At 39.7% G+C, this 144,179-nt stretch overlaps 4 protein-coding genes across 8 annotated transcripts; 1 reads left to right on the top strand and 3 right to left on the bottom strand.

Moving 5' to 3' along the window:
• Positions 1-6,050: 6,050 nt before the first annotated feature.
• Positions 6,051-27,811, bottom strand: LOC129778060 (uncharacterized). Its single transcript, XM_055784710.1, has 4 exons — positions 27,380-27,811; positions 25,207-27,325; positions 15,948-17,357; positions 6,051-7,702 (listed from the first exon to the last, which is right to left on the bottom strand). Exons 1-4 carry the CDS (start codon positions 27,497-27,499, stop codon positions 7,029-7,031), a joined length of 4,323 nt encoding a protein of 1,440 aa, XP_055640685.1. The 5' UTR covers positions 27,500-27,811; the 3' UTR covers positions 6,051-7,028.
• A 9,627-nt stretch (positions 27,812-37,438) lies between these two features.
• LOC129777553 (histone-arginine methyltransferase METTL23) lies at positions 37,439-38,396 on the top strand. Its single transcript, XM_055783880.1, has 2 exons — positions 37,439-37,593; positions 37,657-38,396. Exons 1-2 carry the CDS (start codon positions 37,474-37,476, stop codon positions 38,245-38,247), a joined length of 711 nt encoding a protein of 236 aa, XP_055639855.1. The 5' UTR covers positions 37,439-37,473; the 3' UTR covers positions 38,248-38,396.
• A 2,955-nt stretch (positions 38,397-41,351) lies between these two features.
• LOC129776787 (probable ATP-dependent RNA helicase DDX55 homolog) lies at positions 41,352-43,926 on the bottom strand. The gene is made up of 2 exons (XM_055782637.1): positions 43,262-43,926; positions 41,352-43,206 (listed from the first exon to the last, which is right to left on the bottom strand). Exons 1-2 carry the CDS (start codon positions 43,364-43,366, stop codon positions 41,476-41,478), a joined length of 1,836 nt encoding a protein of 611 aa, XP_055638612.1. The 5' UTR covers positions 43,367-43,926; the 3' UTR covers positions 41,352-41,475.
• Positions 43,927-46,432: 2,506 nt separating this feature from the next.
• On the bottom strand, positions 46,433-108,172 carry LOC129780520 (uncharacterized). Of its 5 annotated transcripts, XM_055788856.1 has the most exons (5): positions 108,073-108,172; positions 106,547-107,643; positions 92,549-95,513; positions 92,165-92,256; positions 90,614-91,630 (listed from the first exon to the last, which is right to left on the bottom strand). In XM_055788856.1, the coding sequence occupies exons 2-3, from the start codon at positions 107,533-107,535 to the stop codon at positions 92,606-92,608; spliced, it is 3,897 nt and encodes a 1,298-aa protein (XP_055644831.1). In that variant the 5' UTR covers positions 107,536-107,643; positions 108,073-108,172; the 3' UTR covers positions 90,614-91,630; positions 92,165-92,256; positions 92,549-92,605. The 5 variants fall into 5 exon arrangements, with proteins under 5 accessions (XP_055644833.1, XP_055644832.1, XP_055644831.1 ...); XM_055788858.1 differs by lacking the exons at positions 90,614-91,630; positions 92,165-92,256 and adding an exon at positions 46,433-46,515; XM_055788857.1 differs by lacking the exons at positions 90,614-91,630; positions 92,165-92,256 and adding an exon at positions 52,302-52,900.
• Between the last annotated feature and the right edge of the window lie 36,007 nt (positions 108,173-144,179).

Genomic DNA, 144,179 nt, shown 5'->3' with positions numbered 1-144,179 from the left:
ATGCACTCGTCGAGACCTTAGGGATAATCGTGTGTAACCAACGACCGAACTCATCTCCACTCCACATGCGCTGCCAACTTACGAGCGTGTACTGACGAGAAATGTGGAAAAATTCATTATAAGCAATTTGCCTTTCAAAAATAGTACCTTCTAAAGCGCCCACCTTAGCTAGCGAGTCCGCTTTCTCATTCCCCGGAATCGAACAATGAGAGGGAACCCATGCTAAGGTAATCTAGAATAATTTTTCGACCAAAACACTCTATAGTTGTCTTATTCTTGTTAGTAAATAAGATGAACGTTTATCAACCTTCATTGAGCGGATTGCCTCTATTGAGCTGAGACTGTCTGAAAAAATAAAATAGTGGTCGATGGGCAATGTTTCAATGATCCCCAGTGCGTAGTATATCGCACCCAGTTCAGCAACATACACGGAACAAGGATCTTTGAGTTTGAAAGAGGCACTGGAATTTTCATTGAAGATGCCGAAGCCAGTGGACCCGTTTATGAATGAACCGTCAGTAAAGAACATTTTATCAGATCTAACTATGCCCCCATATTCTGCCGAAAATATCGGCGGAATAGAATATGAGCGTAGATGATCTGGGATTCCATGGATTTTTTGTCGCATGGACAGATCAAAAATGACAGAGGAATTGCAAAAGTATGGGAAGCAAACTTGGTTGGAGATGCCTGGTGAAGAGTGCACGTTCTGGGTAAGGTACTCATGGTATAAAGACATAAAACTTGACTGAGGAATCAGTTGGAGTAGATTTTCGAAGTTATCAATCACCAATGGATTCATGATCTTGCAACGGATGAGAAATCTGTAGGATAATTCTGTGAACCGAAGAGTAAGCGGGGGTACTCCTGGCAAAACTTCGAGACTCATCGTATGTGTCGAATGCAAACACCCCATTGCTATACGCAGGCAACGATATTGTATTCTCTCCAGCTTGAGAATATGAATCCTGGCAGCTGATCGGAAGCAAAAACTGCCATATTCTAACACTGATAATATCGTTGTTTTGTATAACTGAATGAGGTCTCCTGGATGGGCACCCCACCATGTTCCGGTTATTGTTTGGAGAAAATTGATTCTTTGCTGGCATTTTTGTTTCAAATACGCAATGCGTATTCCCCAGGTACATTTAGAGTCAAAATATACTCCAAGGTATTTGAAAAACATCGAGTGCTTGATCGTTTTGCCGGATAGGTGAAGCTGGAATTGGGCGGGTTCGTGCTTCCTAGAAAAAACGATCATTTTAGTTTTCTCCGTAAAGAATTCGATACCCAGCTTGAGGGCCCACGTGAACAGATTGTTCAGGGTATCCTGCAACGACTTTTGCAGAACGACGGGATTAGTACCCGTGATGGAAATAACATCGTCTGCAAGTTGTCTCAGCGTGCAGTCTCTAGTTAGACAATCATCTATATCATTGACGTAAAAACTGTACAAGAGGGGGCTTAGGCAGGAGCCTTGTGGTAGGACCATAAAACTGTATCGAGAAGATTTCAAGCTGCCATGATTGAAAAACATGTGCTTTTCTGACAGTAAATTGTACAGGAAATTATTCAGAATTGGTGAAAGTCCACGATTATGAAGTTTCTCTAAAGAATTTCCATGGAAACTGAATCAAATGCCCCTTTGATATCGAGGAAAACGGAAGCCATTTGTTCTTTGCGAGCAAATGCGATTTGGATTTCAGAAGATAGCAGCGCGAGACAATCGTTCGTCCCTTTACCTCGGCGGAAGCCAAACTGCGTATTTGACAGCAAATTGTTCGCTTTAACCCACTTGTCCAAACGAAGTAGAATCATTTTCTCTAACAATTTACGAATACAGGATAACATTGCAATCGGCCTATACGAGTTGTGATTGCAAGCCGGCTTGTTGGGTTTCCGTATGGCTATCACTCTCACTTGTCTCCAGTCATGCGGGACAATATTCAGCTCCAGAAACTTGTTGAACAAGTTCAGCAAACGCTGTTTTGCCAAGTCGGGAAGATTCTTCAACAAGTTGAATTTAATCTTGTCCGACCCCGGAGCTGAATTGTTACATGAGAGGAGGGCAATTGAGAATTCCACCATCGAAAAATTCTCAATGTCGCATTGGAGCGGAATGTCGCGTACGACGCTTTGTGCAGGAACGGAATCGGGACAAACCTTTCTTGCAAATTTGAAAATCCAACGGTCAGAGTATTCCTCACTTTCATTTGTATGGTTCCAGCCACGCATTCTCCTAGCCGTATTCCAAAGAGTGCTCATAGCGGTCTCCCTTGACAAACCATTTACGAACTTTCGCCAATATCCACGCTTTTTTGTTTTAATCAGACCTTTTAGTTTGGTTTCTAGAGCTTGGTACTTTCGAAACCATTTCACTGATCCAGTTTTCCTGAGTTTTTTGAAAGCGGATGATTTTTCAAGGTAGACCTTTGAACACTCCTTGTCCCACCAAAGTGATGGAGGACGACGTCGGAAAGTGGTAGCAGGAACACGTTTCTTTTGAGCTTGAAGTGCGCTTTCGTAAATCAAACTCGATATAAAGTTATACTCTTCGAGTGGAGGAAGTTCATGCATTGAAACAAGTGCTTCAGATATTATTTCTGCAAATTTTCTCCAGTCAATATTTTTCGTGAGGTCATAATCAATATCATATATACTCACGAGAACCTGATTCATTGGCGATCGATAAAATTATTGGCAGGTGGTCACTACCGTGGGGATCTTGGATTACCTTCCACGTGCAATCCAGGGATAACGAAGAAGAGCAAAGTGATATGTCTAGCATACTTGCCCGTGCAGGAGGGTTGGCTATTCTAGTTGCTTCCCCAGTATTCAAAACTGTCAATTTGAAGTTGTCGCACAGATCATAAATCCACATGGCACGGCTGTCATCGTAGTGTGACCCCCATGCTGTTCCATGGGAGTTGAGGTCACCTAAGATTAGCCGCGGCTCCGGCAGTGCCTCGATGATATCAAAAAACTGATGGCGGCCAACCATAGTTCTTGGAGGAATATATATCGAGGCAATGCAGAGGTCTTTGCCATTGATTTGTGTCTGGCAAGCGACAACTTCAATGCCTGTCATCGATGGGAGAGTGACTCTATAGAAGGAGTGACATTTTTTGATCCCCAATAGTACGCCACCAAACGAGTCATTTCGATCGAGGTGAATAATGTTGAAATCGTGGAAATTCAGCTCGTCGGCTGAAGAAAGCCATGTTTCACAGAGGGAAAATACATCACAGTTAGAACTATGAATTAAAAATTTAAATTGATCTAGTTTAGGAATGATGCTTCTGCAATTCCACTGTATTACAGTGGTCAAATCCTTGACCTCTTGCACTGAATCAGGCATCGAGGGAAATGAACACTGCTAAAAAACCACATTTTTCTTTCAAAAACGTTCTCACAATCGGGAGCAAACATAATACTATGCTTTTAAGAGGGTCATTTATATTTAAAGCATTTAAAATATTGTCCAACAGGTCAGAAAGCGCAAGTAAGCCAGATTGTGGCTGTTGCCTCGACCGCGAAAAAGGAACAGACGTGTTGGGCTCTGCTCCGGGAAGTGCTGAGGACCCCTGGTGCGTAGAAGAACCGCTTAAACCAGGAGGTACTTGCTTCGGTCTATTCTCAGCACGTTCGATACGAGGTTTCATTCCAACTTGGGAAGTTTCGGTCTTCTTTCTGGGGAGTGATGGAAAAGAAGTAATTTTTCTTTTCCTAATGGCACCCTGCGATGTACCGGAACTTCCTGCATTGGGAGCGTCAGCAACAGGTTCGTCGTTCTGCAGAATGGAGTAGGGATTGTCCTGAGTCGTTGAAGCGGAACTCTTAAGCATTTCTGAATAAGTCCGCTTGGAACGTTCCTTTAAGGAACACTTGAGTTTTTCCCCTCGTTGTATGTACACCGGGCATTGAGAAAGATCATGTGGAGCCTCGTCGCAATGAAGACACTTGCGCTCTTTTGCGCAAGAAGTCCCATCATGAATCTCTCCACAATCTGCGCAACGTTGTTTATTGCAACAATAGGCGGCCGTGTGACCGAGTTGCATACATTTGTTGCATTTCATTACCCGGGGTACAAACAACCGAACAGGTAAACGAAGTGCACCTATTGCAACGTAGTTTGGAAGAGCGGAACCCTCAAATGTCACACGAAAAGAGTTTGTCCGATTGAGAACTCGTTTGTCATTTTCAAGTGACACAGACTTCAGTCGATCGCATTCAAGAATCTTCACACTTTTAAGTGAGGAGTTCTTGAAGCGACCGACACCATCGAGTATCCCTTTTCGAGTCAAACCCTTTTCGTTTATTAGACCGTCTATTTCAACGTTGCAACAGGGTACGTATACGCGATACTCAATCGCAAAGAGATCACAGCGCGTTATTGCATTCGCTTGGGTCCTGCAAGAGACGACAACTCGTAATTTGTCTGGCCCCATCCGAGTAATTTCAGTAACTTTGGAAAAATTTCTGCGTTAGTTCTTTTGAGATGCGAATGACATTAAGAGGTTTTGATTTTCGTCTAAAGTATACAATGAATGGACCTTTGGATCCCTCCGGGTATTCCTTTAGACGAAAATCATGTTTTTCATCAATTTCCTCATCTTCAGAACTTTCTACTTCATACACAGAATTTTCCTCCTCAACGTCTGCTTCATTCTCCTGCTCTTCAGGAGGTGGGTCAGCATCAGAAACATTCAATGACGTGGATGGGGGATCCTCCCCGCCCTCAGCCATAATAATAAATTAGTCACCTGTTCGATGTGAACAGTATAGAATAATAATAAAAAAATAGAAAAAAATAAATGAGTAAATAAATTATATTTGTATTCAAGGTATATATAAATTATATTTATTTCAATTTTTTATTGTATAAAATTCAAAAATGAAAAAAAGTTTCAACAAAAGTTCAACGGTAATGTTAGAAAAATGTACACCCCTAATGCCAACGCTTGCCGATTTGGTAGATACAATGTTGGACAATGGTGTAAATCGTACACAGGAGGTTGAAGGAATGATAAATGGAACAATAGAAAAATAAACTTCTACTTGCCGCTACTGTGTAGCGTGTGATGAATGTGTGTTGATCTGAACTGGATCCTCGGCGTCTCGATCGTGCACCACTTTTTATTAAGCTCGCTTCACTCGCAAGCGCTGATGAAAAAAAGCACAATATAAATCTGCGTGAAAAAAAAACATCGTTATCGGATCGATTCTCAAACTTGTCCGATCAGCTCGCGAGTTCTCGAACGAGTGGTTGCCAAATGTTATAAAATTTTGGAAGATTTTTTTCCCATGAGAGAAACATATGTTCTTCGCATCATGTATTTTCTGAGCTGTACCATTTTTTTTTGTATTAATGATTCAATCGAATGTCACATATTTTAAACAATTAGTATTTTCCAGTTATTTTGGTATGCAAAAAAAAATGTGGAGAGATAAAGAAAACAAGAAATAGTAATTTTGATAGTAGGAGTAAGATATGTTCAAATAAATGTATTAAATTTATAGCTCATTTGATTCATCAAGAGATTATGAGCCTTACCGTATGCACTTCACGATGAAAACGAAATGAACGATACATCATCAAGTAAAAATCTTCTTTCAGATCTTAGCAATTAAGCCTTGCCTTGTTAAAAAGTAATTTCGACGATAAATGTAAGAAAATCCCATTTTGTATATTTATCTTTGTCAATCATTTTCTTCATCAACCAATCAGGAGCCGAGTTGCAAGTGGTCCGAGTTTGACTGAAAAAGTGGTCCGGAATCGGCCCCCTATTATCATGTCTCGTCTCAGGGAAAAACATCATGTCCATGAATGCCTCACATTTCTATTATAAATTTATTCTCTCGTTTTCGTTTTTCGAAATTTATTGTGAGGACAATGTAATGAGGACGAAGTCCCCATTTATCGAGGCGTCCCAAGCCGCCAAGATGACGCGATCCGAGTCACTGATTGTCCGGTTAGTTTGAAACATAAGATACGATCTTTTTATCTGGCCGGGGCATTACGTTTGCCCGGTTAATTTTTATTCTGAAATACAATACCGCGCCACAATATTTCTAGCCTACTTTTTCTGAGTGGTCGTTTCTGTTCCAGTCGTTTTCGGCAGCGTTTTATTCCGGGAACCGTTTGAAGTGCTACTCCAACTGTTTAATGCCGCCACTTCTAGCTTACACAACCTTGAATGATTCTTAAAGTAATTTATCGCGGATTCTTTCGGATATTTTTCTATTTAGACAACTGTATTTTTCACATGCTTTACTCATTAAAACGTCGCTGGCCGAAGTACACGTAAGCAAAATGCGAACCGTTACTTTGCTACATATCTAATTACTAACTTTACTGTACACACACTCTAAATACTCTTTGTTCCAAACAATTCTCACCAGCAAATACCTCGAGTTTGAATTTCGTTCCTGGAGGTTTTTGAACACATCTTAGAATAAACTTTTTTTCTTCGTTTATCACGTTACGTATTACGTTGTTTAATATCGGTAAGCGAAAGTCGTCGAAACGTAGAAACAACCGGACAAGCTGATAATATATGAAATAGTACGTTCTAGTGGTTTGGATCAAAATTATACATCTTTCTAATAGTTACATATGCATAAAGTTGTAGATCTAGTAAAGATCTAATGAGATCTGATTTATTTCTGTAAAATTTTAGAAGGGCCACAGTTGTTTACACTTTCGGAACACCATTTTAATTGTTCCGCATTTAATGAAGAAAGTAATACTCTCAAGTTTGAGTGAGGCTATCAGGTGGGAGGAGAGCAAATGCGACGCAATTATATACTAAAATATCTTGTCCTCAGCCTAACAGCAAATATTTAAATCAATGTACTGAAAAAAATGACTGCACTGGTGGGATTGTGGGATCGTTTTGAACGACTTGTCCTCACTATTATACCATAAAACCATTCAATGAAGAAATGATCAAACTTAGCAAACAAAATGCCTAGGATACGAAATTGAAATGCAGAATGAAATTAGAAACCAATAATTCCGGTTACTTTCAACAAAATCGCTTCTTCTTTTTCCTTAGCTTACCGTATCCCTTCCCATACCAACCCGGTTTCACACGGGACTTTTTGACGGGTCTATTGCTTGTGTTATCCTTATTTGGCGAGCATAAATCATTTACGACGTTCTGTGGCTTCTGTTGATCTAAGTTTCCATCCATCTGTCTATTTTCTATCTTTTCTGTTGTTTTATCTTCGTCGTTATCCAAATTTATTTCGGTTTTGATCTCCTCTTTGGAAGTCGACGGCAGAGGGCCACTTTCCTCTTTGAACTCACACTCGTCCACTTTCGGTTTAACATCCTCCTTCCTGTCGTCTGTTTCATCTTCTTCCTCGGAGAAGTCGCAACATTCACACACCACCAGCCGACCCCGACGACTCGATTTGACCGAAAATTCTGCCGACTGGGGTACGTAGAACTGGCAGCTATACAGGCGATAGTTCTCGAAGCAAAACTTACACTCGACTTTTATTTCGTGCTTTACCGGTGATCCGCCAGCTCCCCACAGATTCGCGTTCGGCGGCGGTGGATGGATTATGCTGTGCAGTCCCGAGTACGCGTAGTTCACATCGTTCCAACGAGGCAGGCCACCAGTGGCCGCCAGTGGCGCCTGAAACATGTTGCAGTAGCTGAGGATGCGCTTCATCTTCTCCTCTGCGGCGTTAGCTATAAATCAGGAAAATATGGTCAATATCTATCTATCCATCTATATAAAAAGGGGTTTCTGTCTGTCTGTCCTTATGGATTCGGAAATAACTGAACCGATCGGTGTGAATATTTGTATTTAGGGTTTTTTGGGGCCAGGATAGTTCATATGGTGGTTCGAGACCCCTCCCATTCCTCCCATACGAATGAAACCCAAATTTCTGCATAACTCGAGAACTAATCAAACAAATGGGACCAAATTTAGCATGTGGAGGTTTTAGGGGCCAAGAAATGATTCTATGCGATTCGACATGTTACATACAAATGAAACACACATTTCAACCAAACATGACAATTTTCCAGGCAACTTAGAAAAGATCGACACCCTCTTATTTTTCCAGTTAAAAGCTATTTTTGACAATTTTTCCGATGCCCTCTATACACACTTGTTATTTCTTGCGTCCCAAGCCCACTTATAGCTGCCGAAGTCACGTTGCTGTCAAAACAAACGAAAAAACAGAACCGGTCAGCAAATAGGAAATAGTCCGTGTAAAATTTCGGTAGTGGAATTTAAGCGTTTTTTGTCGAGATATTTTGTGAAACTCACTACTTTTTGTGAGCCTAACTCATATCCGATTATTATTCAGTGTATTCTGCGAAAAGGTAATGTAGAAGAGATATGAAAATAAATAACATTGTCTCGGTCGGTGGAACAAATGAGAAAGTGACTGCAAGAAGGGACGAGCATCTTCGTGTTGGTTTCAGAATAGTAGCAAACGTGAGCAACAACGGACGTGTTTTACTAGAAACACAAATTCTACGATCGTCAGCTTCAAGGATGGACTCTAAAGAGGTGGTTTTGTTGCTTATCGATTCAGAGTAAAACCGACACTGATTTTATGCTTCTGCGCGAAATGTGTCTGAAGTTTAATTACTTTTCATCTTTATGTTTTGTAGAGGCCCCGTGTGTATGTTCGTAAAACGAAACGGCCGAGCTGAATCGAAGAACAACTGAAAAACGCCAAGTGCTATTGACGGTGGAATGTCTAAGAAGAAGGCTGCAAGGGTTTATGGTATCCCTCGCTCAACGTTCATTGGATACATCTCTGGTGTTGGCCGAAAAAACACTACATTCAACATCGGTTCAATAAGACGAAGAAGATGCTGGTTGGGACTGGATAAAAGGATTTCTAGACCGAAATACGAAACATACGTTCGGTAATCCCGAGGCTACCTCAGCAAAAAGAGCCAGGGAGTTCAACAAGCCTACGTTCAAGTTTTTTTTTGACTTGTTGGAGACTATTTCAAGCCTCTCGTATATTTGCTCGTATATCTCCGAAATGTTGATCAACGTATCAACGGTAAGTGCATTTTATAAAATTGTTTTTATATAGATTTTTGGACATTCATACCGCTTTTAAGTACCCAACAAAAAAATTGCTGCAGCGAAAGGCAAAAAGCAAATGTGCAGTATCAGCTTTGCAGGAAGGGGATGAGTAGCGTTATGTGTATGTCTGCTGCTGGTCCCCTTATCCTATTCTTCAAATCTATGAAAAACAGAGCTTTTTCTGGGACCGGATTTGCGTGTAAGCCATCAGGGTATATGACAGATCTATTCGATCATTTTTTGCAGAATGTCCATCCAACGGCAGAAGATCCAGTGCTGTTGGGCGGGTATTTGTTGCACACAAAAATTTGGCTGTGACAGAAAAAGCCAAGGCCACTCAGCCACTCGATGTAGCGTTCATGGCCCCTTTGCAGGCCTATTACACTAACGCCGCTGATGTACTTTGCAATACAATCCAGGACGCGCTGTTGGGCTTCATGAAGAACACCGTCATCGTGAACATCGCCACTGGAGGACAAGCTTGCTCCTGTGAATCCATCTCAGCATAATCTCAAAACCTGGTCAGTCTGGGCATACAATGTCGAAATCTATTGATGTTTCAGCTCACAACAATTCAAATCCTGATTCGCCCTTCGAAATGCCACCAAATTATTCCTTTGTTTTGTTAAGCGGAAAGCGGGTTTTCAAAAAGAAACCGAAAATTATGGAAGAGTCTGTAATCTCGGAAGACTTTCTATGCGATTTGTGTGAACTTTGTTCCTCGGACACCGGCAATAGCCGAGGGTGGTGGATTTGCCAGAACTGTGCGATGTGGTATCACGTTCTTTGCTACGATATGAGTGATTCAGGTTGTCGTTTTTGCTCGTAAGTTGTTTCATTTCTGAACTTGTAATGTTCTAATAACTCTATTCAATGGAAATACGCGAATTCATTTGTTTTGTTTTTTTTACGTAGGACTATGTCTTCCATTAAGGGTGCCAAATCAGAGAACAGGTCACGTTTTTATGAAATAAAGTCAACGGTTATAGCTATTTTTACTACGAAAGAATTCTGATAATTTACATACCAAACGAATCGGAAATTCACATCACAATCCCCTGGTGTGTGAATGGTTTAAATTGATGAAAACTATAAGCATTTCCATTTTCCCATACATTTGTTCTGCTCATTTGTGGGCTCCTCGACTCGTGCCGTCAATAACGAGCAACGAATGGGAATATATGCTAGAGTATAAATATTAAATCTCTGCTGAGGTAAACTTTCAGTCCCGTTCTATACTTGATGTCGTGAACATCGCTTGTTGTTCTATTTTTTGTGTCATCACTGTCTGTTTCGGTTTGAGCTGTGAACGCGACAAATTGTTCACTCGCTGATGTTTCTGGCATTGCAATCATTACATCAAACTGACGCCATTACATTTTGGTTCTGAGCTACACAATTGTTTTGGGAACCATCAAGCTAGGATATTGTCGGCTCACCAAGAAAATAATTATTATGGAATTTAGTGTATGATTTGTTTTCGCATTCCAGTAGCAAAACTCTCTCCGCCAAGGATGACAGCTACGCTAATCGAAACCGGCAATATTAACAGGAAGGGCTTCTGTTGAGAAGAGCGCAAAACGAAGAGATGTATATGTTGTCGTTTCAATCCATTGATGCATGGTTTTGTGTGCATACGTGCGTGCTTCTTAACCAGAGCCCTGGCAACCCTATCTCAACCAATACGAATTGACCGTAGGCAACATAAAACTAGGGCTCACGCATTGTTTATTGTTTGGAGTCAATATTGATGCAAATTTCCGAATTTGCGATGGCCTCTAGCCAATGATTCCGTTGGATAGTTCTTAGATATTTGGATAACCATCCGGAAGCATTATTTTGCGATTTGCAATTAAAATACTGCAGCAGGATCGCACGAAGCATTCTATTTTTGATTTTAAGTTACGTTTTCTATGTTCATAACTTTTTATGCTGGCTACAAAAAGATGACCTCTTAGCAACCTCTTGTTCAAAACCCGTAAGCACAAATAGCACATCTTCGCTCTGTTAAAACCCCATCTGCTTCTGAGTGCATTGGCCTTGTTGCGATGCAACAATTTTTAGATGCTATGATTAACGATGGTTTGGCGGCGCAAATTATGCAACTGCGATAATATAAACAAGAAGAGGAGATAGCGGAGGGGGTATATTTGCGCTAGGGTATGAATAATGATATGTTATGAGTTATTTGGGTTCCCGTGCCAATCGCTAAACTGCCTTCAACAAGGATGAGATCTGCTAATCTTGATCATAATGAAGCAAACTCTGTTCGAGGTTGTTAATATTAACAGAAAGAGTTTATTTCGTCTATTTAGTCACCAAGAAAATAAATGTTCTGGAATTTCGTATGTGATTGGTTTCTCTTGACAGTAGTAAAACTTTCTCCACTGAGGATGACAGCTGCGCTTATCTCGAGCATGAGAAAGTAAAGCAATTTTTTCTCGAGGCCGGTAATATTAACAGAAAGCGTTTTTTTTTTTGAGAATAGCGCAAAATGTTGAGAAGTGTTTATTGATTTAGTCGATTCAAGTCACCGATATATGGCTCTGTATTCATGATACGTTGAACGATTGTTTGGTGCTGGTTGGTTCACTAATTGCGAAATTTTCGCAGCATTCTAAAATAATATTCGAAGTTGTAAACAAGCGACTTGAATTAATTGAAAAGAAGTTCTACGTACACAAGTATATAAAAGAAGCAGTCAACAAAATAAGTTCTGTACTTTATTTCTGCTATGCGCAAAGGGCACCATAAACAAACCGCAGCGTGCCAAGCGCCATAGAAATCATGTGGACAAAACAACATTAGTGAATCGGACAACTCATGATCAGAATGGAGGTAATCGAAATGCGTTAATTACATGGTTTAGCTATGTAAATCTGATACAAATGCAGTGCCAGCATTATGTTTACAATATTTGTAAGTGTTATAATCCAGAAAATGTCTGAATACGTGCCAAATAATCATCTGGTGATTGATAAAAGTTCGCTCAAATGAGGGGCGCATTGACACCAATATAAAGTTGATTTTATAATTCTTGAAAACATGCGAATCCGTAAAAATATACTATAAAACTCTTGTAAATTATTGTAAAGACAGTTTTATTTATATGTATTGAAACATTCGAATGCCTGATTTGACACGGGTGCGCTGAATTAGAGCATTCAAAGAAGTGGACAAACCATGATCATATTTTCGGCTGGACAAACCAAAAACATTTACCTTATTATTTCTGAACTATTTCATGTAAAAGATCAGTTCATTTTTATTGCGCGTAAATGTACGGGGTAGGAAGAGCATACCTGCTTGTGGCAGTACGACCAGGTATTTTTTCAACATAACCTGTAAATACAGCTGTCAACATTTGTAAGCATAGTTGGAAATAACTAGATGTGGAATCATGGTGCGGAATAATACCAGAACATCCGATCGTAATTGGTCACAGACCAGCTTAAACGCGGCCATCGAAGTAATGAAGAATGGTACGTCAGTGCGACATGCAGTCTAAGTGTATTGTGTCCCGCGAGAAACACTTAAACGTGATTTACGTTGTGCAGAACTCTTACAGCCCCAACTGCTCAGATCATTTGGTTGTGTTTTCACTACGGAGCCAGAGAACGACCTTGTAGATAATATTCTCTGTATGGAATAACGGTTCTACGGGGTTACAACGAGAGAAACCCGGAAGCCGAAAGAAATTTTCTAGTATTTCTCACCCTTTTCGAAAGCGCCACCCACAACTCTTACTTCGGACACCAGAAGCAACATCCGCCGCCAGGGCACAAGGATTCAATCGTGTTACAGTTGGAAAATTCTACGATTCACAGGCAGAAATACAACATTCCACCAGTAAGACATCTTTTTTAAAGCATATTCATACATTAGGCTGCCAATGAAAATGGTCATCTCTAATTTCAAAAAGTTACCCAAAAAAAATGTTCACCACCTCGAAAAACGCCCTGTGCCAAATATCAACTCAATCGGACTTAAGGGAGAGTGACGCAAAGCGGTTAAAGTTTTTTGAAAATCTCGAAAAAAATTTTTGTCAACAATCGACACTTTTAGAATTAGGTTTTTGACATAGGACTACGTCTTACATTAAGGGTGCCAAATTAGAAAACAGGTCACGTTTTTATGAAATAAGGTTAACGTTAATAACCATTTTTTTGCTGCGAACGGATTTTAACGATTTGCATACCAATCGAATCGGAAACATTCTAAGATTTGTTTGATATGCTATAAATTACAATCCCATAGTATGTATATGGTTTAAATTGATGAAAATTGGAAGCATTCCCATTTCCCCATACATTTGTTCTGTCCATTTGTGTGCTTCCCCTGAACAGAGCTGTCAATAACGAGAAACTTATACAGGCGCTAGAATAGAAACAGTCGGAGACGATTGAATCGTTGGATTTAAAGTCTCTGTAAATAAAGGATAAGAAGAAGAAGAAGAATAGAAACAACGAAGGGGGATAGCGAAAAGAAAATGTTTGCGAAGTAAATTCCACCGTTGCATAGTAAGTAAGCTGTCGCTAGCGTATAAGTATTGCAAAATTCTTAGAATCTTTCCGTGCCCGAAACAACAAAGGCGACTTATTCTGCTTGTTTTGTGTTTTATGTTTCCCCTCGAGCTGTGAACACTAGCGAATATTTCACTTGAAGTTTATCGCTGCAACTGTGTACATCTGTTAGACGCGTGTTTGATGCTTATTGAATGGTGATGCACGGAAGATGCCTCTCTCATTAAATACCCAGTGCAATGGGTGTCTTGATACAAAGAAACAAATTGCGACATGACCAATTAGTGTATTGTACTCGCAAAGGCAAGAAAGAATCGTTACTTCTCGAAGTAATTCTACAAAACCACGCAAGCCATTAAACCTTTTAAAGGTCCCCGGAACTATTTACTAAAGAATTATTTATGATTTATGCGACGTATTCGCAAATAATATCCGAAATGATGAACCAACAAATTCCAAAAAAAAGAGTGTGTAGACCGACGTCCTAAGCGGTCGTGATACAACCCCTCGAATTTTTTTTCGAAATACGAGACGAAACGTATGGTTTTGGGTACCAATAAAAATAGTTATTTCGATTTTTCATTCGGAACTTGCTGCGGATTGTTTTTTTTTTCACTATTATAGTGATTTTCAACACATTTCGGATGGTTCGTCACTTTAACTTCCATTTTTAGAAGAATGTCGGGAGTAAGAATTGAACTCGTGATCTCTGCGTGAGAGGTATGGATGTTACCACTACGCCAGATCGCCTCCTCACTGCGAAATGTTGATTTGCACGATTCAAACATTATTTATTATTGTCGCAGACGTTAAAATTTTAGTTTTTCTTGAAAAAAAACGAAATATCATCGAAAATCGGAGTTTAAAAAAAATGATGATGCCGAATGTCTTAAAATTGCATTACTCGTCGAGATTTAATGTTATATCGAAAAAAAAAATTGTCAAAAAATATATTTTTTTTTGACACTTGATCGTTTTTCGTCTGAAAAGCGGATTTTTGACATTTTTTTCAAAGATAACTGTAAATCTCGATGTGTCATGCAATTCTAAGACATTTTGCATCATTTTTTTTTTTTCAAAAAACTTAACGTCTGCAACACTAATAAATGAAATTCGAATGAGTAATATTTTGCATTGGGTATATTATCGTGCAAATCAACCTTTCGCAACAAGTTCCGAATGAAAAATTGAGATAACTATTTTTATTGGCACTTAAAACCATACGTTTCGTCTCGTATTCCGAAAAAAAGCAAGTCTCAGAGTGTATATTTTTGACATTTTTTTTTCGAGATGACACTAGATTTCGACGTTTCGTGCAATATTAAGACATTTGGCATCAAATTTTTTTTTCGAAAACCCCGATTTCCTTGGGTGATTTTTCGATTTTCAAAAAACTCAAACATTGACCGCTTTGCACCACTCTTCCTTAAGTCCGATTGAGCTGATATTTTGCATAGGATGTTTTTTCGAGGTGGTGAACATTTTCTACAGGGTAACTTTTTGAAATTTTAGGGTCGATTTTTTTCCATATATTCGTTGGCACCCTAATGTACATCGATCGAAAGTGTTTCTAATCATGAGATATTAACATGTCGCATAATTTACCACCGTGTTGCCATATTGCTCTTGTCTACCCTACTAGTGACGGGAAGACTTCTACGATTGAACCCAATGAGGTACATATAGAGGTGGAGCAGTAGGCGCAGTATATCTGTATTGGCAAGCAAAATAGTGTGACCTTATTATTTGCATTCAATATGGAATTTATATGGCTGAAACAAAACAAAATTAAAAGTACTCACGGTTGCATGATAATTTGAGCCAAAATTCTAATGAAATCATTCAACTGTTTGGCGGTTATTCTCTCACATCATAAACACCGACACTGAGAGCCTTCGAATCATCAACATAGCGTTAAAATAATAAAGCTTCGTTTGTTTCATGAAAGTGGGGGAGTGAAAATGGCACATGGAAATATCACATTTATCCGTCTTTTTCGACTTGATTTCACAAGTATTCACTGCAGGCTATCACATTAGCCTCATATTCAGCGGGTACTCTAAAAAAATATTTTTTTAATTGATAAATTACTTCCTGAAAATAGCATTTTCACATGGATGCGGTGGGCAATCAAGGATAAACACAACGAGTGACGTCACTGTTTGAGAAATAGTTATGGCAGCGCATGCTATGTCGCTCAAAACTCTACCATCTTCATTACCTTTTTTCCAGTACATTGGATTGAACCCATGAATGTTAGAAAGTATTCATATCAAAAAATCAATTTTGGGTGGGACAAAGTTCGCCGGGTCAGCTAACAATCAATAGAAAGTTTGTTGAAAAAAAAATCATTTACCATCAACGCTTTGTCCTGGGGTGACGTATTGTTGGATGTAACTTCCCGGTGGACTGAAGGTTAGTATGCTTTTAAACGGCACATTAGACACTGGCGACACTGTCGGTGACGTCCTCAGCCCATGAACATTATTCGGCGATATAAGAAATGTTTGTATGATGGGGTTGTTTAGAACATGTCTCATCTCGTTCCCTTCTTCCTTCTCTTCATGTTTACTGGGTGTCTCTGCTCTGCTGTCCCGCATTGTGTCGCTTTTTTCTGGCGTCGTTTCGATAGTTTCCTTCGGTTCTTTACGTGTTCGCTTTTTCTCGGGGTGCTTAATGTTTAAAAAATCGGTCTTTTTGCGGATGCGAAAACTACGCTGACGACCTCCTTCAGTTGGATGGATCGGCGATGTCTTGTCTGCACTTGTGTCGGTATTGTTTATCTGTGCCGACTCGTTATTTGGATTTTTATCCGATTCCTCGGGCTCCGTTATTAAGGGAACATTTTCATTCCCCAGTTTGTTGGGGGGAATTGCTCTGTGCACTGGTGGTGATATTTCGTCATTTGTTTTTGCTTCAGATTTTTTCGTTGGTTCCGAATTCGGAGTTGATAGGGTCCAATGAGGAATAGGGTGATTTGCGGTTAGCTTACCCGTTGGAAGAGAAACCACACTGTTAGCAAGAACTTTTGCTTGAGTTACAGGTCTTGGTGGCGACGTCAGCAGAACAATGTTTCCAGTCTGATTTGGAATTCCACTGTTCAGGACATACGCTATTGGGAACCTTTGAGCTGGATTCACTTGTACGGCTTTCGGTACATTAGGACCACATAAATTAGAGGTTACTATCGTTGGAATACCACCTATCATCAGCTGAGGTGGAATGGGTCCATTCATAATCAATGGTGGTCGTGTAAGCACCCCGTTGGAAATTGGCGGAGAGATGATTGGTTTAACCGTCTGGGACACTATTGGAGCAACATCATTTGGATTAATATTGTCAGCTTTAACTTGCCGTTCGACATGATTCAATGTCTGATTGGTTGGATGTTCTGGGTTTGTGTTTTGCAGATGGAAATTTGACGCTCTCTGTGGTAATAGCATTCGAGGCCGAATCGGAGGCTGTCCACTAAGGATGATTCGATTTGATCCAATAAGTTTCCCATCCAGATGATTGACATTCTTGCTATTGCTATCACTGAGTATTCTAGCCGGAATGCCACCAATAACGGGTTGTATGCCGATTGCGTTGTTTGCTGACAGCTGAAGTTTGGTCGGACTGATTAGCGCCAGTGCAGGAGGGCAACCGCCCATGAACTTCGGGGTACTTTCATACAGATTGAATACTGTACTGTGACTTAGTACTACTTTCACCGTGTTCGGTGGTTGGCAAAATTCTGGCTGCGGAAGTGGTGTCGGTGTAGGTACTGGAAATATACAATGTTATGTGAGTGTTAATAAATTTGTCATACAAGTGAAACACAAATTTCTGCATTACTCGAGAATTAATCAAGCAAATGAAACCAAATTTGGCATGTGGAGGTTTTAGGGTGCAATAAATGTTTTTTTCGGTAGTTAGACACTCCACACCCCTCTTTAAGAGGGAGCTGCCATACAAATGAAACACAAATTTCTGCATAACTCGAAAACTAATCAAGCAAATGGAGACGAATTCGGCATGTGAAGAATCTAGGGGACACGAAACGTTCCTATGGTAGATAGACAATATCTCTCTCTGAAGGAGAGGGGGCTGATAGTGTGAGAAAACGCACTCCTATATCTTCTTCTATCTACTTCTTCTTTCTTTGTTTTTAAGAGCCTTTAAACTTTGAAGTTCATTCGCCTATATCTTCTATCTATATAAATAAAAACGGATCACCGAATGTGTTGAAGAGAGCAAAACTCGAGAAAGGAATTGTCCGGTTTAGGGCTGTCTTTATTCTATCATATTTTCTGTATCAATGATTTATTCCATGTAACGGATAAACATGTTATTTGCAAGTGGTTGAAAAATCTTGAACGAGAATTGTGTCTGAAATAATCTGATATTATAATGACGAGTTTTGGTAGAAGTACTAGGAGTTTTATAGTAAAAGGTAATTTTAAAGGGTAGATTAGAAAATCAATCAATGAACAGTTCTGCGATTGGACCCATGAACGTGCAGCGTCTTCTTCGCGTAATGAGCGGAGAGCAGGTCCGGCCAAAACACCATACCCTCGTCCGGATGATATTTTTGGATGCAGGAGGCATCTTCCGGCTAGAATTGGGCGATCATTATTAAAAGATTGATCTTGTCGAACTGATTTTCCAAACGGCGTAGGGATCGACCAACTGATTAAATCGGTACCAAAGAATCAATCTTTGCCGAATCGATCTTTGAAAAATCAATTTTTTTTCCTATTCATCTGCTTATTCTGTAGGAGTATCGTCTTTTCTTAAAACAGGGAATACACAAATTCATATTCCTATTCAAACATTAAAAGCATTCTTGATTTTGGCGCCAGTCTAAGAACAGCCTTTCGCATGGAATTCATGTCAACTAGTTCAGTGATCCTATTAGCCATTGGCTATAGTAGTTCCCCTCAGTAGCTGCCGCTAGTTCTGTCTCTATGAGCATTGGTACGGAAGTAAATCATAGAAGGAGTGATCCAAGTGTTGACATTGACATGGTATTTGGTGAGATTAAAATCGACGTATAATGAAAAACAAATCTACAAGATATTTTTCTAGGATCGAAAAAATCTAAAACAAAAAATTCGATCAAAAAAATCGGAAATCGGAATGGAAAAAAAAGATCGATTCCAGATCGCCCAATCCTACTTCCGGCACTTTGTGGTGTAAATCTCATCGTTCACCGCAAGTCCCGAAAGGAAGAAGAGCGTCTCTGGCTTCTTATTTTCGTTGATGGTTAGCCACAGAAGCACCTTCTTTGAGAACTTGGTGTGGGAGATATACTTCACGTCGTAATTTACTGATAGCTGATTCCCTGCCTGTCGTTGTCATCCAGCGTTATATACGTGTCGTCGCCCAACCGCGACGTTCTGCCACCTCCGTCTTCTGCTTTAGCATTTACGATCGCATAGCACCGTCGAACGACCGGAACCAGTATTCTGTTCAATGCTTTCATTCTTCTACAGAAATGTGAGGATATTAAAGATACCGGAACGGGCATATTAGACAGACATAAAGTACTAGACGATTTCCACTTTCTTCGCAACGAGATGGAGCTCTCAGTACGCATAAAACAATAGAGCGCAGTTGCTTCACTGTTTTCGCCATGACTTCCGAAGTTCAACTGATAGCGCTGTCAAGTTTTGTTTGAAAACTCATAGGTTACTATGATTGCCGATGCACAAGTGGTCTCATCACCAGGTGTTAAGGTGAACGCATGGAAAATTGGTAAAATTTGTCCATTTTCTTAAATGCAAGCGTTATGTAGCTATCGTTGTCTTCATTCTTAAGAAAATCAAAAAACCTGGTGCATATGATAACATAAATATTTTTTTAAGTTTTTATTTTTGAGACTTTCAGCCTCCTGAGCTGGTTCATCTCTATAGAAATGGTCGTTAATAATGCCACGAGATGAAACTACAACAAGATTTAACAAAAAAACGTTACACTTGATTTTACATTGAATTTAACACTGACTATAAATATTTTGTTTTCTTCATTTTTAGAACCAAAAAATAAATTTCGTGTTCCAACCATCGACGGAACGTTACTCAGGACGTCCCGTACACTCTTACAGGTCCCCTGTTGGAGCTTTGTGAGACCGAGCAGTGTCCAGTCCTTAGTCTAGACCAGCTATACTCAACATGGGTGGCTCATCTGGTGTTACTTTATTTTAATTTATTTTGTATGTGTGACAATACCTAAGACCAAAGAAATCATTACCTAAACTTTTAAAGTCTTTCGGTAATGGTGTCATATTAGAAAACAGGATAAATTTTTATGAAATAGAAACTAAAACTAAACCAACTAAGCTCCGCCTGGTTTCAAATTATCAAGTATAAACAAGCTATTAGCGATTTCACAGTTTTAACGATTTATCAGTCATCCAGCTAGCGACCAGACAGAAACGAGGTGTTCTAAATGACCTTTCTCAAAGCCCGTAGTTTAGTTTAGTTTTCCATATTGGCCTTGTTCACGAAAGAAAATGAAAATGAACTGAGAAATTTTAAAGCCTCTATCAATCAAAACCATGATCATCATTGTTCAAATCACCAACTCGCTCCAGCTAGTAGACAGCAGTTTTTCTCAATGCTGATGTCGGACACAGCTGTTTTGCTCGAAACAAAGGAAGAATGGAAGGTAGATATCACACACAGTTATGCAATTTCATTCGGTAGAGGATTTTCATGCCGTCGGATGAAAAGTGCTTCTGTATTTTTGCATCACACCATTTCACCATCTGTACTGAAGTGCACTTTTTGAAATTCGAAAATAAGATCGTTATATTTGGGGTGCAAGAATTTGAGCCAAAATACCTCTTTCCCGGGCGAACGAAGTGGTATGACAATCACTTTGGAAGTAAGAAACCATAGTACCGTGACTATCCTCAGTTAAACGTTAGTTTAAAATATAACTTATAGCAGTATTTATATAAATAGAATCAGAGTACATAGTTTGATTGCGTTCAAATCCGGGAAGCGAGAGTACATTATTATGATATTCAAGTAAACCTTGACCTGTTGAGAAATAATAGCTGTAAGAAAATGATTCGTTATTCTTCTATCGATCACCGAAGAAACTAGAAGGAATAAAATATTTCTTCAGTTCCCCTTTTCGGAGACGTTTCTAAGGGCGGGTTTAGACTAGTGATATATTCGTGTGAAGAAATATGATGAGATTTATAGAAATCGCATCAACCGTTTACACTAGCGTGAACTTCTATAATGAATATATTCATATTTTCGGTGAATTTATTCACCTGAAGTAGAACTGCATCCAACTTTAGTGATTTCTCACCAGTGAGAAATTCACAAGCGTTTACATATGCTGAATTTATTCAAGTTATATATACCTCGAATAAGTGTATCATATTTATTCTCACCCGTTTACACCTATTTTCACGTGAATAAATCCATCTATAGCTATAGATCTCCCTAATGTAAACCCGCCATAAGGAAGACTTCAAGCAACAGCGAACTCGAAGATGACCGACCAGGATTTTCGTAACGCGATTGTACTGCTCACAGAACTGATTGCTACCCAGCAGATAAGGAGGTATTATAGTATTTCAAAACAGAATTCTGTAGTCCAGATATTCAAGAACATAGAAAGAACTAGAAATCCCATTATTTACCGGGTTATAGCCATTTTATTGATGCGGTACTAACTAAGCAACTAACTTCAAATTCGTTTTTCTCGAAACTAGTTCTTTTCAAACTGGCGTACACGATATCTCAAGTTCCACTAAACCGATTTATGTCCAATACATATGAATACTTGTGCTTCCGTGGCCGAGTGTTTAGCGTCACACATTTTCAAGCCAGGGGTTCGGGTTTGATTCCCGTTCTGGTCGGGGGGATTTTTCGCCAAAGAAATTTTCTCCGACTTGCAATGTGGTCACGCGTATTCTAGAGCTTGCCAATCAGAATGCATTCAAGGCGTGTTATTTGGCATAGAAATCTCAACTAAGTACTAATAAAAAATTACGCAAGCAATACTAGTTGACGTGGAGGCGATCTGGCGTAGTGGTAACATCCATGCCTCTCACGCTAAAGGTCACGAGTTCAATTCTCACTCCCGACATTCTTCCAAAAATGGAAGTAAAAGTGACGAACCAGCCAAATGAGTTGAAAGTCACTATAATACAGATAAAAAAAAAAAAATACTAGTTGAGACGGCGAAGTTCCTCTAGGAACGTTAGTGCCATTTAAGAAAAACATATGAATACAATCTGTATGCAACTCTCTATCGCATGAACCAACAAAAATTAAAATTTCTTAACCTTACTATTTACTAATCTGGAAACTTGATAAAAATAGTTTTAAGCAGCATTTTTTTCATCGAACGGCCACAATTCTGCCAAAAAAACATGTTTTCGACCTGTCCGAGATTCATGCGATAGCGATATCTTTACTTAATCAGAATCTCTTCGATTTTTTTTTTGTTTCACATAACCAGAAGGGCACCCGTGGCCGACTGGTTAGCGTTTCACATTATCATGTCGGGTGTTCGGGTTCGATTCCCGTTCTGGCCGGGGGAATTTTTCGTCAAAGAAATTTCCACCGACTTTGCACTGTGGTCACGCGTATTCTAGAGCTTACCCCTCAGAATACATTTAAGGCGTGTTATTCGGCTTAACAAATCTCAACTAAGTATTAATAAATGACGCTAATTAATGCATATGTTGAGACGGCAAAAGTTTCACAGGGAACGTTAACGCCATTCAAGAAGAAGATAACCAGAAGGGCTGGAATTTGTACGCCATGGCAAAACTTTTTTGAACCCTCTTTTTTCGTCAGCTTGTTACTATTCTATTTATGAATTTTATTTTGTCCGTTTAGTTTTTCTTTTATTGTTCGAAGAAAGGTAATCATATTATGATATAATGGACAGTAAAAATATTCTTTGTTTCATTTTTTGGAGCTTGAAAAAACGTCCGAAATTCGTGCCGTAGAATACCCCCTTAAAGATTAAGGACTCGCAACTGAAGTCGACGAGTTCCGGTACGACCCTGACGGCGGCATATTTTTTAAATCGTGGTATGCTCGCTTCGAAGACGTTTTCAAGGAAGACGACAACGCGAAAGTGAGGCTGTTTCTACGCAAGATTTGAAAGCAGTTCTACGAACGCTACGTGGACAGCATCCTGCCAAAGCACCCTCAAAATTCAAGTTCGAAGAAACCATCACGAAATTGAAGAAAGTTTTCGGACGCCAAACTTCACTTGTCAATGCTCGCTATCAGTGTCTCCAGTACACGAAGAACGAAGCTGATGATTATTCTTCCTATGCTGCTTCCGTTAACAAGCACTGCGAAGCGTTCCAGCTATCAATGCTCTCCAACGATTAATTTGAAGCGCTCCGGTTCGTTTGTGGTCTCCAGTGGAGACTGGAGTCGCGGACGCGGACATCCGGACACACTTGATTGGCAAGCTGGAAGCAGAAGAATCCGAACCCGCCGCCGGTGATGGAACAGGGGAACTGAAAATCTGGTGGAAGAATGCAATAGGATCATAAACGTCAAACAAGACACCAAAATGATCGAGAAAGGTGTAAACGACAAGTACATCAATGCTATCGCTAATCATCCGAAGCCTGCTAGCAAGAAGAAGATCCCGAAAGTTGTGTGGAGGCCCACACGTCAAGGAGTGCCCTATCAAAACCGTTATTGCAGTGTAATAAGAAGGGTCACAAGGAAGGTTCCTTCGCTGAGCAGAAGTCATCCAAACCGGTCGACAAACCAAGGAAAAAGGACACCGTCAAGTCCAAAGGCATCTCAGGCATCTCTCAATGAAATGGAAGTTCGTCAAGTTGAATCTCAACGGCTTTCCGGTCCAGTTGCAACTAGACTGTGCGTCAGATATCACAATAATCCCCGAGCAAGTCTGGGAAACGATTGGCAAACCATCAACTCCAGAGACGGAATTTGTAGCTGTCAGTGCATCCGGAGAAGAGATTGGTATAATCGGTGAACTCCAAGCAAACATCACTGTCCGTGGCACCACCAAGCTAGGCCGAGTTTATATTTCAAGCAACCTAGATCTCAACGTTTTCGGCATTGAGATGATCGATCAATTCGATCTCAGGTCAGTTCCGTTCAATACACTGATCCAGTCCATACAGCAGAAGTCCGAGCCCTTAGTGGAGAAGCTCCATTCCAGATTTCCTGATGTTTTTCAAAGTTCCCTTTGTCGTTGCCCCGAAGCACAAGTAAAGCTGTACCTCAAACCCGAATCACGCCCTGCTCAAAAAGACCGATAGCCTCGCATCGGTTCCTGAACGGCGCAATTTAGGCCATCGCACACGCTCCAAGGTCGCTGACGCTAGCTGAACAGAACTACGAACAAATCGAGAAGGAAGCTGGGTTCCAGTTTACACCGCATATCGCCTCCAACGCTGGACACTCACGCTGCTGCTCTACAACTTTGACATCCAGTTCGTGCCGACTGCAAGTTTTTGTCACTTGTCATGCCTGATGAATTTCAACAGTAGACCGAATGAAGACTACATCATCGCTGACGTGCAAATCGAATCGGATGTGAAAGCGATCCTCGACGACTCCATCTCTACTTTGCCGGTCACATCTTAAATGATAGTCAAGGAGACAAGCAGTGATCCACATTGCAGACATTTCCCTGTGCAAAAGCCGCCAGATTCCCGAGGAAAACCGATCTGGAGTCTTGGCCGATTCCGTCGAAACCCTGGGAGCCTGGATATGGGACAAGAAACCCTGGGAGACTGGATATCTTGTCAAGCCACAGATTCCAAGCCCAACTGAAGTGAACACGAAGCAGTTCAACAGACGCCACAACACCATCAAACGAGAGTTCGAAGCAGATGATCTGGTCTACACAAAGGTTCACCGACGCAACGCAATCGAGTGGGTTTCTGGATCGATTGTGGGGCGAAAAAGCCAAGTGAGCTACAACGTTCTTTTGGATACTGGACGTTCCATATCACTGAAACACAAATCAGCTGAAACAACGCCATGATGCCATTGCGACATGCATTGACAATAAGGACACAAATCTCGTGTATTGTTCTCGTGAGAATTCAATTGCAGAACCAAGTTAACCCATCGGTTCGTTTTAGGGCCACTAAAGCTTTCGAATAAAAAGTTATTTTAAAAATATTGATGCATTCTAAAATAATATCCGAAGTAAGCAAAAAGTGAATGATTTTTAAATCTTTTTTGCTCGATGAGAGCTTTTGTGTATTTAGGAACATGTTCGAATTTATTGGTGTAATGATGATGATGTTTAGAATTATAGACGCTTTCTCAGACTATCAGACATTCTCAGTTCATTCCTCTTCAAAAAAAAAGTCTTCAAAAATTCCAATTTGGATAACTGAACTGAACACTCGACCCGGAGAAAGGTCATTCGGAAAGCCTCGCTGCCACTGTCATCTAGTCGCTAGCAGGATGACTGATAGATCGTGAATGACTTATTGGTGATTTTTTTTTCCGATCAATCAATTAATTTTTGTGAATTCGAGCATTGTTTTCGGGTTAAAAGTGTCATAAAAAAGCAGCGCAGTTTCCGGTTGATTATCAAGAATATCAAATATGTTTTAACGAAATCACAAATTAAATAAAAATACATACCAAGGGAATCAAATGATTCCGTCAACGGCCGAAGGTGCTGAGAGTTCGTCTTATTCGAGGAATTGTTTGACAATTTGTTCTCAACGTTTCCACTCTCGTTGCCGATGAGTTTTGATGGCAAACTGTTATCATTTCCAATGATGTGTTTATCACTGTGCCGCATTTCGTTCGGTTCCCTATTTTTTATGGTCAAGGGCGCTTCATCTCTCTCGCATCCAAGAGGACTATCAATAGGCATTTGGTTGGTTGATCTAGTGTCATTTCCCACCCTATCAATGTTTTCAGTGCTATCAATTTTGTGTTGTCTTTCGATCACCCTGCTGAGACACACCGGTTGATCTTTCCCATTGTAATCCTCCTGCAAAATGCATTCTGGCAAACTTTCGCTCACTTTCACTGGATCGACAAATATGGATGACGCAGTTGGATTGATATATTCTTCCGTCGTTGGTTTATGTTTCATTTCGTTTTTCGTATCTCGCGGCGATGTGACCTCTCCACAAATTAGTGCAGGCTTCGTTTCTCTGCTGCAATCTTTATTACTACTTGTTTCCATTGGCTTCAGGGGAATCAATTTCGGTACCTCTGCAACCGATGGAAAGGCAGGTTTCATGAGTATCTGTATCTTGTTTGTGGGAGGACTACTGCTCGCGTCTATTTGTGGACTAGTGGATTGAAGCTCATCCATTGAGTTTAACATTTGACGTAAATTTCCGAATACAGTAGAAGCGGTATCAATTTTGATAACGTTCATGGGAGCAGGTGAACGCAGATTTGGCTGGCTGAACAGCATTGCTCTGCATGGAGGGCTAATGGGTCTGAATCCGTTTGAAGAGCAAGGTACCAGAGGAGGAACGGGCAGTTTCGTTGGCAGGCTCGGAGTGAAAGGCGCCCTATCTAGTTCGTTCTTAAGCTGCGTGGCGTTCAATGCTAAATTAATATTATTGATCTGTTGATTCATGAGCAGATTATTTATGTACAACTGATGTGGACTTAAGAGCAAAGGAACTTTTTGAACGATCGGCGATTGCGAGTTCTCTTTTTTAATATTGATTCCTTCAAGTTTACATTCTTGATGTTGTAACCCGTTGGAAGTTCCTTCGTCGAGTGCTTCGTCTTTCAATGCCTTCTTCAACATTGGTTGAGAAGCTGTGTGTTGCTCCTCTGGCAGCAGTAAAGTAGCGTGAGCAAAAATTGGATCCTTCAATCGATCATACTCGGGAACGTCAATATTCAAATGCTTCATTACCAGTCTCATTACTTCGTCACACTTGCCGTTGATTTTAATCGACGACACCTTATCCTTTGGTGTCCACTGTAGATTTATTATGAAAACTTTCGGACGCTTCTTTATTGGTCTGTCTGTGGCCCATAGCCAATTATACTTGCGCAGAACTTTCAAGCTAGAACCTAAACATAAAATAGCATCAGTCTTTTCAGTATGTGGAGTAACTCCAGCCCAATTCAGTGGCCACTTGAGTTGTCCCCGTTCGCCAAAATGAACAATCGTATCCACCAATGACTTTCCACAATTACGACACCGTCTATTCGTTTTGTGCTGATACCTAGACGTCAACTGAGTCGTGTCAAACAATCGCCAGTACTCCACATTAGGCTTGCAGTTCTTGCACACTTCAACATACATATTGCCATGAACCTCAGATAGGGAAAATCTTGGCAGACCCGATCTTAAATGCAAGCCATCGCAGTTTTGAGACACAATATGTTTCAGAATACCTCTCCGGCGTAGCTCAAAAAGGGCCATATGGGTGAATGTTGGATCCGCTAACGACAAATCATATTCTCCTATATCCTTCCCCTGTGACAACATTGTCCAGATACCTTGGCTTCCACGGTAATCCGGGATTTTTGCGGACGTACTTATACCAGCTCCAGTATAAACTATCAAATGGTTCGATTTTGCTATTGCTTGCGCTAGTTTTAATGCCTTTGTTTCTATTTCTTCTGGACTATCTTCTGTCTCCAGCATTCGTTTCTTGTACTCCACTCGGCGCTTCCTTCGCTCGAGTATTTGTTTAACCAAGGCTTTGTGGCCCAACAACAACCGGTCATCTTCACTGTTCCTTTTCGATTCTGCCTTGTTCAGAACTGATATAATCTGAAAAGCGAATTGAAGTAAACCTAACGTTTTCTTTAGCAATTGACGTTTTACCTTTTTCCACAGATCAACTTTTTTCTTCTTGGGACATTCCTGCTTTGTGTCTGACCGGCGTTGTCGTTTCGTGCCCTGTTCGAGAATAGCCGACGTTTTGATTCCTTTTAAACGCATCATTACTTCCTTCTTTTTTTCTTTCCACCGGATCTTTTTTTTTTCTTCAGCAAATTTAATCAGCCAATTCCCTTTAGCCCATTATGCAGTTATAGCAGTATTCATTGTTAGCCCAAATATTGTTTTCGGGGGCATTCGTTCATCTAATATTTGCATCATCGCTGAAACCATTTATCGTAAAAACATTGCCGCACGTTAACATACAGCCCTTTTCAACTTTTCACGATAAAAATGAACAAAATGTAAAGAATACTATCCAATTAACTTCTATTATTGTTTATTTATTTCTTCTTCTCCTAGCTGAATGCACACACGCTCGACAGGTTTCAAAGTCAGGGTCGAATTCAGTTTGATAGTGATGGATATTCGACGAAAAACAAATCATTTTTATAGGAGAAACATGAACTGGTCGTTTTAAGGTGGAAATCAGGCAACATGAGAAACGGAATCGCTTGAAATGCCTTGCGAGCTCATTGAAAATAAAGAATTCGACTTTTCATAATGCATATAAAATGCTCTTGTGTTGGTTCGATTCTTCCTTCATATATAATGTGAGAAATCTTTCTTTCCAATATTTTTTAGGTTGGAGAAGAAGAAATCCATTATTTGTGGATGAAATTAAAATCTTTATTTAAGATGCTTTGGATTTTCCGATTTGGGTCAAATATGTACCGTTTTGTTCTTAATGCCTCTCTCATGAAATTTTCAAATTTGCTTCTCTCATTTTTTTTTCAAAGGGCCTAGCCGGGTAAAGGAGTAAAAAATGCCCCCAAACCAAATCACCAGCTGTATGGCAAATATTGTATAGGATATTAAATAAGAAATTTTTACGGTTTATTTGAACCACTATGTGGTTTAACATAGGATCTATAGTGAAAAACGTACTTTTTCGTTTATTTCACGCCATCCTCAAAAGCTTCGAGAAAACAATTTGAAGAAAATACTGAATGTGCATCTTACTACGGTGTATCAAGAAAAATTATCAAAAAAAAATCATCAAAAATTTTAGTTCTAAAAAAATATTGAAATTTTGATTTTTTTTTGGGATTTAGAGATTCAGTACTACTCTAAGGGTGGGTTTAGACTAGTGATATATTCATGTGAAGAAATATGATGAGATTTATAGAAATCGCATCAACCGTTTACACTAGCGTGAACTTCTATAATGAATATATTCATATCTTCGGTGAATTTATTCACCTGAAGTAGAACTGCACCCAACTTTAGTGATTTCTCACCAGTGAGAAATTCACAAGCATTTACATATGCTGAATTTATTCAAGTTATATATACCTCGAATAAGTGTATCATATTTATTCTCACCAGTTTACACCTATTTTCACGTGAATAAATTCATCTATAGCTATAGATCTCCCCAATGTAAACCCACCATAATTCATATTTAAATGTGTTTCTACGGCTTTTCTAGATATGTGTGATTTTTTCAGATTTTTTTGAGTGTTGCGCGGTACAAAACAATATTTTTTTATATTTCCAAAGAGTCTGGCTGGGTAAGGGAGTAAAAAGTCCCCTAAACCAAATCACCAGCTGTATGGCAAATATTGTATAGAACATTAAATAAGAAATTTTGGCGGTTTATTTGAACCCATATGTGGTTTAACATAGGATCTATAGTGAAAAACGTACTTTTTCGTTTATTTCACGCCATCTTCAAAAGCTTCGAGATAAAAATTTGTAAAAATACTGAATGTGCATCTTACTACGGTGTATAAAAAAAAATTATAAAAAAATCCATCAAAATTGGAGTACTAAAAAATATATAGAGATTTAGATTTTTTTTGTGATTTAGAGATTCAGTACTACTCTAATTCATATTTAAATTTGTTCCTACGGGTTTTATAGATTGATAAATATCTTCACACTATTTTGATGTAGATGTCTCTCATTAAGGGTGCCAAATCAGAAAACAGGTCACGTTTTTATGAAATAAAGTTAACGTTAATAACTATTTTTGCCGCGAACGGATTTTGGCGATTTACATACTAAACGAATCGGAAATACCGTAAGATTTGTTTAATATGATATAAATTAGAATTCCCTGGTTTGTAAATGGTTTAATTTCATGAAAACTTTAAGCGTTTCCATTTTCTCATACATTTGTTCTGTCCATTTGTGTGCTTTCCCGAACAAAGCGGTAAATAACGAGCAACTTACCGAAGACCAACGGAGGGGAAATCGTAGGATTTAAAGTCTCCGTGAACAAAGGAACAGTAGAAGAATGAAGGGGAATACTTGCTTAGAGTATAAACAGTGGATCTCGCTGAGGCAAACTTTCATTCGGTATCGGACTGTTGAGCAATCCAGTTCATTTTGCTTTCGCTGCGCTTCGATCTAAGATTGGACCCCACCAGTGGTAATCCAACTTGGATATCGTCGTGTGGTTTTTTCAGTTCGTTTTTGGCGTTATTCATATTGTGTGTTTTTCTTTCCGCGTCATAAATTGGACGCTTCGCGTAGGCAAAATTTCGAGGCAAGCGTCATCTTATGATGCACGCGTTGTTGGTGCAGTGAAAAGCGCTCGCACTGAACCGAGCCTTCGCGCGTGAGACACCGCATCGAACAACAGTGAAGTAGGCGATTTCGGCGCGTCGGTCGAAAAAAAAACGCTGTTACCCAGACAGCAACCAAAATCAAGCTCCCCCCGCTGGTGGTGAAGGCGGTCGGTGGTTTCCAAGCAGTTAACATTGTTTGTTTTCCGTCATCATAAGGGCTTCGTTGGTGCCTTTGAGAATGCATCAATGCATTAAACTGACGTTATGGCGAAGCAAGCGTTAAGGTTGTGCGCCAAAAAATTATTTGGGGAATACCAAGCATCTTCAATGTCTTACTGGAATGTTATAAGTTATTTGGGTTCGCGTGCCAGTCGCAAAATAGCCTTCAACTAGGATTACATTTGCGCTAATATTGACCATAACGAAGCATTGCCACTGCTACTACTCGAAAAGGTTGTTATTAACAAAAAGAGTTCATTTCACTTGTTTAGTCACCAAAAAGTGAATGACGTTCTGGAATTTTGCATGTGATTAGTGTAGAGTACAGGATAGGGTGATGAAATAATAATAATAACAACAATAAAGAAACATGAGAATCATGCCATGAGAACTATAGACCAATCACATGTAAGGAAAAGATGAGCCAGGCTATAAAAGCGCGAGCGACTCCGCGCAGTCGGCATTCTTACAACGGACGTGATACGAGCAACATCTAACAAGGAACACCAGCAGCAGTGGCAGCAGCTAACAAGGAAGCTAACCCGAGCAGCCAATATCGAGCTAGGTGTCGCATCGGTCTGCTCCAATAGCAATAGCAGCAGCAGGAGCATCGAACACTGAAGCTAATCCGAGTAACCATCGAGCTGGGCGTCGCATCGGTCTTCATCAAAATCAATAGCAGGAGCAGCAGCAGCAGCGGACATCGTAGTTAAGCTGCACAACCAACAATCGAACTGTGCCTCGCTTCGCATCGGACTGCAGTAACATCACGAGCTAAACATTGTCGGCACTCTCTCTCCGCTGATAGCGCGAGGACGCGCTTCCATTGAGCTGGGAGAGTGTCACAGTGTGGAACACAATCAACGCCGCATTACGTGCTTAGCACCCACGTACTAGCCGGCTTCATAAAAGAGTTTATAGAGTTTTCCTCGTTGTAGCCAGCAAAGAACTTTCTGGGATGAGGCTTCATGTTTGAAGCCCATCTATCGATCGCAATGTAAGATTATATTGGCGGTCGCGACAATTAGGTTTCGCTTGCCAATAGTAAAACTTCTTCCACTAAGGGTGACAGCTGCGCTTCTCTCGAGCATGAGAAAGTAATGCAACTTTTTTCGAGGCCAGTAATATTAACAGAAGCGTTTCTTTTGAGAATAGCGCAAAATGATGAGAAGTGTTTATATTCCTAGTAGTTTCAAGCCACCAATGTATGCTGGCTCTGTATGCATGCTATGGCGAACGCTTGTTTGGCGCTTGGTTCACGTTGTACGAACGATGCCTAGAGGTGCGATTTCTTTGAGGCAATACTAAATAACATGTAGCATGATATTTGATACTTGCAAGTGTTGTCATTGTTGTTGTTTCCATGCGGTACCAAAGATATATTGATGTAGTTATGAGATGTGGAATAATGGTGCTGGTGCAACATTTGATTATATAATCGACTGTAGCCAAGTCTATGTTAATTGCGAAAAAGGCCACCGGAATAGCGTTCGAGGTAAATTTTCAATGCATTGACATGGAATAAATTGCGACATACGATCAGCTAGTATATTGTTTTGCGAGGGCAAGAATGAATCATCAATCAATTATCGTCAACTGATTCTACAATGAAAAATCCATTTCAGATATTATTCTACTAAGCAGTTGTTTCTATAATTTCACAACATTATAGAATAATATCTGAAGGTATGAACAAGCGACTTATATAAAATAACAGTGTAGTTCTACGTCAACAATGCGGTCGTATCTTGGACACAACCTCCTATAATTTTTTTCATCAAAAAATCTAATAATAAAAAAAATTAAATGCGCAGTACAAACAAATTTTATAAATTTTCTGGCATTTCGAAATTTTGAAAAAATATGTAACTTCTGCTCTATTTTTTATTTAAATGCGTTCGTATGTGTCCTTTTTTCTATATGTGGAGTAATTTTTCCTAAATGTTTAAGATCATTACGAGACACAAAAATAATTTTCTTCATCGCCTGCATTATTATTTTTATTTTCTTGAAATCGATTATTTTATGGTTTTCGTGGTTTTCAATTGTGAGATTAAAATAAAAAAAATAAAGACAATTCGGATTTTTTAAGTGTTCTTCTCATTAATCCGAATGATCTTTCCACAAGGACTTTATTTTTGTCTCACAGAGCTCTATCGTACTGCTGAATTCTATGAATTTGGTAAACCATCTAAATCCAATGTAAAGATAATCATATATATTTCAAGATACGAGAGAAAAAATTCTCCAATTCTCCAAATATACCGACAAAATTTAGACATATGAAAAACAAAATTTTAAAAATATTAGAGCAGTAATGGGTCTCTAAATTCTAAATAAATTAAAAATGTCCAAAGGCCAAAAAAAAACATTTTTTTTCGCACAATCCTCTTAAAAATTCAAGAAAAAAATTACGCTACATGTGGAAAAAACACTTTCGAACGCATTTAAATAAAAATTAGAGTAAAATTGGGTCTCAGAGTAATATTTTTTTTTCAAAATTTCGAAATGTCTGAAAATATATATATTTTTTTTGTATCGCGAAAAACACTCTAAAAATTCCAAAATAAAAAATCACATATACCTAAAATAGACGTAGGAAAATTTTTTAATACAAACTAGAGTAGTACTGAATCTCAAAATAAAAAAAATAGTTTAAAATAAAAATAAAAATTAATTTAAAATTTTTTCAGTGTTTGATTTTCTGATGAAAACATTGTTTGAAAATATTGATCGATACACCTAAGAAAAATGTACTTTCAATTTTTTTCTCATATTTTTGTCTCAAAGCTATTGAGAATGGCGTGAAAAAAACCAAAAGGTGCATTTTTCACCATAGATCCTATAAGGACTCAATATATGGTACTACTGCCAAAATGTTTTATTTAGTACCCTATACAATATTTTTCATACAGCTGGTGATTTGGTTTGGGGGACTTTTTACTCTCTTACTCAGTCAGACTCTTTGGAAATATAAAAAACAATATTTTTTTGTACCGCGCAACACTAAAAAAGTCTGAAAAAATCACACATATCTAGAAAAGCCGTAGAAATACATTTGAATATGAATTAGAGTAGTACTGAATCTCTAAACCCCAAAAAAAAAATCAAAATTTAAATATTTTTTTTAGTACTAAAATTTAGATGAATTTTTTTTGATAATTCTTTTTTATCTCGATTTTTTCTTTTCGTTCTTCACTATAGATCCTAGGTTAAATCACAGAAGGGTTCAAATAGGTTCAAATAAACCGTCAAAATTACTTATTTAATATCCTATACAATATTTGCCATACAGTTAGTAATTTGGTTTGGTGGTACTTTCTACTCCCTTACCCGGCCAGGCCCTTTTTCTATTTTCCTTCAGAATAATCCAATTTCTTCGCCGTATAAATATTTTACGGGCACAACAAAATAGGAACAGCTCGAATCACACGATCCATTTCCGAATTTTACGCTTAGCATCATATTTGACGAATCATTTTTCTTTATATAGATAGAAGATATAGAAGTGCGCTATTCATCCTAAATATTCATTATCATTTTTGCGCTATAGAAGCGGAACGAAGATTAATTCCATGAAAGCAAATATCATAAAGGATAACAACACCTACTACGATGTCACTGGCGCACATATGAGAATTATTTTTTTCCGATCTTTCCAATTATCCGTCAGAATTGAAACTAAATTAATGGCACCTCAAATCGTACGATCCGTTTTAGACTTTTACGTGTATGGTATTCTTCGCGGCGTTCGGAGGCGTTAAAAACACGTTTTACATTAGAATAAACTTTATTGTTCTTTACTCGGTGGATGTCGAATCGAGAATGTTCGAAAACACGCAACGACGGAAGTCTACTATCGCTTAACCTAACGGATGTATGCAAATCCCTCATATTGCCAGTGTACCCAATATTGCTGCGGTTTACTGACATTTTGGTTCAATCAATTACTGTTGTTTACAACTCGGTCCGGTTATATAGTCGAATAGTGGCTAACTTTAAACTCCATGTTAAATGTGAAACCGAAATATGAAAATCACTCATGCAGTTAGAATAAAGCAGCGCATTTCTCGATTTCAATCCTCGTAAATGATATGTTGATAAACAAATGACACCATATTGATTTTGATTTTGGGTAGCCTATATTCAATTGATGTCTAACCCCTGGTGAAAACAAAGGGAAAATATCAGTGGGATACTCGATATGTTGGCTCCTGTCATTTCAATAGGGGTTTTCTAAAGACATGACCCAGGTGAACTTGTCATACTGATGGGTGACATTTGAAAAATTCGAGGGTACATTCTCCTAGATAGGACAATGTGCACAAGGTTGCTACACGTGTAACAACACATTGACGTTCCGTTATTATTTGTATAGATCGATAGATAAGTATCAATTAAAACATATAGAAAAAAGACAGGTGGGTAATGCCGTGGACATAACCGGAGAGACGTGGGACCTTCCCACTTCCTTCCTCCACTATTCATTCGGCGGAAATATCTTAATGCTGAATGGACATCATCGCTACCGCCGGTAACTGGTTACTAGCTGACAGACTGTCGAAATGTAATTGATACTAAAAATTTAAACAGAACACAAAACGGACAATGTATGCATCTATTACTCTCGATGCAACATATTGTATTTCTATTTCCCAGGTACATTGATTTTGTAGTCCGTGTTAGGGAAACATAGCTCGGTGAGAACTAGAGATGTGCCATCCGCTCATGAGCTGTTCATTCGAATCGCTTCATCATAGTGAGCGGATTCGGATTGGCTCGCAATCAAAACAACGCAGCTCATCAGCTCATTACGGAGCTGTTGAGCTGTTGAGCTGTTGAGCTGATGAGCTGCTGAGCTGTGGAGCTGATGAGCTGCTGAGCTGAGCTGCTGAGCTGTTGAGCTGATGAGCTGTTGAGCTGATGAGCTGATGAGCTGTTGAGCTGTCGAGCTAATGAGCTGCATAGCTGTGGAGCGCAAAAGCAGCAGAGAGTGTGAATTTTGAGACGTGGAAAAAATTTTCGTCTCCCGCGCTTTATGATATGACGACAGTTTGTTTTCGTGTGTTCTTCCTTCCTTCGTTCTTTAGCTTTAGCAGAGATGCCAGAGAGCAAAAAGGTTTTTGTTTTGAAGATATTCAATCGTTCCATTAAATTTTTCTTACATTTCAACAAAATAATAAAAATTATTATATGCTTGTAAATGGAATTACTATATTATATTGTTATTTAAACATGACTGTTCAAACGCATAAATTTATTTCCGCGTGCTGAATCAAAACAATTCAGAAAACTACCCGCCATAAATGCTGATGATTGATAATGGTCCTTTTGTTACCTTTGTCATGGCGAAGAATTGCTTCTCGTTGCGCCTATTAATGGATTTATTTTTATATCCTTGGATGCAAAAAAAATATCTCGCTAGTTTTATCAAAAAACGTTGTCTCAGCCAATATTTCTGAAGGCATTTTATTTGGCTACTGCTGGTTCTTCTGTTGTTTAAGTTCAGCATATCCTAAGCATCTTCTATGTTGGATTTCAGCATTCAATATTTGTTGTATATTATAGTATTAGAATCCATATGAAATTTAGTTTGTGTACAATTACAAATTAAATTCGTTTATTTTTTTGATTTCCGTCTATTAAGAAAATGAACACTATAAAATGTCCCATGGTAGTTATTCAATTGTGTGGACAGCCGCAAAATTCAATTGAGCTGAAGAGCTGTTCCGAATGAGCAGCTCACTTGTATGAGCTGGACGGCTCTGAGCCGCTCACCATGATGAGCTGATTTGCCCATCTCTAGTGAGAACAAAAATACCCCCTACTTGCATGGATGTTTGTAAAAAGGATTCCCACAGGTACATTGATTTTGAAGTCTGTGTCTGTGGACCAATCAAGACTTGGCAGTTAGGGCGTTTAGATAACGCTTGACATTTTACAGTTATTCAATTGTTTATCTCATGAAAAATAACATTTTATTAATTGTGATAGACGCGTAGAAATATTTCCTATCAATTGATGCAAACATTATTCCGATCTATCAAGAAATGTCCAAGTTATAAGCATTCGGAATCTTTCATTTCCTTCATGTTCTGTGCTTAGGTTTTCATTTCAACCCCATATACTCCGGTTAGACGTAGTCCCACGTCAAAATATAAAAAAAACCCGTATTTAACCCCGTCCCGTATTATTCAATACGTCACACATCAAGCGATTTCACTACTCTGCTGAGCGTTCGAGCGCCCTATGTTATGCATGTACACCACGAGTGAAACTCGATGTTGTACGGAAAAGGATTAATTATGTATTCGAACTACGCGTTTAATGTAATCAAATAACATCAAGTGAAAATTTGGATTCAAATGTTAACGACAAGATGGTGGAGTTAACAGGTGGCTCGTAATTTACACTATTTAGAAAAGACGTATGAGGAATGGCAAGACGAATAGTTTGGATTTGTTTATATTATTACTTACGTTGGTATGGTTACATTTGATTTCGTCGAAGGTATCGTTGAAAATAGTAACCTAGTAACCTTTATGCATATGCTTCCGCCAGCTGGCTCGGCTAATGTGATTCAGGGAATGCTTTGATCGTGATACCGCCTCTGGCGCATAATTTGCAGCTTTGTTTTTTGTGCTGGTTCATAACGGCAATCAACCGTGCCGGCGAAACTGTAGTCAATGTTTAGTGTTGTTTGGATACCATCTATGTAAATAAGTTCAAACTTACGGGATACGTCCGAACGGCAATTCTGACATTACGTTTTACCTTCCACTTCACTTTCCTTGGTTAACGATTCAATACTACATATATTCGAGTCTGCTAATCTAATAGAAAGCCACCAGATGTCGACATTGTACCTTCGTCATCGAGAATTGTTGCGACCAAGACGGGTCTATGGTACTAGGTGAGGCCGTTTCGTCACTAAGTTGGTTAGGGGAGCGGTATATGAAAACAGCAGGGAAGAAAGCAGAAGGGGAATTATTTGCTTGTAGCGTGAAAGAGACAGACTGATCACGAGCGAGCTTCGGCAATAGCGTATTGTGTTTTGTTTACAAACAAAACACAGTAGACTTCCAAGATGGCTGAAGAGTGGTTTTAGCAAGTTAGCCCACCTTAGTATATACTTCTAGGCGCCTTGGTTGCGACTTGTCGTTCAGTGTTGCCTCAGTGGAATCCCATCTTAACGGATTAAAAGCACATAACAAGAAACGCAAATACGCTTTTTAAAACGTCAAAATGACAAGATTCCAGCAAATGGAAACTAATGGGGAACAAATTAAAACTTTTGTTTTCGGCAACAAACCAGTGCACAATTCCACTGAAGCAAGTGAAAAATTGGAAATTTTCATCCCGGAGGTGAGCAAAATATTGAATTTTGTAATTATCAATACAAGCTGAAAAAATAATATTCTGTTTCAGCTACTTTTGCCCGGTTATTCCTTCTATATTTGGCCTTCCGCAAAGATTCTAGCTTGGTTCTTGTGGGGCAGACGGTTGTCACTGATAAACAAACGAGTATTGGAACTCGGAGCAGGAACTTCGCTACCGGGAATAGTAGCCGCAAAGTGTGGTGCTCACGTAACACTGAGCGACTGTAGCACTTTGCCTAAAACGCTGCAACACATCCAACGCTGTTGCCGGCTGAATAATCTCGCTCCCGGAAACGACATCGAAGTGATTGGACTCACCTGGGGACTGTTCTTGGATCAGATATTTCAGCTTGGACCGCTTGATCTTATTATTGGTTCGGACATTTTTTACGATCCTTCCGTTTTCGAAGACATCCTTGTGACGGTTTCGTTTCTATTGGAAGCCAATCCCCAGGCCAAGTTTCTGTTCAGTTATCAAGAACGGAGTTCGGACTGGTGCATAGAAACTTTGCTGAAAAAGTGGGGATTGTTGTGTAACGTTATCAGCTTGCATAACCTCAGCGTGGATCTGGAAGCTGACCCGCAGGAACTGATGGGCAACCACACCATTCACTTGCTGGAAGTAACAAGAAAATCTTGAGTCGCAAAGGTCACATAGAGTTATGTCTTCCAGTGCAAGCACTATTGCGCGTGGCGTGCAAAAGCTATTCATTGGAAATCTACCGTGGACAGTTAGTACGAAAGAACTCCAAGCGTATTTCTCAAGGTTCGGACATGTGCACTCTTCGAATGTTATTTACGATAAAACTACTGGAATAAGCCGTGGGTATGGGTTCATAGTGTTTAGCTCGAGAGAGGGGTACACCAATGCCACAAACAAATCATACCATACGCTAGAAGGACGTCTTTTAGATGTTCAACCAGCCGCCTCGTAGATTAAGCCGAATTGGATATGTTAGAAATATAGTAGAGTGAATATTATTTGAAAGGTTTATATTAGACTATCACATCTTCCCTAAAGCTTTGAAAAAAACAAAAAAAATATTCATTTCATTGAGCTTAACAAATACCTTTTTAATGCCTTTGTTTGCATAATTTTCTTAACAGTTTTGTTTGTGTTTTTTAGTGATAAATGTGCTCTTAGACTACGATCTAAATCACTCGCACCATATGGGAAAAAGTTGGTCCTAAAACTCGTCCAAGATCACTCGTATTTTATACCAATGGGTTCATGGGCAAATCTACAGGAGCTGGAATTTCTGGACCAGAGAGCGACATATCAATTCCAATGTGGCAGAGGCCTATAGTTTTCCAGGCAGAAATACATGTTATTCTAGAATGTGTAAATATCTATATTTTCTCATTTGCTCTGAATGTATTGAATTTTTTATTGCATTCTATCTACAAAACAACTTACTGCAATCAATGACCCTAATCTATACTGAAAGTCTAGTTTTTAGGGCAATGAAAAAGCCGATCTCCTAGCACGAATTGGTTCTTCACCTAAATTCATTGGACATGTGTCATGTAGTTAGACGAGATAGAGAGGGGCGTCTTGGAGGCGTGATGTATGTTAACAACAGCAATCAGTATAGTGTCATATATTTTTCTTCATATAAATCTGGAACGCCATGTACAGTAGAACCCCGATTATCGGCGGAATAGTCTGGAAAGGCCTCCGTGTTTTACGAAAATGGCGGATAATGCTATAAAGGATAAAAATGAGATGCAAACACGAAATAAAGATATTTCAACATGAAAACTATGTTTTATCAATATAGAAATCATAAAATTTCCATCTGTAAGGTCATGTACACAGAGGTCCAATAATGTGGAACCCATGACCAAACAAAAGAACAACTGCCTACTTTTCACTAACAAATTTTGGGAAGCTATATAGAATTATTATGGAGCATGCTTTAGCGGATAATCGGGGTTCTACTGTATATAGCAATTGGAATTATAGGGCCCTATTATAGAAATCGAATCGAGGATTCGATACAATCACTATCACTATCACACCGAGTAAAATCTGGAATTATAGAAATCGAGGAAAACTGCCCGATTCGTTAGCAAGCTCGAATGTCAGCGGTTGTGATGAAATGTTTTGAAACAAGCTTGAAATGTTTCACGAAGCACTATAGAAAGGATGCCGAATCTTTTTTTGAGGCATCTGCTATGAAAATGTATTTCCAAAAGTGTTAATATGGTTATGTTTTGGAGAAAGCTGATATTCCCTCCACGATTGAAGCTTAATAGGCGTATTGCATGCATGGATGTGTAATAAAAACGATATCATGGAACAATTTGCTTTACAAAAAATATAATTATTAGAAAATTAATCTTTTCATTTATTTTCACAACTGCAATCTATGGAATTTCGTAAGGAGTCACACATAAATTCCACTTTTTCAAGGAAAAATTTTTTTTAATGTAATTCTCTTTTAGCGTCGATTTCTTGTTGTAGCTGTGTCAATAGCTTCATTGTATTGGGCCACCACCTTTGGCCCTGAATTCTCGCTTGTTGTGTGCTTGTGTTTTCTTTACCTTTCACCTCAAGTCAATCCAAATCTGTAATTTAAAAAAATCATTATTGTTTTGCAAGACATTTCAGCTTTAGCATATGGTATAGAAAGTTTGGTATAGTATAGCAATATAAATGAAAATTGCTGACAAAAGTAAGACGTACTAACATACGCTAGCAGGAATAAGACATTTTTAGGTAGGAAATTCGGTTGATAGTAATTCAAATAATATGATAAAATTTACTTATGAAGTTATATGTATCGTAGAATAAACACTTACATTCTGGCATTCTGAACCAAGACGCATTGATGGTCTCAGCGCATTAAGCTCCTCACTGAATTCCTCCCACGTTTCCTTAACCGGGATTCTATTTGAACTGCCTCCACAAATACCTCGAGCAATGTTTACGTTTGCTTTCATTGGTTCAACGAGTCGTTCAAACAGATGGTGATTTGTCTGTCCACTCGTTTTCAGCCACTGAAATATGCGCTGGAAGTAAGTTCTGCATTGTAAATTATAACATGATTAATATGAATAATGTTGGATTGAACACTTACCTTGTATGGACTATTCTGGCAGCACCGTAAAACAAATACTGATCAAAACAAACGAACATGTGTTGAAAATTGCATATATTCAAGCGTTTCTGAAATGTTTCCTGAAGGAAAATATCAGGGACGCAAACCAAAACAAAATAATTCTCTGAAGATATGCAACAAGTGAACCAAACAACTCGATAAGTTCTGACACTTGCATCGATAGCTATCACTCGCTCGGTGCTATCGAATTGCTCGATTTCTGTAATAGTAAAATAGGTCTAACGAGCAAAATTCTTATCGCCTCGATTTCTCTAATAGGGCCCATAGTCAGCAATAAAAATCTTTTATTATGTACTTTCTATAATCCACCTGAAGTAGATTGTGCAGACATAGTCGATAGATTGTTGTCTAACTATGGGACAAAATACGAATATATACTACTACTTGGCGATTTCAACACGAATCTTCTTGATAGCAATTCGGCTAAGACAACCGAATTCAAATCCATATTATCCATTCACAAAATGTTCAGTTTCGGTTGCGAGCTTACATTTTTTATATAGTAGTGCATCGTGCACAAATAATGTAACGCTAAAAATGCGACCTTCGAACCCCCTCCCCCCTGTGATGGTTGAGAGCAAACATACGACCGAAATGGTAAAAAGGCTCTGAGAATAGACATACGACCGCATGTCGATAGAGCACCGCATGTTATATGTCGATAGAGCAGTGATCTAAAAGAATGTTCTCATATTCTCAATATTATTAAGTATTGTGACTTGTTTTTTTTTTGCAAAATATATCTATTCACCATCATTGCTACCAACAAAATCGCTATCGATGCCCAGTTCATCTTCGAACTCATCTTCAGTAATTTTCTTCTTCTTCAGTTTCTTCAGAGCTCTTATATCATTCGCCAGTTCCTCCAACTCTTCCCGGGAGAATTTCGCTTTCTTCTTGATCGGTTGACTTTCACCCGCTTCCATAGCTGCCCTCTTTTTCTGTTTCTGTTCTCGGCGCTGTTTCCGTATCTCCTTCCGCTCTTCACGTGCTTGCTTTGCCAGTTCCCAGGGGACTGATTGTTTTTTTAGCATTTTTTTCTTCCCTTTCCATTCGCCAGTTTCCTGGAAAAGCTTCAATTTACTATCGTATGAGGCCTGCTTCTGCTTGTCCTTGTACACTAATTTGTTACAATCGATTTCGGTAGCAGGTCCACGGAAGGTATCTTTGAACTGTGGCTTCATTTCGGGCATTTTAGGTAGTTGCAGTAAACCATAGCTGGTAGCTATTTTTCCCAAATCAAGATCTTTCACTCGCAGAAGGAGATTACATTCGTGCTTGCTGTAAGCCTGAACATGTGAAACAAACGCACGATTTGCCTTGTCGTAAACTCCTCGATCATTCGTCTGAAGTCGATGAAGATTCTTCAATGTTTTTGTTAGTTTTTCTTCTCCGACGTCATATTCTAGTTTCTTAAGCGATACTTTTTGATTGCGAGTAAGGAAATCCACATATGCCTCCTCGTTTGGCATAAGCATTATCAGAGCATTACCTTCGTTGCCTTGGCGAGCCGTTCGGCCAACGCGATGAACAAATGCAGCAGCATTGGATGGAGGATCCCATTGGATAACCCAGTCCATCTCCGGTATGTCAACTCCACGTGCCAGCAAGTCTGTACAAAGTAATAAGGCTTTTTCTGATTCTCTGAAATCTACCAATATTCGATTTCGCTGAGACTTCATCTTTCCATGGAGAGCGAGTACTTTTATTGGATTTAGCAGTTCTGCTAGCGCAATTCCCCAATACTCCACGCAAGCGCATGTTGAGAAAAATATCATCGCTTTATTCAGTTTTTGTTTTCGGATAAAGTCCAACAGAATCACTAGTTTATATTCGCCTTCTAAAACCATATAGAAATTTTGCAAGAGTTTCGGTGTACTCATGGTCGCTTTTTCCTTGACGGTAACCAGCACCGGATTTCGCAGACCAGCTCTCATTAAATCCTTCACTTCCTTCGTTTGGGTGGCTGAAAACAATCCGGTGCGCCTCTGTCGAGGCAAATAGCCTAGGATAGTATTGATCGTCCCTTCAAATCCAAGATCCAACAATCGGTCGGCTTCATCTAGCACAAGCAGTTCCATGCTTTTTACTTTTGCGGCTAAGTTCAAATCACTTTTCCGTTCTAATAGATCCTTCAATCTACCAGGTGTTGCCACCAGTATATTCGCACCCTCTTTTCTGAGTGAATCTACATCCTCTTCAGTTGCATTTCCACCGATCAACAGTTTTTGCTTGAACGCACTTAAATCTGGATGGTCGAGAAATTGCTGCAAAACATCGCTGATTTGCGTTGCCAACTCTCGTGTTGGTGATGCTATAATCGCACCAATCTCGGATCTTTTCCATTGTGTATCTTTTTGGCGTTTCAAAAGAAGCTCCAGCAATGGAACCACAAAGGCAAGTGTTTTACCAGAACCAGTGACTGCTTCTGCGGCTACATCCTTGTAAGATAGCAGCAAAGGTATTGTCGCCGCCTACAAAATTCGCGCACATGATTACTTAGGATGTTACAAATATAATAGACGTTACCTGTACGGGTGTCATTTTTTCGAAGCCACATTTCGCTAATACTTGTAGAACCGGTGGACTGAGTGGAGTCGAAAGTTCTGTCCATTTTGAGCATGGCTTCGACATTTTTGAATACACGTCGACGAATCAAATCAAATAAAATCAATGTTATGAAAACTGAACAGCGGGCACGTGCATTTGTTTTTGTTTATATTTCTTGTTGCTGTTGAGTGAAATGCCTATTTTACCGACAACGTTATTACCGACCTACACTGATACTTTCTTTTAGCAAATTGAAAAACAAAAATCTGTAAACATGACGTCATTTTGAATCGTGGTTTCGCGCTGGATTTGGGGAAAGAACGTAAAATCCTTTTTTTTAATTCTTTATTTGAGAGGTTTTCAGCCTCCTGGGCTGGTTCGCCACTTTATCGACGGAATGCCCGCAAGGTTTGGTTGGGAAAAGATTGCACATAAAATTATCACATAAAAATTGGACATAAAAATTAAACACAGATAAATCCTTTTGCGAAACATAACTTAACAAAGAACTTGCTGTTTGCTTGTTGGACTAGATGACAAAGATGTCCTCGATCCGTGGCTCCGGGCCAGTGGAGAGGAAGCCGTGCCGTTGAAGATGCCGAAGTGTTCTTTTTCCCCTTCAACGTGGAGTGGAAGGAACAAGGATCTTCTTGTCTGATCCATTGTTCAGACGCTAGATCTAAAAAAATAGACAATAGACAAGCGCTGCTACTCTTGCTAGATCGTCCCTCAAGATGCTTCTTACACTTCCGCTAATTCCATGAAGGTTTCGCAGATCATCAAATTTCGGGCAACCACACAAGAAGTGCCCGACGGAGTTGTGGATTTGGCAGTGGTCGCAGAGTAGATGGAAGTGTTCTCTATTGAATCCGTGTGAGACCGAGCAGTGACCGGTCATCAGTCTGGAGAGGATTCGTTGTTCTCTCATTCCTTTAACATCGTCAAACCTGACAATCGTGCCCTTGACTTTTCTGAGGAATTTCCCCCTCTCTGCGAACCACCTTTCGGTCCAAAAGATGCGGAAAGAGTTGGTGATTCCCTGCGATGCCGTTGTGCCCGGGGACCCACATAAGCACAGTGTCGGGCAATATGTACTTCCTGATAGCCTGTACCCATGGATGTTTGGACCTGGTCGTACCGATGGCATCAATGGCGCTTGCCGAATCGGAGACGACCAACAACGGCTTGGAGAATGAAGTTGTAGTTGCCTCTAAGATGCCGGCCACTTCGAAGAAGAGCTGGCAGATGTCCTCGAGTTTCTTGCTGGGAATCAGACTGTTTTTATTATCGCTTACCCCAAATCCAACTCCCTACGGTCCTTTTGAGCTGTCCGAGTATCTGATCTCGTGGAGACGGTATTTTTCTGTTATGATGACCTTAAAATATTCTAGCAGATTGATCGAGCTCGCCCCGGCTCGGAAGTTGTCCCTAATGCCGTTCTCCACGAGAACAATTGGGAACCTCCAGTCGTTCGCACCAAACCAGGATTGTTCTGCCACCGGGGGGAGGTTGGAATGCGCCACCCGCTGCAGGATCGTGTTGCTAAGGGCAGTCAGGTGGCTCCCCCTCTACCGCTGGTTTTCGACAAGAAACTGGCAGTCTTGACTACGATCGCCGAGTCTATGATTAGATCGAAAGGAGGTTCTCCAATTTCAGCGCAGACAGAGGCAGCTGATGTTGATGGCAGGAGACCGGAGACAGTCCGTAGTGCTTTGTTGTAGATCGGTGCCAGAGATTTTGGGAGCTTGTGGCCTTCTCTTCCCATTTAGTGCGTTTACTCTGCGCCAAAGATCCGCAGAGGACTGGTTTTCGTTGAAACCAGTCCAACTGTCTAACTTCGCCTTCCGGATTAACCACCGTACTCTGATGTGTTGCACTCGATACATGTTCATGGCAGCTTCCTTCATTGAGTCTTCTACTGGTAGTCGTTTGACCGTACGCAGAAACTTTCTCCGCTTCTTGACCTCCCCTTTGATGTCCTCGGACCACCAATGCAGCGCTTTTTTTCCACGGAGTGGGTTTCGTTATTGGGATGGAGGCTGCGGCCTCCGGCCTCCAAGTAAAATCCATCAAATTATGTTATGAAGAACAAAAAATGTTGAACGTGTTTTGTTTCGTCTTTGCAATTGAGAAACCAACATTTTTTCATTGCAAACTATAGTATAGTATCATTGACGTTTATCATAATACGAATGAAAACATGTAAACTTAGCCAACTGATATTTTTTTTATCCCATTTATTTATTATAGACTCATTAGCATTTTTACCTGTAACAGAGCCGAATTTAAATCGTGTACATATCACATGGTTATCATACTCATAATTAGCACATTACACAGTTGCCATTTGCCAGTATTCCTTCTATACCATTGCATATGGTACATTTACACAGTAGCCATTTAGGCGTAAGAGTATTCTTTCTGTTCTTCCATTATCCAGTTAGACCACCGGACAGCGGAGATGGTTGATTATTCATTGTTGAGTTGTTTATAGAACAGTAGCCCGATGTGTCTTGCAGAGCAGAGCTGTTGCCCGACTGATTAACTGACTTAAATCCCAGAAATCCCAGAAGACTTAAGTCACCGTCACCTTTCCTTCAACTATTCTCTTGGACTTATCCTGCCGACTTCGAAGTTGCTGTTGATGATGTATGTGAATTCCACCTTACGATTTCCATGAGAAAATATTTGATGTTTCGTTCCCCTACGTTGACTTTACGGAGACGGGACGTTGTGTCGCACACTTTAGAGCCGGATTATTTCGAAAAATTGAAAACTGTTATTATCTCAGTAAGAATTTTCATTCAAGTTATGTATGGTCTGCATATCTAAAACAACTAACGTTGATCATTCGCATGGAGCTAAGATGTGAGAAAATACATAAGTCAGTCACTTGGGACCTCTGATCTTCGTTTTATTCATCCACGACGTGTGTGACCAGTTAATCGTACACCCAAACTAGCGTTGGCAGAAAACATGTCATCTTTGGCAGAAATGATGCCATTTAGTGTGCTGGAGAGTCAAATGAACAAATAATGAGCTGTTTTAAAAGCTTAAAAATGGTTTTTATTTATGCGTGCAGACATCTCTTTCAGTTTTCTTTTCTCAATTCATTTGGGATAGTGCAAAAAAACGTCCATGCGACGTCAATGGGGATCGAACCAAGGCCGGCTGGAATGCAAAGCACACACGATCACGCTTTCCACATGGCTAATGATGCTTCAGTAGTTGTTCTGCAAATACGTGATAATATTGCACCTGATTATAAAATGAAGTTGGGAAGTGTTTTCTAAGAGTAAAAAAGAAGCGCATGAAGGAGAACAATATCTATCTCGGTCTGGGTCCTGTATGTGGCAAAGTATGTGGAAAGCTTATTTGTCTTTTGTTTCGCTCGCTCGTATTAATCTTATATTGTACCATGTATATTATACAAATGCTTACCAGTATTTGTGAGTCATGACATTTTCTGTTATGTTATGTCTCACTTAATGTCACAAATCGAGATGACAAAACATGAGCAAAAAATTAACTATGGGTGTACGATCAGCTCGATGCTATATTGCTACGCGCTTCAAACTGATATTGTTCGATTAATAATGGTGTTGGTACTGGCAACACGGCATAAGACGTTACAGTCGAGTGTAAATAAGCGGTGGTTGAAACCAAGATGGTGGAGGTAACAGGTGGCTCGTAACTTACACTATTTAGAAAGTACGTATGAGGAATGGCAAGACGAAAGGTTTGGATTTGTTTATGTTATAACTTACGTTGGTATGGTTACATTTGATTTTGTCGAAGGTACTTGAAGCAGTATAATAAATAAAAAGTTGTCGTTGAAAATAGTAACCTCAATGCATATGCATCCGCCAGCTGGCTCGTCTAATGTGATATTATTTATTCAGGAAATGCTTTGATCGTGGTACGGCCACTGGCGCATAATTTGCAGCTTTGTTTTTTTGTGCTGGTTCATAGTGTAAACAAGTCACTGCATCAGTCTTTCGGATGGAGATAATTAACTGCTACGTTTGGTGTAGCTTTCTCGACTGTGCGGCCCAAGTGCCGCACGTTTGGTTTTATTCAATTGTCTTATTTCCTATGTACCTAGCTATTTTACATATAATAATTTCTAGGCGTGGTCAGACGCACTCTAAAGAAAACCATGTGCGGAACATCTCTTCCGTATGCCAGAATTAATAACAAGGAAGACCGGCACCCAGCGGGGTTCTTGCACATGTGTTTACTATTCGTGGCCTTGCCGAGGCTAGCGGCAAAGCGGAAAGAAAGCAAATGTACAATCACGCTTGGTTCGCATCGAGTTACGCAACCATAAATAATAAACAGACCCTTGGCCCAGTAAAGAGGCTTGTAGTCGAATAATACTTATGCTTGCGTTGCTCGGCGTCTTCGTGGGGGATTTATTGCCTTAGGGGCATTGAACAATTTAGAATTTTGTTTATTATCGCGCGGGTGGTCTAGTAGTCACATTACAATAGCGGTAATCAACCGTGCCGGCGAAACTGTAGTTAATGCTTAGTGTTGCTTGGATACGATCTATGTAAATAAATTCAAACATACGGGATTCGTCCGAACGGCAATTCTGACATTACGTTTTACCTTCCACTTCACCTTCCTTGGTTGAAACGTCGTTCTGACAGAAGACAGGAAGAAGGAAATACCATAATGAACACGAACAGTTATCGTTTCTTTCCCTTGCATTCATTCCTAGATAGAGCGTGCAATCAAAAGGTGGCGTAAATTAATCTAGTGTGTTTTCTTAAAATTATATTCCTATCAAATTATTTTTAATGTATACTTAAAGTTATTGTTCTTATAGTTAAACTTATTCTATACAAATTCATGCAAATTGTGAATACCTACGATGAAATTACTTATTTACAAGATTACCATGAACTTTACCTAACCTTACATAATTATACAGGAAGTAAAATTTAATTGTTTGGTGAAGAATCAATTGTCTCATGCTACACAGGCAAACCGAATTTTGTAAGTCGAATTATTATAATTATGAACTATTGTAAAACTAAATTAAAAATAAACCTACAGCTAAAGCTACGTTACAACGAAATACATATTTGTGACTGGCTAGAAGAAATCGGTCCGAAATACAATTTCGGAAAACATAACCCAACAACATATCCAGGGCAATCGTAAAAGCTGATGCCGCAACATCGCGCAGTTCGACGACGTTTGTGCGCACAAAACTTTTTATTGTTTGTTGGCTCGTAGTGTTCTTGAATATGGAGTACAAATTTGGGCTCCATATCATGCTGTCTACGTTTCACGAATTGAACGGATTCAAAAAAAGTTTTGCAAGATTTGCGTTACACCGACTTCCAAGGTAAAGCCCTGACAATTTGCCTCCATACGAGCAGAGATGTGCGCTCATCGGACTACAAACGCTATCGAGTCGACGAGACTTTTTACAGAGACTATTCGTTTTTGACGTCATTCGTCATTATATTGGATGTCTACTACAGGACGTCAGTTTTTATACTCCAGCCCGTCAGCTTCGCAGTACTAGCTTTTTATGGATTCGAAGACACCGTACTGTCTATGGCTACAATAGCCCGCTTGACAGATATTGCAGACTTTTCAATGACATATCTACATCTTTCGGTTTTAACATTAACAGAGTAGTTTTTGAGAATAGTATTAGGTGTCTGTAACCAATCTGTGCGACTTTGTGTCATACATGTCATACAAATTAATAAATAAAAATACATCGTTATTATGCTGAGCTCAATTAAACTACACTAACAATTTCACTGAAATGAAAAAAAAACCATCATCATTGGTTATTATTGTTATAGAGTTTTGGCGCTTCTCAGCATTCTTCTATGTTTCACATAAAACACTGCGTACGAGATGTACATGTTCACGCAGAGATTTTGCAGTTTTGTGTTTGCACACAAACATGATTTTTTCGTACCTGTGTTTGAAAATGTGACATGTTTGTATTCGTAGTATGTTTGATTATGCGCTGTTTGATCCCAATGTTTCACATGGTGTTCAAACATGGTGTCTCTTGCGTTCTCAGCTCAAGCAACGGCAGTGTGTAGAGTATAAGAAGCGAATAGGGATCTTGCTACACATACATGCAGAGCATCTGCATGTTTATTTACAGCAGAAGCGGAGTTATTATCAATCGACATTCTTTTTCTTGATTGAAATACAGATGCGGTATTCTTACTAGCGCGATATTTTTAACAAAATTAACATGCACTTTCTGAAACAGTTGGGCAAGTTATTTCATAAACAAGGGTTTTGGACTGACGCATATTACTTAATTTACTAGCATTCATTTCGCAATGATCGTTGAGCGACTTTCCCACTAGATTTATATCGAAAATTTATCAGAAAAGGATCATCATGTTCGGATCAAGATCAGAGTCACAGAGGCTCGAGCTCACGTTTGAATGTTTCCGTGTATTTTCCATGAATTGGCCAACTGATGGATTTTCTTCGTTTCAGATCAATTTGCTTATGAACATATTTAACTATCATGCCATCATTATTCAGTGCACTCATCAATTTATAAATTGAATTTATGTAACATCCGCTATTTGAACAAACACTAAAATTGAAAGAATTGAAGCGTGACAGAGATGTTTAGCTACTCATATCAAAATACCAAGAATAGGTATAAACTTCCCTGATAACATGCATCCAGAACTAATTTTTGGGTATTTATTTATTTGGCCAGCATTTTTATGACTTCGCCCCGTTGTGCAGTCGGGTTTCCGAAACATTAATTGGCAATATGCACGTTAAAAAATTCTCATAAAAGCTTCCTTCTATTCAGATTATGTTTTCTTGTCACGGGAAACACTATGGATTATTTCAGACTTGCAAAATGTGCATGAACTCATAGTCTCTGAGTTCATGCAATTTTTGCAATACGAACAAAATTTCTAGTTAGTTTCTGCGAAAAAGTATTCTACAAAGAAATGTTTCAGGAGGAATATTTTTTTCCGTGCGTGAAAGGAAATGAAAAACAATTAATATTGCACCAACGGGTAGTATGTTTTGCACAAGATGTGCTTGCATTGTAAACATCGTGTTTGTTTATGATGTGAGGAACGCGTGCCATTTCTACATGTTTATGTTTGCGTATCATTGGACGTGTTTGGGATAAACATTGAACACTAGCAAAAAGCATGTTCGAGTACAGCGCAAATATAGAATTTGAACATGGCATACACATGTGTAAGTGTTTTTCGGAAGACTGCTTCTCAGCATTACGTTGGAAAATTTAACCCACTCCTGGGCTTATGGGATGCAAAAGGAGATTAGGCTTTGTGGTATCATTTGTTTCTTTTTTATAATAAAGAGTCTGTTCATGTACCGTAAATGCAGCAAAAGACAGTAGTACACCCAAACTAGCGTTGGCAGAAAACATGTCATCTTCGGCAGAAAAGATGCCATTTCCTGTTCATGAGAGTCAAATGCGCAAATAATGAGCTATTTTGAAAGCTTAAAAATGGTTTGTATGTATGCGTGCAGACATCTCTTTCTGTTTTCTTTTCTCTTTTCATTTTCTCATTTCAATGGGGATCGAACCAAGGCTGGCTGGAATGCAAAGTTACTTTACACGACCACGCTATCCATATAGCTGTCAGCGCTATTATAAAGGAGCGTGATAATATTACATCTCATCATAGAATGAAGTTGGAAGGTGTTTTCTAAGACGATAAAGAAGAACATGAACGAGAATATATCTTTCTCCGTCTGGGCCGTGTATTTGGCAAACTATACGAAAAGCTTTCATATGCTTTCATTTAAATGTGTCTCCTGTTTCGCTCCCTCATATTGGCTCTAGCATATGTATTATACAAATGATATACATGTATTGGGGAGTAGAACATTTTATGTTACCTTTCAGCTCATTTAATGTAATAAATCGGGATGCCAGAACATGTGCTAAAAATTAACTTTGGGTTTACAATCAACCTAGAAAGTTGGCAACGTGTGCATGCAGATTATGCTGGGCATGTAGATGACTTTTACTACCTGATCATTTATACTACCTGAGGTGGTACCAACCAAGCGAATCACCACTGAAACCACGCTTAGAATATTTAGCGAATTTTTTGCAACTCACGGTATGCGAGAGACGCTGGTAATGACCAACGGTCGTCAGTTCGTTCGCGAGGACGCTACTGTGAGCAGAACGACAAACTCCATCTGAAACACCACAATATCACCCACAATCCAACGGGCTTGCCGAACGATTTGTATACACGTTTAAGAGGATGCTGGAGGAAAACACATCGTGAGGAGAAGCCTTCCGCGAGACTAGAGCAACCTTTTTGTTTGTTATCGTTCTACATCGTGTCGAAGCGCACCACATGGCCAAACATTAATGCACAAAGAAACTGGTTTGGACCAAAATACATTCCGAAAACAGCTGGTCTTGGTAACAAGAACAAGGAATCTGTCGGTCGAGTGCTATACAACGTCTGGCTATAAAGTAAACAGAAGATTATTAGAACTCATTGCAACCAACTACGTGATCCTGTCTGGCCCAGAGCAACATTCATCGTTATCCGAGAGTCAATTACCGGCCAATTGCTGGATTTAGGGGAATTTCGGTCCATTGAGTTATCTTTTGTAGCTTCATTTCATCGTAATCCGAAATGAATACGTTAAAAACAACGGGGATGATTGACGTACTTCTTGTGCGCGCTAACATCGAAAGGAAATATAGCCGCGTCGCTCAAACTTGCGCCATCTTCCAGGAGAGGATCTCCGTACTCCTGGAACCACCCACCGAAGCCTGAGCCATTCTCGGGATCTTAGTAAAGTCACGGATTTGGATGTCAGTGTGTCATAACTCACAGCTAACGATAACAGTCGTGGGTGATGCTCGAGGAAGGGTGAGCGTTGCGCTATGAAATTGCGAAATTTTCAGAACAATCTACGATGAAGTACCGGAGAGTCAGAGCGAATTTTAGTAACCAAAAAAACTGCAAAGAAACTACGAGTACATAGAACAAGACATATTGAAATAATTCATGAGATTTCTCGCAACAATCGGTCTGGTTTGAATGGCGGAAATTTGGAATTTCGGAAAATAATTACATTTTTATGCGATATTGAATATAAATATATATATTTTATTTCCTTTTTTCCTCTTTCTCGGCTACTGTATACATTGAGATAGCTGCATAAGAGTACGAATTTCATATTTGTTGTTTCTTTAAATGTCATTAAAAACGTGTCCTACTAGGCCATTGTTTAAACTGTGTGATGGTATATAAAAGTAAATTACGTCAGTAATAATAATAGAATTACTTGCTGCTCGTTAAGCTTGCATGCGAATACTTCTCAGCAACTGACAATATCATGCTGCCATTTTTGGCGCGATAACAAGAAAATCAGCGTTCATAATATAATTCGTCTTACAGTTTCAGAATTCCTAACATATGTTACAAGATAGTCGAGTCTAGGGCAACAAACATCACATGATGACATGATACTCATCTTCATGTATAACTTAGAAAACGATAACAAATTAAACATAAATATTACAAATGTACACTACTAGCGACTATGATACTGAATAGCTGCGTTCTACAATTTTATATATATAACGTTCTATTATCGTGGATTTGTGAATTCGAGAATAACAATAAATTAACAGGAAATATAAAATTATGAAATAAAAAAGGTTATTGTAACATGAGATGTATATCGGTTTTAAAAAGTGATAACTTGGCAAGACATAACCCAAGGCAGTTGTTTTGTGCTTGTTTCGTGTTTCGTTTTTGTTCTATCGAATCGACATATTAGAATCTAGGAAAAAATAGGCGGCTAACAAGAAATCATAATTCATTTGATATTATACTTTTATATAGTGTAGATCTGCTATACTCAACCAGATGCTCCTGGGCCACATTTGGCTCGGAGTGTTCTTCTGATTGGCCCATCTGGTATTAGTTTTGACGTAGGATTACGTCTTTCATTTCTGTACCGGGGTGTAAGTTCAAAGTTGCGAAAACTCTCTGCCTTCTGAACGGAGTGGTATGATAATCATTTCATTCTAAAGATAAAATTTCCAAGGGTTATATGATTTTTAATGATTGACTTGAAAACTTGTTTCAATGGCTTTCGTTTGGTTGGAAAACGGGCTATGAAAATCACACATATCCGTATATAAACGAATGCCAGCTCCGAAATCAACTCAGTTCTGATTGCGCAGCGATTGATGTACGATCGCTGGAAGCTGTGTTTCCCTAACACAGATTTCTAAACCAATAAGCCTGAGGAAATCGGCATTAAAAAATAGATAGTATGAGAACCAATCAACTTTGTTTAAAGAAGGCGAAAAACTGTCAGCAACAACTGCAACAAAGCTTAAATTATTACCTCGGACGATTGCCCTATCTACATAAAAAGTTACCGATATCCCCACCATTTTAAGAAGGATGTTCAGGAACAAATTCAAGGAATGTTGGATAATGGCATAATAAAACCATCGATTAGTCCTCATTCCGCTCCGATATGGGTTGTCCCAAAGAAACAAGATGCTTCAGGGAAAAAGAAAATTAGAGTCATCATAGACTATCGAAAGTTAAACGAAAAGACTATCGACGATAGATTTCCAATGCCGCAAATCGAGGAGATTCCGGACAATCTCGGTAAATTCGTTTACTTCACCACACTCGATTTAAAAGCAGGGTTTCACCAAATTCCCATGGACACGACTCATAAAGAAAAAAACTGCTTTCTCCACAGACAAAGGACATTTCGAGTTTAATAGAATGCCCTTCGGTCTGAAAAATGCTCGTGCAACATTCCAGCGAGCAATGAACAACATATTATGGGAATATATAGGTAATTTCTGCTACGTCTACCTCGACGACATCGTGATTGTTGGATACAATTTTAAAAACCATTTGGAAAATCTGGAATTAATATTGAAGCGCCTCGCACAGTTCAATCTAAAAATACAGCTAGACAAATGTGAATTCTTGAAAAGAGAGACAGAATTTCTCACAGGCGTAAAACCAAATCCAGAAAAAATTAAAAAATAAGCTAGGCTTTGTCCAAAACACAAAAACAAATAAAACAATTTTTAGGTTTAGCCGGTTATTACCGCCGGTTCATAAAAGATTTCTGCAGGATCACACGACCAATGACCAAATATTTGAAAAAAGACGTACTCATAAACATACAAGATCAAGCCTATACCCAAGCATTCACAACCCTCAAACAAACTATCTCCACCGATCAAGTCCTAACATACCCACAATTTGATAAGCCATTCATTCTAACTACAGACGCTTCGGACAATGCAGTCGGAGCCGTACTATCACAAATCCAGGACAAAATAGAGAAGCCAATTACATTCGCTTCACGAACATTGAACGATACGAAAACAAGATACGCCACTATTGAAAAAGAAGCTTTGGCAATAGTCTGGGCCATCAATAAATTCAAACCGTACCTCTACGGAGTTAAATTTACTTTACTAACAGACCACAAACCCCTCAAATTTCTAAAAAACTCCATAAAGAATGACAAAATCTTACGTTGGGCACTCGATCTAAAGAACTATTCTTTTGACGTCTTGTACAAGGAAGGCAGAACAAATGTAGTTGTAGTTGCTCTGAGCAGACGACCAAATGAAATAAATATCAATGAGTCCAATAGTAATGAAAATTCTTCCCTTTCAGGTGCTGCGGATAATATGGAAGTAATATCACAAATGAACAATCCCTCATCTTCTGAAATCTCAAATTCAGATGCAGAAACTATCCATTCTGCAGATGACTCGTCAGATTTTTATATTCACCATGTCGACCGAACCATTAACTATTATCATAATCAAATCATTTTTCGAATAGCCAGGATAACCACAATTATCTCTGAAACGATAATTTCACTTCCAAAGAACTACAATTGTCCAACCAGAATATCAAAAATTTGACATTACTGAATTTTTGAAAACCTACCATAAAGGCAGACAAACTGCCATCATCGCCCCAGAGAACATAATACAAATCGAAGATGTTACAAACGAAGACAGGCAAAATTCAATCATTTCTACCGAACATGGCAGAGCCCATAGGGGAACAAACGAAGTAGAAGCTCAAATCAGAAGATCATATTTTTTTCCATACATGGCCAAACTAATAAAAATCTATTCAGATGCATTTCCTCACTGCAATAAACACAAGTATGAACGAAAACGCTACAAAGAAAAACACCACGTCCCATAGAAGACAAACCATTTATTCTTTCAAATGGTAATAATTAGCAAACCATAGTTTTTTTATCACTAATTGACTCGTTTTCGAAACATCTTCAGATGAATTATGTAAAGACAAAAAATCTAGCACATGTACAGAAAGCACTTAGTAAATACTTCAGTTCATTCCGAGTCCCGAAAGAGATAATTACAGACCATGAAATTACATTTCGCTCAGTTCAACATAGAATCTTTTTGAGTCAACTTGGTTGCTGCCTAGAATATGCAGCATCGTCGGAATCCAACGACCAAATTGAAAGGGCGCATTCAAAAACATAGAAAATTTTAACTCGAACAAATACAAATTTCAGAATTTAGGCACACAATCTATTGTAAAACTATCCGTTGCTCTATATAACAAAACTGTACATTCATGCACTAGGTTAAACATATTTTCCTTCTCATCTCTTCTTATCACTAATAGATGAAAATTATGCTGATAGGAGTACTCGTATTCATGATAGAAATACACTGCCAAGACCTAGGAATCAGCCATTTAAACAACGACCCTATCCTTGTTTTGGAAATTGGAAAATGCAAGATTTAAACGGATATAGGGACTACTATAGAATTAGTTACAGCATTAGCCAGCAAGAAATTTTCTAATCCACTTTCAAAAATTGTAAAACAAAAACGCGTTATACTAATTTCCATCAAATCAAACCATCATCCATCGCTCGAAGGAAGAGGTGGGACACAATAGGAACAACCTGGAAATGGATAGTGGGTAACCCCGACACTCAAGATCTACGCATCATAAACAGCTCATTGAACGACCTCATTACTGAAAACAATAAACAGTACCAAATTAACAATCAGATGAATTCGAGACTACAAAATATAACCAATACCGTAAACAAAATAGTCGTGTAAACAAGTGAAAAGTGATAATCCCGCGTTGGTCCCAACCGACCCGCACGCAAAACGAAGGGTTTCAAAATGCATTTTCGGTCCGGGCCAATGCTACCCAAATATTTTGAATTAGCATTTCTCATGAATCGAAGTGAGACTCTCCAATCGTCCCGCTCATTTGCATTATTGTATAGAACAAAGAATAGGACAGTATTATGATGTAAAACTAATTGTGACATCATATAAATAAACGATTCACTTTTTCCGAGCAAGCCTTTTGCCAACCAACATTCAGGCCCTTCACTTTGATCTCTTCGCGGACACCGCAAGAGAAAAACCTGGCCAAGCGATCCCTGTTCTGCCTGGATGGAGCACCACGTTATCGGCTAAGTTCACTTTTGAACCGAACACAATCACCACATGGCGACCGTGGCTGTCGAACCTATTTTATGAGAAAAATTGGTTCAGCTAAGGTTTAAGTTCAGTGCAAAAGAACTTATCAAACATCTTGCTGTGCGTAATTTTAGACGTTAATAAAGAAAAAGCTTTCAACTTAAGTAACTTAAGTAAGTTAAGTAACTTGAAAAACTCAAAGTTTTAAAAGTTGAAAACCAGTGAAGTGCAAAATGGGTAAACCAACTCAAAGAATGTGCAGAATAGTGATAATCCACAGGTTCACATTCTGAACCTGTTATAATGGCACGAAGAGCTGCACATGCAGCACGATCTGAAATTAACAGTGATATTAGTGATCGTGGCTTTACAACTAAGCATAGAACTGTACAGACTCTGCAAAGAGCACACGAAAACACAGGCGCCGAAGGCTGCTAAATCTATTGGCAATATTGATAATGTCTAAACCAGTGAGGCACCAGAAACTTCCGTGAACCGTGAATAATGTTAAGCGTAAATCAGTGTGAAAGCATTAACCTTCCCGCAACTTATTTAACGTGAGCAATATTGAGTGTATAAAGCACAGACAATAACAACAGAACGGCATGCGACAAATTATGTCTGTTCGGCGCGAATTACTCTAAATCCCATCGGGTTTTCTAATTACGTTCAATCTCGCTATGTTCTGAACGAAGTGAACTGAACCGTGTACCATTGAGCTGAAGTGAACCTGAGAAAAAATGCAGCAGAACGCGAAAATGAGTGTTGTAGCATTCCGCTCCACCTGTTGCACGTGAAACAGAGCATTGTAGAATGCAGCGAGAGGAAACGTGTGTCTTTTCAAGAACGAGCGCAGAGGGGAAGCCCCCATCCCGCCGTAAACAGCTGACAACAGATCCATCCCAGCCAGTGTTCCAGTTTCTTTCAAGTCTAAAAAAATCTAGATATAGAAAAACTACAACTGAAACCTTAACTGCTAAGTTAAATTATTCAAGTATACTGTTCAAGGAAATAGAAGACAATCTTATATTACCTGAACACTAGATTCCCGAATCTCAGCTTAGATTTTTAATAATAGCCTCAAGAAATACTGATTACGAAGACAAACAGTTAATAACTCTTAAATTACACGAAAATAAAAACAAGAACAATAAAAATAGTAGAGTAGCTATGTCTAACCCAGAAACTAGATTTGGCATTAAAACGGCAACTGCTCGTGCATTGTGGTTCATTTACTTGTGCAGAAGCATTTGTTCATTCAGTAGCTTTGTTGGTAGATTTGACCCCCGATGAGCATCCATCAACAGCAATTAAATTCGTCAAAACTAAACTGAGTGGTAAAACCAGATCTGCATGCTGCACATGATCCAGCATTTTATGTTTAGGAGAGTGTTTGTTTTCAAAAGTGTAGTAGAACATAGAAAAAAAGATAGGTTGGTTTGTGGATATAAACACCACCCAAGTGAATACGACAGAAGTGCAGATAATCGTGGGCGCAATGGTGATGTTGACGGTAGCAGTGTTAAGCATTGTGCCTGTGCATTCAATCCGCTGAAAGTACCAAAAAGCTTCCATGAAGCAGTTGGTACAGCGGGAAGTATGCCTGAATAATATCAGCGTGCAATAGACATTAAAGAAACAATCAAACTTACCTAAAAGAGATAAACAGTTTTAAAATGAAAAAAAAAAACGTGGCGATTAGGAGATATTTTGGCACTGAACTCAACTTTATTTGAATCGACAGCAGTAAACAACACCATCGAACACGTATGTAAGTTCCACACGAATGGACATAATTCAAACTAATTTAGAATTATTGCAGAAAATATTGGTTAACCTGAAAAAGGCACCAAACAGGAACTACAATAAATTAACGTTAAAAAACAAATAAACACAACAACAGCGCGCGGCGAACCAAACTTCTATGTTTTTTTTGTTTTATTTTATTTCCGTCCTAACATAGGATAAACGCAAAACCATGTAAAGTAAGTAAGTAAAAGGTACAAACAAAAATTTGGAAATTAATAGTAATAAGGGAGCAATGGTTAACGCATTCGTTGCGACCCGACGATCTTAGGCGTCAATTATAATCAGATATAATTGGCCTGTTAAGCATTGGCAGCGAGATTGTTTTAAAGAAGAAATTTTGAAAATATATCAAAACCAAGAATTGAACAGTAACATAATCATCCCTTCTTTTTTTCACATAAATATGTACAAAAATAGATAACCCGAAAAATGGGATGAACGAACGAAGCCTTTTGCCCCACTCAAACAGAATGACTTTCCGAAAACGAAGAAATCATAGTTAGAATTTAAAATCTGCCAGGGGATGACCCGTTAACTTGGCACACATACGAGAAATATTAATGGATTATTACTTCATCTTTTACCATAATTACATTAATGTCCCACAAGAAGATGGGTTTATTTAATTCAAAGAAAGTACAAAACACGGGAGACCCTCAAGTAGATATAGTAAACCACCTGGAACACCACTCTGAATTACATGAGGGCCAGCAATGGTTGCTTTGTATAATTTTAGTGATAGTAGCAGTATTGGCTATTGCCAAATTATACAAAGCTTATAGATCATGCGCGAAAAATGAAGCGCTCCGAGCGGCAATGTATTGAAAAACCGCGATTCAAAATGTATTTAAAAACTATTGTGGAAATAAAAAAGGAAAAACATATTGGAAAATTGAGGTTATTGATATGTTTAAAGAAAATTTGAGTCGACGAATTAACAACCCAACTTGAAACACTTGAAAATATTAACACGAATTTAAGGAAAATAAACGAAAGATCGAATCTACAATCAATCAACACTACTAAAAAAAGACTCAAAAGTCGAAAGCGGCTCATAAGGCTAAAGCAATAGTCAGTTTTATTTTTTTTGTTTAATACGTTGACTGCCAAGGCAATTTTCAGAAATCTGGCCAAAAATGGCAATTTGATTTTATCACATTATATTATTAAAAACTCAAATTCTAGTACATAGGTATCATAAAAAAAATTTTTGTTGCTTTTTTCATAAAAATGGTAAGTAAACATAGGACGAGATAACTCGTAGTTGGCGTCCTTAAAAAGGTGTTAAATCAACTGTTAGCAAGTACAGTTTGTAGCATACGCGTTAGGCATCTTGCTTTAGTATCAATAAATGATGCCATAATAACCATATATCAAAATTAGTTCATTTCCTTGACATGTGCTTACTGACATTTTTCTGCTTCAATCGACACATTGGTTAAAGCGGAACAATGCCTGTGAGTCATGCCAATTATTTTCAAAGCATCTCTTTAAACTCGCGTAGCATAATAAACAATAATAAACCGATCCATTTTTACGTCCGTATGCGATCGTAATAAGCTGACCCACTTTACGACCGTACGCGACACCCAAAGTAAACATAACATTAGCAGCGCGCGTCCGATAAACAAAACCAAATTTCTACGGTTGTTTTGTTTTACTTCCGTACTAACATAGGCTAAGGAAAAACTTTGCAGAATTGTTAAAATCTTTGTGGAAGAAATAAACGAAACAGATGAATTCTGGACTTGACGAGGAGAAGGTCTTCGCCTTGTTGAAAGAAAAACGCCCTGGTGTTAAACTACCATTCTAACAGCAAATGCACTCCTTTCCACGCTACAATAAAGTAGCATAATAATCGATTAAGGCATACTTTTCGACCACGATGGATCTTATACGTTAAAACGATGAATCTGGAACAAAAACGTTAATATGAATCTTTCCTCTTATGGATAACCTAACAATGATCAACAGTATTTAAGCAAATATAACAAACGCACTGGCAAAATTCAGACAAACTATTCGCGATGAGTCCATATTAGAAATGAAAACATCCATGGAATAGCAGAAAATGGCAGCCACAAAAGAATTTTTGGCCTAAACGGATCAAAAAAAATTTTTCTGAAAGATATTCTATTCGGCGGAGATAACATGGAAGAAGAAATCGAAGTGACCAAAGTTAGGAAAATACTGTTAGATGAATAAGTAAATAGAATCATTTGGCGCGCAACGTGGTGTATTACGCCATGCAGCGCGCGCCAATCAGGCATGAGGGCGCGGAACGCGCATAGGATGGCAAAATTAGGTAATAAAAGCGAGCCGGCAGCGCAGTTCGTTATGTTTCTGTATCGTGATTGATTGAATAATAATGTTTCGTAAAGTAATCTCAGTTTTTAAAAACTTCAACCGACTGAGAAACACTTACATTAGAGAAGTATTGATATCAGAAGTGGGATACGCGAGTGTGGTGTTAAACAAATAAAGTGTTCAAAATGATTACCGCAACAACGAGTTGGCTTCGTTAAGCATCAGTTGACAACGCATCAACATAGCAACGACGCCGACAGGAGAACCGACGAGTAATTCGCCACGTATCACCCCGTACAATGGTGGTTGAGCTTAGAGAAATTATCAAAAACTATCAAAAAGATTGTTCGACGAACATTATGGTGACGAGAAAGATTTTGCCACAAATTAATCAACCTAATTAAGAACAAAGAACAAAGTGGTCCCAAAAAAAGGTCCCAACAGGTAAGGTAAGAGAAAATACCGGATAGTAGTGGACTACAGGAAGTTGAATGGGAAAACTCCCGCAGACCGACATCCTTTTCCGGAGATAAGTGAAATACTCGATCGTCTTGAAAAGCTCAGTATTTGATGGTGCTGGATTTACCAGGCGGATTCCATTAGAAAGAAATAAATCCGAAGGTTATACCGAAAACAGCATTCAATATCGACCATGGTAAATTCTAATTCATTCGAATGCCGTGAAGAATGTTCCTGTGACATGTGCATCTCACATGTCATTCTCCTCATTCTTTTAATAATGCACTTCTAGCAGACCACACCAGTGGGAACATGCTGAGAAGGATATTTCTACGCGGCATCGAACCTTCAGTTCAATGCCTGGCATTTAAGGCGACAAACAGAAGTGTCGCATTACTGATTTAATGAACCATGACGGTTACCAAGAGTACAGTCATGGATTTTTAGGGATATGCTATCTCTCTCTCTCTTTCGCATGTACAACGATCGCTGATTGGTGATCGGGTACATAGAAATTTATATATCGGTGCTTCAAGTGTCTCCAGTAGGAGACTGTAACTTTTAAAAGAATGCAATAAAGACAGAATGTTTTCAACCTTCATTGAGTATAGACTTGTGATTACGAAGTCCGAATATAACATGGCTGACCGTGCCAAGAGGCCGGCTTGCTAAGAAAACAAACAGTCGAATTTTGGGTCGAACTAGAAGTTCAGTGTTCACAACTAGAGGCGTACAAAATTAACAACTACAATGTGCCGTGAAAAGTGAAACAAGCAAATACAGTATGGGTAACAAAAGGCCCTAGGCCGACGGAAATGGCAAACACCGTGTACATGTAAGTTAATAACATCAATGGAAGATTTTTTATCTACAAAAACTGAAAAATTGGCAAATATTTTTAAAAAATTTAAAAAATCGCCAAATCGGCGATATAGGAGAGAAACTCTAGTAGCAAAACTTGAAGTAGCTAAACAATTATACAATGAAATATTGGTTTTAATTGAAAATATCGATAACAAACAGCAACCATTTCATCTCCAAGCAATTAGACTAGTATTTGGTGACATTCATAACATTATTAACACGCGGTTGGAATTACATCAACTTATTTCATTTAAATTAGTTTCTCAAATAATATTTACATTTTTGAAATTATACAAAGGACATAAAATGGCAATCCCAAAGGTAGACATTAAACTGGGCACCACCCTAGTACAAATGTACGATGGTGCACCAGAACACTTAGATGCATTCATTGACGCCGTGACTTTGTTTAAAGACACAGTCGACAATGATTTCGACGCCGGTACCCCTGCTCAGAAGCAAGCGGCTCAGGTAACAGTAATTAGATTCGTGAAGTCCCGTTTAACGGGCATCGCTCGCCAAATCATAACCGGTGCTGATGATTTGGAAGCGATAACTGATGCACTAAAGCGACATTGTGATTCGAAAATCACATCTGATGGTTTAGAAGCAAAACTAAAAGCCGTTAGGCAACGGGATTCAATTGAATCTTTTTGCAACGAAATTGAAAATTTAACATAAAAACTCAAAGCGTGTTACGTAAGGGAGCAAATTCCAGTGAACAGAGCTAATACGATGGCAACCAAGAAAGGAGTAGAAGCTCTTACAAGCGGTATCAAGAACACAGATACAAAGCTTATCCTGAAGGCTGGGTCCTTCAACAAAATTAATGACGCTATTCAAAAGGTATTGGAAAATGCTGAACATTCATCAAATAGCAACAACACATCCTCAACAAATGCTCAAATTTTATCGAGTCGAGTAAATCAATCAACGTGGTGGAACGCACCATAGAGGACGTGGTAATTATTCTCATTATAACCAACATGATCGAAATTGAAATTTTCAAAATCCACAATCAAATCGTGGACACTATAGAAATCAGAGAGGAAATGGGTCTCATCGAGGAAACTTCTCGAACCAAAGTGGTAATTGGACTCAGAGTGGACGTTATCCACCGAATATGTACTTTGCTCAACAAAATGGTGTCCAATATAAACACCCAGGGCAACAGGCAATTCAATTGCCGCTGCAACCACACATTCAAATGCCGCAGCAACAACATATTTTACAGCCAACTAATGGAAATATCCACCCTTTAGGGGTACATTTGGAGCAGCATACACAATAAATGTGTCTGCCTCCAATTACGTTCAGCTGATGGTTGATATGTCAGATGTGTAATTATCATTCATTGTTGATTGTGGCTCTGATATATCAGTTGTCAAATGCGGATTAGTCAGAAAAACTCAAATCCCAGTCAAAAATGCAGTATAATTGGAATCGGTCAGGGAAATGTAAGTACGATGGGTACTACACAAGCAAATGTAATAAAGAAATGATTTCCCGATTCCTACTGATGGAATTTTAGGGAGAGATTTTCAAATCACAGATGTAAGGTAGATTACGATTCCTGGCTACTCAAATTGACACATAATTTCGAAACATTTACAATTCCAATAGTAGACAAGCAAGTCAACTCGAATCTTATACCACCTAGGTGTGAGATAATTAAACAAATTAAAAACATTGACATTCAGGAAGATAGTGTAATTTTCTCTAAAGAAATATGTCCTGGAGTATTTTGTACCAATACTCTGGTGAACAAAGGCAATTGCCATATTAGAATTATTAATACTACAAATAAGGAAATTTTATTACCAACAAACTTTCATCCTAGATACGTCGTCGACGGAACAAAGCACCATGAACTGTATTTAGAATTAGGTTTGAAAATAAAGATTTAGTTTAGTTTGAGCGGTCAGAGAGATCGGTATGATTTTTTAAAAAGTATATCACAATAAAGAACTTTTAACTGGAGGCTCGTTGCCAGAGGAGGCTGGAGGCGAGATCCTCTGGCAACGGGAACAGTATAAAGTGTAGTTCAGTGTAAAAATGTAAAAAAAACAGGTGCAATAAAAAACTTAATGAAAGTTTTTCCTGGTTCAAAGAGCCAGGTTGTGCTAAAAATTTACTGGTTCAAAGAGCCAGACACTGAACATATCGCAAAAGCGAACTACAAGACACCGAGGACCCGAGCCCGATCGGCACCACTGGCCCGAAGTAGCAGAAGCAAAACGGAGAAACCAAACGTGCCTGCTTGTAGTTCCCCCGTTTCCTCGAGGACAGCCAACAAAAGACCGGATTGCAAATGCCGGCCGTCAACAGGACACGGTCCTTCATGTAAGTTTTAATAATAATAATTCATTTTAAAAAGTGTAGAATAGTGATTATAAATTAAAAGATTAATAAAGATTAAGAGTGAAATAAAAAGTGATCTAAAATGACAAACCTACGATCAGCAGAATCATTGAAAGTGGAGTTAACTCCCGCACAAATTAACGCAATTGAAAATTTTTCGTCTGTGGGAAAACTCCGATTTTGTAAAAGACATGGTTAAATTCGATGGCAAGCCAACTGATTTAATTAGTTGGATTACTGATATCGAAGGAATTTTCGAACTATATAAAGACCTTCCACATGAATCAGTGGAATATGGGATATCAATTCGGACTATTCGTAGAAAGATTATCGGCGAAGCAGCAGACGTGTTGAACGTCAATAATGTGTTATATGATTGGGAAGATTATTAAACGAACTCTTCTTCTCTATTATAGAGACAAAAGAGATGTAAGTACACTTGATTTTGAATTAACGACAATCAGAAAATTATCTAATGAAAGTTTAAGCTCCTATTTCTGCATAGTAAATGAGCTACTTTCAGCCATTATTGTTCAAACCCAAATAGACGAGGAAATGCATGTTAATGCATCCTCTCATATAGACTATTTTCGCAAAAAGACACTAGATTCTTTTATAAGAGGATTGGAAAAACCTCTTAATGTACTACTTAAAACAGCAAATGTAGGTACACTTAGCAGAGCTTATCAGTTCTGTTTGGAATACCAAAACATGGAAATACGTTCTGCTCCATTTAGAAACGAACATTCCTCTCACCCTATTCCCAAACCAAGAGACCTCATCGTTTTTAATACTCCTCCCAGGCTACCACCAAGGAAAATATTACACTATCCGGTACCAGCTCCAAGGCAATTCATTCCTCCACGAAATCCAATATTTCAAACAAATCGAAATCCTAATCAATTTTATCCTTCCCAGACAAACATTGCTAAACCTAATCCTTTTAATATTCCTCAAAGACCACAGTTTAATTACAATAATTTAATTCAACAAAATCAAAGGTTTCCCAAAACAGAACCTATGGAGATAGATTCAAGTATTCAAACAAGAAATGTGAATTATAGCAATAGACCATCTTTTGAAATGAAGCGACCACATCCACCGTCTCATCAAGTGCAAAACTTCAAACGTGTGGCACATCCTCTAGATTATGCAACCGATGACTATACAGAGTACATGTATCATTTAAATTAATTAAATGATGACTTTTATCAAACTGACCAATATGAAGATCAAGAATTTGAATTTGCAGATCCACAAATAGATAAAACTTTACCAAACGATCCATCACCGACACAAGGTGTACAAGAATGTTTACCTTCAACTTCGAACGAAATTAATTTTTTAGAATGAAAACCGAGTTGGTAAAACCAACTCTTCCATACATAAATTTCAAAACAACAATTGGAAATTTCCCGTTTTTAATTGATACGGGAGCAAATATAAATCTAATTGACCCAAAACTTCCATGGGCCTGTAAAACTTCACGGCCATACGATTTCAGAGCCTATCGGAAATTAAATGAAAAAACTATCTCAGATAAATATCCTATGCCTGAGATTAGTTATGTTTTGGATCAACTTAAGGGTCAAAAATATTTCACAACTCTCGACTTAGCATCTGGTTTTCATCAGATAAAAATGAGAGAGTCAGACATTGAAAGAACAGCCTTCTCAATCAATAATGGAAAATATGAGTTCCACGTATGCCTTTTGGATTAAAAAACGCCCCGGCAATTTTCCAAAGGGCTATTGATGACGTACTGCGGGAACACATAGGAAAAATCTGCTATGTATATATTGACGATGTCATTGTTTTCGGAAGAACGTTCGAGGAACACCAAAAAAATCTTCAAATAATATTGGAAACCATTAACAAAGCAAATTTAAAAATTCAACTCGACAAATCAGAATTTCATCATTCACAAATCGAATTTCTAGGGTTTATTATTGGCACAGACGGTATTATGCCAAATATTTAAAAAATCGAAGTCATAAATAAATATCCAGAGCCTAAAAGTCTTAAAGAAATTCGATCTTTTCTAGGTATGATGCGATATTACCGAAGATTCGTAAAGGATTTCGCAAAAATTGCAAAACCCCTTACAAACCTTCTTCGAGGGGAGAGAAACCCCACCTCTAATAGAAAAATCAATTTATCGGAAAATGAAAAAAGCTGCTTCATAAAATTTAAAAATATACTATCCTCATCAGACATTCTAATTTACCCGGACTATAGCAAACCATTTATTCTCACAACAGACGCGTCAGACTTTGCAATAGGTGCCGTTTTATCACAAGGTGAAATTGGCCAAGATCGCCCGATTCATTTCGCATCGAGAACTTTAACAAAAACCGAAGAAAAATATTCTGTTCCAGAAAAGGAAATGCTTGCGATTTTTTGGTCGCTGCAAATTTTCCGAAACTAGCTATACGGTGCAAAATTTCAAATTCTTACAGACCACCAACCCCTTACTTTTGCCTTATCGCCGAAAAATACAAATGCCAAACTAAAAAGATGGAAGGCATATCTCCAAGAACACGATTACCAAATCGTGTATAAACCAGACAAGACAAATGTTGTCGCAGATGCATTAAGTATACTAGTCTGTTCTATGACAGGAACTAGACATTCTGCTGATAATAGCGATGACTTCTATATACTTTCCACAGAAGCACCTATAAATTCATTTCATCATCAAGTTGTTATTAAAAAAGGTCCAGACAAAGTGACAGTGGAACATCCGTTTGAATCATACACTAGAATAAACATAGTAATGAACGATATTAATGAAACATCTATATTGCAGGTACTGAAAACACACTTCAATCCAAGCAAAGTGAATGGACTTTTAACAACAGAAGAAATCATGGGAAAAATTCAGGAAGTATATAAAAACCATTTTGGACACCAAAAGTTGTTGAAAGTTCGATTTACTCAAAGACTTCTTGAAGATGTTCGAGAAGAGGACAGACAATGGGATGTTATACGAAAAGAACACCATAGAGCACATCGGTGTGTCGAAGAAAACAAGCAACAAATTTTAAGGAAATTTTATTTCTCAAGGTTACAGCAAAAATTACGAGATTTTATAGTCAACTGTCAGATTTGTAACGAGAACAAATATGACAGAAGACCAATAAAATACCCTATCCAAGAAACTCCCATTCCAAATGCTCCTTTCAAGATAGCCCACATCGATATCCTTTTCCTAGAAAAAGGTCATTATCTCACTTATGTTGATAAATTTTCCAAATTTGCCCAGATAAAATCAATCGAATCAAGAGCAGCAATTGACGTAATCCCAGTCGTTAAAGAAATTCTTTCAAAATATCATTATCCGGAAATACTAGTCATGGACGGGGAAAAATCCTTCATGACAGGTGACTTGCTGAACTTTTACAACGCTCATTATATCAAACCCTGTGTCACTGCAACGGGACGCAGTGAAATGAATAGTGTTGTAGAACGTTTCCACTCCACAATTTTGGAAATTTATCGCATAACCAAGCATGAAAATCCTGAAAAATCCATTATTGACTTACTTAACCTATCACTTCACAAATATAACTCATCCATCCATAAATCCACTAAACATACTCCATACGAAATCATACTTCCATCACCCAGAACTCCAGAAATCATTAACAAAGTTTTCAAAAATCTAATAGAAAAACAGAAAAAGGATTTGAATTTCCATAACAAACATAAGAAACACACGGAAATAGAATGCAATCAAGAGATATACGAAAATGCTAGGCAAAGAATTAAACACAAAAAACGATTTAAAAAAGGAAAAATAAAAGATGTTAATAAAAGCACAGTTACATTGGATGATGGAAGAAAAATTCATAAGAATGATATAAAAATAAGAAAAATTTAATATTTCAATTTATTTCCTCTTATTACAGATTTCTTATTCTCATACAAGGAACAACATGTGAAAGAATAGACAGTACAAAAATAGATCACCTTCCATTAATTGGACTTGACTTAGGCATAGCAAGAGTACAATGCACATCCCACTATTATATCCACCATTATAATGTTGAATCCTTTCAAAATCATATAGAATATCTCAAAACACAATTTGAACAACAAGAAGTTAATCAGTTTAGTAGACTTATAACACAAAAATTTGAAGAAATATACCAAAAACTTGAAAACTTGTCACCCCATAGAAGACATAAGCGCTGGGACTCTTTAGGAACTGCCTGGAAATTCATAGCAGGTAGCCCAGACGCGAATGACTTGAAAATTATAAATTCTTCCATCAATGATCTTATAACCAATAATAATGAACAAATCGGGATTAACACTGCTCTCAATCTACAAATGAACGAACTAGTTAGCAAAATAGGTGATGTAATACAACATTCAAATACAAAATCCATGGAACACTTTTCAATTAATATATATTTTAATCTCAAATACCTGGAGGAAAAATTGGAACAGATCATAGATAGTATATCGCTTGCTAAAGTAGGAATACTAAATGAAAAAATACTAAGTAAGGATGAAATAAACATATTATACCAAGATTTAGTTAAGCAAAATATCACAGTTCATAATGCTTTGTAGGCACTCAGCTATGCAGATACGAAAGTCGCTACAAGTAGTACAGAGCTAATACAGAGCTAATGATAAAACTACCCACTTTAAACGAAAGAATATTCAAAAAGGTTCACATCTACCCTGTTACATCCCATCATAAACAAATAAATCTAAGGAAACGGAATTACTTGATCCATAGTTCCGTATATTACACAATTGATTCACTAAAACTATCAGTATACAAATCTGAGGAATTGGAGATTGACAGGACCGATTGCATACCAAACATATTCAAGGGACGAAAAGCAAGCTACAATTACACTCTTAACCCACAGGAGGATTTAATTACCATTATTGACGATGAGAATATCGTCATCAATTCTGAAAAGAATGTATCATTAACATCAAATTGCGGAATTAGCAATCAGACCCTAATGGGTACATATCTAATCACATTCCATAATTGCGAAGTCAACATTAACAACAATAGATACTCTAATCAAATTTGCAGTATGACGGGAAATCCAGTACAACTTCCGTTGGACGGAATCATAATTGAGAAACTACATACAGTAACAAATCTAACTTTGGAACATCTACACAGCTTTCATTTGGAAGCAAGGAAAGAGATGGACTTTATCCGGTTAAACAACAAGAGCTTTCGGTGGCCAACCCTGCCCACGCTAGGAGGATTCATCAGTCTCCCTTGCATAATAATTGGTATCGTATTTCTTTTCAAAATTTTCTCCAACAGAATAACCAAGGTCAAAATACAACAAACACCTCAGCATATTTCGGAATAGATATCAATGGATAATCAACACAACTTCAGATATTCGATCATACAGCAGGTGATGAGAATGGAACCTCATCTCTAAAGGGGGACGAGTTAGCTTCGGTGACACAGCCACTAAATGCTGACACGATGAAGCCGATAAATAAACCGAAAACGGAGAATCAATAAACACCAGAGTTGCTGATAATCAAAACAGTGCAGCTTCGGATGAAAATGCAGTGTCGACGGAACATAGCACCATGAACTGTATTTAGAATTAGGTTTGAAAATAAAGATTTAGTTTAGTTTGAGCGGTCAGAGAGATCGGTATGATTTATTAAAAAGTATATCACAATAAAGAACATTTAACTCGCGCACGCTCTAGCGAGTATGGATATAGGTCAGTTGTGCTAGGATCAGCAATTGGATTTCGTTGCGGTTCAACCCAACCAGCGACTGGAAGAAACTTAACACATAAAGAGTATAACATAGACACATATTCCCGCTTCGGAGCGTTCGAGTCCTTATTATCCGAAAAAAGTTTTTCTCCGGCGTGAGGAAGTTACATTGTTGAAAAGCTTTCACTTTGCCTACTATCCATAAGCTACTCTGTTTCACTTGTACTGCAAGTGGAACATAGAAACCTATAAAAACTTGGAATTAGAATTGTCCTGTACTGCAGGACGATTCTAACCAAACTCTCCCTTGCAAGGAAGTTACGAAATTGGAATTCTCGTTACGCAGGATTTTCACAGTCTAACTTCTGGTTCAGCCTTGGACGGTCTGTTCTGCAGAACGTCGAATACTAACCGGCAACACACTTGCGTCGTAAGGTCGGCGTGCTTCGATCGCCGATAAGCATAATCGAAGAATGCAATCCGAAACCCCCAAGACGCGATTAGAGACGAATGAACTCCCAGAGTTTAAAGTCTCTCTAATTCAATACCTTCCTTCCCCAAGACGCGCATGCAACATAATTGAAGACGAGTCGCACGCGCGAGAGAGGTGCAATCGGAAACCTGCAAGCCACCGCACACGATCTCGACGCAGTAGTTCGATTGATTAGAACGAATTGCAGGGCAAGTTGAGTTTTATCCCGCTCCGACACCTCCGAGCATGATTTATATGCATGCACTGTAATAAAATTAATATGTAAAATTGAATTTAAAAAAACGGTAAATTCAATATCTTTGTTGAAAATCTGTAATTCTGTATATACAAGTTATCCACCGGATCGTATCGCTCACGTGCCCAACAAATAGTCATTGTACCCTTGCAGATAGTCTACATGCTCCAAAGGAGGTCACTCAACCACATAGCAACCATCAGCACCAAGTTTATCAGAAATACTGATGCCAACGACGAAGAACCTGAGTCAGCAGAACGTGGCAGCCGTGTACCTGGTTAGGGAGTTGAGCTTAGTTTAAGTTAGATTAATAAAATCAGTCAGTCAGTCATCGATCAGTCAATGGAACCAATTCGAATTTCCTTTTTGAAACCCCCTCGACAATTAAACCCGGATAACTGGCGCAGTCGTGTAAAGAACAAGTGGACTATGACAATATTATGTAAAAAACTCAAAATCATTTACAGAAGTTTGTAACAGTATATGGAGTACTCTATGGAAACTCATAAAAATACGAACAAGCGAGTGCATACGCCCAATGAACAGTGATGAACATAGCAAATTTTTGTTTAAATTCGCTACGAAGAGATGAAAGAGTGTACCAACGAAGTGCAGCCGTAGCAGCAGAACTGAACTTCAACCAACAGCGTCACCCCACTAGAAACGACGAGAGTTTGAACACCAAACAAACAACGAAAATGCTGTTGATCATAATGACACTGTAAGTTATTTTAAAATTTTTTTCTCAGTCAAAACTAATATTATTGTTTAGTTTTGACTGAGAAAATAAAGAACTTGTCCAAAAGTCCACCGGTGCAGTGTTAATCCCGCACCGTATATCTGTTGAAAAAGGCAATTGATGAAATTGAAAAGTGGCGCGAGTTAGCTTCGGTGACACATCCAGTAACTGCTGGCACGAAGACCCATATAAAATTTATAGTTTGTTATAGTATAAATAAACCGAAAACGGATAATCGATAAACACCAGAGTTGCTGATAATCAAAACATTCTAATCGGACGGGACCGCCAGTGCAGCTATGGATGAAAATGCAGCGTCGACGAAATAAAGCATCATATACTGTGTTTAGGATTAAGTTAAAAAATAAAGATTCAGTTTAGTTTGAGCGGTCAGAGAGACCGGATTTTTTTTTAAAAGTATACACAATAAATAACTTTTAACTGGAGGCTCCGGAGAGATCCTCTTGGACGGGAACAGTATAAAGTGTTTAGTGCAGTGTAAAAGTCTTAGAAAATAATCAGTGCAACCAAAAAACCTTAGTGAAAGTGTTTTTTTTTCTTGGTTCGAAGAGTCAGGTTGTGCTTAAAGTTTGCTGGTTCGAAGAGCCAGACACTGCATATTTCACAAAGCGAACTGCATGTCAACGAGGACCTGATACGGTCGGCACCGCTGGCCCCGGAGTAACGGAAGTAAAACGGACAACCCAAACGTGCCTGCTTGAAGATTCCCCGTTTCTCGCCATCCAAAGTCCAACGTGTGATGTTGGTTAAACCCAGGACTTGGTCCTTTATGTAAGTGATCCCTTTTATATCTAGTTTATAAATCTAAGTGTTTGTGATTTTTCGGGAAAAAAGTGAAATTGTGTAATACATTTTTAACCAAAACAATGAAAAGAGTGAAATAGGTTTCCAATAATGTTTTTTAAAACTCTAGTTGCGTTTCCAAAAAGTAGCTTTTCAATTGTTTTATAAAAACTTCCGGCAACCGGCAAACTTCGTCCCGCCCAAAATTTATTTTTCGTTATCACATCCACGTTTTCTTACTAAACGCTGTTCATTGGTCCAATCGCAGAATTATTCATTGATTGATCTTCTAATCTACCCTTTAAAATTACCTTTTACTATTAAATTCCTAGTACTTCAACCAAAACTCGACATTATAATATCCGATTATTTTCAGACACAATTCTCGTTCACGATTTTTCAACCACTTGCAAATAACATGTTTCTCCGTTACGTTATATGCCAAATTGTTTTATTTGCTTGATTAATTCTCGAGTAATGCAGAAATTTGTGTTTCATTTGTATGGCAGCCCCCCTTAGAGAAGGGGGTGCAATGTCTCACTACCGTAAAAACATTGAATGCACCCAAAAACCTCCACATGCCCAATTTGGCTTGATTAATTCTCGAGTAATGCAGAAATTAGTGTATCATTTGTATGGCTGCCCCCTCTCCCCCTCAGAGAGGGGAGTGGAGTTTCTAACCACCATAGAATTATTTATTGCACCCTTAAACCCCCATATGCCTAATTTGGTTAATTTGCATGATTAATTCTCGAGTAATGCAAAAAATTGTGTTTCATTTGTATGGTAGCCCCCTCTGAGAGAGGGGGGAGGGGTATCTAACTACCATAGAATCATTTATTGAACCCTAAAACCTCCATACGGCAAATTTCGTTTCATTTGATTGATTAATTCTCGAGAAATTTTTAAAATTTGTGATTCATTTGTATGGTAGCCCCCCCATAGAGAGGAGGGAGGGGTCTCAAACTGTCACGAAAACCTTCCCCGGCCCCAAAAACCCCTACATACCAATTTTCATGTCGATCGGTTCAGTAGTTTCCGAGTCCATAAGAATCAGACAGACAGACACCACTCCATTTATATATATATATATATATATATATATATATATATATATATATATATATATATATATATATATATATATATATATATATATATATATATATATATATATATATATATATATACGTTACACCACAACCGACCGACCAAGGCGTCCCAGAAGTCAAGACGTCAGCAAAAGCCCAGCCGAGACCCATAGCAACAGACAGAGGCGTCAAAGTTACACCGCGCGTGTAAACCAACATTTGCCGACGCCGCGGAAATCAATCGAACGACGCGAACAAAGGTTCGATCAGGTTCGAACCACCGACGGAAATAATGAGATCAGCAGATGTAGTCTATTTAAGCCTTGTAATACGATTATAGAATTCAGTCTTGAGCGTAGCCGAGTTGAATACGGGCATAAAGGTTTATGAACCGAATGTAAAGTGTTATAAACGAATAAAAAGGGTAATTAGAAATTAAATAAAAGTTTTTTTTTAAACCGCGAGTTAAGTCACGGCATAATTGGCGCAGTCATTGGCCAAGTGGTACAACGAAGTGAGTAGTGTTTATAGAGCGGATATCTGGAAGCACCGCCACCGAGTTAAAGAGGAGAAGTTTACATCTACTGAAGAAACCAAACGAACAAGCGAGAGGACCCCCTGAGCGAAAATCAAGGACTCGCTGCCGTTAGGAAAACTAATCCCGCCACCTGGAACGAACGATCTACGAGGAAACCGATTCAACCTACCCAGACTCCAGGAGATGAAAGCAGTAATCTTCCTGTAAGTAAACACGAACAATTATCTAAACCTAACACAACAAAATACTAATTCAGAAGTGCGAGCCCCCACCAGTGGTAAGCGGACACTTGATATATCACAAAGTGAATAACTAATTCATTAACAAGTGAAGTGTAGAACAACACATTTTCTCGCGCGTATAAAGTACGTAAGATTTTTTTAAAAAAAAAAAAAAAAAAAAAAAAAAAAAAAAAAAGAGACATGGTTCGTGGCGAATCCTATAAATATCTTGGATTCCGACAGCTCACCGGGATTCGCCACTCCGACATCAAGACGGAGCTGCGAGACAAGTTCTTGAGTCGAGTGAACTGTGTCCTGAGGACTTTCCTCAACGCGGGGAACAAGGTACGCGCGATCAACACATTCGCGGTTCCCCTGCTGACCTTCAGTTTTGGTGTAGTCAAATGGAGCAAAACTAACCTAGAGGACCTTGAGAGGAGGATGAGGAAAGCATTCAAAGAGGCCGGAATGCACCATCCTCAATCGGCACTGGAGAGAGTTTCACTACCACGCAAAGAAGGGGGACTTGGAATCGTCGACATTTCTGCACTGTGTGTTGCCCAGGTACGACAACTGCGCGAGTACTTCGCAGAACGCGCCAACCAAAACGCGCTATACCGGGCTGTCTGCGCCGCCGACAGAGGATACAGCGCTCTGCACTTGGCGCAAACGGAGTACCAACTCAACTGCAATCTGCAGACAGTGGAGGAGAAGATTGCAGCTTGGAAGCAGAAGGCAGTGCATGGTGCCCACCCCCATCAACTGGACCGGCCACACGTCGACAAGGCCGCATCTAATCTGTGGCTAACGCGTGGTGAACTCTCTTCAGTAGTAGAAGCCGACATGATAGCCATCCAGGACAGGATAATGCCGACGAGAAACTGCAGGCGGTACGTCTGGCATCAAGACGTTGATGACATTTGCCGGATGTGCCATCAACCAGGTGAAAACATAGAGCACATTATGGGAGGCTGTCCCGTTTTGGCCAACGCAGCCTACACCGAGCGCCACAACAACGTGGCCCGTATTGTTCATCGACAACTGGCGCTCCAATGTGCTCTACTGGAAGACAACGTACCAAACTACCGGTACCTGCCTGCACCTGTCCTGGAAAATGACCGTTTCAAGCTGTACTGGGATCGCACTGTTCTGACCGACCTCTCGATCCACCACAACCGCCCAGATATAATGGTTTACGACAAGAGCGACCGCAAAGTCACCATCATCGATGTCGCTATTCCACTGAACCAGAATCTGGAGGAGACCCACGGTCGCAAAATCTGCAAGTACCGACCATTGGCCGTGGAGCTCAAGGAACTGTGGGGGCTAAGGGAGGTCCCAAGAATTGTTCCAGTCGTTCTCTCTGGAACTGGAATTATCCCGAAGACACTTCTGGAAGCGCTAAAGGTGTTGAACATCGAGAAGGAATTGGCCGGCATCCAAAAGTCGGTCATCCTTAGCACCTGCGCGATTGTCCGACAATTCCTCGGTCAGGACTAAAACAGCACGAGCATGCAGATACGTGCATTCCGCAGAGCCTAGTCCCCCTTTGGCATTCAGAAGCCCGGGGGCAGGTGAAAATTCTGGCTAGGTTCGCCTAGTTAAGAAGTGAAATAAGTCTGCCAACAAAAGAACAAACTCTTTTGAAAAAACAAATTTATTAAAATGGCCGAGCGGGAGCAAATGATTTCTCCGGAACTTCTGGCCCCGGAATTGGATGATCATGCACCAATTCCGCAACAAGAAATAACAATTCAAGGGTTACTCCAACACATAAGGAGCCTAACTCACAATCAGAACGAACTGATTGGGCAATTGAGAACACTTAAAGCAAAAGCGGAGGATCCGTTTATGCAGTTTAGAACTCCGGATCCTATTAAGAATTTACCAACATTCTCCGGAAACAAACGGGAAACAAACGCATGGCTTGAAGACGCCGAAAACACCCTGCATCTTTTTGAAAGATACAGAGATGATCCGGTCTACAGCCAATTGGTCAGAGCGGTAAAGAATAAAATCGTGGGAGAGGCCAAAGAAATTTTGATTGCTGCCGGCAACCCGAACAGTTGGGCAGAAATCAAAGAAATTATTCTAAATTCATACGGCGATAGGAGAGATTTGACATCTCATATCCAATCGTTGTTTTATATAAACCAAGGAAAAAAATCCATCACTGAATACTACAACCGAATCAAAACCATAGACACTGCTATTAAATCCACAGCAGCGACAATGGATGATTATAACAACTCTACAAGAGCAATAAATAATCTAGTGAGCCTTATGACTCTCACTAGATTCATAGATGGGCTCACAGAGGAATTGTCTATGCACGTGCGAAGCTACAGACCTAAAAGTCTGGAGGAAGCGTATGCAATCACCATACAATATGCCAACGCTGCATATAGGCAGAAGTTAAACCAAAAACCATCTGACACAAATAAAAATATCAGATCCAACAATAGTAACGGTTCACATAATTCGAAACCGTCTCCCAACCCCAATAGTAATGGCAATCACTTTAACGCGAAGCCATCCACCTCAAATTCTAACAATAACTTGCATAATCAAAAACCATACGGGTCTGCGAAATTCAAAGCTAGAGCTCCACCGCCAGATGACGATGTCTCGATGAGGACAGCGAAATCGCGGGCAGAGGTTAACAGCCACGAAACAGCAGAACACAGCAAAAATCATCAAACAGAACCTGACACTTCGGAACAGCTGGACGAATCCGTCCTCGATTCGGAAGATGACGATTATTTCGTCAACGATGAACTAAATTTTCACGTGGCCGAGGCGCTACAAAAAGAAAAATAATGAACGATAATAACTTTATTCCCTACATCACCATTGCAACATCCAAAGGCGAGATGAAATTTTTGATCGACACAGGAGCGAACAAAAATTACATATCACCCGAGCATGTAAACATAGAAAACTGCAAAACAGAACCGATTTCAAAAGTAACCAACATTAAGGGAACCTTTACAATCGATAAATCCGCTTCCTTCGACCCATTTCTTATAAATAAAAAACTGAAATTTTTCATTTTCAAATTTCATAAATTTTTCGATGGACTCATCGGATACGAGTCATTGAGAAATTTAAATGCTAAAATCGACGTCAGTAAAAATACATTGAGGATCGGGAGAAAAACTTTCGCAATGAAAAAGAGATTTCCCGAGAAACATAAAATCAATTTAAATGAACAAGAATATCAGTTCATAAAATTGAAAACCAAGAAAAATGGAGATTTTCTTATAGAGGAAGAAAAGCCTCACGGAAAATTTTCTATCTTGCCAGGCCTCTACAGAAGTGCTAATAACACAGCCTTTGTAGCAGTGCAAAATTATACAAAAAAATCGATGGAAATCAATTCGAACGAGATCAAGCTTTGCAATGACTTGGATACAGAGGTTGACCCATTCGAGCTGACAGAGCTACCGAAAAAGGTTGACTCTGAAAATTACACCATAAGAGACGATCATATGAATGAGGAGGAGAAATATACCCTCAGGAAATTGATCAGGAAATACAACGACGTTTTATATGTGGAAAGTGATAAGTTATCATTCACCCATAAAATTAAACATAAAATACGCACCGTGGACAGTATTCCGATACACTCCAAATCGTATAAGTACCCCTACGTGTACGAAAGCGAGGTGCAGGAGCAAGTTAAAAAGATGCTGAAAGACGGAATCATAAAAGAGTCAATCTCGCCTTACACGTCACCTGTGTGGGTGGTTCCTAAAAAGTCCGATGCATCTGGACGAAAAAAATTCCGTTTAGTGATCGATTACCGAAAACTAAACGAGAAAACAATTAATGACAAATACCCTATACCAGAAATTACGGATATTCTGGATAAATTAGGAAAGGCGAAATATTTTTCAACAATCGATTTAGTTTCTGGCTTCCACCAAATTCAATTAGCGGAGGAAGATACAGAAAAAACTGCTTTTTCCGTAAACGGTGGCAAATATGAGTTTACTCGTATGCCATTTGGCTTGAAGAATGCCCCAGCGACTTTTCAAAGAGTCATGGATTGCATTCTGAGAGATTTAGTAGGAGTATGTTGTTTCGTCTATATGGACGATATCATCATCTTCTCCAGCTCGCTTCAAGAGCACTTGAAAAATTTGTCGCAAGTCTTCGCAAAATTGAAAGAAGCAAGACTAAAAATTCAGCTGGACAAATGCGAGTTCTTTAGGAAAGAAACGCAATTTTTAGGTCATACAGTCTCTGAAGAGGGAGTACGACCAAACAGCGACAAAATTGATGCAATAAGGCAATGGCCAATACCTAAAAGCGAAAAAGAAGTGAGACAATTCCTAGGAATGCTTGGCTACTACAGGCGATTTATTAAGGATTTCGCAAAAATTGTAAAGCCGTTAACAGCACTTCTCCGAAAGGATATTGAATTCGAAATTACACCAGAAGTAGTAACATGCTTCGAAAAGTGTAAGCAACTTCTGACGATCGACCCGGTATTAATTTACCCTGATTTTAGCAAAGAATTTTCACTAACAACGGATGCGAGTGACCACGCTATTGGTGCAGTGTTGTCACAAGGGCCAGCAGGTAACGACCGACCCATCGCATACGCCTCACGTACTTTGAATAAAACGGAAGAACGATATTCCACTACCGAAAAGGAGTTTCTCGCGATAGTATGGGCAGTGAAACATTTCAGACCATACCTCTATGGTAGAAAGTTTAAAATGTTCACCGACCACCAACCACTAACATTTTCTTTCACGAACGCTAACCACAGAATAATTAGAGGAAAGCTGGCTTTAGAGGAATTCGATTACGAACTAATCTACAAACCGGGAAAACAAAACGTTGTCGCCGACGCGCTGTCGCGCGTAAACATAGAAAAACACCTGAACGCACACTCGCAATCATCGCTTTCCCTAAATGTTGAACCTTCTGAGCGAGGAAACGAACCTTCAGACGACGAAAGTGACGGAACGACAGTACACTCAGCGGATACGAGTGATGACTACTTTATTCGGTATACTGAGAGACCTATCAACGTTTTTCGGACACAAGTCATATTCAAAATAGGAAATGTAGAACTTGCAGCCTACGAACAAATTTTTCCAAAATATCACAGACACACAATAGTAAAAAAAACATACACCGAAGAAGACATAGTTGAAACGTTGAAACGGACCCTGAATCCGAAGGGTTTGAGTTGTATAAAAGTACCTATCTCATTAGCACAACTAGTGCAGGAGACGTATAAAAAACATTTTTCCTCAAATATTATTTACAAAGTATTTATTTCAGAGACCATGTTGGAGGACATCAGAATGGAAGTCGAGCAAGACGAGATCATAAGAAGAATTCACCAATACGGACACAGAGGAATCAAAGAAAACCGGAACCAGATTCTACAAACACACTTTTTCCCGCAACTCGATCGAAAGGTCAAAATTTATGTCGATTCCTGTGATATTTGCAAAAAAGCCAAATATGACAGAAATCCACCCAAACTAATTAGAAAAAGCACATTTGGACAGAAACCTTTCGACAGAGTCCACATTGACATTTTCTTCCTAAAAGGTCAAAAGTGGCTCACCATAGTTGATTCATTTTCAAAATTTGCAAACGCGATTCCATTAAGCACAAGAACAATAGTTGATATCAAAACCGCAATAACCGAACACATTCGAAATTTTGGAAGACCTCAAACTATAGTGAGTGACCAAGAGCCATCTTTCAGGTCCATAGACTTTATGGGATTCCTAAATGATCTCAATATAGAGATACACCTCGCAAGTGGATCCAATTCAAATGGTATCGTGGAACGTTTCCACTCCACTTTAATTGAAACCTTCCGCACAAACAAAGCAAAATTTAAAGATTTAACATTAAACGAGCAAGTAAATATCGCCATCGACATTTACAATAATAGTTTCCACTCAGTAATAAAAACCCAACCGCGAAATTTGATTTTTAATAACTCTGGATCTACGAATATGGAAGAAATATCTGAAAAATCTAAAAACCTGCAATCTGCAGTTAAAATCGAACTAAATAGACGAAAAGATAAATACGAACAACAAAATATGAATAACGAAAAACCTGAAGATCTTCAACCAGGCGAAATTAAATACATAAAAAACTCTCAACGTTTAACAAAGGACAAAGATCCGTTTAAAATAACAACGATTAAACACAACAACGAACTAACATTTGAAGACGTCAATAATATTAAAATCCACAAAAATAGAATAAAGAAATAACCGATAAATCAATTATTTAACTCTCGTTGCAGATTTTCATGCATCGTCATAATAAATTGCACAAAACTTAAAGATCTATCTCACAACAATGGTATAATTGCCATAAAATTAAAACAAGTCAGGATTAGGATAGGATTCGAGAGAATTATCCAAAAGATTAATATCCACTCTATCGAACATAATATCAATTACATTGAAAAAATCGCAGGAAATATTAAAGTTATAGACCACTTAAGAAGTACTTTAGATTTCAAAATACAAAACTCAAAAGGTAAATTGATGAGCTTGTATTCCCACAGAAGTAAAAGAGCATTAGTAAACGCATTAGGAACAGCAATAAAATTAATAGCAGGAAACCCTGATAATGACGATTTAGAAATTATAAACCATAGTTTGGGAACTTTAGAGAAACAGGAAAATTTACTATCGAAATCTATATCAAGACAAATAATCATTAACGAAAAAATACAAAACAAAATTAATAACATAACAGACGTACTCAAAAAGATCAATAAACAGATTGTGGAACAGAGGAACAATTCTTTGGTAACCAGAGCAGATTTGGAATATATCAACATGATTGTAAACCTTGACTCTATAATTCAGATTCTCGGAAATATTGAAGAACAAATCGAGTTTGCTAAACTCAACATTTTAAACAGAAATTTATTTTCATTTGAAGAGAAGAAGTACATTTTCAACAGACTCAATGCTCAAAAGCTAAAGCTAGACTATTTAGATCAAATATTCCAGTACAGCTCAGGAAGCGTTATTGTAAGCCAAGGTGAAATTATAATACTGGTGAAAATACCCATCCTCGGGGACAACGAGTTCGACCTGATCAACATTCAGACGCTCAACATAAACAGTACACGAATCAGCACAGACGTAAAACTGGTGGCAAAGCATGGAGACATCATTTACAGACAAAGCGAACTTTGCGACATTTGCGAAGCTACAACCCTTCTCGAAGATGATTGCATCTATAACCTTCTGAATCACCAAACACCAAAATGTATCATAAAACCCGTCAGACAACCCATCCGTGTCGAAGAAATTAAGAAAGGAGTCATACTTGTTGACACAAACAAAAATGTATTGATCTCTGATTCATGCAACAATTCCAGACTGATCAACACCCCGACAATCATCGAAACAAACAACTGTACAATCAAAGTGATGAACATCACCTTCAATAACCAAGTAACTTTTGGAAATAGCGAAGAATACCTTCTCCCAATATACGGAAATAAGTTGATACAATTAAACTATACAGAGGAGAATAATGAAATCAACCACCTCAAATTGGAAAACCTTAACAGTCTGCAGGACATAAAGTTAGACCTGCATCGTTCAAAAAGGACAACAACCATCGGAGGAGGAGTCCTCCTCATGCTAATCATTATCTGTTCTTTTACCATTTATATCATCGACAGAAGATTCAAAGCGAAGGAAAGAGCAACTCTGGAAATTCGAAGCCATGTTGGAACCACCACGGAACTTAAACAAACCATTGGAAAAGGAGAATTTGGACCATTACCGAGTCTCGTCCTTTTCGAAAGATCGTCCGAGGACGGACGAGAATCTAAGGGGGGAGGCGTTACACCACAACCGACCGACCAAGGCGTCCCAGAAGTCAAGACGTCAGCAAAAGCCCAGCCGAGACCCATAGCAACAGACAGAGGCGTCAAAGTTACACCGCGCGTGTAAACCAACATTTGCCGACGCCGCGGAAATCAATCGAACGACGCGAACAAAGGTTCGATCAGGTTCGAACCACCGACGGAAATAATGAGATCAGCAGATGTAGTCTATTTAAGCCTTGTAATACGATTATAGAATTCAGTCTTGAGCGTAGCCGAGTTGAATACGGGCATAAAGGTTTATGAACCGAATGTAAAGTGTTATAAACGAATAAAAAGGGTAATTAGAAATTAAATAAAAGTTTTTTTTTAAACCGCGAGTTAAGTCACGGCATAATTTATATATATATATATATATATATATATATATATATATATATATAGATTAGTCGCAAAAAGGATTGGCAAAATTTCTATTTTGACAGAATAATGTCAAACTCAGGAGGTGTATCAATCCCTGCACCGGCTGTTGCACCTTATACCCAATGCAACAGTTTATAACAGTTTAGTTTATAGATTTAGGCAGGTTGCCGGATTTCATTCGTGATCTGCAACCGTTTGACGGAAAAGCCGAGACGCTGGGGCAACCGAAGCCCAAATAAATTTAATCGAACGTTCTGTACGTAGGAAAATAAGAGGCGAAGCCGCCGACATATTAAACATTATTGGGCTGACACGGGAAAGACCCTTCTCCTATACTATAGAGATAAACGAGATCTCAAAACGTTAGACTACAAACTAACGTCAATTAAGAAGTCAGGAAATGAGAGCTTGGGAAGCTATTATTCAAGGTTTAATGAACTCTTATCTTCGATCACAGCCCAAATTTAGACCGAAGAGAAATATCTTCTTCCTAACGATTCTCATATAGTTTTTTAGGGGGAAAATCAGTAGATGCATTCATTAGAGGGTTGCAAAAATCATTGTGCCAACTTCTCAAAACATTTAATCCAAGAACAATGAACTAAGCATATCAATTCGCAATGAACATCCCATACATATCCCCAAGCCAAGAGACTTTGATGTTTCTAAAATCCCTCCTAGACCACCTCCCAGGAAGTTACCTCCAACTTCGACTCCCAGAAATTTTCAACCTTTCCAACATCCTTCATTTGACAGACATATTTTTCAAGGATATGGACCACAGTTCTCTACTACTCCTCAAAATTTTCAACCACCCCCTAGACCCTGGTTTCCAAAACCTCTACCTAGGCCCGAACCAATGGAGATTGATCACAGCATCCGATCTCGAAACATAAATTACGGCAACAGACAAAAAAGATCGCAGAAAACTCAGTTGAACAGGAAAGTGAACCTCAACTTTCTTCATCGCAGACTATTTTTTTAGAATGGAAGCCGAATTGGTAAAGCCAACTCTTCCGTATATAATTTAAAAACTAACATTGGAGAATTCCCATTTTTGGTAGATACTGGAGCGAACATTAATATAATTAGCCTATTCGTACAAAAAATCCAATCCATATTATTTATAGCATAGGCAACGCAAAATTGAGTGTACACCTTAAATTTCTCCGAACAAATTAGTCTTGTAAATAAGCTTCTTTGCGAATTAACGTACTTTCATCATCAGTGATTGGTGTCAACACCTAACCATTGGTTTTTGTTTTTTATCGATGTTTGAAAAAGTTTTTATCATAATGGCAAGTTAGAGGAAAGAAATAGATATTGTTACACGTACAATGATATTAAGTATGAATTATATGAAAGACATTGCAGGAAATAGCAGCTGCTGTCGGAAGAACCCACTCTACAGTGAAGAAAATCATAAACAAGTGGAAATACGAAGGAACCATGGAAAATCTCCCGGTAGAGAACGCAAACGGATCCTATCTTCTGATGATGAACGGGTAATTGTTCGAACATTGCGAAACAATCCTAAAACAAACATTCCTAAATTGACTACCGAAGTAGCCGGCATCATTGGAAGACTTGTCTGCGCAGACACTGTCCGGAGAGCAGCATACAGAAATAATCTGAGAGGTCGTGTTGGCCGTGAAAAGTATTACATCTCAAAGGTGAATATGAAAAAAAAAGGAATAGTTTGCTAAGGTATATGTAAACAGACCTATGGAGTTCTGGAACAAGGTCTTCTATACGGATGAGCCGAAAACCAATATCTTTGAATCGAATGGAAGATAGATGGCGTGAAGGAAACCAGGATTGGTGCTTCAGATTCAGCATTTGATTATTACAGTAAAACAAGGCGGCGGTAGTCAGATGATGCATGGTACATTGGCGGTTTCTGGAACTGGAACCATGGTGTTTATCGATTCGGCAATGGACAGGATGGCTTAACTGATCTTCCTGAAACGAAACCTGCAGTCTCCCGTTCAGAAATTCGGTCTCCCTCATGATTACTACTTTCAACAGAATAATGACCCGAAGCAAACTGACTTCGTGGTGCTGAATGCCTGCTCTATTATGTCCCAATCAGCTCAAAACACATCCGAAATCACCGAATTTGAACACTATTGAGTATATATGGTGAGAAATCAAGAACCATCCATCTATTAAAATACAGGGAACGAAGCGGCACTCAAGCGGCACGATTACGGAGATCTGGGAGGTACTTCCGTCTACAGTGACCAGAAATCTCGCTTCGGTGCTTGCAGGAATGCTGGACACCAAAGGGGGGCCATACCAAATACTAGGGGATTGATTTTTGGTTGTCTATTAACAATTTTCGTTTTAAGAAAAACTTGAACTGTACACTTAATTTTGCAACGTATTAATATGAGATTTTTTGTTTGTATTTTAAACGTGAAGTAGAAATGTGACCATTTTAATTTTTTTCTTATCACTACATGAGAGTAAAATGGATCGATTTTACGATGAATATAAGCCGCATTTAATTATTTATTTTTTGACCCCGAAAAACTCAACAATTACAAACCAGCACGAGTTGTATACTTAATTTTGTGATTGACTGTACATCATATTTTGAGTACTATTCAAATTTTTACGCCTTTTCACTTAATCATATAATGGGCCAGAAACAAGAGTCGGAACCAGTATAAACACTGGCAGCAAATAGCCCAGCTTCAGAACATTATGCAGGGCGCGGCGAATGATTATCACATTCCCCGACCCAATCAAACAGCTGTCTGAGTACAGCATTAACAGAAAAGAGCTAAACTCATGGCTCAACGGAATTGATAACCTCTACGAGGAATTCAAAATTAAGGGTGAAAATGGATTGCCCGACACTTTCAATGCTCACTATTTTGGAGCAATCAAAAATAAGATCAAAGGTGAGGCTCGCACAGTTATTTGTGCGAACAACAACCCAATAGCAATCAATGAGTTGAAGCAAATTCTAAAGGAACATTACGGTGACCGAAGGGATTTCGCAACAAATTTCGAAAGGGGACAGGAGTAATTCTAAATTTTATACTGATATAAAAGAACTAAATACAATGCTGAAGTCAATCCTTCAGCTCCATCCTCTAACGGCCGCCGACGAATTATGTTTTTAGAAGGTCCAGTTAAAACGATAGAAAACTTAAATTCTATTCCGTACTTTCGCATGCCCACAACGAAAGGGTATTTGGATTTTTTGGTTGATACAGGAGCTAACAAATCCTATATCAACCCTGAGCCTGTCACAAAAGCCTCCAAAGCGAAACAACCCTCTGTGTTATAGACTCTATAGTGTCTAACAAAAATTTAAGGTTTATAATTGATAAATAATACACGCCAATTTTTTCCAAGAAGCATTCGACAGAAAGGAACTTTTAGCAATTTATTTTTCTGCAAAAAGGTTTAGACCATAATTCTATGGGCGACATTTCACCATTTACACGGATCACGAGCCTCTCACAAAAGAGTTGAAACTAATGGATGCGAAAGGTCGTGTGACTCGTCAAAACTGTACCTGGAACAATATAATTTTAAAATATTCCAAAAAGGTAAACAAAATTTTGTTGCGGATGGGTTATCCAGAATCTCCAGAGTGGAGAATTGCAACCAGGAATTAGTAAATGAAACATTTGAAAACGATAAATTCTACGAAATTCATCCCATCAATAAATTCAAAAACCAATTATTTTTCAGTATCACAGTAAACAAAAAAGCCCTTATTTAATCATCCAAATCTTTCCAGGTTATACGATGCATATTTACCATCAGGCAACCGTATTACATAGAGCCAATTATCAATAATGGTTCGAAAATCCACATCCAATCAAACCTCTTTCTCAAAGGCATATCCAGTTCAATCAACATGCCCAAAGCTAAGGAACCTGTACATATGCTCGAGCACTCAGATAACACCGGCAGATACGTGCATTATGAAGATCATCAACGGAAATTCTGCTGATTGTCCCATAGAAAAATCATACGGCCAAAACCACATCAAACGGATTGATGAAGTTAATATTATGGTCAGCGATGGGAACATAACCCTATCATCAAACTGCCTTGAACAACCCAAGAAACTAATTGGATCATTTTTAATTCAGATCTCTAACTGTTCAGTATATATTGACGGAGAAGAGTATATAAACCTGGATGTAAACATTCCAGTCAGATCATTCATACCAACCACTGGACTAAAAGTAAATGCAACCAAAATTATAAATGGCATCCCCTTGGATCATTTACAGACATTCCATTTGGAGCATCGAGAAACTATTAAGGGGGTAGTACACTATGAACATCATAAAAAGTATGTGATTTTCGCGATTTTTTTCAACGAGAAAATAAACTACTATGATTAATCTGATATCACAGTTTTATTAGGTATAATACTTAACAAACAAAAAATATAGTGGTGTCAATAGGACTGTCCCCTGAATAGCCACAACCGGTTTGTTGAACCCTTGCAGCCAAAACCTTGTAAATTGGTGGGAGTTCTACAAGTTTTTCTAGTGGACCGATTTCAACCACTTATTGGCTTGTAACTTTGGAACGGAGCATCGGAAAAACCTGGGACGAAAATTACAGTAAAGTAGACATTCCAGAGAACATGTTAAGCCAGAAATATTTTTTTCAAGTTTCCATAGTGTTCTACCCTACCCTTATGAAATTGAACTTGTCCACAGACAACATACACACAAGGCTGTCGTTAGGATCAGTCTCCACAACGACCATTCTCATTATAATGATCATCATCGTATGTTTTTTACGGGCGATGATTCCACGTACCGGCGTTTTCGTGGAAGTGAAGACACTCATGGAATCGGACAGACAGCACTCACCAGCCAACCAAGATTAATTCAACAACAGTAAGGTCACAGACGACTTCAATGCAGAGGATCCCGGAAGCCGAAGAAGGCTTCCCAGTAGATGGGGAGTAGTTAGAAAAATACTGCTACATGAATTAGTAAATAGGATCAGTTGGCGCGCAACGTGGTGTATCACGCCATGCAGCGCGCGCCAATCTGGCATGAAGACGCGTAATGCGTCCAAGGGTTAAAAAGAAAATATACAACCCAGACAGTCGAAGATATAGTACGCAGATTAACCGACTCTATACTACTAGCCAACCAGCTTATAGAGAGTAGAGTAGTGCGGGGCGAAGGTACGCACCTAACTGTTGTCGTCCAATAACTCTTGAAATAAAAGCAAATAAAATTCAGTTTGCTTACCAAATTGTAACTATATATAATACCTTCAAAACGTAGTACAAGAATTTCTCGGGTTTTGTTTGTAGTTGGACAAAAACCTATTTTAATACAAAATGACTCATGCGAACTTTTGCCCTCATCGGACGGGCGCAAAAATGCGCACTTATTGTATTGTACTTCCGAGGTACTTTGTAACAAAAATATTCGGGGAGGAGGGGGGTATTGTATGATGTGTTATGGGTGGAAATGGTGGGTGTTATGGTCGACCATTTTCTTGAATAGCGTTAACGTTCTCTTTGGAACTTTGGCGTTTCAACGTATGCATTAACTAGCGTCATTTATTAATACTTATTTGAGATTTCTTAAGCCAAATAACACACCTTGAATGTATTCCGAGGGGCAAGCTTTAGAATACGTACAGTACAAGTCGAAGGAAATTTCTTTGACGAAAATTTCCCCGGCCAGAACGGGAATCGAACCCGAACATTCGACATGATACTGTGAGATGCTAACCACTCGGCCACGGGTGCACTATGGTCGAACTTACCACGTGGGAATTTTTGGGAAAGGGGAGACTGACGATATAAGATATCTGAAAATGTCCAACATTTGAAACCGATTTTTTTTATTAACAAATCAAGTTTATAAACACATAGTTACCTTCACTTGATTTATTTGAAACTCATTTGAAACATTTTATGAATATTTTTGTGAGCAAAACGCTGGTGCGCCTTTTGCCCCACATCCTAGGTAACTAAATCGTCATCCCCAAAATTGAAAAAAGAATTAAAACAACGCGAAACCATTTTAGCCAAACGAATATCAGCTGTTGTTTACTTTTAACCTGAAGCAGTTGTGTGCGGCTGGTTTTTATTTCGGTCGGATTGTACTGCTGCTTAAGTCCTTTCCAATCAACGCAGGCAACAAGAAGGTTATGATATCTAATCCATTCGACCATCGAGTCTAGAAGCAATTGTTATTCAATTGCAATACGGCGTTCAGGAATCGTTCGCGATGCCGTTATTACCGTCTCGTCAAACAAAATCCTGCGCGATTTTTTGCAAAGTTCGTTTCATCGAACTCTGGCGTTTTTGTTCTCTAAATGGTCCAGCCTGACTAATTTTTTGACGTAGGACTACGTCTTTCATTTCTATACTGGGATGTGAGTTCAAAGTTTCGAAAATGAAAGCGTTACGCCGGAGCAACGAGATTTCGAGCGATAATACCTCCTAAACAACTGAACGAAATGGTATGATAAACACTTCATTCGAAAGATAAAATGTCTACGCGTTATATGCTTGTTACGTTTTGATCCAAAATTTGTTTCAATAACCGTTAAATTGCTTTCAAAACAGGCTATAGAAATAACGCCAATCGGTATCTAAACGAGTGTCGCACGGAAATCCACTCAGTTATGATTGCGCAACGGTTGAGGTACGATAGCTGGAATGAATGGATGTTTCCCTAACACAGACATCAAAACCATGGTGCCTGAGGAAATCAGCATTGCAAAATAGATTATAGATGGGCAAATCAGCTCATCATGGTGAGCGGCTCAGAGCCGTTCAGCTCATACAAGTGAGCTGTTCATTTGGAACAGCTCTTGAGCTCAGTTGAATTTTGCAGTTGTCCACACAATTGCATATGAAACGTAATCACCATGGGACATTGCATAGTGTGCATTTTCTTAATAGACGGAAAGCAAAAAATAAACGAATTTAATTTGTAATTGTACAAAAACTAGAACTGATATGAATTCTAATAATATAATATACAACAAATACTGAATGCTGAAATCCAACATAGAAGATGCTTAGGATATGCTGAACTTAAACAACAGAAAAACCAGCAGTAGCCAAATAAAATGCCTCCAGGAATATTGGCCGAGACAACGTTTTTTGAAAAAACCATCGAGATTTTTTTTTGCATCCGAGGATATAAAAATAAATCCACTAATAGGTGCAACGAGAAATAATTATTCACGATCACAAAGGTAACAAAAGGACCAGTATCAATCATCAACATTTATGCCGGGTGGTTTTCTGAATTGTTTTGATTCAGCACGCGGAAATAAATGTATGTGTTTCCACAGTAATGTTTAAATAACAATGTAATATATAAAATTTATTTACAAGCATATAATAATGTTTATTATTTTGTTTGGCCATATAAGAAAAATTTAATGATGTAACGAACGATTGAATATCTTCAAAACAAAAACCTTTTTTCCTATCTGGCATCTCTGCTAAAGCTAAAGTACGAAGTGTTCAACAGCTCAGCATCTCAACAGCTCAACAGCTCAACAGCTCATCAGCTCCAGCTCCGTAATGAGCTGATCAGCTGCGTTTTTTTTATTGCGAGCCGATCCGAATCCGCTCACTATGATGAAGCGATTCGAATGAACAGCTCATGAGCGGATGGCACATCTCTAAAATAGATGCAAGCTGCGGATACTTTTGTACTCGCTTGCGTTTTTGCAAATTAGAATGTTTCCTTAACACAGACTTCAAAACCATGGAGCCTGGGGAAATCGGCATTGAAAAATAGATGCAAAATGCGGGTACTTTTGTACTCACTTGCGTTTTTGCAAACCGGAATGTGTTTTCCCAACACAGAATCCGAAACCAAGAGGTTGGGAAAATCGGCATTGCAGATACTTGCAAGTCGGCAGTACTTTGATATCCCCATGCATTTTTACACTCCGAAATTCGTTTTGCTAACACGGTCTACAAAAGCGGGTACAAATGCATCGCTTTTGCTCGGATCTGCAAGACAGCAGTGGAAGATATCCCTTCATGTCGCCAGCTCACTCACTCACTCACGCATACCGTTTAATGATTAGGCAAAGTGTTGATAACTATTTGCTGCGATAACTACTACTATAATTTGGGATTTGTTTGCAATTGAATTCGTAAGTTGTTTCTTTCAATCAATAGTTTAATCAATAATTTAATCAATACACACAAAAGATAGCTCTGCACAGTGGCGATATCGTACACAATGAGAAACATCCTAGGCGCGATTATTGCTAATTGAAAAAAAAAGATTATTAAGCCAACGGCAGTCCTACGTCAACATTACGGTTATATCATAGGTATAACCCATCCATTGTTTTTTTTAGTTTTTGAATTTTGACTCAAAATCAATGACACAACGAATATCGTTTCGAGTATGATGAATATCATTTTTTTTGCTTTTGATATTCAAAGTATAGTAGAACCTCGATTATCCGCGAGCGGTTGATCCGCGGTGCGGATTATCCGCGAAAGTGAGTTCCCTAGTAAATCTATAAACCTTCCCGAAATTTGTCAGTGAGTGGTAGTCTTGCTTTTTTGTTTTCGTCATGGCTTTCACATTATCTGATCACTGATGTACACGACCACACAGATTGATAGTTCAATAATTTCTGTATTGATGAAACATAGTTTTCATGCTAAAATATATATTTTTCGTGTTTGTACCTCATTTTAAGTCTTGTATTGCATTATCCGCGATTTTCGTTATACGCGATGGCCTAGCCCAACTATTTCGCTGATAATCGGGGTTCTACTGTATAAATAACAGCGAAATTATGAACCCCACTCAATGCCGCATTCATTCATTATAGCATTTTTTTCATGCATTAGCGATATGAACAAAATGAACTCGTTTGTTATTGTCATCAATATAATGAGGGCAGTGTGTTTCAAGCTGAAAGAGAGACATTTACACTGAAATAAAATCATATTCGTCACTCGTGAATATTTGTTGATATTCTAAGACACTGCTCTACACCCATTCAACCAAACCGAGACAAAGAAGGAAAGAAATAACCGACTTCCGAGTGGATATGAAATCTCAAACGATCCCCTCGGCACCCAATTTAGCTGGGGAGAAATAAACGGACATCGCGTGTTCGGAAGTTTTGAATTTTTAATATTGGTACCTACGTCACTCCGATTTCAAGTTATTACGGGGTCATGTTTTCTCATTTCTGTGAAACTTAGGAATTTTTTGGAAATATTTGGTATTCTTTATAGATCTATAACGAAGAAGTAAACTGTCGACTTTGGTGCTTACGCCACTTCGCGAGATTACGGAAAAATGTGAGATACCTCATTTAATGAATATATATGTGAACGTATACGAACCCCAGACACGTTGATCAGAAAGAATGAGTAAACCCTCGATCGCTACAGACCGGACGCTTATTACATTGCCGATTCTGGATAGTAAAACTCGTACCTCGAACACATGATTATCTGCCCGTCCCTGAAACCGAAGCGATCAGAAATAGCGGCATGGTATTCAGTGCCACGCTAGGAAGTCATACGCACCTAGTATAGTGTAAAACGAGATTAGAAGACATTGGTTATCAACGCAGGAAATTTCTAGTAAAATCCATCTGACGGATAAGAAATATTGAATTTGAACTGAACAGCCCTTTCATTGTTTGAGTAAAACTGATTAACAAATGACCGACGATGCTGTTCCAAAAAGAAGAAATGCTTCTCAAGCCAACGATTCTTTTTTTAGGAATGTGTATAACAAACATCGACAAGCACAAAACAACCCCCTATACTGTTTCACTCGAAACTCTCATTTACATTTCTAGATCATACAACGTACCTGTATCCATTCATTGCCAAGTTATCCCTTCCATTTCTGTGTGGGCTCCGAGTACAATCAGGAGAATGGATTACTGCGCCGCTTCAAGGAGCCGAATTTCTTCTCCGCTTCCAGCAGCATTTTCTCGTTCCGGATCACTTCGAATGGAGCGATTTTGACCAGCTTACCGCCACCTCCTTTCTTACTTGATGCTGCTGCTGCTGCTGCTGTGGATGATGCCGGCTGCTGCTCCTCCAAAGACTCGTCGGAGGGAAAATCTTCGAAACTCATGTTGCTGAAGGCCATGTTCTTGCCGGGCTTGGACAAGTACGATTTACCATTTGGTTTGCTGGGACAGTGCAGTTCTTCGTATTTTTCCGCGCCGATGCCATTTGATTTTTCCTTCTTGCTTCCCTTGCTAGTTACTTTCTTGTAACCTCCTACGTTCACTTTCACTTTTTGGCTAAGTTTGGCTGGTATCACAAGCACGTGGTTTCCGGTAAAACTGGTCGAGCTAACGCTAGCTGAATCCTCGCTTTCGGCTCCCGTCTTGTCCTTCAACGAATTGTATTTAACCTTTTCCTTTTTACTGAGAAATCCGCTGGCTTTAGAGGAACTCTTCACAACCGTGTCGCTGCTGTCGTCACAATCGTCCGACTTAAGCTTTCGAATATCATCATCATTGTCATCGGGATCAAAATTGACATAGTTATTGTCGGGGGATATGCTTGCAATGTTTTGCATCGAAATTTGGCTGTAGTTTATATAATTTTGCCGAGCGCTCATTTGTGAACTCTGCTGCTGTTGCTTCTGGCCAACAGTAGACGTTGATTCTGGCATCAAGGCTGGAATTGGATTTTTTGCGCTTGGAATGATGTGCGTTAACGTAACAGATCCCGGTTCGACAGTAACCGTTGGAATAGAAACGGTTTCCAACGGCAGCATTGAAATTGGATGTGATGAGATAAGCAAAGGAAACGGTTCTGATCCAAACAAATCAGTTTGAAGAATTGGTGACATTGGACTAGAAGGTTCGCCACTTAAAGGGGAGATTATGGTTTGTGGAACCGACACCGGAAGCAATAATTCCGTTGGTGTAGGTTGAGATCGTATCGGTGTAGGTTTGACCGGTGTAGACGTACAAAAGTCTCCTACTGGTGACGATGAGGGTATGGGAAAAGTGGGACAACTCTCCGGAATGGGGTGAATGTTCGGCATAAATTTAATACTGTTCCGTTTTGGTACCGCTGGCTTGCGAAACGGGGCCATAGCAAAGGGATCTAGTTGGACTTCATCCTCTTCCGTTGACTTCTCGACCGACTTCTCGTCCGGTAGCGATTCAGGCGTAAAAGGATCCATTGGTACCTCCTCGCCACTGGTGTTGGTTTCAGGGGCAGATTCGTAATCTAGTTCATCATCCAGAAGAAGCGGTTTATCACCGTGAAGCATATCCTCCTCGCCGGAGTCATCCTCATCAATGACGCTATGCTTCGAATCATGCTCACGCTTCTTAACGCGTATTCGCGTAACGATTCTACTGGTGTTGTCTTCGTTAGTTGTCACACTTTCGCACTCTGCATGATAGGCACTTGAACCACATGTTTTGATACTCTCGCTTATACAATCATCGACACTGCCGTCGCCAAAAGCATGCCGATTGAATTTCTTAACCGGTTTACCAGTAACCACCTTCCCATTTTCAGTCTCATCTCCATCGATGAATTCATCGTTCGCTCTCAAATCACTCGCTGAACCAATAGAATCATCTGACTCCCTATTGTTTTGATCATCCCCATCTTTGTTATCATTCTTTGTTTTCCCCTTCCTGCCCCCGCTATTCCGGTGTCCTTTTTTCGTGTCATCTTTCTGCACAACTTTTCCGCGCAATTTTTTGACAATCTGAACGTTTTTTATCTGACTTTTGTCCACTTTATGGTAAACTGCCTGCAGTTTCTCTGGAATGTTACTCTCCACAAACTGCTTGAAGCTTTGCTTCTTCACTCCTCCAGTCGAGTCCGCATGAAACTCCGCATCACTGTCATCCGACGTTACGTCATTAGAATTCAATTTCTCGTATTTATTCCTGTCATCAAGAGGAAGTTTGATAAAGTTGGGCGACCCCTTCTCTCCACCACTAATCAAATCGTCTAGTTTGATGCCTAACAGCGAAGATTTGTCTGCCATTTCTATGCCCCCGTTGTCCATGTTCCCATTTTCAGTGGATACCGTCCCGGGCGGCGCTGCTGCAATGAGACTTTCCTTACCTCCTCCGGTGGAATGTCGCCAAAGATTGCTACCACTAGCGCTTGAAATTACCTCACTCAATTTCGATGAAAGTTTAGATGATCGGCCAGTTTTATCCTTCAATCTTTTTGGCAACGTAAATGGTGCCGAGCTGAAGGGATCTTCCTCGTAGCCCATCTCGTTTGCCTGACCAGTAGACGACGAGGCCAAAACTCCAGTGGAAGCAGCTTGTGCTAGCGTGGGCAGCGAAAACCGTTGATGTTGCGGTTGTCTCAGCCAAGATGCCGGAACAGCAGCTGCGATTGATGTACGCTCCGATTTCATCTCTTCGGGGGACGTGACGATAGACGTTTGACTTCCTTCCAAGCGGAGTTTATCGAACTCGGCTCCAAATAACTGATCCTCGGTTAGCGTAGAATTTGGACTGAACGAAGAGGGGTCACCGAAGGGATTCCACGTGGAGCTGGAGATGGGTGACAGCAAGGATTTTTCACTGTTGGAGTTGCTCAGTACGTTACGATGGACTTGTGAGATCGAACTTGATGATGGTTTGGATGGTTGTGCTGTCGGGGCAGCAAGTAACGTTGTGGGTCGAGAACGTGTCGATGATGATGAAGATGAGGGTGGTTCCTGTTCGAACGGAGATAATAATGACGCCGGCGAAACTGTTGCCGATTTTTCTTTCGACGTCGCCGGTGATGACGGGGGAATCATCAAGTGGTTGGCTTCCGATGTGAAGAATCTGAAGAATAAATTAAAGTAGCGAATAGTAAAATTAGAAGAAGAAAATAAAACGGAATTATCAAGTACATTATCCCGAAAAAATATATAAAAGATAGAACCACATCACCATTGTAGAAATTTGTCGAAAAATACAGTGATACAAACTCGAATTCGTACACCAATATTTCGATTTCTTTTCACTACTACTAACATTTTAATGATCTGTCAATGTCAAAACATTGATCAAAATCAACATTTTTATCATGGTGAAGTACACGAACGCTTAATAATTATTAAAAATTACTACCGAAATTCGGAGTCGGTGGTTGCAACTTTAAGAGCGCTTTCTCCAATTTTCGGCCGTAATAATCGTTCCAGCCGGTAGGCTGTGCATAGTTTGGTGATCAAATTCGAGTCTTCAATTTCGGCGTTAGATGTTTCCATGCTAACGAGAAGCCACAAAGCAACGAAAATATCGCAGCCGCAGATAAATTTATCCGAAACGACCCAAATCAGTCAATCGCACGGCGTTTTCAAAAATTGGACGTCTCCCAAACCTCATTGTGACGTATTTGGCCAGAAGATCTTGGGCTAAAAAAACCCATGTGTTAAAAGTATTAAAAGTGGCGATTTATTTCTCAACATAGTCTCCTATTAGCTCGATACACTTGACCCAGCGATGCTCCAATTTTTTCAATCCATCTGAAAAATACTTTTTCTCGAGATCTGCAAAGTAGGCGTCCGTGGCGCCGATGACCTCCTCATTCGACTCAAATTTCTGCCCGGCGAGTGACTTTTTCAAGTTTGGAAACAAAAAATTAAAAAAGACGGGTGGGTAATGTCGGGGACATAACCGGAGTGACGAAGGACTATACAAAGGGGACAGCTTTTGTTAAATATATATTTTAAATATATTGTTTTATTTTCTTCTTCTACGTGAATACCTACCTATCTACCTTAAAAATGGATTAGTTTACTGTTTACTCTTCATGAATATGTTGATGGTTCTGAAAAGAACCTTTGGTGTTGTGTTTTTGTTATCACTCGATATTCCCATCTTGTTCGGTTAAACCTTCCTGTTTAGCTATTGCGTTTGCCACTCGCCACAGCTTCACAGTTGGAAAATTTCTTCCCATCCAGCTTGTGACATGTTGTTCAGTAAATTACATTTGATGCGACGTGCCGGAGAAACACTTTGCCACTCACTGAAACTAATTGTTGCCTTGATGAGCGCCGAACCGAAGTTGCTCTGTTCTTGATGCGGGTTTTCTGATTGTCGTGAGCAGCTTTGCAAGCCAACCCGAGCACTCCGACGGCCGAAACTCTATAATCGCTGTTAGGTATACTGGTGCTCCGGCACCAATCCGTTCGGCCTAGTTACCCGTGCCGAGCAATCAGTGAATGCGACCAACAGGGAACTGGAGACTTGCACGGTTCGAGTAAGACTTTGCCTTTCCCTTAACTTGTCCCCCTTTGTTACGTCCACGATGCCGTACAACCACACGGGTTTACGGTTTGAAAGAAAATAAGATATTTTTTTGGGGTCCGCGTGTTTTATACTCTAGCGGTACACACTCACAGGATAGAGACAAATCGGCAGACTCAGCCAGAGGGGCGAGTCCAACGAGACGAACGAATGAGCGTTAAAAGGGAGCGATGGCAAAAAATACATTCATTACGATTTGTTCGCTCGTTGGATTCACATGCAGGCTAAAAAGGGTCCTTTTCAGGATCACAAAATTATCTTCAATCTAAAGAGTTTATTGTTTTGTTATCACTCGATATCCCCATCTTGTTCGGCTAAACCTTGCTGTTTAGCGATTGCATTTGCCACTCGCCACAGCTTTCACAGTTGGAAAATTTCTTCCCATCCAGCTTGTGACATATTTTACAGTAAATTACATTCAATGGCACGTCGCATTACCACCACTCAGTATCGGATTGGAGGTAATTTTAACCTGTAATTGAACATTTGCGATGACAGTGGTACAGTGTCGACCTTCAATGTGGGGTCATAATTTGGACCCCGAACTCTATGTTTACAAAAATGTCCAACTAAATATGTCGCATTACTGGTCCGACCAATTAGCTAAATGTCGAGATAAGTGTAAATTACTGTACTTTCAATCTAGAAGCAATTTAAGAATTGGTGAAAATCAATAAGCTCAGAACAACTGCCAAATTCACATACTCATCATATCCTGGCAAACAAATTATGAAAAAATCAATTTGTGTTCTATTATTATTTTGGATATTGTTTTAGGAAGCATTGAACTGTATTTCCTAGACTATTTTTTGGAAGGTTTAATGGCCCTGAAAAGCGCCTTGTTTTATGGAATGGTTCCAATTTAGAAAACTTAGTACTCGTGGTTTTGAAAAAAACCATTTCGAACGCCCTCGATGCCGTCTTGTTATGGATTTGCCACCAAAGCAGTGTGTATAAAGAACAAACTTTTTTCTTCTGCTACCTGATGCCGTTTTGCGATTGCGTTTGCCACTCGCCACTCGCTGCAACTGCCTGTTGTCTTGATGTCCACCGAACCGAATGTGTTCTGTTCCGAATGCGGGTTTTCTTATCGTCGCGAGCAGCTTTACCAGCTAACCCGATCACTTCGGCGGCCGAAACTATATAATGCCGGCTAGGTGGACTGGTGCACTGGTACTAACGCGCTCGGCCTAGCTACCCTTGCGGGGAACTCCAGATCAACACGGTTCGAGCCGGATTTTGCCTTTCCCTTCACTTTTCCTCCTTTACCATGTCCAGACATGGCTGCTTGGGTTGGTTTGTTGATGTGTTGTGATGCGAACCGATGTGGTGTACGGTTTGAATGAGAATGATCGTTACGGCAGCGGAGCGGGGATTTTTAAGCTGACTGGCTGGCTCGAGAATTACGCATGTGTGAGATTGCGACCAATGTTTCGTTCATTTTTTTCTTTTTCCTTTCCAATCGTGGTTCATTCTATTTCGCTGCTGCTCTGGTTGCCCGTTTTGGTCGGTTCGATTTGAGGAGCACAAAATGGACCAATCAAAAATGGGCACATAGTGCATTTTGACAATGCTTGATATTTCACAATTATTCAATTATTTATCTCAAGAAAAATGAAATGTTATTCGTTATGATAGATGCGTAGATTTATTCCCAACCAATTGATGCAAAAACCTTTGCGATCTATTGAGAAATGCTCGAGTTATAAGCGTTCCAAATCTTGCATTTTTTCCTACTTGTTCAGTGCCTAGATTTCCATTTCACCTCCTATATCTTCCGGTTAGACGTAGTCCTACGTCAAAAAAGTCGCACGTGGCCAAATCTGGAGAATACGGTGGACGGAGTAGCAGTTCCTAGTGCTATTCGACCAATTTGGCCGTGTATGAGCCTGTAATATGATTACTTGAGATGCCACACATCTCGCTAATAGTCAAGGCCCCTAAGGCAATAAAATTCCCACGAGGGTGCCGGTGCAATGCGACCATAAATTGTCATACGATACCAAAGCCCCTTACTGGGGTAAGGTTCTTTTTATTATTTATGTTTGCATTACCCGAAGCGCACTGTGTGGAGTCGTTTGTTTTTCTTTCCGCTTTGCCGTTTGTTTGGCTAGCGGTAACAAATGTTAAACACATATTGCGTTTCGACAACATGTGTTTTCACTTCCTTTTTCCTATTTACTTTTTGCAGCTCCCAGAAGCTACCTTTCTCTGGCTACGAGATTGCGTCTGACCACGCCTAGATTAAGTATAACCAGGATTCTTGTACATAGAAAATAGTGGATACAATAAAAGTAAGCGCGGCACGTTGGCCGGCAGAATTATTATAACCACCAAGAAGCTCGAACATCATCATTACGAAATAAATGCCAAAGAAACAGTACAAGCTGGTGCGTTGTCATAATGGAAGATCACTTTATTCTTCGCCAAATGTGGCCGTTTTTTTCTGCAATTCGGCGTCGAATCGGCCCAATAATTCGGTATAGTAGAGCCCTGTAACCGTCGATGTAGATCACACCTTGTGAATCCCAGAAAACGGTGGCCATCACCTTTCGGGCCGATAAGACAGTCTTCGCCTTCTTCGGAGCACGTTCGCCGGGTGAAGTCCACTGTTTCGACTGTTCCTTGGTCTCTGGTGTGTACCAGTGGATCCATGTTTCGTCGACGGTCACGAAACGACGCAGAAACTCCTTCGGATTGCGCTTGAACAGCGCCAAACACTGCTCTGAAGTGGTCTCACGGTTGCGCTTGTTGTCCGGAGTGAGCGAACGCGGCACCCATCGCACCGACAGCTTTCTAATGCCCAAAATTTCATGCAGAATATGACCCACGCCAATACGAGATCGTGGATTTTTGTCACGTTATCCTCCGTGGTAGCCGTTTTTGGAGCACCTGGGCGTGGCTCATCAAAAACCGACGTGCGAACACGTTGAAACTCGTTAAAACAATTTTTGGCGGACGCCATTGAAGGAGAAGAGTCACCGTATATAGCATCCAAGCGCTCTTTGATTTCGCTGGGCGATTTCCCTTCCAAAAACAAGAATCGAATCACCGGCCGATATTGCTCTTTTTCCATTTTTCTAAAATCCGCGGACACGCCCGCTTCCACACACGATCAAAACAAAACCGGTCCGGTTCGGCTGAAATTTTGAAAGTAGCAGTTTACGAGAATGTACTACATGATAGTAATTTCTGTTGCGATACTGACACAACCGGGCTAAGTACTTATCGGACCGCCCTCGTAATTTAAGGAAATTACTTTTCTGTAATTTAATCAATCGTTTACAGTACTTATCACTATGGACATGTTATCTGGATCGAGCCAAAAACGTAAGTAAAAAACAAAAAGTGGATAATATCTGTGATATAACCGCAAGGAGGACGTAGGACTACTGCTGGAATGGTAATCATTTGTTTGAAGTTGCATCTGGATCAATTCTCAATGATGTCTGTTCTTGTTTTAAAGGGACTTTAACCCGAAGATCATTCGTCCCTCGATTCTCAATGAATGAATGAATGAATGAATATTTTGGAAGAACGCTGAAAGTTTTATTTGTTACTCTTGTTGAACTTGTTGGTAGTTCTGTATAAGACCGAGACACCTTGGTTTTACTCCGTGTTTGGAAACATATATTCCTTGTACTAAACATGCAAGCGAGAAAACAAAGTACTCACAGCTTGCATATATATTCTGCTGGGGATTTCCTCGGGCGCTTCGATTTCAGTTTAGTCCACCGGTAGAAAAGAAATGGAATTGGGAAAGAAGAGCATGAAATATAAAAGAATGAGCGAGACCAGTCACTCCAGTCACAAAGCAATCACAAGTAAATGGGTTTCCAAGCGGGCACTAGCCTATATACAGATTTGTGTGATGTCAATAGCATGTTTTCAAAGCTTTTTTCAAGCTATTGGAACAATGTTTTGGATCAATAAGTAACAAGCATATAACTCCATTCTTTCGAATGAAGTGATTATCATACCATTTCGTTATGCCGGCAAAGAAGTATTAACCTTTAACGAACGAGCGCATATATCTAGAACGATGACCAGTTGATCGACGAATTTTTAAGAAATTAAGTGCTTTATTTGCAGAGCGAGAAAAGGTGCTCGGAAAGGAATGCTCCAGATCACGTTGCATGCATGAAAAAGGCATAACCTAACAGAATTCCTGAAATATAACGGAAAGCCGCATGTATGGCGGCATTCAATTTTTTAAGAATGATTCAATGTCGCGAGTATGACGGTATTCGTTCGCTAAGAGTTAACGCAAAACGTCTAATTTCTCCAATGTAACGCTCTCGTAAAAACACTTTAAGGACATACACTGTCTGAAGCCTATTGTGCACTGGTACACTTAATCCTTGAATTTGCTTGTGTGGTATGGTCGCCCTTCTATCAAAATATGCATCGGGGCAATTCAACGAAATTTTGTTCGCTTTGCACCACGTAATTTGGCTTGGAACAGACCTTCAAATCATCCAAATTATGAAGATCGTTGTTGTTTGATTGAATCCGATTTACTGATTTTACAAAGAGACGTCGTTAAGGCGACATTCATACCTGAATTAAATCTCTCTAATATCGACTGTTCGGATCTTCTTGATTCAATCAATTTCAATCTTCACGTACTATTTACAGATATAGTTAGTCTGTATCAAGTATTTATCCGGGTGGCAACTTTTGATTTTAACCTATTTCATTTATTTTGACTTAACGCTTTTACAACATGACACACCATGCTCACCAAGTCCTATTCCATTTAGTCGAACCGCCTTGCTCGCTGCGCTCCTCGTCTTCTATTTTTGCAGGATGCCTTTTCGACATTCTTGCAATATGTGCTGTTCAGCGTATCTTCTAACTTTGATCACTTTCTGGACACTATGCTCACCGGTGAGTTGCGTGAGCTCGTGGTTGATCATTCTCTTCCATACGCCATCCTTTTGCATACCACCAAAGAGGGTTCTTAACACACGTTAACACAAGACTCCGAGTGCTCGCAATTCATCTTCGAGTATTGTTCGCGCGTCATGCTAGTAAAGGACAACCGGTCTTATAAGCGTTTTGTACAGGGAACATTCCGCACTAAGTTACTAAGTCTGTTTGACCTCAAGTGTTTGTGAAAACCATACTAGGCATGACTCGTCGTGCTCGGATCCGTATTTGGTTTTCAGACGCATTGATTCTCAGTCCAACTCTCTCTGCTTTGTGCTCAAGTCTGATGTAATGTTCAGCTATCGCCTCAAATGTTCTGTCGACAATATCTACATCATCTGCGACGCAGATGAATTAACTGGATTTGTTGAAAATCGTGCCACGCAACTTGAACGCTGCTCGTCTCACAACATCCTCTAGAGCAATGTTGAATAGCATGCAAGAGAGACAATCTACCTAGCGAAGCCCTATGCTCGAATGAATCAGATAATCCACTCGATTTTCGCACACAGCACTGTATTCTATCCATCGTAGGCTTTATAAGTCTTGTCAGCTTCCCGTAGAAGCCGTGTTCGTCCATAGCTATTTTGATGTTACTGAATCATATGCGGCACTGAAGTTGATAAATAGATGGTGCGTTGGGACTCTGTAGCCTGTAGCCTAGTGTGCGAGCGGCAAACCCGGCATTTTCCGGGTGCGCTGGCCTTTTGGGGCGCCAAAATCCAAGAATTTTCAATTGCATTTTTTCCCCGTATTATATTTCATCTTTCAATTGAGTAAAAAACATGAATGTTTTGCAAAGTTTGTTTTCTTAAGTTTTATAGTTTTATCGAGATTGAATTCCAAGTCGAAAGCAGCCACATTTGCATCATCTGAAGTAAATAAGATTTTATTGAAGCATAAGAAGCTATTTGAAGACGGTGAAAGGAGTTTTATTGCATCAGGAGAACTATTGTTTGATAATTTTAATAAATAATTTTAAATAATTACTTTGATTAATAAGTCGCTGTCAAGGAACACAGTTATACATAGAACAGGAGCTAAAAGTTAAAATTTGGATGAGGTGCTGATAGAAAGTATTGATGATTTCCGGTTGCATTCTTACAACTCGACGAATCAACTGATACCACATAGTTATGTGTATCCAAAAGGATGCGTTTGCAGGATATGTCTAATAAAGATGTATTTTTAACAATTTTTTATCAATGAAGGAACAAACGCCATACCCAACTCGTTCAAGTCCTTCATCACTAAAGCATGATTTCCAATACAAAAATTGGTATCGATTACGACTTATGGAGCACGGTTGGAAGACATAGTGGATTTATGAATCATTGCAAAATTGATGATAATATTCCAAATTTTATGAGCTACCATTGTATCCATTCGCAAATACTGTGCGCATAACCCCGAAAACAATATTTTCTACTATGAATACAATCGAAACACCCCTTTCCTTTGACAGATTACTATTTGGCAGCCTGCTTGCAAATAAATTTCAGTGCATTTGAACAAAAATATGAAAAACATGTCGAAAATATACAACCTAATGTTTCCAGCGCTTTATCAGATACAAAACAAACATTCAGGATAAAATGCGTTTAAAATAAAATTGTTCGCAATAAAAATAAAAACATAAAAAATAAAAGAGCCTATTGTTATTATAACTTACTAGTTTTTGAGAAGAAATCATTATTCTCGCTACCTAAAACAACATTTTACAATCAAACTACTACTTATTAACACTCCTATACTCGCGCATTGGTCTGTCAGACCGAGAAATCAATAAATCGTTCATTTCTCAGAAAATATCAACACTACGACTTTGCGATTCTCTCATCGTTATTCATCGTTCGTCATTGTTTAGCGTATTGCATGTGTTGGTACAAAAGGGACGTGTGCCACTTGTTTAACACTTTCGGTCTGACACACCGACGCGAGTATAGGAGTAACTTTTTTGGACAAGTGCCTTTTTCATATTCTAGAATATTGTTGAATGAAATTTATAAATTAATGTTAGGGGCGTGGTATATTTATAGAATATAATGCATAAGATCATTGCCGGACTATTCTTATTTGATTTCAGTCCCTTTTGTAACTGGATTGAAAGGATCCATATATTAACTTTTCGTCGATATATTCGTCGTTAGATTCATACGTTCAAAAGCAAAATATAAATGTTTGACTTTCGTATAGGAATTCGCTAAATATAATGGTCATACATATACACACTTGTGAAAGAATTTCACTTGTGGAAGAATTGTAAACAGTAAACTATAAACTAATTGGTGGCTTATTTTAACAATCATAGTTTCGGGGATATTTTTTTTTATAATGAACAATATCGACAATAAAACAAGAAAAAGAAAAGGAAGTTACTAGAAATCCTTTTATATTATTTTGTTATGCCCCATCTAAAAAAAGGTATTAATTCTTAGTTTACCAATAATACAGAGACAAAGAATATTAGAAATATGCAAACTTTATTTTCCAGAACCTTTATTATCTTCTTCTTCTTCTTTTTGGCTTTAAGAGGGTTTAAACTTTTCAGTTCATTCGCCTCTAACACCTTTATTATCTTTATCATTATCATTATCTAGAAGGTCGTTATACATTCTTCTCTTTGATAAAAGACCCGAAAAATACGCAACAACTGCATGAAATGTAAAAAATATGTTTGTTTCGGGCATGCAGTTATGCTACGTTCTGGTTTTTACTCCAATGAAACCACAATCGATTAATACGTTTTTATGTTATTTTATAGCTCTTTATACTTCCATGAATTATATTCAGTTGCTTACTTTTAATTAATAACAGTGAAAAATTCGAATTTCTATATTTGCGTTGGAGTATCAAAAATAACACTGTTTTGAGGAGGCTGAATTAGATGACTATTAAAACATAATAAAGACGAAGAAAACATATTTTATTTGAGTTTTTTCATTCAATCATACCCTCTTCTTCAAATAAATGCCACTAAAGCCTGAAAAATACACAATGGCAACATTATAGAGAAGTTCAATTTTCGGTCTGTGACACCGTGCGCGAGTATACGTGTTATAAATTTGCACGCGAGTACAGGAGGGTTAACGATGATCTTAGAACACATTGTATTGGTAGGAAGGAGTGGCGAGAAGCTTGGCCATCCCTACCATAGCGGATATAGCATCAGATTTTTCATCTATAACGAGAGACTGACTATGAACATGGATCAATTGGATCAGATATTGAAACAGAGGAACTTGTATCAGAGAAAGACCAATCCCCTGACCTGAACTCTTTGATGCCCTTAGGGATCTTCAGCATTATTCTTAGATATTCTCTCGATGCATTTTATCCTAACATCGAGACAGCGCTACGAATTTTACTGACGATTCCAGTTCCATCGTGCATCGTGCGAACGCAGTTTCAGCAATCTCAAATTGATTGAAATTATCTGCGTTCTAAAATAAGCCACGCCGACTTAATGGCTTGGCAATTCACTCGAACGAGGAAGAATCGCTAAGACTTTGATTTTGATGCAATTTTGAACCATTTTGCTTCAGCTATAGCACGCAAGGCAAAGATTTGGCTAGAGAATAAGCGAAGCTGGTAGTGATTTTTCTAACCTTCTAAACACGATTCGATTGCTCAAAGTGAACATTGGTATAAGTGAGTAGTTTTTTCTCATATTTACACAAAATATCACAATCTCAAAGCTAGTGAAAAATTAAAAAAGTGGTACTTTTTGGGGCGCCATTTCCATCGTGTCTACCCTCACTACGCCGCTGTCTGTAGCTACGGCATTTTTGGAGGATCTAAAGCAAGGTAAAGATTTTGTAGACCAACCTTCGATGAAACCGGCCTGATAATCTCCATTGTTTGTAAGAAGTGATAGACGATAGAACCGCGATTGTACGAAACTTTTCACATTCTAGTTTGTCGCCTTTCTTGAAGATTGAACAAATAACCCCATCTTTCCACTCCTCCGGTAGCGGTTCTGTTTCCTAATATCTGATAACCAGTCGATGCAGACAATTAACCAACTTTTCCGGGCGCATCTTGATAAGTTTCGCTCCGATACCATATTTCCCAATTGATTTGTTGTTCTTTAGCTGTTAGATGGTATTCTTAACTTCGCCTATCGTTGGAAGGTGACACATCTTCATTATTCACTGCACCAACGTAATTGCTTCCATCGTTATCTTGGTTCTCCGCCTATATGCCATTTAGGTGTTCATCGAAGTGCTGCCTCCAGTTTTACTAGTTCGAGTTTGTAAAGATCTCTTTCTACCGTCCTTAAACAATAAGTGTGGTTCAAAGAGATTTATTTATCATTGATTTATCATTAGGGCGTTCATGTTCAGGTCTGAGGTCATAAGGAAAATGAAAATAAGAGTGAATATGAGTTTAAGTGAATTTTCATACATTCGCTAATCTATAACCATTTCTCGGGAGATAGTAACCATTTTTCTGATAACAGTTAGCATACCTTTTTACTGTCATGTGACACTATGACTTTATCCAAATAGAATGTTTGTAGCACTCGAGTTTGTAACACTGTGTTTCAACGCAAATGAATCATAGAATGATTTTTGTAGCATAAAAACTTAAACATCAAGTATAAACAAATAGAACTCATTCAATTATCTTACCTGAATCCACTATCAGCAACACTCCGATGATGATGTTCATTACCAGATATCAGCGGCTCCTTCCCGCTTGAAGTGGGACTTTTTGTGGATGATTTCTCCTGTGGAAATTTGTCGCTAAATTTTGCAATAAACATGCTTTTCTCGGGAATTTGTCCAGCAGTAGTAGCTTCCGCTCCTGGAACTGGTGAAACTGTATTTTTTGGGGACGCAGAGTTCAACGCCAAAGGAACTAAGTTAAAACCAGGCGGATTGGGTTGCTGAGGTTTTGGTCTGGACCGTGGTGTAACACTGGTGCTGCTAATTGCTGCAGTTCCAACCACGACGGGCATAGTCTTTTTTTCTGTTTGTTCCGACATGCACGGATTTGCGGCGGGTTGTGCCCTCTGTCGTTCACGGATTATCCGCAGTGGGTTATCTTTGTCGGCAATCTTAAATGCAAACTCGCACACTTGATAGATGCTGGGTCGTTTCTCGGGATCTGGTTCTAGCAACAATCGTATTAATTGATAAAGTTCTAGCGAGTATTTCGATACTTCTGGAATGTTATACTGACAGTATAAAATAGCTTTTGAGCTATCGCCAAATGGTGCTGTCCCGAAACAAAGCCTATACAGCAGACATCCTAATGCCCAAATGTCCACCTTGGTTGTAATGCTGTGACCAGAATTAAGATCGATCATCTCGGGAGCACGGTATGACGCAGTGGTATTTTTTTGGATTTCTTCTTCGACTGTTTTCTTACCATGCGCTACCGGGTTCCAGAAACGCGTTGTTGCTGTCTCGGTTTCTGCCAGGATAAACCGTCCCATGTCATTTTGAATGACATTCTCCACCTTCAGATCTCGATAAATAACCGGCGATTGGCCGCAGTGCAACTGAGCGAGCGATTCGCACACGTCACAGAAAATTTTCAGTACCTCATACTCGCTAAAACCGGCCTGTCCACGCCCTTTGATCAGACTGACGAGCTGGCTTTTATTGTGCGGCATGTTTTTCTAGTGCTGATTCGCCAGAAAACGACAAATCCATCGCCCCATGAAAACGAACACCGCCACACACTTACTCAATCAAGTTACCAGAAACTGATGATCTTTTCTCTGAAATTGGTTTGAAACGGTATATTGCAATTAATTAGCTAATAGTGAATTATACATGTAATATTGAAGTTTTATGATTTTGCTCAAAGCTAACACATTTGTCATTTACACAACTTTACTATTTCGAGAATACTACCGATGTAATATTGAAAAGTAACTTTAATACGAATTTCATTATTAAATTCAGTTTCTTGTATGAGAGTATTATTTCAAGACGATAAGTTATAGACTTCTAATTTGCACATTTTGCAAAATTGCCTTCACTTAATTGTGAAAACATTAACTCTCGTAATTTGATAGGTGAAATTATCGCTAAACACACTGCTACGTCAGCGTAAAATCCAAGGAGAAAAAAAACTTTGATTGTGAAAATCCACATAGAGATATTCATTGTACCTAATTATAATTGGGTAAATTGAGTCTACTTACTATTAATGTCATCAAATGCTTTTTATTGCAATAATTTGCCAACGAAATGCAACTAAATGATCCACAGTTTTAAAATGTCTTTTAATGTTTTCACCGATTCCAATCGTTTGACAGTTACGGTGATAGATGGAAGGGATAGCAATTAAAAACACAAAATAAAACAAGATATCATCAGGTAAGGTGAAGGTACTGCTGTATTCAACTTTCGATAATTTCAGACAGTGATTTGAGTTGCGTTCCCGTCTTATATCGATTGCCTCGCGCAAAATTTTCATTCATTTGATGATCAAGACAATAGTCAGGGTGGTTTTATCAAATACTTCACATGGTGAGTAAAAAGATTTTTTTCTTTTTTTTCTTTTATAAGAACTTTATTATTTTTGAATTATATTTAATTTTTAAAATTATGATATATTTACTCTTATCCTGAAACCCGATCGGTTATAAAACTGAAAAAATCTCGATATGTTTGCATTCGGCAATCCGTTCGACTTCAAGCCGTCGAATGAGAATCTTCCCATAAATTGTGAATGGACAAGGTGAACCATGGGGATCGAAAAGCCCCGTTACCCAAGATGAAACACTGTCGAAATAATTGTCGACATATTGTCCAATGACAATGACCGCTGCCGCTTCCAGTTCTCGGTACTGTGCTGATGCGTATTTTTCCGGATTTCTTTGGGTTCAAAACTTCGATGCTTAGATGTGCATGCGTACGTAGTCTTCCATCTGATTCCGATCATTTTGATACAACTCCGACAATTTATCTAACTTTTTTGACGTAGCACTAAGTCTACACGGAAGATATAAGGGGTAAAATGAAAACCTAGGCACTAAACAAGTAGGAAAAAAAGAAAGTTTTTGAATGTTTATAACTCGAGCATTTCTTAACAGCTAGCAAAAGTGTTTACATCAATTGATAGGAAATATTTCTACGCATCTATCACAATGAACAAAATTTTATTTTTCTTGAGGTAAACAATTGAATAATTGTGAAATATCAAGCATGAATATTGAACGTTTTTGTAATAGGCCAGACTTGAGGTTTCCGCTGCGATACGCTCAAAGATGTCATTGGCGAAGCTGTTCATGATGCTGATCGACTTCTACGAGATTCCGATGTCGGGACGAACTTGCTTCAATACCTTATAGATGTAGATAGCGTACGATTCCTTCCTGCGGACCTTCTCCTTCTTTATCTTTTTATCGGTTTTCAAGATATTCTTCTGCACCTTGCCGGACTTTTTGGCGACTTCTTCACTAGTCTTCAGTACCATCGTGTTTATTATAGAGATAGGCAAACCGTTCACGAACGGTACGAAAGAACTAGTTCGCTGAGAAGAGTGAACGAACGGTCGTTCTTTTTCAAAGAACTGTAGTTCACTCCACGAACTGATTCCGAAAGAACGGTTTGCGAGTGAACTGTTTGAGAGCGAACTTATTAAAGGCCCATTTATACGTTGCTAGTAGCTGACTTGTCAATGAGCAGCTACTGACCCGGTGGACTCGCTTGACAATTGGTTAACTCGCCTTGTCCGTTCACACAGTGTGAGCTGCTAACGAGAAACTAGATACTACAGCACGGGTTTACCAGGGATGCCAGGCGATTTTTCAAATGTCCATAGAATAGTCAGAATTTGTCAGATGACTGATCCGAAATCTACTTCTTTATTGGCAGTTTTCATCTTAGGTTTTCAGTTGAATGTTTCATTACACAATTTTATAGCGAAACACACGCTGATCGTGTTTAAAAATACATCTTCTTCTTGGATGGCTCTAACGTTCCAGTGGAACTTTTGCCTTCTCAACGTAGCATTACTTGCGTCATTTTGACGTAGGACTACGTCTAACCGGAAGATATAGGGGGTGAAATGGAAATCTAGGCACTGAACAAGTAGGAAAAAATGCAAGATTTGGAACGCTTATAACTCGGGCATTTCTCAATAGATCGCAAAGGTTTTTGCATCAATTGATAGGAAATATTTCTACGCATTTATCATAACGAATAACATTTCATTTTTCTTGAGATAAATAATTGAATAATTGTGAAATATCAAGCATTGTCCAAATGCACTATGTGCCCATTTTTGATTGGTCCATTTTGTGCTCCTCAAATCGTACCGACCAAAACGGTCAACCAGAGCAGCAGCGAAATACAATGAAGCACGATTGGAAAGGAAAAAGAAAAAATATGAATGAAACATTGGTCGCAGTCTCACACATGCGTAATTCTCGAGCCAGCCAGTCAGCTTAAAAATCCCCGCTCCGCTGCCGTAACGATCATTCTCATCCAAACCGTACACCACATCGTTTCGCATCACATCACATCAACAAACCAACACAAGCAGCCATGGTTGGATATGGCAAAGGAGGAAAAGTGAAGGGAAAGGCAAAATCCCGCTCGAACCGTGTTAGTCTGGAGGTCCCCGCAAGGGTAGCTAGGCCGAGCGCGTTAGTACCAGTACATCAGTCCACCTAGCCGGCGTTATATAGTTTCGGCCGCCGAAGTGGAAAAGCTGCTCGCGACGATAAGAAAACCCACAACAGACCACATTCGGTTTGGTGGACATCAAGACAACAACAGGCAGTTGCAGCGAGTGGCGAGTGCCAAACGCAATCGCAAAACGACAGCAGGTAGCGGAAGAAAAAAGTTTGTTCTTTATACAATCTGCTTTGGTGGAAAAACCAGAACAAGGCGGCATCGAGGGCGTTCGAAATGGTTTTTTTCAAAACCACGAGTACTAAGTTTTCTAAATTGGAACCATTCCATAAAACACGGCGCTTATCAGGGCCATTAAACCTTTCAAAAAAGAGTTTACGAAATACAGTTCAATGCATTCTAAAATAATATCCAAAATAATAATAAAACACAAATTGATTTTTTCATAATTTGTTTGCCAGGATATGATGAGTATGTGAATTTGGCAGTTGTTCTGAGCTTATTGATGGTTGGGGGGACCTTCCCGATTATTCAATTTTCACCAATTCTTAAATTGCTTCTAGATTGAAAGTACAGTAATTTATATTTAGCTCGACATTTAGCTAATTGGATGGATCTGTAATGCGACATTTTTGTAAACATAGAGTTCGGGGTCCAAATTATGACCCCACATTGAAAGTCGACACTGTACCACTGTCATCGGAAATGTTCAATTACAGGTTAAAATCGCCTCCAATGCGACACTGAGTGTTTCTCCGGCACGTCGCATTAAATGTAATTTACTGAACAACATGTCACAAGCTGGATGGGAAGAAATTGTCCAACTGTGAAAGCTGTGGCGAGTGGCAAACGCAATAGCTAAAAAGGAAGGTTTAACCGAACAAGATGGGGATATCGAGTGATAACAAAAACACAACACCAAAGGTTCTTTTCAGAACCATCAACATGTTCATAAAGAGTAAACAGTAAACTAATCCATTTTTCAGGTAAATAGGTAGGTATTCACGTAGGAGAAGAAAATAAAACAATGTATTTAAAATATAACAAAAGCTGTTCCCTTTGTATAGTCCTACGTCACTCCGGTTATGTCCCCGACATTACCCACCCGCCTTTTTATTAGTAATACTTGTTGGAGATTTCTATGCCGAATAACACGCCTTAAATGTACTCTGGAGTGGCAAGCTCTAGAATACGCGTGACCACAATGCAAGCTGGAAGAATTTTCTTTGACGAAAAATCCCCCGGCCAGAACGGGAATCGAATCCGAACCCCCGGCATGATAGTGTGGGGCGCTAACCACTCGGCCACTGGAGCACCTAAAAATACATACTTTGTGCTGAATTTCTTTGAACTGAAGGTACTATCCGAAAAAACGGAACGAAAAACAGGAAGTGGGTTATATCTATGGTATAACCGCAATGGTGACGTAGGATTATCGTTGATTTAGTGATCATTTGTTTGAAGTTGAATCTGAATCCATTCTGGATGAAAGAATAAATGAATATTTGGGGGACTTCGAAAACGAGAGCGTTACGTTGGAGGTACAAGGTTTTATGCATCCAAGATTGGATATGAAAATATCCTACTGATGGGGAAGAATAATCTTCAGAAGCTTTCCTGCTAATTGCACTTGATTGAAAAATAACAGAACCAAATGTATTTGGTCGCAGAAAAACATAAAAAAACATTAAAATAAACTCTTTCGCTTGCATGTTATTTTCAATGCCAAGGGGAACTGGCAGATTATTTTGCAGCAACGATCACTTCTTTCCGGATTCTTCTCGTGTGTGTGTGTGTGTGTGTGTGTATGACAACCTGGTATTCTCTCGGTCGTCTTCTCTTCTCTTTCTGATGGATCGGCTTTTCTGCGCTCCTTCACAGTTCCAAACAAACTGAATGCGTTTCAGGTTAGGTCAGGCCAGGTAATGAATCCCTTGATCCCTCGCCGTCCAGCTCGTTCAACTCGTTCAGTAGCGATGTTGTCTTGTCGATGTCCTCACGAAAAATGAATGCGTTTCACCACCAGAATATCGCTTAAGTATGCTTTTTGTCCGTGATTGAATAGAAAGAAGGTGTGGTTTACGATGGTAATTTGAAAGGCAAACTAGAGGGGAATGAGCTCTCTGAGTTTGAAACCTTCAGCGACTGAGCAATAATCGATTGAGAATTGTGCGAACTGGCCATTTATCTGGAGTCACCCAATGCGCGACAACTGCCGCCACAACATACCTCAAGAACGCTGCCTTCGCAAATGATGACTTCATTCGGTTATTGTCACCCACCACACGAACGATGTGTAGCAACGAAGTGAACTGGTTGGGAACCGAACGGAAAACCGACGGTTGAGGGGTGAGTGGATGGTGTGTCGTTACTCTCACATCATTATGATGCATGTTGAGTTATTATATGATTGGCAGTTTAATGCCACACATCTTCCTTCTTCTCACAGAAAAAAAGAGGGAAAAAAATGAAGTTTGAACATTTGACTTTATTACCATTAAAATAAAAAAAAATCACGAAAATAAAATAAAATATAAAAAATTGAGCGTCCTAACTAAACGGCTGAAACGTTACTCTGACTCTGCAAAGCGCCAGGAACAAAATCGGATGTTCAGAGATAACGAAAAAGCGTTCTACGACCACATTAGCGACGAGAAGCCCGACTACCGCGAAGGTTTGCCAGATATTAGCGATGTGACGAACTTCTGGGCTGGTATTTGGGAAACCCCAGTACAACATCGCGAAGGGCAAATGTGGTTAAGACGGGAGAAGGAGAGTTGTGGTGAAATTGGAGAGATGCCAGCTATCATCGTCGGAGAGAACGATGTCCGCGAAGCCTCGCGGTACCTGAGGAACTGGGCAGCACCGGGCCCCGATGGTGTCCAGAACTTTTGGCACAAGAAGCTGACCGTCGCACATCCAAAGATAGCTGAGTGCTTCAACAAGGTGCTACGTGACCCACACAACCTTCCTGAATTCGCCACCCGTGGCGTCACCTTCCTCCTCCCGAAAGACAGCAACACATTGAACCCATCAAAGTACAGACCGATAACGTGCCTATCGAGTCTGTACAAAATACTGAGCAGCATAATTACCGCCAAAGTTTCTGCTCACTGCGAACAGCATCACATCATCGCAGAAGAGCAGAAAGGATGCAGGAAAAATACGCATGGCTGCAAAGACCAGGCCATCATCGACGCAGCCATAGTCGGCCAGGCGGTATATAACCAGCGGAACCTAAGTATGGCCTACATCGATTACAGGAAGGCTTATGACTCCATACCTCACTCGTTTCTCGTCCGGGTATTGGAGCTCTACAAAATTGATCCCGTCGTCGTTAGGTTCCTGCAGCATGCGATGAGGCAGTGGAGTACGTCTCTGCACCTCAGTGATGGGGAAAATGTGTTGCAGTCTAGAACGCTGCAGATAAAGAGGGGGATATTCCAAGGCGACTCTTTCAGCCCGCTTTGGTTTTGTCTGGCACTGAACCCCCTCAGTAGGACGCTCAATAGAAACGGTCATGGCTATAAAATAAGGTATGGCGACGGCGCCCACGAAGAAGTGACCCATACCTTCTACATGGATGATCTCAAGGTCTACGCTGATTCACGTCAGCGTCTAGGTGTAGCTATCCGGGTTGTCGAAGACATAAGCAGGGACATCTGCATGGAGTTCGGCCTCGACAAGTGCCGCTGTGTCCATCTGCTGAAAGGGCAGCTTACCGAATCCGGAGGTTACGAGGTCTATGACGGCGAGTTCATAAGAGACATGGTTCGTGGCGAATCCTATAAATATCTTGGATTCCGACAGCTCACCGGGATTCGCCACTCCGACATCAAGACGGAGCTGCGAGACAAGTTCTTGAGTCGAGTGAACTGTGTCCTGAGGACTTTCCTCAACGCGGGGAACAAGGTACGCGCGATCAACACATTCGCGGTTCCCCTGCTGACCTTCAGTTTTGGTGTAGTCAAATGGAGCAAAACTGACCTAGAGGACCTTGAGAGGAGGATGAGGAAAGCATTTAAAGAGGCCGGAATGCACCATCCTCAATCGGCACTGGAGAGAGTTTCACTGCCACGCAAAGAAGGGGGACTTGGAATAGTCGACATATCTGCGTGTTGCCCAGGTACGACAACTGCGCGAGTACTTCGCAGAACGCGCCAACCAAAACGCGCTATACCGGGCTGTCTGCGCCGCCGACAGAGGATACAGCGCTCTGCACTTGGCGCAAGCGGAGTACCAACTCAACTGCAATCTGCAGACAGTGGAGGAGAAGATTGCAGCTTGGAAGCAGAAGGCAGTGCATGGTGCCCACCCCCATCAACTGGACCGGCCACACGTCGACAAGGCCGCATCTAATCTGTGGCTAACGCGTGGTGAACTCTCTTCAGTAGTAGAAGCCGACATGATAGCCATCCAGGACAGGATAATGCCGACGAGAAACTGCAGGCGGTACGTCTGGCATCAAGACGTTGATGACATTTGCCGGATGTGTCATCAACCAGGTGAAAACATAGAGCACATTATGGGAGGCTGTCCCGTTTTGGCCAACGCAGCCTACACCGAGCGCCACAACAACGTGGCCCGTATTGTTCATCGACAACTGGCGCTCCAATGTGCTCTACTGGAAGACAACGTACCAAACTACCGGTACCTGCCTGCACCTGTCCTGGAAAATGACCGTTTCAAGCTGTACTGGGATCGCACTGTTCTGACCGACCTCTCGATCCACCACAACCGGCCAGATATAATGGTTTACGACAAGAGCGACCGCAAAGTCACCATCATCGATGTCGCTATTCCACTGAACCAGAATCTGGAGGAGACCCACGGTCGCAAAATCTGCAAGTACCGACCATTGGCCGTGGAGCTCAAGGAACTGTGGGGGCTAAGGGAGGTCCCAAGAATTGTTCCAGTCGTTCTCTCTGGAACTGGAATTGTCCCGAAGACACTTCTGGAAGCGCTAAAGGTGTTGAATATGGAGAAGGAATTGGCCGGCATCCAAAAGTCGGTCATCCTTAGCACCTGCGCGATTGTCCGACAATTTCTCGGTCAGGACTGAAACAGCACGAGCATGCAGATACGTGCATTCCGCAGAGCCTAGTCCCCCTTTGGCATTCAGAAGCCCGGGGGCAGGTGAAAATTCTGGCTAGGTTCGCCTAGTTAAGAAGTGAGATAAGTCTGCCAAAAAAACCATGCTTAAAGGGACTGATTTTCCATCGAGTGTATATAGTCAGAGAGATATGACGGAGCTTTTGTGTCCCTTGCTGGTCGCTCAGATGTTTCAGCATTTCCTGGTTTCTTGATGTTTGTTCGCGAATTGTCTCTCCAAATCTGAACCTTTTTTGTCTGTGATAGATGTCGTTTTACAGTATGACCTTCTTCGTCGGCAAGCAGCAAGCTACCATTTTTCTCTCTGACGACTGTAAATCGTTTGGGATGAAATCTAGAATCACCTTTCCCTTTTGTGTGACGCTCTATAATAACAGTGTCTCCAGGTTTGACTGTGCTACTCTTAGCACCCCTCCGAAGATCCTCATGCCTTTTACTCTTCAATTTTACTTCCCGATCTTCTGCATCCAGCAAACGATCATCGTAATCCGATTTCCCATGTTCAAGAAATTGCAAACCACGTTTGATTTTTCGACCCATCATCACTTCTTCTGGTGGAATTTTTATGACTGAATGATCTCCGGCATTGTAGGCATTAACTGCATTTTGAAGCTCCTCCGCGTAGCTGGTTTCGTTTAAAACTGCTGTAGACATCGCTTTGTTCACCACTTTCATGAAGCTTTCTGCCAGCCCATTTTTGCTGGGGGAAAAACGGTGTCGAGAAAATAGTTTGAATACCATGATCTGAGCAATATTGTTTATATTCTTCCCCATTAAACGGAGGACCGTTGTCCGTTTTTATAGATTTAGGGAACCCTTCTCTTCCGAACACATCATCCAAGACCTTCTTGGTATACTCGAAAGTGGTGGACTTAACTGGTTGGGCGATTGCGTACCGGGATCTCAAATCGATGATTACTAAAATGGATATTCCCGCAAATTTCACGTAGGGCCCGCTGAAGTCCATCGCGATGGTCTCCCAAACAGCTTTCGGTGCAAACGTGCGTTCCATCGGAGTATTACGCTCCGGTCTCCCGTTTACGGCACAATGAATACAAGATTTCACCCATATTTCAGCGTCCCTGGTCATTCCAGGCCACCAAACACGCTTGCGCAGGATGCTTTTAAATTTTGCTACTAATGGATGCCCTGAATGTGCTACAGTCAAAGTTTTTTCCCTTAGCTCACTAGGAACAACCACACAACCACTTTTTATAAGCATTCCTTCTTTACCGTGTAGATCATTCGAAACCGCTTTGAACTTCTGCAGTTCTTTAGGCCAATCTCCTGATTCCAACGAATCCAATACTTGTTGAAGTGTGATATCGTGTGCAGTAGACTCTCTAATTTCCGCTTCAGTCAAGAACTGTACAGCATTCGCCTGAAGATGCGCGATTTCCCACGGGCTAGTCTCCTCATCAAAAACTTCATCATTCCCGTCATACAAACGTGAAGAAGGATCAGCAATATTCTCACATCCATGTACAAACTCTACATCATAGCTGTATGGGCTTAGCCTCAAAGCCCAGCCATCAGCTCTCGTCAAGGATCTCTTAGTGGTCTCCCGAGATCGATTCAAAATAAAAGCTATCCCTCTAGCATCAGTACGCGAAGTGAAATGTCTACTTAGCAAAAAGTATGCAAAATGTTCCACTGCCCAAACGGTACCTAAAGCTTCCCGCTGATTTTGGGCGTATTTCTTCTCAGTGGTCGTAAGAGCCTTAGATGCAAAACTAATTATTCGGGGTGTTCTCTCACCATCTTCCTGAACCAGCACTGCTCCCAAAGCGCTGTGAGAGGCATCTGTATATACAACTGTTTTTTCATTCTCAGAGAAATATCCAAGTGAAATTGTACAGTGCACGATGCGGTCTTTGACCAACTCAAATGCTTGCTCTTGTTCTTGTCCCCATTTCCAGGATTTTGAAGATACCACAGCCCACAATGGTGAAGATATGTCTGCAAAGTTCTTTATATATGAACTTACAAACGAAGCCAATCCAAGGAAGCTCCGGAGTTCGGATGTGGTACTCGGGTGACGAAATTTCCTTATGTCTTTGATTTTAGATTCTTCGATGTTGAAACCAGTTTCATCCAACTCATGCCCAAGGAACTTAATGCCCGTTTTATCGAACTCACATTTGGACGTATTGAGTGTGAGGTTATTCGTTCTTAAAATGCGTAATACATGAGCTACTGTCTTTCGGAGTTCTTGTAATATTTCAGCAAACAGAAGTATGTCGTCGATGTACACGATTTTGTTTTTCACCTCTTCTAGAATCCTACACATCTCTCGTTGAAATATTTCGGGAGCACAGTTTACCCCAAACATAAGTCTGGTAAACCGATACATCCCATCTTCTGCCAAAAACGTTGTCAAATCTCGTGACTCTTGATTTAACTCGAGATGATAGTAGGCGTTCGATAGATCAAGTTTAGAGAAGTATTTTGCTCCATGTAACCTCACCTTCATTTCTTCTAATAGGGGTAGTCGGAAATACTGACGTTTGATTGCCTTGTTAGGCGCAAGCATGTTGATGACCAGGCGAAAATCGTCTTTTCCCTTTGGTACGGCCGACATGCCGCTGATCCATTCCGGTGCACTATTAACCCTCTCGATAATTCCACGTTCCTCCATCTGCTTCAATCGGAGCTTGGCAGCCTCGCGGTATACTGCCGGGACATTATAATATGCGTTTTTCTCAGGTGGTACGGAGCTGTCAACGCAGAACTTTATCTTCACACCTGGCATCTTTGGAAACACTTGATCCTGTTCAACACGCCCACAGCTAAATACGTCAGCTCCTACCTAAATGAAATGACCAGTGGTTTAAGGTCTTAGGAAACAAAGGGAAAAGAAGAAATTCCTACCTTCAACAACCCCATGTCACTAGCAGTACTTCTACCAAGCAACGAACAACGACCTTGTTCTACCACCAGGAAGTCTGCAATAATAGCCGGCGTTTGGCAACCAATTGCCTGAATTTTGGCTCGGAAAGCACATTCAACTACCATTGGTCGTTCGGCGGCAAACCCACGCAAACCTCTGTTTCCTGACAACTTGAGAGGATCAAGTATTACAGTTCTAGCTTGCAGTTGTTCTTTAAGACTGTGCCAATCATTCCCACCAATAACATTAGTGTCTGCCCCTGAATCAATAAGGAATTTTATGGCCTTAGAAGATCCAACGGTACAGTCGACCAATACGTCTTCGAGGGAGAGTGTGTTAATTTGCTGAAATGCAGGACCAAAAAAAAGAGAGAGAGAGCCACGTTGAATTAAAAAGGCCAAAAGTGTGATATTTGTACAAGATTTTATTTACAACAAAATTTTAATCAAAACTCATCAGTTTTTACCTGTGATGAATTAAATTCACCGGGAGAGCCAGATTCAAGTCTTCTGTCCTGCACAGTATTGACTCGTTTCTGTCGGCAAGTTGAAGAGAAATGGCCACGACGTCCACAGCTGTTGCAATTCTTGTCTATCGCCGGACACTGTTGGTTACCGTGGGCTGCCCGATTACATCTTGAGCATCGCTGGTGACGCTGCAAAGCCATCCTCGTTCCTCCTCCAATTTGATTCCACCTGGATCCAACGCTTCTATTGTTCACATTACTGTGTTTACGCTTCAGCCCAGTATCGCGAGAGAAACCTTGAGACACCGCCATGATTGATGCTGATTCTCCGAGTGATGGAGACTCACGCTGCAGCGCTTCATCCCGAGTTGCTGACTGAACAACAAAAGTTGTATCGTAGTTATATGTCCTCGCTGCTTTAGCCAATTCCCGATTCCTCAGCTCTTTAAGGAATGGACGAAAACATATCGTGTTCAGCTGAGGTGTCGGTTAATGACTTCAAATATACGTCGATGTTCTTAATAAATACTTCATAGCAACTTGGATCGTTGGAGACAGGGCGCAACTTAGCTGCACGCACAATTCCTTGAAGTTCATCACCAATGGATATATAAAGCAGCTGGGATCGTTTGATCGGATCGCATACATTCGACAAGGAAGCAGCAATTTCGAAGTTCTCGAAATATTTTGTCCAAGCATCCCACATTTTGTTGGCAGGGACACCCTTTGGAAATGGTTTGATATTGTCCCATCTGATGCCCTGCGAATTTTTGTCGGATGTTGTCACAGCAGATGTTGAAATTGATCCTGATGTTGGTGTTGTAGGATTGCTGGTTTCTTCAACATTACAACTAACAACTAACTGGAATCAGCAAGCTCAGCAATAGACTTCTCCAGTTCCAACACTTTCTCTCGCAGTTCCCGATTTTCCATTTCCGGATCAACCACAGCGGCGTAAGGGTCATCTTGTGAATCATATATGCAACCGACACTGCTTTCATTTGGATTAGTGGCACGGACGTACTTTCCCGGACTGTACACTTGGTCGTCTGCTGACCCATACGAATTATCGCTCTCGTATACCGGAGCCAGAACATATTTACCTGGGTTTGACATTGTGAATCGTGCAGTTAGGAATTCTCCGATGTTGAACTTGTCTGAAAATTTAAAATGAATAAACACACACGTGAGTTAATGCAGAATTCACTTTTACATTCAATAAAGAAAAGATTTTTTCTCAATAACTTCCACCCTTTTCAGAAAATTTCCTAATCAATTTTCAACAAAACACGCGCAACATAATCATTTTCCACTTCCACATATCGAACTTGAAAACTCCTGAACTTCGAACTCATATTTTACTTGTCACGATCTATGGCAGTATAGCAACACTAGTGCTCGTTCTGAACTACCATACAGTTAATGTGACTCGTCCCAAGCCATTAATCAACTTTGTTAGCGCTCATCCCGAGCTAATGAAATATATCATCAATACTCGTCCCGAGCTATTGAAATAATTCACCAACAATCGTCCCGAGCTTATAAATTATTCACCAACACTCGTCCCGAGCCATCGAAATAATTCATCAATACTCGTCCCGAGCTATTGAAATAATTCACCAATACTCGTCCCGATGTATTGAAATGATTCAACGATACTCGTCCCGAGTAATCAAGGAGAGAAATTACACTCAACACGCCTCGATGCTCATTCCGAGCCAAAGCACTTTGACTGCTCACTGTCAGATTTTTCATTTTTAAAAGTAATCCTAAATCACCATAGAACTAACCGAGCACGAGCAATACACACACAAAATACAGTACTAACGCTTTGCTTGGCAGCCATTTTTTTTTCACCTTCCAAAGAAACGATTTTTTTCTGTTTCAATTGTCGAGTCTAAAAAACTCAAAACACCTCAATGCTTGTCATAAATATGACTGATGCTCATCCCGAGCCGAATCACTCTTATTGCTCACTGTCTAATTTTTTTAATTGTTGAATTAATCCAAATATGCCCAACTAAAAAATCACCATTGCACTAACCGAGCACTGACGACACACACACACACAAAATGCCATGGAAACGCTTCGCTTGGCAGCCATTTTTTTCTCCCAAAGAAACGAAAAATTCTTTCCACCTATTTCGGTTGTCGAAAATCTTTTCACAGCCACACATTGGGTGATTCCCAATAGCCATAGTTACTGGTTCGCTTACTCCCTGCCAATTTAAAAGCAAGAAAACCTGCCACGGTCGCCAGTGTGCGAACTGGCCATTTATCTGGAGTCACCCAATGCGCGACAACTGCCGCCACAACTTACCTCAAGAACGCTGCCTTCGCAAATGATGACTTCATTCGGTTATTGTCACCCACCACACGAACGATGTGTAGCAACGAAGTGGACTGATTGGGAACCGAACGGAAAACCGACGGTTGAGGGGTGAGTGGATGGTGTGTCGTTACTTCCACATCATTATGATGCATGTTGAGTAATTATATGATTGGCAGTTTAATGCCACACAAGAATTATGTTTTTCGCGATGCGAAACATTTTCCGTTGCGCGCGCATCCAATATTGGAAACAAACATATCCTACTGATGTGGAAGAATACTTTTCAGAACCTTTCCTGCCAATCACACTTGATTGAAAAATCACATAACCGAATGTATTTGGTCGCAGTGTTATATGTTATACCAAATGTATTTGGTCGCAGTGTTATATGGATAGAAAACATTAAAATAAACTCTTTCGCATGAATGTATTTTTCAATTCCCCGGGGGAACTGGCAGATTATTTTTCAGCAACAATAACATCTTCCCAGATAATCTCCGATACTCGAAGCCCACCAGTGGTTAATGCTAACTCGATACTACGTTGCACGATGAGAATCTGAAACTAACTACTAAACAGCAATCCAAATATCAGCATTTCGTTCTAAAGACAGATTATTGTTATTATCACTCGTTGAATTACACTGAAACCGCTAACAACGCCCGTAAGAAACAAAAACTCAAAACGACCGAAGTACGACATCGTGTTGTTTTGACTGCTTTGCTACTTCGGACGTTCCGAGCGTCGGAGGAAAGTGGCGTCCGAAGTAACAGCCGAGTGCTTAAAATGCGAATCTGCACATTGGATATTTTTTGTATCGGCGATAAAAAGATGAAGAAGGTAGATACATGAACGATTGTTTTTGTAATGCATTCAATGATTGAAAACTAATAGCGTGCATCCATTAACTCGATTTGTTTACTTTTGTTACATAGGACCTTTTCAAAAGTTAAGCGAGAAATCACAGATAAATTGAACTGGTGGAACAGTGTTTAGAAAAAATTGTTGATATGGAATTTCTCGAATGAACTGAAATAATTTTGCAGTATTTTTCTCTAATAATAAACATTTATTTGAAGCTTTCCAAAAGATAGATAACATTTCAAACGAGTTTCCTGGTGTAATTTTGTAATTTGGAGTTCCTGGGGTCAGGACACGATATTAACGGCTATGAAAATACCGTACATTAATCAATCGGTAACGGAATACGGAAACTATTGATTTATTTTTGTTTGAAAGTTTAATATTCGTTCGTTTCGTAAACAATATTTGTCGAACCCGATATACAGAAAACAGACATGCTTTGAGAATGAACACCAAGTTGTTATCAAAAAAGTGTGGATGTGAAGTTGAAATTCAAATCTTTCAACATTCCGTTGCGATTACATCACATATATTATGGGAAATGGTGAGCAAAAATTACTGGGTTACGAACAAAAAAAACAGCGCACCAACCTCTTAATAAATTTTCGACTGCATTGAACAGTTGAGAACAATGCACTACACATTGTAGTGATATACGCTTCGTGGGGGATGTGGCCGAACTACATCCTTGCGCAACCGAGAGACTTTCGTTCAAAGATACTGACGGAAGCTTCGTCGGATGAATATCACCTGCATAGAACTGTTTCACTCTCGAAAGGAAACCAATTTCAATCAACACGTCGTGGTCTACAAGAGGCTTATAATATTTTTTTTTTATCCCATTTATTTATTTATTAGGCTCATTAGCATTTTAGCTGTAACAGAGCCGGGTTTTAATCGTGTACATGTACATATGTTTATGTTTCTATAAACTGTAAATTACACAGTAGTTAGTAGTAGACATTTAGGCGTTAAGTTTTCTGTTCCATTACATTATGGTAAAATTACACAGTAGTGGCCATTTCGGCGTAAGGGTATTCTTTCTGTTCTTCCATTGTTCAGCAGACCGGACAGCGGAGACAGTTGATAGTGATCATTGTTGGGTTATTTATAGAACAGCAGCCCGATGTTTCTTGCAGAGCAGAGCAGTTGTATGGATGAATCGATCTCCATAAAAAATTCTCGTTCATTATTGGATGCAATAAATTCTTCGCTGCCGCCAGAAGAAAATGAATTCAGCAGAAATTTAGTACCGAAAGTTATAGATGTTGACGATAATAATCACTTATTTTAGCACGGATCTAAAGAAGAATAAAATTTTAAAAATATTTATCATTTTTGCATTTTATTAATAAATAGCCGATGGATAGAATCAACCACCAAAAGTATAACCGCATTCTAGAACATTTTTGTGCTGTCATAAAGATAAATTAGGTAAATGCGGCTAGAACAGCAATCGATTGAGGCGTATTATCACTCTCTTCAAAGTTTCTGTTCAACTGTCCCCTAATCAATCCAAATCAACTTCAATTGAATAGTAAAATGGACAGTGATCTGGTAAGAAGCCGTCCATTGCCCACACTGAAAACTTATTATCCTGCTGGATATGATCTACGTTACCATTGGAAACAGCATTTTCCGACAGCAATCGAAAAATCATTGAAGCATAATTGAAAACATTAAAGTATGGCTGCTTGCCCAGACTCGAAAATTTTGGCTTCCGTCACCATTTTCCTCTAAACATTAACTTCCGTCCTATAATTTAGTATCCTCGGTTGCGCATGATCTTCTCTCGTTCCATCTCGTTCATAATCCGCGATCCAGGAACTAATTGACTCGTCATAATCCCAGGTAGTAGTTTCCGTACCAACAATAATATTTTGTGTTGAAACTGGTCTGATAATGTTGAATGTTTTCAAGAATTGACTCATATGAGATCAATCTTTTAAATTTCACGAACACACTTTAAAAATATTGAGCAAATACGATAGCAAGATTTGTCATTCTTGACATATTTATTTGTCAACAGCAAACGCGACTATTTTTACGACCGTTTGAAACAAGGGATTGCTAAGATGGCCGCCTTTCAGTAGCCAGCATAGAAAATCATGAGCATAGAAATCATAACCTAAAATTCAAAATGAAGTGCTCCGCGCGATTCTTCGGCTGTGATTTGAATTGCAAATCGTCAAGAAAGCTTCCGGATGGGTATCCAAACATCGCTTGCCAAAAAAAAACTATCCAACGTAATCAAATATTAACATATATGACTCCAAACATTAAACAATACGTGAGCCCCCTAAGCGCGAGCCCTGTTTTATGCTGCCTACGCTCAATTTGCATTGGATGGGATAGGGTTGCCAGAGCCCCGGTTTGAAACGTGACTATTACTAACCGTCGTGTCCAGTTAGGAAATAGACGTACAATATTAGAAAACATTTTAAAAAAATTATAGGATGTTGTGTCCAAGATACGACCGCATTGTTGACGTGGGGGATGTGGCCGAACTACATCCTTGCGCAACCGAGAGACTTTCGTTCAAAGATACTGACGGAAGCTTCGTCGGATGAATATCACCTACATAGAACTGTTTCAATCTCGAAAGGAAACCAATTTCAAGTTGTTTGTTTATACCTTCGGCATTGCATGCATTGAAAATTTACCTCGAACGCTATTCCGGTGGCCTTTTTCGCAATTGTCATAAACTCGGCTACAGTCGATTATATACATGTTGCACCAGCACCATTATTCCACATCTCATAACTACATCAATATATCTTTTGCACCGCATGGGAACAACAACAATGACAACACTTGCAAGTATCAAATATCATGTTATAGACTTAATGAAAAATGTTTATATATACTTGTAACAACACAGATAGAAGTTTTGCTCCTTTAAACTTATGTAACTGAGCCTGTAAAAATAAACGATTTATTAAAAAAAATATCATGTTACATGTTATTTAGTATCGCCTCAAAGCAATCGCACCTCTAGGCATCGTTCGTACAACGTAAACCAAGCGCCAAACAAGCGTTCGCCATAGCATGCATACAGAGCCATACATTAGTGGCTTGAAACTACTAGGAATATAAACACTTCGCATCATTTTGCGCTATTCTCAAAAGATACGCTCCTTTTAATATTACTGGCCTCGAAAAAAAGCATTACTTTCTCATGCTCGAGAGAAGCGTAGCTGTCACCCTTAGTGGAGGAAGTTTTGCTACTGGCAAGCGAAACCTAATCACATACAAAATTCCAGAACGACATTTGCTTTCTTGGTGACTAAACAAGCGAAATAAACTCTTTTTGTTAATAACAACCTCGAAAACAGTAGCAATACTTCATTATGATCAATATTAGTGCAAATGCAATCCTAGTTGAAGGCAGTTTTGCGACTGACACGCGAACCCAAATAACTTATAACATTCCAGTAAGACATTCAAGATAGTTGGTATTCCCCAAATAATTTTTTGGCGCACAATATTAACGCCTGCTTCGCCATAACGTCAGTTTAATGAATTGATGCATTCTCAAAGGCACCAACGAACCCTTATGATGACGGAAAACAGACAATGTTAACTGCTTGGAAAAAACAGAAAGTGAGTTATATCTATGGTATAACCGCAATGGTGACGTAGGACTATCGCTGATTCAGTGATCCTTTGTTTGAAGTTGAATCTGAATCCATTCTGAATGAATGAATAAATGAAAATTTGGGGGACTTCGAAAACGAGAGCGTTACGTTGGAGGTACAAGGTTTTATGCATCCAATATTGGATACGACAATATCCTACTGATGGGGAAGAATAATCTTCAGAAGCTATCCTGTTAATTGCGATTGATTTAAAAATCACAAAACCAAATGTATTTGGTCACAGTGTTACATGGATAGAAAACATTAAAATAAACTCTTTCACATGAATGTATTTTTAAATTCCCAGAGGAACTGGCAGATTATTTTCAGTAACGATTAGATATTTCCACATTTTCCTCGATACTGGAAGCCCACCAGTGGTTAATGCTAATTCGATAACAATCTGTTAATAGCACTTGATTGAAACATATTTGGTCACAGTGTTACATGGATAGAAAACATTCAAATAAACTCTTTCACATGAATGTATTTTTAAATTCCCAGAGGAACTGGCAGATTATTTCCCGGATCTTTCTCGATGCTGAATGGCATCCAAACAGAAAGAATTCCGTGCGTGTATGTGTGTGTGTAGCTGCTGCTTTGATGGTCACCTTCTCTTCTCCTGAAGGATCGGCTTCTCTGTGCTCCCTTACAGTTTCAGGGCAGATCTCGATCCTTCTCCGTCCAGCATCCTCAGCAACGATGTTGTCTTGTCGATGTCCTCACGAAAAATGAATGCGTCTCACCACCAGAATATCGCTTAAGTATGCTTTTTGTGCGTGATTGAATCGAGAGAAGGCGTGTTTTACGATGGCAATTTGGAAGGCAAACTAGAGGGGAATGAACTCTCTGAGCTCGGAATTTTCCGGGGCTCTGGCAACCCTATCCCAACCAATGCAAATTGAGCGTAGGCAGCATAAAACGGGCTCGCGCTTAGGGGGCTCACGTATTGTTTAATGTTTGCAGTCATATGTGTTAATATTTGATTAAGTTGGATAGTTTCCCTTGAAAAGCGATATTTGGATACCTATCCGGAAGCTTTCTTGGCGATTTGAAATTAAAATCACTGCTGGAGAATCGCGCGGAGCACTTCATTTTTAATCTTAGGTTATGCTTTCTATGCTCATGATTTTCTATGCTGGCTACAAAAGGCGGCCATCTTAGCAATCCCTTGGAATTTTCGGCGAGCGGAGGTCAAATATTTGATATTTTTGACAGATAAGGTTTGATTTGATATTTGTACAAACACTATTTTGTTTGCCACTCTTCAATTTTAAAAAGTAGTAAACAGTATCAAACACCGAACATGGAAAAAAATCAACTGAAATATCCAAGGTAACCTAACCATGTACCGACAGGTTCGAAGAACAGACTGAAAAAATATTTTAGGCATCCAATAATTGAATATTTGCTTGTCGTCTTTTGTGTAGAATATATTTGATCAGTACACGTTGACCAAATTTTATCTGTCAAAAAGAGTCAAATATTTGGCTTCGGTCAAACAGTGTATGAGCACCCTTAGGAGCTATTAACGCTCAAAATCTCGGTCTCCGGTCTCGTTTTCGAAACTTTGATTTTACACCCCGGTATAGAAATGCAAGACGTACGTCAAAACTGAATTATGCCACACAGCTTGTACTCTGCTGTAGCACCCATCGATGCGAATTCGCTGATGAGTTTTTCATGAACGACCGCCTTCACCACCTGCGGGGGGAGCTTGATTTTGGTTGCTGTCTGGGTAACAGCGTTTACATTTTCGACCGACGTGCCGAAATCGCCTACTTCGCTGTTGTTCGATGCGGTGTCACACTCACGAAGGCTCGGTTCAGTGCGAGCGCTTTTCACTGCATCAACATCGCGTGCATCATTGGATGACGCTTGCCTCGAAATTTTATTGCCCCTGGCAATGCGTTCGTTTTTTGCAGGGCTCGAGCCTGCCTTCCTCTTCTTCTTGCTCATCACACACTACGTGAAGCGTCCAATTTACGACGCGGAAAGAAAAACACACGATACGAATAACGCGAAAAACGAACAGAAAAGCCAAACGACGATATCCAAGTTGGATTACCACTGGTTGGGTCCAATCTTAAATCGAAGCAAAAGCAAAGTGAACTGGATTACTCAACAGTCCGATGCCGAATGAAAGTTTGCCTCAGCGAGATCCACTGTTTATACTCTTGGCAAGTATTCCCCTTCATTCTTCTACTTTTCCTTTGTTCACGGAGACTTTAAATCCTACGATTTCCCCTCCGTTGGTCGTCGATAGGTTGCTCGTTATTGGCATCTCTGTTCGGGAAAGCACACAAATGAACAGAACAAATGTATGGGAAAATGGAAACGCTTAAAGTTTTCATGAATTTTAACCATTTAAAAACCAGGGGATTCTAATGTATAGCATATTAAATAAATCTTACGGAATTTCCGATTCGTTTAGTATGTAAATCGCCAAAATCCGTTCGCGGAAAAAATAGTTATTAACGTTAACTTTATTTCATAAAAACGTGACCTGTTTTCTGATTTGGCACCCTTAATGAAAGACGTAGTTCTACGTCAAAAACTCTTTCTCATGGATGTATTTTTTCAATTCCCAGGGGAACTGGCAGATAATTTTTCAGCAACGATAATATTCTTCCGGAATCTTCTCGATGCTGGATGGCATTTAAACGGAAGAAGTTCCGTACGTATATATATGTGTGTTGTGGCGGCCGCTTCGATATCTCAAATGGAACCGTTTTTCGGTACTGATAATTTCTCGGTCGTCTTCTCTTCTTCTGATGGATCGGCTTTTCTGCGCTCCCTCACAGTTCCAAACAAACTGTATGTGTTTCAACTCAGGTTAGGCCAGGTAATGAATCTCTTGATCCCTCGCCGTCCAGCTCGTTCCCCTCGTTCAGCTCGTTCAATAACGATGTTGCCTTGTCGATGTCATCACGAAAAATGAATGCGTTTCACCACCAGAATATCGCTTAAGTATGCTTTTTGTGCGTGATTGAATCGAGAGAAGGTGTGGTTTACTATGGCAATTTGGAAGGCAAACTAGAGGGGAATGAACTCTCTGAGTTTGAAACTTTCGGCGACTGAACAATAATCAATTGAAAATTATATAATTTTCGCGATGCGAAACATTTTTTTGATTGAAAAATCACAAAACCAAATGTATTTGCTACAGTGTCATATGGATAGAAAACATTAGAATAAACTCTTTCGCATTAATGTATTTTTCAATTCCCAGGGGAACTGGCAGATTATTTTTCAGCAACGATTAGATTTTTCCCGATTTTCCTCGATACTCGAAGCTCACCAGTGGTTAATGCTAACTCGATAACCACCTGTTAATGGCACTTAATTGAAAAATATTTGGTCGCAGTGTTACATGGATAAAAATTAACTAAAATGAACTATTTCGCATGAATGTATTTTTCAGTTCCCAGGGGAACTGGCAGATTATTTTTCAGCAACGATTGAATCTTTCCGGTATTTTCTTGATGCTGAATGGCATCCAAACGAAGAGTTCCGCGCGTGTATGTGTGTGTGGCGGCTGCTCCGATATCTTCCCGGGGAACCATTTGCGGCATCACTCTCCTCCTGATGGATTCCCTTCTGGCCTAAGGTGCTCAAACAGGCTCTTGGTGACACCGTTCATTCGCGCTTTCATGATAAACGAAGAGCTTCACCAAAACAGCGACAACATACTCCAATCGCTGTTCAATTAGAACTGAGTGGATTTCCGAATGGCGCTCGCTTATATACCGATTGATGATTTCAATAGCCTGTTTTGAAATCAATTTTAAGACTATTGAAACAAGTTTTTGGATCAAAAAGTAACAAGTATATAACGCGTAGACATTTTATCTTTCGAATGAAGTGTTCATCATACCATTTCGTTCAGTTGTTTAGGAGCTAAAGGGTGTGTCACATCAAATAGCATCACGGAAAACACGCTGTAGAAATTTAATTTTTAGGAATTATATCTTCAGCTTTCACTTATAATCAGATAAGAGTGTATAGATCACGTTGGCCATGCTTCACTGTCAATTTTTCGTAAATTTGGAAAAATGTCGTAGAACGAAAAAGAGCGTCGTGAATTAATCCTGTGCACTCATTTCGAGAATCCGGAGTTGTCACATCGGGACATCGGTAAGATGCTGGGAATCGTCCAATCCACGGTCAGCAGAGTACTAAAACGATACTTCGAGAACCTAACCATCGACCGGAAGGTGAAGAACGGCAAAAATGGATGCTCCGTCAGTGAAAAAGATCACAAGCGCGTAGTTAAGCAGTTTAGACGTGATCCGAGAAGTTCGGTCCGGGATGTCGCCAATAAGCTGAATTTGTCAAGTTCATTCGTCCAGCGGACCAAGCAGCGGGAGGGCCTGCGTATATACATGGTTCAGAAGGCTCCTAACCGCGACGAAAGGCAAAACATGGTGGGGAAGACGCGAGCCCGGAAGCTGTACACCGAAATGCTGACGAAGCCGCATTGCCTGGTAATGGACGACGAAACCTACGTCAAAGCGGACTTTCGTCAGCTGCCGGGCCTGTTGTTCTTCTCCGCAGAGGACAAATTCAGCGTTCCGGAGGAGATTCGCAAGCAGAAACTATCCAAGTTTGCCAAAAAGTACATGGTGTGGCAAGCGATCTGCTCTTGCGGAAAGCGGAGCACCCCTTCGTGATGACCGGCACGGTAAACGGGCAGGTTTACCTTAAGGATTGCCTACAGAAGTGCTACTACTACCACTATTGAAGCAGCACGAGGGCCCGACTATCTTCTGGCCGGATCTCGCTTCGTGCCACTATTCAAAGGACGTGTTGGAGTGGTACGAAGCCAACGGGGTCACCTTCGTGCCAAAGGAAATGAACCCGCCCAACGCGCCGGAGCTTCGCCCAATAGAGAAATATTGGGCGGTTATGAAGCAGGCCCTCCGGAAGAACCCAAAAGTTGTCAAATCGGAGGTGGACTTCAAGAGAAAATGGATTTCTGTTCAAAAAAAACTACAACCTGACGTTGCACAGAACCTTATGGACGGGGTAAAGAGGAAGGTGCGAGCATACGGGCTTGGGCTCGAAGTATGAATAAAAAGAAAATGCCAAAAGTTGTTTAATAGATTTTATTTTACTGTCTATTTTTTAGTTTACTGTGTGTTTTTTCCGTGATGCAATTTGATGTGACACACCCTTTATTAATGCTCGAAATCTCGGTCTCCGGCGTAACGCTTTCTTTTTCGAAACTTTGATTTTACACCCCGGTATAGAAATGAAAGACGTAGTCCTACGTCAAAAAGGATTCGGGCCAGGAATTGGATGCAAAGAAAAGGAACAACAAATACAATATTGAAGGAACTCTACGATGAGGATTCCCGAGATTACCCTGAACCTGAACCTGGAAAAACTGTTGGATTTAATTACTCCACAAATACAACGCCAAGATACACTCTTGAGTGCAACCTGCAAGAGTTCTTCTGGAATATCGTTCAGATTGTTGTCGATATTTTTTAGAATCTCGAAAGCATCCATAGATAAGATAATTCCGGAAGTATGTGATGCTATAAATGGTGGTTCAAAGGATTTTTTAAAACTTTATTTATTTCGCCTTGTCAGCAGCTTCGTGTACAAATTTGTGAAATGAAAATAATAGTAGATTTGCAGGTGGAATAAATACGCGTCAAAAATTAAAATAGTGAATGAAAATGTACTTTTTTAAATCGAATATGTATTCTGTTTCTCAGAACAATACTTTTTTTTGCAAGTGGTGAGTGAATTTTGAATGAAAATTGTGCCTGATAATGATTCTATATTAGAGATTCTCAAGAAAACTATCTCAAAAAGAAAGCGTGCCTCGCCAGCGTGCAAAACGAAATAACAACGATTTCGTTTAGAAACTATGAGAGTTTTATTTGTTTTTCCAATAATTCTCAAGTCTTTGAATATATTCGCATATTTTCAAAATCTTAAAAATAGAGAAATTTCTTTACATTTGGCATCCCTGATTCGAGCGCTAAATTCTGTTTTTGACGTTTTGAGGGATGCGAGTGAATGTAAATTCAAAAAACTTTGAAGTAGCTCGCACGCCGGATCACACATGACACTAACTGGCATGATGTGTTCACACGGTGTGAGTAGCTGCACTGCAGTAACTGACCAGACCGACTCGTATGCTTACTCGCACCGTCTGAACCCGGCTTTAAGGTCCATTTATACGTTGCTGGTAGCTGACTTGACAGTGAGCAGCTACTGGGTCGGTGAACTCGCTTGACAATTGGTTGACTCGCCTTGTCCGTTCACACAGTGTGAGCTGCTGACGAGAAACTAGATACTACAGCCAGGGGTATGACTAAAATGTCAAATCCTTCATATTGCCAGTGTACCCAATATTGCTGCGGTTCACTGACATTTTGGTTCTGTCAATCACTGTTGTTTACAACTCGGTCCGGTTATATAGTCGAATAGTGGCTAACTTTAAACTCCATTAATACTCCAACTCCATGAAATCGCTCATGCAGTTAGAAATAAAGCAGTGCATTTTTCTTTATTTTTACTATTTCCGTGATTTCAACGATTTCAATCCTCGCAAATGATATGTTGGTAAACAAATGACGCCATATTGATTTTGATTTTGGGTAGCCTTTATTCAATTGATGTCTAACCCCTGACTACAGCATTTGCTTACCAGGGATGCCAGATTTTTCAACTGTCCATCAAATAGTCAGAAACAGCAATTAGGTCCGAATTTGACAGATGATTGACCCAAAATCTTCTCTATTGGCAGTTTTCGTCTCAGGTTTTCAGTTGCATTTATCATTACACAATTTTATCGCGAAATACACGCTGACCGTGTATAAAAATACTTATATAAATGTACTTTTTTAAATCGAATATGTATTCTGTTTCTTAGAACAATACCTTTTTTTTGCAAGTTGTGAGAGAATTTTGAATGAAAATTGTGCCTGGTAATGATTCTATATTAGAGATTCTCAAGAAAACTATCTCAAAATGAAAACCAATAATTTTTCCAATAATTTTCAAGTCTATAAATATCTTCGCATATTTTCAAATATCTTAAAAATAGAGAAATTTCTTTACATTAGGCATCCCTGATTCGAGCGCTAAATTCTGTTTTTGACGTTTTAAGGGATGCGAGTGAATGTAAATTCAAAAAACTTTGAAGTAGCTCGTACGCCGGATTACACATGACACTAACTGGCATGATGTGTTCACTCGGTGTGAGTAGCTGCACTGCAGTAACTGACCGATTCGTATGCCTACTCGCATCGTCTGAACCCGGCTTAAGAATTAACTGTTTGTGAACGAACTGGTTAAGAACGAACTGTTTGCGAGTGAACTGTATGGGAAAGAACTGATTAAGAGTGAACTGTTTGAGAACGAAGTGTTTGTTGCGGGCAAACTGTTTGCGAACGGACGAGTGCAGCTAAACGGATTTGTGCTGGACGGAATAGATTAATATAACGAGAACGCTTGTTAGAAAAATAAAACAGTATTGCCATTTATGAGCAAAATGCATGTACGCAGGGTTTATTTTATTAATGTATACTCAATTTTTGGTTAGAAAATAAATTAGATTTTCGTAGCTTTAAAGGCAAAGCAATATATTTTCAATTTCTTGTGTTCTTTCAATTCCGCGTAATATTCATATACTTCCTGATTATCAGAAAAAACTGGGGGAATCTGGAGCGATTCATGAATTAGGTAAACATAAAATCTCATAGTGAGGGCAAGTTGAGAAAAAAGTTTTTTCGTTGCCTTCAATCCATTGTTTGGCCTATTGCGTGTACGTGTTATCGTGATTGTTTGTATGATTGATTGTTAATGAAAATCGCTGCTAAATTTTTTTCTCTGAATGAAATATGATCTTACATGGAACCTGTGTGTTGTCCAAACAGAAAATATGAAAAATTGCATATATTTTGTTCGCATTAAATTATTACACATACTTTTGTCGGCCGATAGACATATTTGCACATACAGTTTGCGACTTTTGAAGAAGAAGAAGCATCTTATCTTTCCCCACTAAATTTCAAAAATATAAATATCATACGTGAACTTTCCAATCCAACGATATCAATGAATAGTTGTCTATTGATGTTGGGTTCCATCTAACATTTTATGTTGTTCTTAATACCGCTGGACGAAAGAGCGAAAGAACGGTTCAAAAGAACTGATTCACTTAGAAGAACGGTTAGTGACTGAACCGTTCATCAAAGTGAGCTGTTTTGCCCATCTCTAGTTTGTTGGAAAGAACTGCGTGTGAACACAACGAGCAAACTAATCGTACCGAATATTTTTTGCCGCCGCTCCCTTTTGCTTTAAACCGTTCGTTCATTCGTCTCGTTGGACCCGCCCCTTTGGTTGAGTCTGCCGTTTTGTATATTCTGTGAGCGTGTACCGCTAGAGTACAAAACGTGCAGACCCCTGAGAAAGTTATCATTATCATCCATACTAGAGATGTCTAAATTTCTCGTTTATTCGATTAATCGTTATGCTTTTTATAATATTCGATTCATTCGAATAATTGCCTTTCAGTATTCGATAGATCGAGCGAATATTTATTTCTTGTAATAATAATGAATATAAATTGATAATAAAAAAGATTATCATGTCATAACTTTAAAAGTTACATTAAATACAATTCTAAAATAAACATTGGAGTGTAGAGGAATGGATTTTGAATAGAATGGTCTTTCAGTATGTTGGTAAATTTACCAATTCATGATTTTTTTTGCGGAGTATTGAAGAAAGAGCACCTTATGAAAATTATGCACAATATTTTTACTGCACCAACATACAACTTTTTTCTGTCCAAAATTACCTGTTCTTCGAATGTTGTTACAATAGAAGATTTGTTTTAGAATTTCTGCTAGGTCCCTATAATTACTAGTTCAAAAGTAGTATATTTAAAGAATCGTGACCACTAGTATGCTAAATTTTCTTTGGCACTCTGAATTTGAATACTACCACTTCAGTACGGAAACTTGAACCACCTCCTCCAATTCCGCTTTTTACTCCTGTAGACGCTGAATTCCACTTCCCAGTCTCCTATGTTTCCACGGTCTCAATCACCAGGGGATTATTTTATGCTTCAACCGTACATGGTTCAGCATATTCGATGTATTTCGACAAAACTCTATAACGGCTAGACAAATTTTGTACTATACTTTTTCGCTTTTTATTTTTTCCGAAATAGATCCATGCGGCACTGAATTTATTTTTCGGCTGGCTGACCATTTTTAATCATCATATTCTTCAAAATAATTAAATAAATTCACGCCGCGATATCCACACTTTTCCGAAACGCCGTGAAATGCATAAACTGAACGAACAACTGACAAGAATAGCACTATGGTTCGCAGTGGCAATAGCTGAGGTTTACTGCGGAAGATAATTCACTTTGAAAGTGAGCAGGACAGCACTAAAATCATATATAATCGAAGCCTGCATGGTGTATCAGGTTGTTAGTCTGACCGTGTGGTCTGTCTGGTCGTCGATGATAGATGCTCGCTGTTGGATAAAAAAAATTGCATAGTCTAACTCTCAACTTAAAAATGTATTAACATTGAAAATAATTCTTTTTTTCATTGATCGCGAAAACTGTGATAATTATTCGATGTATTCATATTTTGATTTTTTATTATTCGATACAAAATTACTCAATTATAATTGCAGATATTCGATTATTTGGATTAATCGAACGATTAACCGACGTCTCTAGCCCAAGCCGTACACCAGTGTGGTTGTATCGCATCGCATCAACAAGACAACACAAGCAGCGATTTCAGGACATGACAAAGAAGGAAAGAAGCAAAGAAGGTCTGCAGTTCCCCGTTGATCGTATTCACCGATTGCTCCGCAAGAGTAACTATGCCGAGCGGGTTGATGCCGGTGCACCAGTATACCCAGCCGCGGCTATGAAGTACCTGGCCGCCGAAGTGCTCGAGGTTTTACGCGGGGGATACGTGTCACGTAAACAAAAACCGCGTAAATTCCAAAATCCGCGTAAAAATAAACCGGATCATTTTCAAAATCCGTGTAAAATCTAACAAACAGTGAATTATACGATACAAACTTGTTTCGAGAAAAGTAACATCAATTAGCATATTGAATTTTTACGCGATTGATGCGTGTTGCACAAAAAAACCGCATAAATTTCGGAATCCGCGTAAAAACGCGAAAATTCCGAAATCTGCGTAAAAAAATGCGTAAATTTCGAAGTCCGTGTAAAAATAAACCGCGTAAATTCCAAAAACCGCGTAAAAACGACTTAAGTATAGTTTAATAAGTTTACTAAATTGCATCAAGCGAGAGTGGCGAGCGACGAGTGGCGCGGCGAGGGAGTGAAATCGCAAAACGGCAGCAGATAACGGTAGCAAAAAGTTTGTTTTTGTTGGTAGCACAAAATGCTTTGCCCCTATAACACATCACGATTTCATCGAGGACGTTCAAAAATATTTTTTTTTCAAAACCACGAGTTCTGTTTTTTAAATTGGAACCACTCTATAAACACGGCGTTTTTCAGGGACATCAAACCTTTCAAAAAAGAGTTATTATAATACAGTTCGATGCATTCTAAAATAATATCCGAAATAATAATAATAAAAATATATTTCACAAAGGCAGTTTAGTCCTACGTTACTCAGGTTATGTCCCCGACATTACGCACCCTTTTCATTCTAGCTGTTTCAACCGTTTCAAGACCATAACTGTGATGACGATAAAGATGCGATAAAGAGTTTATCCATAAGTTTATACATAATAACCATGGATAACATCTGCTAGAACCATCCTCTTTAAGGGCTTTGGATCCTCTGCTCTGGTTTTCAATAGTTGCAGGTTCTTTTTCGGACAAGATCCTGATGGGCGACTTCAACGCGAAGATAGGTTCCGATTTGTGTAACAGGTGAAGCAACATCATCACTTCAATAAGAAGGGGATTACGGTTTGTGGAGCGGGGATTGTTTGTTTTGTTATTGCTAGGATACGCCATTTTTGCATTTTCACATGCGACAGTAGTAGATGAACTGAATAAGAATGAAATTCTACAAAATCATCCATTCTTTTTCACATAAATTCGCGAAAGCCGAACATAGTAGGCATCGTTCGAATAAGCGTCTTAGCAGTTTGTAGAGAGCCACCGGTAGCGTTCTGATGATTTTCTTGTTCTTCCAACCGGGTAGAGATTTTCACCAGAGTTGTTTGTAAACAATACCGACAGCAATTCTAATATGGCTGAAAGTGCATTTCATATGATTGTTTCGCCTGGTATATATAGAGGCGCCTTGGTCCCGACAACACGGACTACGAGCGCGTCATGGGGTGCCGAGGCCTACATGCACTGTATCGTGGCAACGACATGGTGATTTTGGGGTCGCTCTTTCCCCATCGACCAGCACCCAAAGTCACGTGAATCTCAAGTGACAAGTGAGAACTAAATCGACCACATCTGCATCAGTATGTTTAGACCGAGTCTGCTTGACAAGCGGCAAATGCATTCCCGACATCGTTTCCTATCATCATCTTCTCATCGAAAAAATCCGACTATGCATAGTGCGGGTTCAACGGAAAGAGAAAAAGCTTGATCATCTATTCAACACACGCCTACTGGAAGATTCTAACTTGAAAAGGTCATTTGTGGATGGACTTGGGTCTCGAGCCGAGGATGTACCTGCTTGTGGCAGCGTCGAGAACCAGTGGACCGCTGTCAAGAACGTCTTCATCGAGAATATCCTGGGTGAAATGTGCACCCGGAGGACACCTAGAAGATAGATGATCGAAGGGACGACAAAGTCGCGGGGACATACAGCTCGATCTGGAATTGAAGCGTTAGAGACATTGATAGAGATAGAAGCAACGATCAAAAGTACGAAGTGCCACAAAGCTCCGGGGGTCGATCGTACACTCTGTCCAACTTCTATAAGACCACCCTGATTATATTTTGTTGCAACACAAACAGTTATAATTTCAACAAGATAGATTCATACATTGTTGAATGCTTAGAATAACGTATATTTAACGTTAGTTTCGTTCAAAAAAGTTGTTTGTTTATTTATTGTGCTTAAATATGATAATTTCAGCTGTCCAGTTTCTATAAGATCATTTCAAAATTCATAAGTATTATCAATGAAAAATTCAAAACGATCGGTTGATTTACATGATAATAATTGGCAACCTTGCCATTCAAGCCGCCCAGTCCAAAAAATTAAGTTTTTGATCCTTAATTCATTGCTTAGTTTCCTTCCTGGTATGAATAGTAGCAATGTTTTGCTGGAATGTGAATATTTTGTGGCGATATCCACGCAAAAACAGTTGGGTAGAGGATTCCAGAACATGTATGTAATCCTTGAATGATGTGAAAGCTATCTTGAGCTTTCCGATTGCACAGAATCCCGCTCAAACCATACACGAGCCTCCACCAACATTCCTGGTTGAAAAATACTGTTTCTTCTTCCGTAAATCACCCAGTACCCATTGAATCCATCAGGACCATCCACATTGAACTATTTTTCATCAGTGAAGGTAACCTATACATTGAAGAACTTTTCGGTATGGTATATAACAAAATGTATTTTTATGGAAACATTCATTGTCACAAAATACGATGTCCGACTGTCGATTCATGTGAGCTTTGGCAAAACTCAGGCGTCTTGCGATGTGAGATGGTGTAAGATAAGAAGCTTTAACCTTCTAAGCCTTCTTTATGTGAGGATTTTGACGTAGGACTACGTCTTTTATTTCTGTACCGGGGTGTAAGTTCAAAGTTTCGAAAACGAGAGAGTTACGCCGGACTGCAAGGTTTTGAACGGAGCTGAACGGCTGAACGGAGTGGTACGATAATCATTTCATTCGAAAGACAAAATGTCCACGAGTTATATGATTGTTAATTATTGACCCGAAAACTTGTTTCAATAGCTTTAAAATTGCTTAGAAAACAGGTTATTGAAACCGTATATAAACTTGCATACGCTCGATGTGAGATGAGGACGGTCGCATTCAGACGCCTATGCATTATGGTCTTCTTTTCCAATTTAATTTCTCTTCTGCAGTTGAACCGAACGGATGGCTATAAAACATGACGCTTCGTTTGCTTTCGATCATTCCTATCTCTACTCTCGCACCGTAAGGACTTGTTTGATTGGGACCAAGCAGACAGCTCGTAAATCTATCGGTGGTAAGGCACCACGAAAGCAGCTCGGAAAAGCGCACCAGCCGCAGGAAGTGTGAAGAAGCCACATCGCTACCGACCGGGAACCGTCGCTTTGCGTGAAATTCGTCGTGAAAAAAGTCGACCGAATTGCTGATTCGAAAGCTACCTTTTTGCAGTTTGGTTCGTGGAATTGCCCAGGACTTCAAACCCGACTTGCGCTTCCAAAATTCCGCGGTTATGGCACTGCAGGATGCCTATTGGAAGATTTGTGTGATATCCACGCAAAGCGCGTCAGATCATGCCCAAGGACATCCAGCAGTGCTAAGCCACGCAAAACCCAAGGCCAAGGACATCCGGCCAGCCATCGTATACGAGGAGAGCGTGCTTAAACAGCTGCGCTTCCGCTTTCGTCATTATTATCTTAGTACTTTAGCATATAATCAACAGCCCTTTTCAGGGACACCAAATTTCTGGATTAGAGTTCAGAAAAGTTTTTGTAGGTCGAACTGAAAGAAGCATTTAGCGAAAATGGTGGTGTCGATGATAATTCGATACCAATGGGTGCCATTGACTATGGATTTGATAATGACGAATACGAAATATATGATAGTGGATATTTCACCATATCGAAGAAATCACTTTGATGAAAGCTGCGATATAAAATTATTTGTGTACGAATGCCGCAATCAATGGTCGATTCCAATATGCGTTGAGTATTTCCTCGGAGGACTCGATTCCTCCTTTGAGCATTAATAATCTTTTTCTGGCAAAACGAAGTGGTATGATAATCACATTATTCGAAACATAAAATGCAGATGTTTTCTGCCAATCTCCTTTCAACCTCCAACATCTCTTTCTTCCGTTTGTCGTTTCTCCTCTGCAGTCGGACCTAACGGAGTATTTAGTGAAATCCGAGGTATCGATGATAATTCAAAACCGATGGGTGCCATCGACTATGGATTTGATAGTGAAGAACACGATAAGATATGGTGTAGTGGTTATTATCGAAGTGGATATTCGGCCTGATTCTACGCGGCGTGTGAGGTGAGATGACAATTGTCACATCACCATCACGCAACTCTCCTCACGCTATTCCTACAATCGTATCGGATGCCGGGAGAGGTTCATTTTATGTATGTGAGAGAATGAATAGCAAGTGACAAGGCGTTCTTTTTGCTGGTTGCCAAATCTGATCAGAGATGCCACATTCGTCATATATTCACGAATTTGCATACATTTAACTTTTGTCACAACCTTTTATTCCTGCTGCAGGTTGTTTAAAACAGTGACAAAACATTATTGATTCCATATGATAAACGAAGCTATGGTATGTATGTCAAGTATGTCAGACATTAGCACATATTTACAAATATTTCAAATTTTTATCGCATATATTTGAGAAAAAACATCTGGCATCCGAGAATCTTATTTGTTTCGCTCAGAGAGGTCAGATATTTTTTGTTTGTTTTGGCCTTAGTTGCTGCTGCTCTCTGCGCTCTCAGTGTTAAATTGTTGCTCTGGCTCCGGCTCCGGCGTATACCAACGCTTCTGAAATGGATATGCAGTTCGATGATGATGGATATATTTTAGAGAAAATAAATAGATTTCATGCAATGGAAATAATACCGGTGTGCTTATTCGTCCGATTGAGGGATAACAGATTCACTACCACTTTCACACGAAATTCAAACTACTTGCAATTTGTCACTCGCACTGTGAAAATTGAAGATAAATTGAATTTATTGATACATACAATACCATTACTATCGATTCTATACGACCCAAAACGACGCTTATTATTTCTCTTCCATTTTACATTTGTTTTTATGCGCTGTCGATACCTCAAGACATATCGACGATTGTCACCTAGAAATCGTTACCTACGTGACAATCATCACGTATATTTGAGAGCGGGAATACGGTGAGAGTTCATTCAAGTGAGATTTCTCACGGCATACGTCTGGTGGAATCGCATGACTGTTGAGCGTATTAAGTGGAAATAAAAAACGTCTGGTCGAGTTGAGAGAACAAATTGGAATGAAAATTTTATTTGACTACTTCTAATATACCAGAGTACTACGATGAACAAACAACTGTTGCGATGTTGTTATAGTAACGTTAGTTACAAGTTGCTACGCTTCCATCACTCCTCCTCATCGCTAACTGATGTAACTCCTAGTTTCTCACGTAGATCCTCCAGTTTCACTCTGTTCAAGGGCTTCGTAAGGATGTCCGCCAGCATAGTTTCCGTTGGACAGTAGGTGACTCTGATTTCATTCCGTTCAGCCAAATTCTTTACAAAATGAAACTTCGTGTCAATATGTTTTGATCGTTTTTCTCCGTTGCTGGTCAACATCTTGATGCAGCTTTGATTATCTTCATAGATCTGAATTGGGGTCTTCACAGCATCTCCGAAGTCTTGCAAGAGCTTCCTAAACCAGATCAGTTCTTGACAGCATTCGGCAAGAGAAATATATTCCGCTTCTGTTGAGGACAGTGCGACACACGTCTGTTTCCTTGCACACCATGCGATCGTACCGCCGCCTAGCCGGAAGAGATATCCGGAGTGCGATTTCCGATCCTTGACGTTGCCACCCCAGTCAGCATCTGCGTAGGCTTCAAGAGTTTGAGTACCATTTCCCAACCTAAGTTGATGGTTGCTTGTAGCCTTTAAGTACCTCAACACTCTTTTAGCTTCAGTCCAGTCTTTCTCAACCGGTTGGCTGACGCTCCTTCCAAGGATTCACGCACTTATCGCTATATCCGGTCTGGTATTCACAGCCAAATACAGTAAACCACCAATGAGGCTTTGATATTTGTCATTAGTGGGAAGCCTCTCCGACTCCTCCTTTTGCTGTATATATCCGGGGTCCATTGGTATTTTTGATCCTTTCGCCTCCGCCAGTCCAAAACGAACAGCAAGCTTCTCGATGTATGACTTCTGGCACAAGTTGTAGCCATGCTCCGTCTGGATCACTTGAATTCCAAGGAAGTGTTTCACGTCACCTAGCTCCGTTAGCACGAACTCTGAACCTAATCTCCGGATGACATCGTTGTAAATCTCTTCGTTTGAAGTTACCAGCAGCATGTCGTCTACATATACCAAGAGATAGGTCATTTGGTTGTTCCGCTTCCGAACGTATAGACAAGGATCCGCCACAGCTTGTTTGAAACCATTTCGCAACAGGACTTCATTCAGCTTCTGATTCCACATTCTTGCGGATTGCTTCAAGCCATATAAACTTTTACGCAGCAGGCAAACTTGACCATCTTCTTTCTGCACTCCTGGTGGTGGCTTCATATAGATAGTTTCATTGAGGTTCCCGTTCAGGTAGGTATGCAGTCTTCACGTCCACATGTTTTATTAGTAGATTACACCTAGCCGCAATGGTCAAAAGTACTCTGAATGTTGCTTGCTTCGCTACAGGCGCAAACACCTCATCATAGTCGAGTCCAGAGCGTTGCGTGAAGCCCTGGGCTACCAGTCGGGCTTTATATCTGATGACCCTTCCGAACTCATCTTCTTTCTTCTTGTAGGTCCACCGGGATCTAATGGCTTTCTTTCCTGGAGGTAACGTAGTGAGCTCCCACACACCGTTCTGCTCCAATGACTTAAGTTCATCCTTCATCGCTGCCTTCCAGGATGCGTTATCAGCACTACTGATGGCTTCATGGTACGTACATGGTTCCCTGGACTGTTGCTGAACCATTCTTCCATCTGCACCATAGCGATCGGGTTTGACTCCTTTAGTTGCACGTGTTGATCTTCTTGGCAAATCAAGTTGCTCCTCCTGTTCCTGGATACCATTTATTACGTCCGGGGCCTGATCTTCTTCTTCACTATCGTCGAGATCTTGATCATCAGCATCCTCGTACATACTGTCGTCACTGGGAAGTTCATCCTCATCATCGTCTTCTGGTTGTGGTGGTCGTTCTGCTTCCCATGTGTTGGACGGGTTCGGTGTTAGCGGAAAAACTACGACGTCATCTTCTTTTTCTTCTGTTTTTATACACTTCTGTCCATCAGCAAAACTTGTACTCAGAAAAGTTGCATCACGACTGAATAATATCTTATTCGTTGTCGTGTCAATGAACCGCCACGCCTTATGCTGATCCGAATATCCAACGAAAGTCATCTTGACTGACTTGGGTTCGAGCTTCTTCCGTTTCTGCTGTGGTACATAGACATATGCAGGAGACCCGAACACCCTTAGTTTCTTCATGTCCGGCTTGATATCTTTCCAAATTTCATATGGCGTCTTCTGTACTGACTTCGTCGGCAGAATATTCTGCAAGTAATTGGCAGTGTTAATGGCTTCACCCCAGTATCGGTAATCCATTCCGCTGTCCAGAATCATACACCTCGCCATTCCCACCAGCGAACGATTTTTCCTTTCGGCAGTGCCGTTCTGCTGAGGAGTTTATGCTACTGTGAACTGCTGCAAAATCCCTTCATTGTTCAGGAATGCCATGAGTTCCTTGCTTCGGTATTCGCCACCTTGATCCGACCGTATTACCTTTGGCGGCCTGCCGAACTGAATTTTCATCTGCTGTACGAAATCCTTCAGCGCATCGATTGTTTCTGACTTCTCCCGCAACAGGTACACCGTCGAATAGCGGCTGAAGTCATCGATAAAAGTGATGAAATATCGACGTCCTCCAGGTGTTACCGTGTTCATCGGCCCACAAAGATCGCTGTGCACTAAATCGAGAATCACCTTGGACTTCCTCTTCGCCTTCTTTGGAAACGGTGTACGAGCCATTTTTCCTTGCAGACAGGTTTCACAGGTAATCTTCAACCCGCAATTCTTCACTTTAATGCCTTCAGCCAACTGCCGACGTTCCAGTTCAAGGATGGCCTGAACATCACGGTGTCCTAGTTTACGGTGCCACTCGTGTATGCAGTCCGTCGCATGGTTCTGTTCGGTGACAACGTTCGTCCTCTCTACTAGACATAGGTGATACAAACCGTTCATTCGAGGTGCCACAGCAGCAATTCGTTGTCCGCTCGCAATCGTACAACCCTTCTCATCAAACGTGACGTTAGCGCCCTTCTGCACCAACCTTCCGACGGATACCAAGTTCATATCGAGCTCCGGAACAAAGAGAACATCGCTTAGCAGGATTTCCTTCTCTGCACCGTTTAATCCGTAGCACTTTATTTTGCAGCTTCCTATCCTCTTCACAGCAGCCTTTTTGCCATCCGCAACCG

Source organism: Toxorhynchites rutilus, chromosome 3, assembly GCF_029784135.1.
Source record: "Toxorhynchites rutilus septentrionalis strain SRP chromosome 3, ASM2978413v1, whole genome shotgun sequence".
NCBI classification, from domain to species: Eukaryota; Metazoa; Arthropoda; class Insecta; order Diptera; family Culicidae; genus Toxorhynchites; species Toxorhynchites rutilus.
This window is presented reverse-complemented; position numbering and strand designations above follow the sequence as displayed.

What these genes read in the sequence shown, in the direction of transcription:
- LOC129778060 (XM_055784710.1), bottom strand. Translation starts at nt 27,499, where the DNA reads ATGATGCGTTTAAAAGGAATCAAAACGTCGGCTATTCTCGAACAGGGC. An exon ending in AAGTTGATCTGTGGAAAAAG is followed by an intron (nt 27,326 to 27,379) that starts GTAAAACGTCAA and finishes TTCGCTTTTCAG; the next exon opens with ATTATATCAGTTCTGAACAA. An exon ending in CCCAGGACAAAGCGTTGATG is followed by an intron (nt 7,703 to 15,947) that starts GTAAATGATTTT and finishes CCTGATTTATAG; the next exon opens with CTAACGCCGCAGAGGAGAAG.
- LOC129776787 (XM_055782637.1), bottom strand. Translation starts at nt 43,366, where the DNA reads ATGTCGAAGCCATGCTCAAAATGGACAGAACTTTCGACTCCACTCAGT. An exon ending in AAAAAATGACACCCGTACAG is followed by an intron (nt 43,207 to 43,261) that starts GTAACGTCTATT and finishes CGAATTTTGTAG; the next exon opens with GCGGCGACAATACCTTTGCT.
- LOC129780520 (XM_055788858.1), bottom strand. Translation starts at nt 107,535, where the DNA reads ATGCCGCACAATAAAAGCCAGCTCGTCAGTCTGATCAAAGGGCGTGGA. An exon ending in GTTGCTGATAGTGGATTCAG is followed by an intron (nt 95,514 to 106,546) that starts GTAAGATAATTG and finishes TTTATTCTTCAG; the next exon opens with ATTCTTCACATCGGAAGCCA.
- LOC129777553 (XM_055783880.1), top strand. Translation starts at nt 37,474, where the DNA reads ATGACAAGATTCCAGCAAATGGAAACTAATGGGGAACAAATTAAAACT. An exon ending in TGGAAATTTTCATCCCGGAG is followed by an intron (nt 37,594 to 37,656) that starts GTGAGCAAAATA and finishes ATTCTGTTTCAG; the next exon opens with CTACTTTTGCCCGGTTATTC.